Source organism: Cnephaeus nilssonii (assembly GCF_951640355.1).
Source record: "Cnephaeus nilssonii genome assembly, chromosome: 14".
NCBI lineage: Eukaryota > Metazoa > Chordata > Mammalia > Chiroptera > Vespertilionidae > Cnephaeus > Cnephaeus nilssonii.
In genome coordinates, this window is record NC_137085.1 from 25,871,903 (window position 1) to 26,016,081 (window position 144,179).

The window sequence follows — 144,179 nt, forward strand, 5'->3', positions numbered from 1 at the left end:
AGACAGATGCTTTTTGGTCATGCTAAGGCCAGGCTAGCCCAAGCACCTACTGTGTTCAGGACACATGTGTATGTGGAAGGTGTGTATGGAAGGAGTGAGGATGTGTATGTGGAAGGTGTGTGTGTGAGGAGTGGGGATAAATAGACCATGTGTCCGTTTATATGACATACACAGGTAAATAATATATTTTTGAGGCTACAGCCATATGATAAAGACAAAATTCAGAGGAGTGGTTAGGGGGAGAGAGAGAGAAAGTTACAGGGAAGACACAGTTACGGGAACATTTTATTTCCTAATCTAAGGGGTGGCCAAACGGCTGTTTAATTATTCATTAAACATTAAAGAAGCAGTATATGCACACATATGCATCTACACACACCTATGGGTATGTATGACAAAAATATAATAAGCCATGGACTGTACGCTTAATGAGCTCACATACTCAAGTGGAAGACAGACATAATTACAACGAATATATTGTACAATGAGATCACAAGACATGTAAAGAAGCAACTTATTTGCTAGTTATACGACCTTGGGTAAGTCATTTTCTTTCTTGAAGCCCCAGGCTCTTCAGATACATTTTAGATGGCAGATAGAAAGATAAACACACACATATAGCACAGGTTTACTGTGAGAATCGATTGATATGAAATGCATGAGAAAATGTCTGATAAACTGTGAAACACTGTAAAAATGTGAGATATTGCTATCATTTTGGTTATCTTTGCAACTGTCTATTTCTCCTGTGAAACTGCTGTCCCACACAGTTTTGTGCTCAAGTGGCAGTCTGAAGGAAGCAGGTTGCAAGTGACTGTAAATTATTCTCAGTCTAACATATTTTGTGTCTAGCACAATGAAGGAAAGAAATAAAGACAACGGCAACTACTGAATCGCTTGTGATTGTCAGAATGGGGGGTGGGGAGGAGGACTGTGAACTAATGGGCTGTTGGTGGGGGTGGGAGGGTCGTTAGAGCGGAGAGGAGATTAACATGCTTCACCTTCCCTATGGGCTCCTGGCAGGGGCTGCACCTCCCTAGTGTTCTGGCCTAGGTGGACACACATCCCTTCCCCCAGCTCTTGCCAGCCTAGGAAAGCACAGGGACACCCTGGCTTCTGATGCCGCCAGAGTAGGCTCTCCTTCAGGATTGCCATTCCCTGTGAGACACCTGACTCCAGCCCAGACAGCCGGCCCAGTTCTGCAGGCTCCTTGCTCAAGGTCCTGATTTCTGGTGCCTTGCCATCTCCGTGTGACCAGTCCCACCTTAAGGTCTTGGAGGCTTATTCTCAGGAATAAGGTGAGAATTCGCTGTTAGGGCTTAGGGGTCCAGGTTAAAGGACCCTCTACATAAACTGACTTCTGAACTTCGGCTCTAAATATTGTCTCTCTGGGAGAGAGTATGTCCCTGAGCTAAGGGCAGATTGAGACAGGTTGGAGCCAAGTAGTTCATCAGTCAGAGTCCCAGCTGAACACCGAAATGGAGTAATTTGAAGAGCCTTTAGTAAAGTGATTGTTTTTAAAGAGATGCAGGATCTGGAGATACCACAAGAGAGAATGGAGAATCCCAAAGGGCTCATGCTGTTACCAGCCCAGGCCTGAACTACAGGGAGAGACTTCTGTGAAGGGAGCTGATTGACAGGAGATGAGCTTTTCAGTGGAGGGATGTAGCCAGCCCTTGGAGATCCCACAGATAGGAACCCCAGCAAACAGGTACCCTGCCCCCACTCTCCTCCCTCCCTCGCATTCAGCCAGGTGGCCTCACCTAATTTGGAGCCAAAGGGCAACGGAACCACTGCTGTATCCGGCTGATCAGGTGGCAGGGCACAGAGGCAGGTGCATCTGATGGAGCAATTGAGCCACACAGCCTCATTGTGAAGGTGAGGGACAGGCCGACAGGGACCAGTCTTGAGCAGCACAGACTAACAGCCAAATGGGGAAACTCAGAGGTACCAGAGATGGTACACAGTCAAACAGTCCATTCAGGAAGACAACCTTCACACCACAGGAATTCCGAGACAGCCATTGGGAGGGAAGATCACGTCCCTGAGGGCTGAATTCAAATGTGTCTAAACCAGGACAAAGTCACATCTTTGCAGAGATACTTTTGGCATGCAAGAATCGAATTCATTTAGCAATTCCACTTGCAGCAGCAGGTTGAAATTTCACATCAACTACTTGCAAGGACATTTAGAAGTAAATCTGTAGCAGGCACTCCCTTATTTACTTTATTAAGCATCCTTGAGTGACCTAATGGAAAGATGGTTGTGCAACAATCAGAAGACCTCAGTGTTAGACTTCACTCGGCCTCTAATGCATTGGGTCCTTCAAACAACTCCCTTCCCCTCTCTGGGCCTTGATTTCCTTCTTGGTAATATGAGAGGGTTGGCTGTGATCTCTAAGATCCCCTTTGATTCTGGCATGCTAAGGCTTTAATATAAACTATCTGATCAGAACAAGTTTTGACAAATTGCTCTTGGCAATGACTTTTTGGTGGGTAGGAAACCAGACAACAAAGCAAAAATAAACAAGTGGGACAGCATCAAACTAAAAAAACATCTGCACAGCCAACAAAATGAAAATGCAACCTACAGAATAGGAGAAAATATTTGCAAACCACGTATCTGATAAGGGGCTAATATCCACAATATATAAGGAACTCAAAGAACTCAATAGCAAAAAAAAAAAAAAAGAAAAAGAAAAAGAAAAACCCAAAATTTAAAATAGGCAAAGGAGAATAGGTCTTTTTCCAAAGAAGATATAGAAACGGACAACAGGTACATGAAAAGATGTTCAACATTACCAATCATCAAGGAAATGCAAATTAAAAACCACAATGAGAATTCACCTTATCCCTATTAGAATGGTTATTATACAAAAGACAACTAATATTGGAGAGGATGTAAAGAAAAGGGAAGCCTTGTACACTGTTGGTGGGAATGTAAATTGGTACAATCATTATGGAAAATAGTATGGAGGTTCCTTAAAAATTAAAAACAACTACCATACGATCCAAAATAATGGGTCCATATCCAAAATAAATTAAATCAGTACCTGCAAGAGAGAGCTGCACTCCCATATTGACTTCAGCATTATTCACACTAGCCAAGGCAGGGAAACAACCTAAGTGTCTGTTGATGGGTGAATGGATAAAGAAAATTATGTTTACACAATGGAATATTATTCAGTCTTTAAAAAGAAGGTGATCCTGCAATTTGCAACAACACGGATGAACTTGAAGAACATTATGCTAAGTGGAAAAAGCCAAACAGAAAGAAAAATACCGTGTGATCTCATTCATATTGGGAATCTAAAGAAGTCGAATTCATAAAAATCATAGAATAGAATAATGGTTACCAGGGCAGACAGTGGGGAAAATGGGGACATGCTGGTCAAAGGTACTAAGTTGCAGTTATGTAGCATGAATAGTTCTAGAGATCTAATGCACAGCATGGTGATTATCATATATAATAGAAGGGTAATATGCAAATCGACCGAATGATGGAACGACCAGCCCCTGCCCCACAGGGAGGGGGCCTAAGCCGTCAGTCAGACATCCCCTGAGGGCTCCTGGACTGCAAAAGGGTGCAGGCTGGGCTGAGGGACCCCTCCCCCCCCACACCCCCAGTACATGAATGCCATGCAACGGTCCTCTAGTAGTTAATAATAGTGTATACTGGAAATTTGCTAAGAGAGTATATCTCAGGTGCTCTTACCACACACACACACACACACACACACACACACACACACACACAAATGCCAATTATGTAGAGATGATGTTAAATTAGATTGACTGCAGTAATCATTTCACTATGTATATCAAAACATGTGTACACCTTAAATATATACCATTTTTATGTTAAAAAAGAACCAGTCATGACATAATAGCACAGTCAAGTTGGCAGCCACTCTGTGATTCCATTTTGTAAGCTACAAAATTGTTTCTTTGAATTCTTTTTTAAATGGCTCCATTTCTCTGATGCAGCAAAGAGGCAAGAGAAAATAATTGCTTTCCAGTGGACTCGTGCCCATGAAAACAAACCCAAGTGTACTGCTGCTAAAAAGAACGCAGTCTGCCACACTTCCTATTTATTCGGCTTTGGAGAATTGGACAGAGCAGAGCTGAGGAAGGTGTGCCACGGGGCACTGACTCATCACCTGAGAGGCTTACTTCTTCACGAGCCCTCTACAGGCCGGCAGTGGGTGTCTGTGTTTGGGGTGGGGGTGGGGGGGTGGGGTGGTGTGCCTACTCTCACACTTCCCCTTTAGTACATTTCCCCACAGAGGAAGGCAGCGTGATCACTTCCTCCTTACAACTCCTGCCCACAAAGTTCATTTCTTGTTTAGGTTAGAAGAGAAAACAAAACCAGCCTCTGAATGCACAACCCTTGTTTGATTCCTGGCATTAAATCTGACTTCTCCTAAAAGGAATGTTTTGTTTGCCTGTCCAACTCCTCCTTCTTCCTTTCTTAACTGGGACAGCCCCTTACCTTCTTCCTTTAGAGATCTGCTCCTCCCCTTCTATAGGAGTTGATTGGGGTGGGGGGGGGGGGGCGGGGAGGGGAGGAGGAAAGGGCTGCCAATCACAGATTCCTGACCCCTGGCCACAAAGATGATGTAGGACCTCAGTCTGACCAATTGTAGACCCCACCCCCCAGCCTTGGAGACTGAATGAGGAACTGATAAAAGCTGGGCCCATCAGCTGAGACTTAAATCCAGTGAAGCAGGGGGAGGAGAGAGAAGCCTTCTCATTGCTCTGCTCAGCTGAGCTAAATAACATAAGCCAGGAGCTTCTGCTGGCCCTGCCTCATGGCGGCCACTAGGAGGACGGAGGAATTTGCTGCTCTGCCAGAGAAGTGAGTTTTTGCTGTCTCTGTCCAGTCATCCGTGGCAAGAACATGAGTATGTTCATTAGGCATCTCAACTATAACCTGATCAGCCTATTGCTTTTCCAAAATTCAACACAGATTTATTGAGCACCTACAAAGTGAAAGGTACTCTTTTAGATCCTGGGGATACAATAATGAAGAAAACCAACAACCTAAAATGACTTGTGACTTATAGAGTCATTCCCATACCAGGAAAATAGGACCACCATCCAGGCAACTGGCCAGGCCCCAAATCCCAGGAATCATTCTCTCACAACTGAGGCCTTTCAGCAGGGCTCCTCCTAAAGTCTCACCAGGTCCCTGCCTCAGCCATAGCCCAGGACATCAGCCCTTCTCAGCTAAATCCCCACAATCCTTCACTAGCTGGTCCATGCGCCGCCAGCATTGCCACCACAGTCCATTCAGCACACGGAAGTCACAGTGTTCTTTCCAAAACAATAATTAGTTCATACACCTTTTACCCTAACAGATCTGGCGAGAACAAAAATAGAGACATTTGTACCTATCCCAGTAATAAAGTGAACGGTAGCTGTAGGAGGCGAGTTATGTGTTTGTGAGGCGCTCATTGTGTAGATGAAGAGTTAATGCTGGTTTTCTGTTTTCTGACAGTGAAAAATGTCATAATGATATATCCAATTATATAATTTGCTGCCTCGAAAATAAAACTAAAACCAAAAATAGTTCATGTTTCTCTCCTGCTTAAAATCCCCCAGTGGCTTCTCAGAACAACCAGGCATAAAATTCCAGCCCCTTACTGTGGTCTACAAGAGGCCGGGTGGTAAGCAGCTCTGCCCAGCCTTCCTGGTTTCATCTCTTCCCCCCATTGACTCTTGCTCCAGCTCCTTTCTGCCACTTACACACACCAAGCAGCTTTGCACCTTGAGGCCTTTACATTTGCTGTTCCTCCTGCCCGGGATACTTTTCCCAGACCTGTGCAAGCCTCCCTGATTTAAAAAAATATATGTGTATTTTTATTGATTTCAGAGAGGGAGGTAGAGGGGAAGGAGAGAGAGAGAGAAACATCAAAGATAAGAGAGAATCATTGATTGTCTGCCTCCTGCCCACCCTACACTGGGGCTCGAACCCACAACCTGGGCATGTGCCCTTGACTGGAATCAAACCTGGGACCCTTCAGTCTGCAGGCCGACACTCTATCCATTGAGCGAAACCGGCTACGGCGGCCTGCCTGATTTTCATTGTTCACAGGTAACAGGATGTTCAGTGGGGCTCTTCCTTGTTTGGGAATTCCAGCTAAAGCATGAGAGCTGTCCACCATGACACCAGAGTCCTCTCCTGGGGCCAATAAAAAAGTGTCAAAATGTCCCTACCAGCCTCCCCTACCCCTTCTTCCTAATTTTCATGAGATTACTAAGAAAAAGAGGAAGGGGGAGTTAGTCAAAATCATTTGCCTGGTGGGGAGTGCAGTGTTCATGGTGAGAGGTGACCTTCCCCTTAAGTCAACTAGTGGGGAGGTTCTGAAGATTCAGACATAGAGAGGGGGGGTCCCTGAGGGAAGGGGAATTTGGCATGCTGTCCCCAAGTTGGGTATCACTTTCCAACTTGTCTTGGACTTACCTGACTAAGGTAGAGGAGGATTGGCATCGTTATAAGATGGGGATAGAGGCCGAGGGGGAGCTAGGTAAGTAAATTCCTCCCGTTGCGTTGGCAAGAATGGGAGAATTTCTAGTTGGGCTAAGTGGACATTACTGAAGGTAGTTGGGCTTGGGCCCACAGGTCCTCCAGAGGACTCACCAGCATTAGAATGCCTGCACAGAGAAGGTATCAGTGGCCACTATTAGCCAGAGAAGTAGTAACAGCCAATCTAGAAAGGATGACAGCCGTGGCCAGGAGAGTAAAGAAATGCTTGTCCAGTTTTCTCTCCTTCTGCCCACCCCAAAACACCAAATGGGCTGGGCCTTGAAGAAGGAAGGGGAGGGGAGGGGATGGGTATGTCAGAGCCTGATCACACTCCTTCCCCATCTGAATTTTTGACAGTCAGGGTCCCAGCTCAAGAATGTTCTGTGTGAGGACAGGGGAAAGGGAAAAGAGACTTGGACAGTTTGAGATCGAGGTCTAAAACTAGGCTGGACTTTTAGTAACCAGGAACTCACAGAATCTTCTGGTGTCTGGCTGGGTACGTTTGCTCTCGGAGTACCTTTCTCACCCTTTCCCCATCCTGCCCCAGAGTGCAGGTGGGCATCTGATCCCTGCAGGTCCTGCTGCCCAGGCTGCTGGGTCAGCTGCCTTCCGCTGCCTTTGGCAGATGAGGGATTGGGAAGCAGGAGGAATAAATGAATCAAGACATTTTTCTTTCACCTTCTTGGCCTCCAGGGCAGCTTCTGGCTGTGGGCTCTTCCTCCCTTATGTCTTCAGGTCCAGCACAGTCTAATTGTTGTGGTTTGATCCCAGTCCCCGGGCTCTGGTAACACATCCTCTTTCATTTGCCCCTCTTTAGATACTATCTGGAGAGTCTTATTGTGCCCTGTTCAGTTTCTCAGCTTTCCCATCCCTGTGTAACTAATAGTCTGCATCCAATTCCCTCTGTTTCAAATACTCACAGTGCTTTTTGTCTTTTATATGCATCTTAACTAATATACTTCCTCACAGGATGATAAGGGTCTATGTTCTTAAGGGACTATGCTATGAATATAAGTATAGCATAGTCAGGGATAGTATTTGTAAGAAATCAAATTGGTTTATATTTATATTACATTAGTATATTAATATTAATCAAGACATCTCAGTACAACAGTTTCAAACATCTCATTCCAAATGTCATCTCTTCAGAAGGGTAGGTCAGCATTTCCCTCCCCCAATCAAACCCCTTATTTTACTTTTGCCTTCTTTTAGCAATTTTCAATATCCGAATTCACCTTACCTATTTATTTGTTTGCATGTTTATTATCTATTTCCCTTTCCACTGGAATATAAGATCCTTGAGAGCATTTACTCTGTCTTTTTTTGGTACACCTCTGTGCTCAATAAATAACGACTGACTGACTGACCAGCATCAGGCCCGTGAGGAATGGAATGCACACCATCCAGCAGCTGGATGTCCCTTTGGTTGTCTAAGCGATGAGTGCACTTTTTCTGATTTCTGGGAAAATATAAGCAACCCTGGAATATGTGAAGGTAGAATTATTGAAGAATATTTGAGGAAGAGAAGGACTGGATTTAGTGCTAATTTCACATCCAGGAGATCAGGCTTGTAATTTAGGTTTAAAAAAACAACAACCATGTGAACCTATTTTATCATCATAAGTTGGAAAAGTCTGGAACATATTTTACAACCACATTATCAACAATTATTTAGTCAAATGTTCTCCCAAACTCATTTGCCTACTATCTTAACCACATGCCATTTATATAATTAGTTATCTAATATTCCTCTTTAAACCAACATACTTTTAAAAATTTAAATATCTTCTTCAGCTTCAGATTGAATAAAAATAAATGTGAAGTTATGAATTTGGTGCTACCTATACCTGAATATTTCTAACACACATGAAAATAAGTATATAACTACTAGTGCCCCAGTGCATGGATTCATGCACATTGAAAGGAAATTAATTAGAAGGTGGCTGGTGAGGCGGGACTGGGTGAGAGGGGCGAGACACGCCCTGGAGCCAACCTCCCGTGGTACTTCCCTGGCCGGCTGCACCTGCGGTGGTGCCATGGCTCAAAGGGTGTCTGCAGAGTGAGTGGGGTCCCTCTGGCAGGTGAGATCCCTCGGCTTCGCCTGTGGGAATCGGTCCAAAACCAGCTCTCCAACATTCCGCGAAGGTCCCAGATTGTGAGAGGGCAGTTCTCAGGTGACGCACCCTGGAATTGGGCTCCCTCCTCTCTGGTTCCAGGGTGCGTCACTCAAGGACCTCCACTGCCAAGTCACTGCAGCTCGGCAGCTCCTGTATTGAGTGTCTGCCCCCTGGTTGTCAGTGTGTGTCATAACTACCAGCCGGTTAGACAGTCGCTTAGCCTTTTATATATATAGATTAAAGCAAAAGCACCTCAAACCAGAAGTGGTACCTGTATTATACATTAGGAAACATTGATTAGACATATCTATAAGTTATCCTGAATTATTTCTCATGAGATTTCTAAGATATTGCAATGCCCTCTACTCTGTAAGATATTCTCTGTTCACTTTTATTTGGTTATAATTATTTCACAAATTTTGTTTCTCAGAAAGCGTACCTAATATTATAATTTGGAATCTTGATATTTCTCTTTTGTTCTCTGTCTGGTTGCAAAATTTTAAGATTATAATTCTAAATCGATAAGATTATTTATACATTTTCCTCTAATTTTTAGTATTGCAAATGAGAATTTCAATGCTAGTCTGAATCTACTTCTATATGAAAGTTTATAGGATTCTAACATCATTTGAAATGCAGAAATCTTACCTTTATGCCCTTGGGTGGATTTTTTTTACAACAATTCTGCCCAGGATTATTTATAATCCATAGGTAATACTCTTTCAGCTCAGGAAATTTTCTTTCATTTTTTTTTAATTGTTCACTTATATTCATTCTTTTTTTTTATTTTATGGCTCCTGTTATATAAATATCAGGACATTATATATACCACCCTCTCTTTTTTTTATCTCATGAATCTATTATTTTGTCTGTGTTCTGAGAGGATCATATTAATTCTTATGAGTTTACCTGATAACTCACTAAATCAGTTTTTGAGAATATATATGCTGCAATTCCGTTTTATTTTGGGGTGCATAACATCACATATTTCATTTTCAAGAATTGTTTCTTGTTCTCCTCCTATTCCAGGTCATGCTTCTTTGCCCTCTGACATTTCACCAAAATACAAATTTGAACTTTTAAAAAGTTAGCTCCTGTTTTCTGCAATAATTCTTTTTAATACAAACCATTTGCTCTGATTGATCTGCTAGTTCCCTTTTTGAGACTGCTTAATCTCCTCAGATGACTGAGGAGGTTTGGCAAATCAAATATTTGTTGATATTTATAAATATGAAAGTTTATACTGAAAAGGATTGATAGCTCTTTAGAGTGCTGTTAGCAATTGCATAAGTCACCACAAGCTTCCCCCAGCATATCTCTGCCTCCAGTCCCTGCTGAGACAGTCATGTGGGTCGCAGGAGATCTGATCCCATCTCTCACCTTTTAAAATCATCCCAGGGAGATCCAAGATGGCGGCATAGATAAACATCTGGGCTGCTGCTGTCCACAACAATTTCCAAAACTACAACTAAAAGACAGAACGTCTATCACCCAGAACCACAGGAAAGCTGGCTGAGTGGAACCTCTACAATTAGACCGAAAGAGACGGGCGCAATCAGGACACAAACACTGAAAAACTGAGGTACAGAGGAGCGCACACGCAATACGAGCTGGCAGCGGAGCCCAGCTGGAGGCGGGCGTTGCTTTCTTCAATCTGAAGAGAGACAAGCCCCCAATCTCTCTGAAATCCAGTTTCAGAGGAGAGACTGGGCTGTCTGCCATTGGGTCGGAGTGAGGGTGGCTACTAGCAGAGCTGCGTGGAGGTAGAATTGTTGGCTGTGCCGGGGTGCGAGACAGCGGGGACGCAGTTGCAGGATGCGGTTGGAGGCGGCTCACTGCCAGCCATTGCTGTTTGACACGCCCTAGCCTAGTGACGCCCTGAGACTCCGCCCCGCACAATCTACAAACACACCCAAGCTCCTAGCAGCGGCTTTTGCATATGAATGGCCTTCTCTATTGCAGTTTAAACTAGTAAACTTGCAACCCGGTACAGACAGCTCCAAGGCCTCCAAGCTCCAAGCAGGGAGGAGAGGGCTGTGGTTCTAGCTGTAGCTCCTGCAGGGTAGCCTCAGACAGCAGCTGAACTGCACCCCATTGGAGATCCAGAAGCCAATGCACCTAGTGGTCAGTGTGAGGCACCAGATTTCAACTCCTCACATCCATAAGTGACACATTTGGGAAGTGGACTCAGTGAGCACCAAAGCCCCACTCAAACAAGCCCTGTACCACAAGCATGTCTCCGGCGCAGCAGTGCTTCCATTATAGACACAGCAGGTCCTCACAGCCAATTGGCCTGGAGGTCAATTCCTCCCAGTGTACCAACAGCAATCAAGGCTTTTAACTACACCAAGACTTTCCACTCAGCCCACAAAGGGATGTACCAAGAGTGACCATGTAGGGTGATTGGGGAAGCTGAGCTACCAGCCCCTATAGGTCACTGACCACACAAAGCCACTCCATCAACACAGGGAGGCAGCCAAAATGCGGAGACACCGAAGTATGTCACAAATAGAAGAGATGGAGGAAAGTAAACTACTGGACGACACAGTGTTCAGAACCACATTTATAAGTTTACTCAAGAATCTTCTAAAAACCGCTGAGAAACTTGAAGAGACCTTCAAGGACCTTAATGAGAATACCAAAAAAATGGAAAAGGACCAGTCAGAAATTATGCATACACTGTCTGAAATAAAGAATATACAGAAACTCAACTGTAGATCACCGTACCCAAAGAGTCAAACCAAAGATCTGAAATATAAGGAAGCAAAAAACACCCAACCAGAGAGGCGGAAAGAAGAAAGAATCCAAAAGTATGAAGATAGCGTAAGGAGCCTCTGGGACGGCTTCAAGCGTACCAACATCTGAATTTTTGGGGTGCCAGAAGAAGAGAGAGAGCAAGATACTGAAACCTATTTGAAGAAATAATGACAGAAAACTTCCCCCACCTGGTGAAAGACTTACAAGTTCAGGAAGCGCACAGAACCCCAAACAAGAGGAATCCAAAGAGGATCACACCAAGACACATCATAATTAAAATGCCAAGGGCAAAAGACAAAGAGAGAATCTTGAAAGCAGCAAGAGAAAAACAGTTAATTACCTACAAGGGAGCACCCATACGACTGTCAGCGGATTTCTCAACAGAAACTATGCAGGCCAGACGGGAGTGGCAAGAAATATTCAAAGTGATGAACAGCAAGAACCTACAACCAAGAGTACTCTACCAGCAAAGCTATCATTCAGAATTGAAGGTCAGACGAAGAGCTTCATAGACAAGAAAAAGCTAAAGGAGTTCATCACCACCAAACCAGGATTACATGAAATGCTGAAGGGTATTCTTTAAGAAGAGGAAGAAGAAAAAAAAGGTAAAGGTAAAAATTATGAACAACAAAAAGACATCAAATACATACCTACCAACAAGTGAATCTAAAAATCAAGTGAATAAAAAATCTGAAGAACAGAATGGACTGGTGAATATAATAGAATCAGGGACATAGAAAGGGAGGGGACGGACAATTATCAGGGGGAAGAGGGTCTGAGGGGTGCAGGAAGAGATTGGACAAAAATCTTACACCTATGGATGAAGACAGTGGCGGGGGGTAAGGGCATGGGGTGGGGTGGGGAATCAGGTGGAGGGGAGCTATGGGGGGGGGGAAGAGGAACACCTGTGATAATCTGAACAATAAAAATTTATTAAAAGTAAAAAATAAAATAAAATAAAATCATCCCAGGTGCTACACCAGTTTCAGGGTAAAATCCAAACACCTTCTCCTAGAGTTCAAGGCCAGTGTGCTCCCACCTCTGTGTATCATTCCATCCCCAAACCCACACACACAGCCCTTTCCTGCTGCTGTATGTACTTGAATCCTTTTCTTTCTTTTCTTTCTTTCTTTCTTTCTTTCTTTCTTTCTTTCTTTCTTTCTTTCTTTCTCTCTCTCTCTCTCTCTCTCTCTCTCTCTCTCTCTCTCTCTCTTTCTTCTTTCTTTCTTCTTTCTCTTTCTTTCTTTCTTTCTTTCTTTCTTTCTTTCTTTCTTTCCTTCTCTCTCTCTCTCTCCTCTCTCTCTCTCTCTCTCTCTCTCTCTCTCTCTCTCTCTCTTTCTTCTTTCTTTCTTCTTTCTCTTTCTTTCTTTCTTTCTTTCTTTCTTTCTTTCTTTCTTTCTTTCTTTCTTTCTTTCTTCTCCTTCTCTCTCTCTCTCTCTCTTCTCTCTCTCTCTCTCTCTCTTTCTTTCTTTCTTTCTTTCTTTCTTTCTTTCTTTCTTTCTTTCTTTCTTTCTTTCTTTCTTTCTGTGTGTTCTCAACCTCTTTAGGCCCTGTTTTCTGGTCATAGCAAACCTCGCATATTTGGGGTGGAGGAATTATTCCTTGTGTACAATTTACCTTGGGAGGGGCTGCCAATCACTGTCATGGGCACACAACACATGTGCCAATCACTGTCATAGGCACACAACACATGCAAGACCAATCAGAGTCTTTTCTAGGAATTAATGTAATCTCAGAGCGGAGAGGGAGTCTTCTCTCTTCTTTGTGGCCACTCTCTGGGGTGGTGGAGTAATGTAAGCCTGGAGCTATCTGGGAACAGCCCCTGCCACATGAAGGAATCTTGTCCTCAGTTGGAGGGAAGGAAGCCATATACAGACAAAAGCAGAAGCAAGACGAGAGAGAGACAGAGAGAGAGAGAGAGAGAGAGAGAGAGAGAGAGAGAGAGAGAACGCAAAGGGACGATGTCACTTGAGTCTCTTGCATCCTGTCCTTCAACTTGGGTTCATGAGACAACACATTCCTTTTTCTTTCTTTCTTAATAATCTGACTTGTGGTTTCCTTATTGACTAAGATGCAGCTATACTGGATTCCGGCAGTTCCCCGAATTCCACACTGTCTCCTACTTGCACTCCCTACAGGTTCAAGCAACACAGTGCAAGCCCTAAAAAATCCAGAGGGTGCAAGAAATCTGGGGTGGCTCTTGTCATTTTTCTTTAGGCACCACCACATGGCCACATCCAGGCTGGCCGGGAGGATTGCCCTGGACCTTCTCCTTCATGCTCTGTCTCCTCCACCCCCACCCTCTCTCCTCAGTCCTTTGTGCCCTTCAAAGTTGGCCTCCTCCTGGGGCCTGGCTTTGATAGGGGTTGATAGGGAACATTGCTTTTGTTCTCCTGATTCGATCTCGACAGGAGACCTTGAATGTTTCAGGCTTCAGACCTTGAGTGCCCACAATAAGGATTCAGCAAGGACCCAGAGACCATTCACACTGTAAAGATGAATTCCTTCTGGCATATCTTTCCTCCCTTATTATGTCTGAGAGCAGTCCTCTATTTCCCGGCCTTGAGGTCCATTCAGGAGGTGAAGGCTTAGAGACCTTTTAGCCATTGTGTTTCAATAATGTGACAAGATGCGGGTGTTACACACACCAGGTGATTAGGTTCAGGGGGAAGGGTGAGGTCACAGATGAAGCAGAGTCTGCACTGGCCATCAACAAGAGAGCCAGGCTAGACCTAGGGTGGTTAGGGCTCTCCCAAGATGGGGCAGGGCATGAACAGCCCGGCAGAGGGGCCTATGTGGCTTGGGAAGTGACAGGAAAGCTGTGCTCAGTGAAGGTCTTGAATGCCAGGCCCAGGATTTTAGTGGTCATTCTTGGAGTCTGAGCAGGGCTGGGGTTGGTACAGGGTCCCTTCTGGGAGGGCCATTGGTTATACCCTCTCTGGTGCACAAAGAAGACTGAGAAGTCAGGACATGAACATCAACACCACTTCCTGAGATTAAAAAAAGGGGTCTCTCCTACTTTTGGCTCTCACAGACCCCCAGCCCACCTTGCCCCTCTGTGACCCAGGGCCATGTGGGCTCTGATCAAAATGGATAGCTTCACTTCATGGCCTTGAAGCCTCATACTCTCCTTCCTCCACAGCTCCTGTCCATCCAGGCACCCCAGCCCCCGTCACTGCCTGGTCCTCAACAGTCCACCTCTTGGGCTTTCCAACCTATATCTGTCTTCATTCCGTGACTCATTAGAGAGATTTGTATCACTCCTCTATTTAGGAAGCCCCTAAGTGGAGGTTCTGGATATTTTTGGGTCAATTTCCTTCCTACCTCAAGGACTATGCGTGTAGATTCACTTGGCTGAGTTTCTGAGCCAGCCCAGCTGAATGGGAGGAAATATCCCAGCATGCCCGTTGCCTGGTGATGCTGTTTCTTCTGCAGGGTCAAGGCAGGGAGTCACAGACTGGGAGCTGGGAAGGAGCAGATGGGCAGCTTTGCACGGTAGTTCCTTGAAAAGATCTTGGCACTAGAATGAGACAGACCCTGAGTCTGAAACCAGCCCCATCACTCAGCAGCTGTGTGACCTCCTGACCCTCAACCGTTTCTTTTTCATTTGTAAAGTGGAGATAGAAACGCCCACCTTACAGAGTTATGAGGAAAGGTAAATAGTGCTTCTAAGTCTGATGTATAATAACTGGGAGCTGATATTATGCTTATTTGATCCCAACCTTCTTGAGAGTAAAAAGCAGACTTGTTGAAAGTTGTGTGTTGAGACAGTCACAGTTCATCCTGTTTTCCACACTGGGGTTCTTCTGCCCACCCTCACACTGCCCCCTCCAAGCAGGAGAGAACAAGCAGGAGCAGATGAGCATGATGGGAAAATCTTCCTGTTTTCTGATCACCCCTGAGGACTACACAAGTGGCAGTGACAGGGTTAGTACCACCCCCCCCCCCCAGGCCATTTCCACATCAGTGGTGGAGAATAAAGTAACTAGAGGGGGAAAAATCAAACAAAAGAAAGCGCCTGGAAAAGTTGTTTTTATGTTCACTTACATGGAAAAAAAAAATCAAAGTATACAGCATGAAATATAGGTATCTCAGAAAATTCATCCTCATGAACCCATTTGTTCAATCGCAGTTATAATTCAAGAGTTGCCAAATGAAAATCATAAAATCAGGGTGGGGGTGGGGGAAAGGGCCACCAAGGGAAAGGTAGGAATTACGTGTTATTTCTTTTCTAGTTTCAGATAACTGGGAGTTTAAACTTTTCCAGCAAGTCAGAGTGATATAAACAGATGCCATACTAAAATATGATGGTAGCAAAAATATAAAACTCCTAAAGCATGAGGACAATATTTTAGAAAATAAAAACATTAAAATCTGATAATACCAGAAACTACAGATAGGATCATTTGAGCACTTCGGTATCTCTGTATGAACAGCAGTTGCAAATGATGGGTGTATATTAAAGAATAAAGCACTGGGTCTGCACATAACTTAAAGAGGGGTAATATTTCTAAACACCGACTTTGTAAGAAAACATGAAGGACATCTTACACTCAACAACAATGGTTGAAAAGAGGAAATCACTTTCTGAAGGATGCAGTCGGGAGCGTGCCACGGCCTTTTGTCTACAATGTGCTCTCAGCCGTGTTGGGATGTGTTCGCACTGCCTGGGGTTTCCTGCAGAGTCTAGCACCAATATGCGGATCAGATGTTTATCTTTGATCTGAGTTTGTTGATGTCTTCAGTTTTGAGTGTATTGAGGTATGTTTTCTTTGGTTGCTGTTGTGATGAATGTGTAATAACAAAAACCACCAATATTTACAACATTTAAACATTTTAGATTTCAGTGTCAACTCTTCACATAAGAAAAATTGGGGAACTCTTAAGGTCATGGGAAGGTCATTACTTCCTAGCGTCGGTCATGAAACTGTTTTCGATACAGAGAACAATTAGCCTACTCGCGCAGCTATATGCTTTCTGGTCCAGAATCTTCCCCGTGCTCAGCGGGGAGGCCAAACCCGTGACTGCCGTGTTGGCGGTTCGCCATGCTTCACAGTACTTATCCTCAAGACGCACTCCATGGGGGTTGGAGCCATGCCAAACAACCTTCTGGGGCCTGAAAAGTAATTTTGTCGTGTTATTTTTTTTCTTCTTCATGGCATATTTCAGTGAACAAATTGGCATAAGTCTAGTGAATTAAGTCAAACCCCCTGAGCCCTCCATGGTTTGACCCCACGTCATCTCTCCATCCTCAATGATCTTTCTAATTACTAGTAGCTGAACACACCACGTTCCAACCACACCCAGCTCATACATGTTCTCAAATCATACACTGTGCTATATGAATCTGAACCTTCCCTCATGAGGTCCCTTTGTCTAAACCAGCCTCTCTTTCATTCTCAGACTGGGGTTTCTTTCTCATCTTTCAAAGTCCATTAAATGCTTACTCGTACAGAAGCCTTCTTGATTCTCACCCCCAAGTAACGGTGAGTACTTTGCCTGTGCTCCTTTATCTTATCTGCTTCTCCATTTTACAACTGCGATGTTCTGGCGGGAATCACAGCTAATCTGTGTCTGTCTCCCCCTGTAGGCTGTGAGCCCTGTAAGGGTAGGGCCCATGTAGATACTGTGCCTGCCAGGCCTGGCATCAGGAGTGGCATAGAGTAGATGCTGAGGAAAGATTTGCTGAGTTGTTCTATTCTTAATAGCATACATAGTTTTCAAAGGATTTGAGTGCAGCTCACAGCATAGGGTTGAAGGATCACCAAGAGTAGCATTGCTTACCACTTATTAAGTGCCTACTATATTCTAGATGTTCTCACACTTACCATTCCATTTTCCCAACAACTCTATGGGATAGATATGATTACCTTGCCCATTCAACAGGTGAGGCAGCTGAGGCTCAGAGAGCAGAAGGGCCTTGTGTTGAAGGTCCCATATTAAGGTCTTGGACCCAGCTCCAAAGCCAGGACTCTCTCCAGGGCCCTCAGCTACCTCCCTGAGGCTTTATGCTGGCAACACCCCAGAGAGGCAGCTGACAAAAGCATCCCATGATTTGAATGTCTCCTAAAACTGTCTATCATACCATATACTTTGAGGCTTCCACCCCTACTTACCAAGAAGGATCTGTCACCACGTCTCGGCCATCAAAGGAGTATATTGGAACATGTGTACTGAACTGACCTCCATGGCCAGAAAAAATTGAGTCCCAATTATTGAAAAGTACTTGGCCCTATAGAGATAAAAATGTCACATTAGAATCATTATACAACAGCCTGCAAATGGACTAGTTACTTACTCATTCTTTTATTATTTTTTTTAATTTAAAGATTTTTTTATTGGGTTTTTAGAGTGGGGGAGAGAGGGAGAGAGAGAGAGAGACATCAATAGGCTGCCTCCTGCACACCCCCTACCAGGTATCGAGCCCGCTACCTGGCCATGTTCCCTGACTAGAAATCAAACTGGCAACCTTTCAGTGCAGGGGATGACACCCAACCAACTGAGCCACACCAGCCAGGACTATTTGCTCATTCTTTAAGGCCATATGTCACCTCACACTGAAGTCAACCTCAATCACAGAGACAGAGTGGGGACTCAGGAAATATCTGTTGTTTGATTTTTATCATCCATTCCTGAACCCTTTCAGTTTTACTATCTTATTTCTTGAACTAATTTTTCTTATGATATGTATACAAAGTCCCATCCCATCAAAAGTGTGTTTTAGGTTTTTATCTTATTATTGTTTTGAAATATTTTATATGTATATGCTGAGCTTCAAATTTGTGCCAATCCACAGTATGGAGATAAATCTCTTACTCCTTTTTCTGAAGGAGCCCTGTTACCTTCAGTTATTTTTATTGCAAGCATACAAAAAATTTGGTCCCAAATTGAAGTACTAGGGTCCCAAGGACCAGAGGGTCTCAAAGTACCTTTGAGATCTAGTGGGAGGTCAGGACCCAGGATGTGTGTGAGCAATAACAGAGCCGTACCTCTGCAGCTTTGAAAGAGTCGACTACTTCCATGGTCAATTATACCACTGAAGGATCCTATGAGGCCCTGCCTTGCCTCCAAATGGGGGCAGAGAAATATCTTCCAGGCTTTGGCAGCTTAGATGTGCCGAAGACTCTGAACCAGGTTGCCTGAGAATCAGGTGTCTGCTCTGTGACCAGTGATTACCAGCTATTCTCTGATACCACTCAGCTGGTGCCCTACAGAAGGTGGAACCAAGAGCCCCAGATGTGGGGGGTCAAGGAAACTAATTCTAGATTGTAGTGACTTTGAGCAAACGTCTTTCTCCTGAGCCTCAGTTTCCTCATCTGACAAAAGAATAACTTCCTTTTTTATTGAAAGTATGGATTAAAATAATGAATGTAAAGTACTTTGTAAACATTAGAAAACTATGTAAGTGAAAGAGGTCATTATTCCTCCCTCCTGTCTGCTCCATGAGTCATACCATCCAGGCAGGAAGGCTACTGTAAATATTAGAAAACTAAGGTCCTGAGGAAGAAAGTGACCCACCCAGAGTCACACAGCCAATCAGGGACAGGCTGGGCCTGGAACCAGCACACTTCGGATGATGTCAGAAAGTGGCAACTGCCTCCAGTCCCTGTGGAAACCAGTGCACCCAGAAGGCAATAGGGACAGTATTTATTTTTTACCTTGAGATTTACTATTGGAAGGCTATATCTCTCTGCTTTCCTTACAACTGTGGAGAGATCTTGCAGATGGGTGGATAAGAATGCTCGGTAGGTGGACAACAGTCCTGCACCCCTGGCCTGCTGGAAGCACTGAAAATCAGCTCGAATGTCCCCAGAAAATGGCATGTTCAGAGCAATCAAGTGCAGCTGCAAAAAAAAAAGAGAGAGAGAGAGAGAGAGAGAGAGAGAGAGAGAGAGAGAGAGAGAAGACAGTACAGTTAAAGAGTGAAAGGCAAACCCCAAGTCCCATAACCATCTCATAACCATCTCATGTTCCTAATGAGATCGCAGACTTCTTAGAATGGAAGGCACACCTGAGGGCGTCTTATTCAATCTCTACCTGGGGCTCCTCAGGGTCCAATCTCTTCTCACTGTAGAGATTCTCTTTCGGGAATCCTACCACCCTGTCATCATTGCCATGGCTTGGCTAAAGACTCTAAGTCTAAATCTCCAGACCAGACCCACTGTGGTGTTTCATATCTTCATATCCTATTCCCTCCTGGAAGTCTCCACTCAGGTATCCTACAGGTGCCTCAGGCTCACTAGGCCCACGTGAACTCCTGCATGATGAAGACAGCATGATAGGGAACATGCTTCTGGTGTCTGCCAAACCTATACCTTGTTCTTTGCTAAAATGCCCCCACAACTCCTGTTTTAAAAAGTGGTCTTAGGCCATGCAATCTTGGCTAGTTTTGATTTGTCTGGGAGTGGGCGATTGGCCCAAGATGACCCATGTAAACCATCTCTCTCAAGACTCTGAATTGAGTCAGAAAGTATCAACAGTCAGCTGTAAGATCACATTGAACTAGGGCCAGGATCAGTGCATAGCCACCCAAAGTTGTGTGTAAGCTTTGAAGATATAATCTATGTCTGTGTGTTGGGGTGGGGGTGGAAGGCAGTTAGGAAGAAAGACCTTGGCAAAAGCTGGTCTGTAAAGATCGTGGAGCAGACTAATAGCAGGGACAAGAGTTTTACTTTCTGCAAACGACCCTGAAAAGGAATCTCAGTTACCCAAGCGGAAACCTGGACATCATTCTTGAACTCCCTAATCCACACCTTCCCTTATCTAGTAGTCAATTAGCACATTCGCCCCTCCTGACTCTTTGTCTTTCCAATCTGCCCACTTATCTAGGTTCACTGCTATGATCATAGTCCAGATAGTATAGTAGCTGCCTAACTGGTCTTAGGACCCCTGGTCTTGTCCCCTCTAATCCATTTCTACACTACACCCAAAGTAATTTCTGAAATGCCAATCGTATAATACCCTTTTCTTGCTTAAGACTCTTCATTGTCCACTGGAGAAGGTCGAAGTCCTTAGCTTGGCTTACAGGCCCTTGATGATTAGCCCATGCCCTTTGCAGACTGAACATCTCTTGAACTCTACTCCTTCAGCCAGACTGAAATACTCAGAATTATGGAAATGTACAGCACTCCCCCTTGCCTCCGTCTGTTCCATATGCCCTCTGCCTGGAATTCCCACTCTTTCACCCACCTGGCTCTCTCCTGCCTTCAACTGTCTTTTAGGTCTTAGTTTAGAGGTCACCTCCTCTAAATAAGGCAGACTTCTTTGACCTTCCTCGCACCTCCCCGCCTCCCCCGCCCGCCCAGCATCCTTTGATTGCCTCACCCAAACGACTTAGCACAATGTACTGTAATTACCTATTTTTCTGTTTGCCTCTCTTGCTAGTCTATTTGCACCTTGACAGTAGGAACTGTGGGCCCAGCATGGGACCTAGCACATAGCAGATACACATTCAGCATTTGCAGAGTAAGTGCATGAATTGTACTTACTGCAGGCCTCCCATAATTGACACTTGAAACAGGCATCAGTGGAGGTCGAAGCGGATGAGGCTATTATGTAAAAAAAAAAGAAAGAAAACAAACAGTTTTTACTATTTTCATTTCATTCAATCTGTTCTTCAGAGTACATTGAGGTATAAGTGCAACGTTTCTGGAGAAGATACTTTAGTTTGTCATGGTCTCTGGGCCAGTCTTAACTGGGAATGAAAAAAAATAATTCTCAGAAAGGAAGGGAGTATTCTCAGTCTTTAAGAAAGAGCACTGAATCAGGGAAGCAGAAGGCCCGTGTTTGACAGCTGACCCATTCCCTTAATAGAGCAAGTCACCTCTTCAGAGCCTGTTTCCTCATCTGCAAAATGGGATGATAGTACCTGTCTCGAAGGTGGCTGTAGGGTCAAGAAATGGACAATGTAAGTTGCCGAGGAGTGTCAAATATTAAAGGGTTCTTTAAGATCACTTATGCCAATCATGATATCACAGATGAATAAACTGAGGCCAAGAGAGGGAAAGCCCCTTGCCCAGGAGGATTCAGCTACGACATGGAAACAGATCTCCAGCCTCTGGGTCCAGATCTCCCTCCTCTCTGTAGTGAGAACATTCTGTGGGCACCTGGTCATTCCTGGGCTTCCACCAGATACCGAACCAAGCAGCGCTGGCTGTCCAGAGTTTGGAGAGCTGGGTGCCGGGTACCAGCGGGGACTCAGTAAATGCTGAGCAAGACGCAAGGCAGGAAAACTACTCACATTGTTGCTGGAAAGCGCAGGGGGTGGAGGGCTGTCAGCAGGAATGGGGATCAGTTCTCCCAGCTTTAAGAAAAAACAGTACATTGAAAATGAACCAACTGGAAACTGTTCACCTATTTTTTTTTCTCACCTATTTTTAAAACAGAAAAATAACATTTACAGGAGTAGATGGTTACTTTTCAGGGGTACTTGAAGGCAATTTATTTAAGAAAGTTGAAGAATTACCTGTAATTTTTTCCAACCATCTCTGACACGAATGAAAAACTCGGTGCTGTCCCTCAGGTAGATGAACGTCCCTTCTGTCACCAGATGTGCATTCTGCAGCATGTCGGCCATGCTGCTCAGGGCTGTAACCTGTCAGGTCATTTAAAACCAAACACTGCAGTTATCCTGGGAGCAGTGGCACTTGGAAAGCTGGCCTCCTTGTCAAGTCCAATATAAGCCACCCCCCTCTAAGTCAATGAAAAGGCCTATTGCAGGCGTCCTCAAACTATGGCCCGCGGGCCACATGCGGCCCGCCGAGGACATTTATCCGGCCCGCCGGGTGTTTTTGCAATTTTGTTTTTTTACTTCAAAATAAGATATGTGCAGTGTGCATAGGAATTTGTTCATAGTTTTTTTTTTTTTTTAAACTATAGTCCGGCCCTCCAACGGTCTGAGGGACAGTGAACTGGCCCCCTGTTTAAAAAGTTTGAGGACCCCTGGCCTATTGTGCCAGAGGGTGATACACAGCTTCCTCATAACCAAAGGACAATCTTTTTGATAAAACAAAAACATGAATTCCTTTGGAACACAACTCTAAATTGTAATAGATATGTTAAGACAAGAAGACAATAGGCTGCGAGTATAAAGACATTTAAAAGCCATGGAGAGTTGCCTTTGTTGGGTGCTGGTATCAGCAAAGTGGTCGGTGAGTTTTGCCACTTCCATTTCTGTGAGCTGCTCAGTGGCGCTGACATGGCAACATGTATTGTCTCACCCTGCTGCTTACAGAGCTTCAAATTGGTTTCATTTGGAATAAGAAATGAAGCAAGCAAACAATTCTGCTTAGGTCTTGAATCTTTCTTGCCTCGCCAGGTAGTTACAACATTAAATACCCGGTAGAAAATGAGGCTCTGTCATTTCTCTGTCTAGAAAGCTGCCGAAGGGTTAGACCGTCATCTCGGCATATCCCAGAGCCGACAGAGAAGCTGCAAATGTCTATTGAAAAGCACCAAGTCTCAAAGAAATATCAGCCAAGAGAGCTTTTACTTCTCATTTCAACTGAGCGGGATTATAAAAGATTAATTTTCACTTAGCCTTGAAGATAGTAACTGTGCCTCAAAATGGCTTAGAAATCCCCCAACGGCAGCAAATACCAACATTCCATTATCTGCAGCACTGTTCTTTCACTCGCAGCCCAATTTCCCAACTAAAAGCCCGCAAAGATCACAGATCACAGAGCGTTCCTAGGACTCCTGACATCCTGGGGAGGTACTGTGCCCTGTTGGTGCATCATCAGAGCCCCTGGGCGCTCTACCTGCTCCAGTGACCTGCAGCGCAATGAGCGCACAAGAGACATCCTTTGGCAGAACAGAGGAGGCTGAGTTACCAGCACGGGGCCTGATGTGATGTTGTTTACACTCTAGTGCTTCTGTTTTTGATGTCATATGATTGGTTCTACTTAGTTTAGTGAATTAAGGAATGAAAGGGTACAACTGAAATCATAGATGATTTTGTATTCAGAATCTTTTTACTTACTAAGTCATCTAAAGAGATAATAAATGCCCTCTGTTTGTGGGACTGCACCAATGCGACCATCATGGAGGCCTCATTCCAACATAAAGGTGTCGCAGCCCCTACATACTGTAGCCCAAGTGCTAAGTAAACCCGTCCAAAGCAGGGGATGGATACACACTGATCACTATACTGACCAGGTTTCTGGATCCGGGAAGCCCTGGCTGTCCTGGAGGGCCAGGCGGGCCTGGCAGGGCCACAGCTACGACAAAGCACAAAAGAGAAGTTAGAAAAAGTCACACTCTCTGAACAACACCTTGGTGTTAGCTGGTCATAAGGGGAGCAGAGCAAGCCCACTCGCAGTGCTGCAAAGCATGGGCGCTTGCCTCTGAACCTTGGGCACTCTGGGCCCAGCACCAGACTGAGCCACGTGGACTGGTTTGGGGAAGTGCTGGTCTCCTTCTCCTTCTCCTTCTCCTTCTCCTTCTCCTTCTCCTTCTCCTTCTCCTTCTCCTTCTCCTTCTCCTTCTCCTTCTCCTTCTCCTTCTCCTTCTCCTTCTCCTTCTCCTTCTCCTTCTCCTTCTCCTTCTCCTTCTCCTTCTCCTTCTCCTTCTCCTTCTCCTTCTCCTTCTCCTTCTCCTTCTCCTTCTCCTTCTCCTTCTCCTCCTCCTCCTCCTCCTCCTCCTCCTCCTCCTCCTCCTCCTCCTCCTCCTCCTCCTCCTCCGCCTTCTTCTTAATTTTTTTTACTGTCTAAAGTTTTACATATGTCTCCTTTTCCCCCAATTGACCTCCCCTGCCCCCAGCCATGTCTACCCTGGGCAAGCCGCCACCGCCCCAGTGTCTGTGTCCATTTGGGCTTCTTGATGATAGACTGGATGAAGCCCTGCCCAGGACTTCTCCATTTTATGAGTGAATACACCCCCCTGGTTACTGTTGTCTGTATAAGTCAGTCTGGGTTGCGTTTTCTGTCACTCACATCCAAAAACTACTGAACAGAGGAAGCAGGCTCAGAAAGAGGAAGAGAAGATGCCAGGCTGCAGAAGGAGGGCAAGTAGGTGAAGTGACAGGAGTCTTGGGGCCAGGAGACATGGCCTTAGGTCCCCGATTTCAGCTGTGTGATCTTGGGAAAACAGCAAGCTCTCCAAACCCTAGTTTCCTTATCTGCGAAATGTAAGCAGGCATTTCTTCTTCCCTGGGCTGCAATGAGAACTGAGGAAAATACAAACTAGACACATGCTTTGCAAATTGTACAGCATTCAATTTGCCAGAGGTTCTTGCTGTTGAAGAGTCACAGTGCGCTTAATCAGATCAAGGCTATTGCCCTCTCCCCTAGAAAAATGCACTTGCACACACTCACAATTCTACATAAAACGTTAGTGGGATGACAGCTCCCCGAGGCGATCCTTGAATTCTCAAGGAGTTTATGGTTCCCCAACAAAACGGGCAAGCATAAAGAAATATTATGACAGCTATTCTTTTCCTCTCCTTCTGCCTTTCCAATCCCCTATTCCCCCCTCAAATCTGCAAGGCTCTTGCAGAGTTAAGGATGTTTTTACAAGTCCCAGTAACATTACTATATCGTATTTTTCAGGTCATTGCCAGTAAGTTTGCAGTTCTGACACAGGACTTGAAGATCCATACACAAGTGGCAAATGCCCAGTGGGAAGCAGGTCAGAGGACTGGGATTTAGCCATGCCTCTTACTAGTATTTGTGACCTTGAGCAAGTTTCTTAACCTCTCTGAGCTTCAGTGTCTTCATGCATGAAATGAGTTTTATAGTAGTTTCCATTTCATCTCCCTCCCAAGGATGCTGTGAAAATTAAGTGGGATAATGAATCTGGGAGTGTTTTGTAAACTGTGAATTGCTGTACATGATGTGAGGGACAATCTTTGTTCTATTGAGCAAGGAGTCCTGGGGCCCCTAGTGTAGGGCTACTATGGACAACAGATTCTCTGCATCCTGTACTCTCCCTGGAATGCACCCCCCCACCCGCCCCGGCCTCCTGCAATGCCTGCTCATCACTCAAGACACTGATGGTTTATCTATTCAGCACCTTCTTTCTTTGCAGGACCAGTACCTTCACCTTCTCTTGGAATCTTCCCCTTCACCTCTACAACCATTTGGTTCCAGAAGGAGCTGTCATATTCTCATGTGATCCTACCTCCTGGCCATAGGTTGGGCACCTGGCCCAAGTCAGGCCAATCAAAAGCCTTTCCCAAGACTTGCTCCGTCCCAGGACTTTTCAAACAAAAACCGAGGAGAAAGGCCAAGATCTCTAGCTGACGGTAGAAGCTGTAAGCTGTCATAACCTTATTTCCTTCCCACCATGCAGAGGATGTGGTCTGTGGTGAAGAAGCATGAAGTGCGCATACAGAGAGAAGCTGAGACAAGAGACGCCAGAGGACCCTGGCAGGGCTTGGACCCCTGGTTCTGGTTGTACCTGAGGTCCTGCTGCACATCTGCCTCTCTCACACACTGACTGTTCACCTCTCCTTCACATGCTGTACGTTTCACTTCTGCTGGATCTAGTCTGAGATACATTTCTGTCACTTGTAGCCCAAAGACCCAAGACTAAGTCAAAGCCCCAGCCCCCAAGTCACCCACTATGTAAAGTTCTCCCTGGTGCCCAGACATTGCAGATATCTTCCCAGCTGTGCTTCCACCACACCTGGCTCATGCCAGCCCAAACCACAAAAAGTGATGCAGTCATGCTATTATTGTCGCTACTGTTATTTTTCCACCATGGACACAGTGGGAAGAACACAGGTTTCAGAGCTACACTGACCTGGGTCCTAAACATGTTGGTGCCACTTATTAGTTGTGTGACCTTGGAGAGGTTCCTAAATATCTCTGGATCTCACTTTTTTCATCTGCAAAATGGGGATGCTGATACTTTCCTTGAAGGGCTTTGTGAGATTTTAATAAAATAATGTAGTAGAGTGGACTAGAGGAGTTCCTGGCATTTGGTAAATGGAGATTTTCTTCTGTTTCACCCATTTTCCATTTAAGGAAGTGAGGCACCAACAGGTGAAAGAATTTTTACATAGAGAGTTAGAATCAATGCTGGTCCTCAGGTTCTTTAAGGCCCAGGGATAGGCAAAGCAGTCAAGAAGTTTCCACCCACACATGAAAAGATACCCAACATCAGTCGTTTTTAGGGAAATGCAAATCAGAACCACAATGAGTATCACTTCACACACACTAGGATGACTAGAAAAAAAAAAGATAATAACAAGCATTGATGAAGAGGAGGAGATATTGAAACTTTAAAAAAATTCTTATCCAAAGATATGTTTACTCATTTGAGAGAGAGAGAGAGAGAGAGAGAGAGAGAGAGAGAGAGAGAGAGAGATGTGAGAGAGAAACATCCATTGGTTGCCTCATGTACATGCATTGGGATCAAATCTGCAATCTAGGTATGTTCCTTGACTGGGAATCAAACCTGCAACCTTTTGGTGCTCCAACTAACTGAGCCACCCAGCCAGGGCTGAAATTGGAACCTCTGTACACTGCTGGAGGGAATGCAAAATGGTGCAGCCACTTTGGAAAACAGTCTGATAAGGTTCCTCAAAGAGTTAAACATGTATGACCCAACAATTCCACTCCTAGGTATATACCCAAGAGAACTGAAAACATACATCCACATAAAAACATGTACACATATGTTCATGCAATACTATTCATAACAGTCAAAGAGTAGAAACAACTCAAATATCCATCAACTTATGAATGGATAAACAAAATGTATCACTGGAATGTTAAGTAGCCATAAAAAGGAATGAAATTCTGATACACACTGCAACGTGGGCCCTTGAAAGTGCTGTGTTAAGTGAAAGAAGCCAAACACAAAAGGCCACATAATATGTGATTTCATTTATATGAAATGTCCAGAATAGGCAACTCTACAGATATAGAAAGTACATAATTGGTTGCCAGGTTTGGGGGTTGGGGGTAGGGGCGTGCTGCTAATTGGTACAGGGTTTCTTTTTGAGGTGATAAAACTGTACTGGAATTAGAGTGGTAATGGCTACATAACCTTGTGAATATATGAATTGTACACTTTAAATGGGTGAATTTTATAAATTATCTCAATTTTTTAAAAAAGGAAGGAAGGAAGGAAGGAAGGAAGGAAGGAAGGAAGGAAGGAAGGAAGCTAGTTCCATTCGGGAAGCAGCCCTTTGTCAGTGTAGTTGACATGCCATCAGATGGGGTGACCCTGAGCACAACAGCAGCATACGTGTGGGCACCATCACAGTACTAACCTGCTCCCAGGATAGCTGGAGGTCCTGGTGGCCCTGGGGGTCCCGGTGGCCCAGGAGAACCAGGTTTTCCAAAGCCAGGTGGCCCAGGTAGGCCAGGAACACCTGGAGGTCCCTGGGGCCCCACGATAGTCTCCCCTTTCTGACCCTGTGAAGGCAAGGGCACAGGAACAGAAGAGAGAAAGCACCATTAATCTCTAGAAATCCCCCCTATTCTTTTTAAGCGGACATTTGTAAGTAGTCAATAAATACTAGCTATTGTAATCATTATCCTCAATCTTGGACACAACTCGAGTGGTGTACGCCCAGTCACTGTGTTGAATGACACTCCAGAGTACCCCAGAGAGCCCCAAACTAGAAGATCATCTAGCCTAGCCTTTTCAGTTCACAGATAAAGAAGCTGAGACCTAGACTGAGGACAAGACTTTACCAAAGCAAACGGAAGCAAATCTGGAAGTGGAACCCTGGCCACCTGGCTTGGCTGAGTCTGCCCTCATGGCAAGCCCTGAGGGTCAGTGATCTCATCATACTCTTACTAGAGGCATAACTCGATTTCCTCTTCTGTGACCTGGAGAAACTTGTCAGCCCAAGAAGATCAAGCCCATCTAAGAGCTTCCTCTTTGATGAAATTTCAAAAGAATGAAATAGCCCCTCTGAAAAATGCCTCCCTCACCTTCCATTCTGTCTCCACTATCTGATGTGTTCTCTATAACATCTCTTCATATTCAGCAGTTTCCCACCATTAACATGAACAAGGCAGCACAGTTAGAGACCTGGAAGTAACTTGAATGCTTATGGCCTTGGCCGGCTCCCTGACCTCCGTGGGCCTCAGCCAAGTCCCCCTCAATCAACAAGAGGCCGACGCCCAAGTCCCACCTCAGCTTGTGGCTAATGACTGACTCCTGACTCTCCAACTGCCCAGTCACATTGGGGGGTTTCAGGGAAAGTGGTGACTTGACAAGGAAGGTGGCGTGGAGGGGTCACTACTCACAGCCAGGCCTGGACTTCCTGGCCGGCCTGGAGGTCCTGACACAGAGAAGTCGCTGATAGAGTCTCCTTTTTCTCCTTTAAACCCCCTGTCTCCATTCTCCCCCTGGAAGCAGAGAACATGCAAAGAACATTTAGTACGAGGAGGATGAACCGGTCTCTGACATACACCTGAGAACATGGAAACACAGGCCCAAATTTAGGAGACGAATACTCACCTTCAAGCTGTTTATAAAATGTCTTAGGTAAGCCGGATCCATTGGAGGGCCTGGAAAAGAAACGCCTCATAAAATTTGCAATCTCAGAAATTTAAATAATCACGTTGGCACCCATGATTATTTCCTAGTGGAAGTGACTCTGCATTGGTTTAGCTAACAGAGTGGGCACTGGGCTTGGAGGCAGAAACAGTCCTGGCCTGGATCCACACCCCAGGCACTGTGGGGTCTTGGCACATCCCTTTAGGCCTCGTTTGGCATATGAAGCATGAATAATAGGAACTTCTGGTCTCTCCTGACAATGTTCTATCTTGGACATGTCACCCACGACTGGGTCTCTCTTGAACTCTGTGCAGCTTGCGGTCAGGGCGGTTATGTAATTAGTCTTACTTTCTGGCTCAGTTGGATTTCTCAGGGACAACAATCCAAGGCAAGATCTAGCCCAAGAGTTGAAATACCTGGTGGTCCCTGGGCCCCCTGGTCGCCTTTTTCTCCTTTGGAGCCGGGAAGACCCCAGGTTCCTTTTTCTCCTTTAACACCTGCCACCAAATACACATACATTAAAAAAAAAAAAAGTAGAAAATTATCTTCATTTTATATAAAGCATTTTTGAGACAAGTTTTTCAAATTGAGCCCCTTTCGCAAAGTCCACTCAATGAACAAAGGCCTATTAAGAGTGTAAAATCCTTCGCTGACTGATGGTGAAGACAGAGGTAGACGCAGCAGACCTTGAAAGGCTCGGTCTCGGGGAGACAGACACAGTGAAGGGTAATGGGCGGCAGGATGGAATGTGCCATCATGAAGATACCAGCAGTGCATCATGGGAGCCCAGCAGAAGCTGGTTAACTCTCTCCCACCACTTCACACACATGCCCGAGGCTCCACACCAAGTCAGGCCTGCAGCCTTACCTCGTCTATGCCTGTGCAGCACGGAGGTGTCAGGGGCTTACAGAGTTGAGAGATGCCAACTGTGTGACCCCCTACTCCCCTCAGGGCTTGTGAGAAGCACCCTTTCTGCAGAACTGGCATCACAGGCAACCCCTTCCCCAACTCTTTAGAAGGGAGAAAGGCATGAGTTCCTACTGGGAGTTCAGCATTTAGGAAGAGAAGTGACCCCTCCCACAACCTCGATGAGTGGTGGACACTACATTGTTGAATTCCTGGTTCCCAAGAGGTCTGAGAGATCAACTGACCGACGCCCTTGAACCTAGAGACAGGCACACAGCTGTAGATGAAGTTGAGGCTTAGCTTCCCAGTGTGGGGGTTGGGGAGGGGCGGGAAGAATGTATCAGGGGCAGGATGCTGCCAGGTGGGGGTCAGTGGGAGAGGCAATCACACCCGGCAATGCCTCACTGATTGGGGAGGGGGGCTGAGGCCAGGACCTGGGAGCCACCACTGGACCACAGTGGGACCACAGACAGCGGCGCTGCCCCGAGAAGAGGACAGCCAGCTCACCGCTGCCCAAGTGGCTGCTCATCGAGGGAGCAGGAGTAGACCCACAAGTGAGAGGGAGGACAACCGGCTCACTAGGGCCTGCATCCAGAAAAGTCTGCTCCCTCCCCCTCCAGAAGAACCCTGTGAGGAAGGGGAAGCACTGGGGATCTGAGAAAGTAAATCCACATCCACCCCGTCCTCCCCAAGGCCCACCTTGAAGCAGGAGGAAGGGAAAGCCTTGAATTGGATCTGAGCATGGAGTCTGAAAACAGCCTGGACTTTGTAACCAAAGTTACAACTAAATGCAAAAATGGGGCCAGATATCACCAGGGAGACCACCACCTGTTGGGCTAAGGGTGACAGAGCCCAGCCAGAGGTCAGTATTGGAAAGAAAGAAAGAAAAAAAAAAAAAGGCTTCTCCTGTTTAAGCTGCATGTGTTCAGACTTCTCAATCAAAAGAGGGACAGAGGGGTGTGTGGGGACAGAGGACCAGATTGAGCGCTCACCTGCGTGCTCAGTTTCCGGAACGTTCCCACTCCCTGTGTGATAGATGAGCTCCCACAGGCCTCGAACTTGCTAATCAAATGCTCAGAGCCAGGGCTTCTCAAACTCTACTGTGCTGCACCCCAGCAGGGCGCTTGTTAAAATGCAGCTTTGACTCAGCAGGTCTGCAGGGAGGCCAAGGGTCCTGCATTTCTAACAAGCTCCTAGGAGATGAAGATGCTGCTGGTCCAAGAACACTTTGCAGCAGAGGTTTTCTGGGCTCCCATGGCCCTGCCCTGTACTAGCTCTTGCTATAGTGCATTGTGGCGATTTTTTAAAATACTCTCACCTAACAGTGCCTACAGGCCTGGGTGGCAGGAATGGTGGAGGACTCACCTGTCTCAGCCCGGTGCGTGGGACAGCAGCAAGCAAGGAGAAGGATTCAGTGGATGCTTTATGAATAAACTAACAAATGGACAAATGGAGTGCTTCCTGCTAACTGGGAGGCTCAGCCAAGATGTGTAGAATAAACAGATGGGTGACAAAACCAAACAGAAATGCCCCATCCCACAGCCTTTGCTCAGCTGTGGACCCCTCCTAACACATACTAGTCCAGCCAGTTCTTCCTGACCACCGAGTCTATGCCCATGGGCAGATAAAAACTACCCCAGCAGAGGTACGAGGGTCTGGAAATATCCCAGAGAGATGTAAGGTGAAGGAGGGAGTGCGTACCGTGAAAGGTGATGAGTTCTGAATTCCCAGGATGAGCGGTACCAACCTGGAGAGAGAAAGGCAAGGTCATACGTGTGAACCCTTGTCCTGGTGTTTGCATGCACGGGTAGCCACTGTCCCCTGCTCCGGGGGAGTGTGTGGCAGGAGGAGCAACGTCATGGAGTCAGGCCTCCTTGGCCAAACAACTCCACAAAGGGGAAGCCCAAAGATTTAAGACACTAAATGGTAGCAGGGTTGGTTTGGCCAACCATGAGTATTGTTGGCGTTCTTTTTTTATCAATGGACTGATTCACATGAGAGGTCAAGCTAGTGATGTACCTAGCCATAAAGCTGGGATGCCATTAGTTTGGCTACTGCGTACGATCAGGAATGAGCATAATGAACAGGAACCGAGGGTAGTGGTAATCAATAACGGGAGGGTTATCATTAGGTTGGGAGGGCTATTCTGGACTCCATATTAAGTGCCTGGGGTCTGGAGTCCAAGCGGTTCCCAGTTCACTCCCAGATTCCTGCATTTCTTTACCTATTAAAACAGAGCCACTTGCCACCATGCTTTTAATAGTCTGTCTTCACCTTTTTCGCAGTTGATATGTGGAATCAGAATAATCCCTCTGGCGCCAGGATTCCCCTAAGCTTTTGGGTAGAGAGTCACAAGCTGCTCAGGGGTCACTGGTACAAGATGGGGGAAGGGAAGGGAGGGGAATCTTCAAGGAAAAACATTTCTAGGCTAAGGATGAAGGCCCCAGTGCCAAGCTGCTATCTTGTGGCTTCGCTGATGAAGTTCCTTCACTCCAGGCAGGAGCTGTGAATTGTGATGGTTGGAAAGGGGCTGTATTTCAAAGGGGCTTGCGAAATGCTGGGTGTGAAAGGGAGCATTTCTCTTCCAAGTGTCCATTTTGAGAGCTGGTCAAGGAATGTCGATGGCCCAGCCCCCGTGGTGCCCAGCAGCATGAAATAAAAAACACTCTGCAAACGTGCTCTGATCTCCTCTTTGGCTTCTTTTAAGTAACCTCTAGACCCCCACAGGCCATGTTTACTAAAAAGGTCCTAGTCCAGGTCATGGTCATTGCAGTTGCATTCTTACAATACTCTCAAGTGTGCCAAGTGCTGTCCCATGGCTGGTCCATTAGAAAACCGGAATTGTGTTATCTGGGAGGCCCTCTGGCCACTAACTCAGTCCCCCCTTCTTTACCATCGGAGGTGGGATGCAGCCATTGCTCCGGAGGGTTCCTCCAACACTGATGTTTTATGTTTCTGTTCAGTCCATCAATGTAAACATGACCTGGGGTGCTGCTGTCCTCACATAGATTTGGGAGCCAGCAGGCCCCTTGGTCACCTTACACAGGTGGGTCCTGTCCTCTGCCTTCCAGGCCAGAGTTCCCAGGTCCTGGACTTCAGACTTGGATGCCTCAAAGTTTAGACATGGACAACATCTAGGCAAACACACAGCCAAGCTGCATCATTTTAGAGCTTTTGATCCAAGCCTTATCACCACTTCAACAGGCATCAATTATGAACCCACTTTAAGGAACCTTTTAAATTTTTAATTAATTTCTTTAAGGAATCTTTCAAAATTGTAATTTGCAAGCTCCTGAGAATAGAGGCCATCCCTGTTTAGTTCACCCCTGTGTCCCCAGGGCCTAGTGGAGTACTTAGCATTCGGTCAGTACTCAGTTAATATCTGTTGAATGAGCGAGAGAATGATTACACACAGTTCCATGACTAATGTTTGTGCATAGAGGCCCACCTTCCTGGGTTTCCCCACAGAAACGGGATTCTCCTAATACTGCTGAGACCTCAGGGACAGTGCCACTGACTCCCTGGGTGGCCAGTCACGTGCCCGATCCCCTGGGTCACAGTGCCTGCACCTGCTGCCTGGTGGTCGGGGGAAGTGAGTAATAGTTCCAGATCTGTCAGTCCTGTGACCTTGAACAAGTCAGTGAGCTTGTCTGAGGCAGTTTGCCTCCTCATTATAAAAGAGTGAGAGAACCCTGCCTCTCAGGTGCTGTGCTGTGTAGTAATATCACATCCAAAAAGGACAGCACACGGTCAGTTAGAGATTTTAGCCCAGAGTTCCCAATGCAAAGAGCACTGACTGAATTGCTTATTTTCTTGTCTATATTTTTAAGGTGCCTATTTCCCCCTATCATACTGCTCCAAGCATGAATCTAATATGGTTACGATAACAAAAGACACTGCTTTTTGATTGGGCTAAAGAAACACTGTCAGCCTGTGTACCCTTAGAAGACCCTGCATGTTTCATTGGCGCAGTCTGTTATCTAGAAGCTTCTTGTCACTTAAGGGTCCATATGTAAGTGATACGAGACATCAAAGTGTACACTGATGGATAGAAAGGGCTCAAGACAAAGACCGATCGTCTTCTCTGAGTTGCTTTCTGTGCAAAGCCTGCTCTTTACGACAGTGACCGTATGCTACTTACTGGCATCTTGCAGTGTGGCCGGACTGGTATGGGGAAGACAGCCTGTGGGAAGCAAGGACAAGAGAAGTGAGGCCATCGGGACATCTGACTTGGGCTTAGGTCAGTTTGGTGCCCACTCCCCCGCTGAAGGTCTCTCCCCCACCCCGCCCCCACTTACTCCTTTGATGTTAATCACTGCTCCCGGTGGTCCAGGGGGGCCTGGAGGGCCAGGTAAGCCAGGGGGGCCCTGAGGAAGAAAAGCAAATTCCTGAGTTCAGGTGGTTGTGAGTGCAGAGGCAGCTGCAGGATACTTTCCCCAGGTTTGGGGGACACAATGAGGAAAGCCGGTCCCGTCTACAGAGCACGTCTACATGGCTGACCTCATTGCATCTTCACAACAACCCATGGGGAAGATAGCAGAGCAACAAGTATCATCTCTGGTTTACAGATGGATGATGAGGTCCATGGAGGAGAAGTGACCTGCTCAAGGCCACACAGCAACTTATGGCAGAACTGAGATTCTGACTCCCAGGGCCATGCTCAGCTGATACTGAGTCCACCACCTCTCTATCAGCACATCCCTAGAGTGGAGCGACAAGTGAGGTGGGGGTGGGGTGGGGGGAGAGGGTGGTCCTTCACGTGCTATGGCACCTCAGTGAGTGCCTCATAAATGCAAAAATAAATGCCAAAGTCTGGCTGGGTAGCACAGTTATTTTCCAAGCCAGGTCATCCTGGCCTGAATACCATGCAGTGTTTGCTCCTCTCAGCCTGGATCCCAAGCAGGATGTCCCAGCAGGAGGGGCGAGGCTCCGACCCAGGCATGAGGCATCTAGCCCACTCTGAAGCTGCACTGATCTCCTAAGGGCAGGCATCAATGTCTGCTTTTCCTAGTAGCCCCAGCAGGCTTGATGGCTAGGAGTTACTTCCCCAATGCTTCAGGAAGATTGTTTGTCTGGGTTTCTGGACATACAGAGCAGAGGCAGTGTGGTGCAAACAGAAGCAGCAACAGACTCAGAGCTGCATTTGCACCTTAGCGTGGTGACCTTCAGTGAGTTACTTAACTTCCACAGGCCCCTGTTTCCTCTTGTGCAAAACAAGGACCCCACCTAGTGTCTCTTAGGACAGTTATTGCCAAGACTGAGATAACATCCTTAAGAGCACCTGGTACAGTGTCTGGTACACAGTAGGTGCTCAATAAACGTTGGCTTCCTTATTCTAGACCCTTGTTCCCTGCTGGTGCCCCCAGTGTCTGCCATCCTGTGAGGACCCTCCTAAGTAGCTGATCTAGCTTTGTTATTCACTCACTAGCATTTATGGAGCCCCTGGGGATGTGCAAAGCCCCTGAGACCAGGTATCACCCAAATCAGAAGACCAGGGATTTGAAACCAGGTTTCCTGAGCATGTGCACATGGCAGTCTCCCACCTCCCTCTGGGGTCTGGACGAGGAAGCTTCTGCTCCATTTCACGAAGGGGCTTTGGTGGGAGGAACCCTGAGAGTGAGCTGGAGGCCAGAGCTGGGCTGGAGGACATTTGGAAGTGGCAGTGGAGGAAGAAGAAAAACATTCCTGAACATTATGTCCACAAGCCTTGCTCACTGGACCTGGCACTCTCTCCCCCGGACACTGGCCTTGGGGCTCTGTCCACAGGGTGGTGTGGGGCTGGAGCGAGGGCTGTGGCACTCACCGGCATCATGACCCCTCGGTCTCCTTTGGCACCCTTGAAGCCATTCAGTCCTGGGCGACCCTGAAACCCACAGAAGATGCCTTAGTAAAACCACTGCCCACCGGCCAGCCTGGCCCACGTGTCCTCTCTCACGTCCAGTCCAAGGAACACCAACACCTACAGGTCGTCCGGGGAGGCCAAATTCTCCTTTGTGTCCTGGCGGTCCTTTGGGCCCCTAGAGGCAAAACAAATACCAACCCGATCAGAAAAGAACAGAAACTCAAGGGCCAGGGAGATGGAGAGGTGGCAGGGTGGGGGAGGGGAAGCCCACCTGCCATTGTGGGCAGTGGTGATGGTGAACCACCGACTGGAGGAAGGAGGGCAAGGAGCAAGTATGAGGTACCCACCTGTCTGGCTCCTCGTCTCCCAGCCTCTCTGTGCTCAGCTGGAAGCACATGCTCAACCCATCACCGCCCCACACCCTCCTGTAAGCTCTACCCCACCCCAGTCTCTGCACCCAACCCTCTCAGACAGTCAGGCTAATGAAGGAACCCAGGTAGCCAGACGCCGGCCAGCTCAAAACGTGGACCTTTGCCCTAGGTCTTATGTCCCAGGGCTCTCCATGGCCCCCATTGGAATAATGCAGCCCTGCCTCTCCCCTCATCGCAGTCTGTTCCAGTACCTGGTTTCTGCCTTGTTCCTACCTGTCCCTAAGGACCAGAACCTTGGCCTGGCACCCCAGTTCTCCTGCACCCCATTTATTCCAGGGCTGGCTTTCTATGTCCACATGCTTCCAGAGCCACCGCCCTGTTCTAATCTCCTGCAGGAACCTTCATGCCTTCTGACATACGGGGTGCACGCAATGCACCACCTCTTCCCAGAACAAGCTCTACCTCCAGGCCACGCCTTCCCACTCCTGTAGCCAGTTTGCCCTGTCTCCCAGGAGAATGACTGGCTTAAGCCTGGGGCCCATCTTCCTGTTGCCATTAACATAGATAGTCATGCCCTGGGAAATAGCAATTAAAGACTGAGTTGAAACAGGCCCTGCGTGTAAAGCACCCAGCCCAAGTTACTCTTAGGGAAAGAAAAGCAAGGACAGAGGAGTTAACAAGACACGGGGGTATGTTCTAGTGCAGAGCCCCTCAAACGTCAATGTGCATCGGTGTCACCTGGGATCTTATGGAAATGCAGATCCTGTAGGTCTGGGATGGGGCCTGAAACTCTGCCTTTCTACTGAGCTCCCAGCTGATCCATGGGCCATGAGTAACAGGGCTCTAGTGAGTTTGTAAGGGAACTCTAAGCTACCTTAGTCACAAGGGCCACAGCTGGCTCACATGGCACCTTAATGCAAGTTAGAAGAAGAAGGTGCCGCCCTTACTGTCTGTGCTTGGCAAGCTGTGCATAAGTTTACTGTGGTGGGAACAACTTCCTTGGTCACCTGCTGCAGACTGTGGCCAGCATTGTTAACTATAGGTGATTCCCATAGTATTTGATGTTAGTTAAGTGGTTAATCAGTAACACATGACTCTCCCAGTCTGCCTTGGCCTTTAGCTAACCCTCTCCAGAGCATCTATTTTGCCTGGTAAAAGGGACGAAGGCCTCAGAAGGCCCTGTGAAGAAATGCACTGTGGGTGTTATGGGCTATTCATCAAGGACATGTGTCTGTTAGAGCAATATAAGTCCTTTCTCCCCAGGACTCAGATCCAGCTTCAACAACAAAAAACCAGCCTAAAAGGTCTCAGAAGAATGAAGGTATTTATTGGAGATAGTGGGGTGTAGTGGCCAAAACCTGGGTTCAGAGTCCAGCAGGCTGGGTTCAGATCTCTGTGATGCCACTTACAAGCTGTGTGACAATGGGCAAGTTACTTAACCTCTTTCACCTCCATTTCTGGGTCTATAAAATGGGGATTCTGATAATCACCTCTGAAGGTGGTGAGGATGAAATGAATGAGCTGTGTGAAGTATCAGTACAGCATGTGACACGTAGTGAATGTTCTACTAGTACACCTGAATTTTCTTTGTTTTGGGGGGAGGAAAAAAAGACAGGGAAGTTTAGGGTTCATCCTAGGGAACTGGTAGCTTAAAAACTGTTCAGCAGCCCAAATGGATTATAGATTCCTGGAGAAGTAAGGCAAGAAAGGTGCTACCCTGTCATCTAGTACTAACTCAATACTCTCCCTTACAGATGGGAAAAGGGAAGCCCAGACAGAGAAGAGGACTTGCTCAAGGCCTCACAGCAAATGAGCAGCAGATCCACGTCCAGAACCCACAAAGCCCACAGCGACTTTCTGGGTTCCTTTGAGGAGTTCCCTGGGCAGTGGCGATCTTTAGCTGGCAAGACCTGTGACGTAACCATGAGTGCTCACCACCATCCGGTTCTCCTCTCCTTCCTGGACACACGGCTAAGCCACATTTCTGAGGCCCCACCCACCCAGACAATTGGGTTCTGGCCAGTAGAATGTGCTAGAAGTGATGTTCCTCATCTCCCATGATCTCTTTCCACCTCCTCAGCCTTGGCCTACCAGCTGGAATATGTCAGTGTGGCCCTGAATCCACAAGATGGCAGAGTCCCAGATCACAAGCATCCTGGGTCCCTGAGTCACTTCTTGGAGGGAACATGCCCAACTAGGAACAACCACAGTGGACTTTATGCAGCTGTTGTGTTAAGCAACTGATATTTTTATTTAATTGCAGTCAGCCTACCCTAATACACACACACATTTTGTCACATCCTTTTTATTTTCACAACTGGAACAACTCAGTCTAATTAAACTAAAGTATAAGAATTGCCTCAAACCCCAGTCCAGACCCAGCTGAGAGACTCTCTGGCTTACCATTGGTCCTGGGGCTCCGTGTACTCCAGGTTCACCCTGAAATAGGGAGACACAGACTAGTCACTCAGAGGAACGTAGTTTGTGGCAGAAACAGAGATGGGATACCAAAGAGGATGTGTGCCTTCAGGGTCTGGTGACATAATTACCTTTTCCCCCCTCAGCCTTTCCAGAGGAATGTCCCCCGTCAGGATGGCGCCCGCCTCTCCCTTCTCGCCCTGCAATTCAGAGAATTTCAATGAAGTTGGACTCCTCGCTGCCTTATCCAGAGGCTCCCCAAGGCCTCTCAGTCCCACTGCCATGATTTCTGTTGCCTTCATCCCAGCCCTCCAACCCCACTGCTTGGCTCAGACACGACCCTCACTAGAGGGCTGTAATAGCCTCCTAAGCGACTGACTGTTCTCTGCTCTATTCCCTCCCCTCCATGCACTCTCACAGGCTGGGACGCTGCTAGCCTTCCAGCTCACAGATCGACAGCCTCACTCTCCAGCAACCAGCCGACAAGGTCCTCCCCACCTCTTGCTGCACAGCATCCCCGGGGACCTCTGGCTCCTAATGTATTTGGTGGCTTGCTTTCCTAACAACTTGACTCGAGATCTGTTCCCACCAAGAATCCTTATTCCCTGTTAAAACTTCTGAAATTGGGAAGGAGATGAAGGTATGAACACTAGAGGCCTCTCTCAACAAAGGGCCCTGTGTCTCCATGTGGAACGCAGGCTCCAAACTCAGGCTCCTGTGCAACTGGACCAGGCAAAGTTTCTCAGTTGTTAGGAAACAGGGGAGGTGGCAGGAACACAGCGTCCAGTCCTCAGCAGAGCCATCTACTAAACCAGAAGGCTTCCAAGAAGATATGTGTCCCGAGCAAAGGCCAGGCAGAGAAACCTTCTTTATCACTCCGAGGCTTTGGCCCCAGATTCCCATGCTGGCCCCGGGGGAGCTGGGCTGACCACGTTCAACTCTCCCTCCGATGGGCCAGAAGCAGCCAAAGCAAGCAGAGCAGCCTCTTCTCTCCGTCCCCCAAGCCCACACCTGATATTAGGATCTTACCACTCCGCAGGTGAGGAAAGGCAGTCCTGAGCACGCCAGCAGCAAGAAGAAGCAAGTACAAAAGCATTAGAGGCAGAGCAAGAGAAAGCGAGTTTTCTGTTAGGACGGGAGCAGAGCTGCCTGGGTGTCCAAGGTGGCAGGGGTTAGGGGAGGGTCCCTCTAGATCCATCTGACCTTATCCCATAGAAAACGGAGTGTTTAAAGCAAGAGCTGCTCTTCCCAAGCCAGAGCTGCCCTGGACCCATCCCATCTCCATAGCCCCTGGCAGCAAACTATCCCAAGACATCACCCCATGTGGCACCAAACTTAGACCCCTTTTCCCTGCACACTGAACTCTCCACCTCTTGGAATTATGGTCCAACAGACACTGGAGGCTCCTCCTTGGGGCTGGTGTGGAATGGTGGTGGGAAGGAAGAAAGAGAGAAGCCTAACACTCCCTAGCCATCCCTCCTCTTAGAGACATCCCACCTCCTCGACTCCCCAAGGAAGGCTCAGGGGTTGCTCCCACTGGCTTTGCACGGACCTCCATTACAGCAATGACCACACTTTCTATTGGCTCTTTGGATGTCTATTCCTCTTATCTTATTTCTATATCCCTAGTGCTCCATACAGGAATCTGGCTGGAATGGATAGAAGATGGACGAGTTCATAAATGAATGGGTGAATAAATGCATCCACCCCAGAGTCTTTGCAGTCTGTTTATGGACGTCATTTCCACCCTTATCTATAAACACCAACTGGGAAGTTAATTCTCAGAGGCACATGTGCAGGGTACAAAGGCCAGTGCAGTACTCTGGAAATTCCCAGGACATGTTCTGCATATCAATATTTATTCCAAAGATTCTGGACCAAGACTGCCATTAATTATACATGCTTTCATCCAACAAGTCTTTCAATGTCATTTGTGTACCAGGCCCTGTTCTAAGAACTGGAGCTACAGAAAAAGAACTGGCTGACATCTGCCCTTAGGGAACGCACACTCTCATGGGGGTGCCCACCAGGCAGTTAGACAAAGCACAGCACATGTGATGACACATTCAAGGGAGTGTTGGTTGAGTCTTTTTCCAAACTCAGATGAAAATCCATTTCTCCACCCACAACCCACCTTCACTCTGGAGGAACCTTGAGATTATGAAAGTTAACAGCTGGAAAAGTGATTGCTAACAGATATGGAGCTTCTTTTGGGCGTGATGAAAATGTTCTGAAATCAGGCAGTGGTGATGGTTGCACAACCTTGTGAATATACTAAAAAAATGAATTTTACGATGTAAAGGGGTGGATTTTATGGCATGTGAGTTATATTTCAAATTTAAAAAAAAGTTAACAGCTACTTTCAGCCAATTTGAAATGTTTAGTAAATTCTGGAGCATGACCCCACCCAGACATCTGGGCCCCTCTTACCTGCTCTCCTTTGAGTCCTGGAAATCCAGGCACACCAGTGTCACCTTTTGGTCCTCTAGGGCCCTAGAAGGAATCATTGAAGGGTATTTTGTTGTTTGTTAAGATTGAAGAGCTTTATCCAAACGGAAGTATTTTTTTCAAAAAGTAGAAGAATAGAGAGTGCCATTCTCCTGGTAGATAAAAAATCATGATATTTTCCTGGTCTAGAAATTGTGGTCTGGTGGAAAGAAGACAGCACTGAGCATTAGGAGGCCCAGGGGCCCTATGCCTCTTTGAGCTTTGGGTTTCTCCAAGGGATGAAGGTATGAACACTAGAGGCCTATGGAAACAGCCCGTTCCTGCCGCCTCTGCCTCCGCATGGGTCCTCCAGGCCATCCTGCAGCCCACCCCACCCCACCATTCAGCTTCCATGACTCCTCTCCCTGCTCTGGCTCCCCATTACCTGTGGGATGGGATCCAGAAATCATAGCTTGATACCCGAACCCATCCCAGCCAGCCTCAGTATCTGGTCTTTCACTCCCCCCGCCCCGTACCACCAGGAGTGAGCCTTTTCCCTCACCCTCTCCATACTCCTTGCTGCCTTTGCACTTCCGCCCATGTCATTCCTCCTGCATGAATGCCCATCTACCCCTTTGCAGAGCCAGACTCTGCACACCCAAAGGTGACCTCTTCCTAACTCCAGCAGACACTTAACTATCTGTGACTATGACTCATAACCAGACATCTGCCCCCAAAGGCCTTTCAACACTATTGCTATTTGGCTTTTCACAAGTCACTGTCTTGTCTTCTGCATTAAAGGGTGAGATACCCTATAGAACACTTTCTACACAGAAATGCACTTTCACCTTTCGTGGTGGAAGCCCCAGAGTGTGGGGCACATAGATTTAATTATTGGATGTCTAGTCTATGCTTCCCCTCTCCCAGCCCCAATGCCACCATCCTCTCTCTGTAGGAACTTTATCTACTGTATCGACTTGAAATGCTTGGCTTGCATAGAAAGCCAACATGCACAGGAAGCCAACCACTGGCTGGCTCTTGGGCAGAGAGAGATGAGTGACCCAACTCTCCATAAGATGGTCACAGTGCAGTCGAGGAAAAAAGACAAGGACACAAATAACTGTTACTCGAGGCAGAAAAGGACCACAGCAAAGGTGAAAATAAAGCCCCATGGGACTGACCGGAGGGGAGGATCCCTCCAGGTGGGGGCCAACCAGGAAAGGTTACATGAACAAGATGGCACTAGAGCTTGGTCATGCAGATGGAGAAGAGCATTCCAGGTGGAAGGAACAGAATGAACACAGCCAGGAGGCACAGAGGGAATACAGTTACTATGGTACTTACTGGAAACCCTGGCAGCCCAGGCATGCCCTCCGGGCCCTGTGACACAACAAAGACAAAGCAGGTGGTTTAGGGGCAGCATTTCCAGAGCCAGCAGGAGCGCTGCATCTCCAGGGCCCGCCCCCTCTCAGCACCTTCCAAAGACTGAAGCATGTTCCCGCACAGTGGGGCTCATGATCCATTTTTGCCGAAGGGGATGCTGAGGCCCAAGAGAGAATTGAACTGGGCAGTCACACAGCTGGTCAGTGGCAGAGCCAGGAACTGTGCACAGGTGCCCAGAGCCCCTGCTCCCGAGAGCCATAACTGTCTGCACTGTAGGTGGTGCCTCCTTCTCCGTGAAATCGCTCAGCATCTGAAAACTCTGGGGTGATGAATGCTTCACTGGACTTTGATAAACAGCCTCAGAACACAGGTTCCTAAACTGAGGAATGGCGCCAAAGGCTGTTCTGGGCTGTGTGAGGGTGGAAGTGGGGCATGTGGGTGAGACTCGGGTCTTTTCCCCAGGTAGAGTGAGAATTTTAAAGGACCAGTCATTTGAAAGGCCCTGGGACGCAGTGAGTTTGTGGTTCACTCCACATGGGGCCAGGACTCTTCTTCCTGTCAGCCCTCATACCCATATACCTACTAAAGGCAGAGTATCCTATATAATAAAAGTGTAATATGCAAGTCGATTGAACGACTGAATGACCAGTCGGCGGGAGGCGGGGCTGGCGGGCAGGTGGCGCCAGGCCAGCCAAGGTGCATGCCAGTGAGCAGAGGGAGGGGATGGTGATGGGGGAAGGGGGGCATGGCAGCGATGTGGGTGGGGTTGGGGGGGGGCCCGTGGGGCGGCCTGCTCCTGGCCTGAGCTGTACCCTGATCAGCCAGCCCAGTTGCCTCCCACAGAGCTGTCAGTTGGACATCCCCTTGGGGCTCCCAGACTGTGAGAGAGTGCAGGCTGGGCTGAGGGACCCCCCGAGTGCATGAATTTTCATGCACCAGGCCTCTGGTATATGTATATGTATATGTATATGTATATGTATATGTATATGTATATGTATATGTATATGTACTAGTTTATGTACACACACACAGATATCCAGATAGCAACAAGTTTATCAATATACTGTATACACAGTGGGGTGGAAAAGCATGAGGGCACTGGTTGGACTTGAGTCTTCCCAGGGAGGGAATTGCCATAAGCAGGAAACTCCTGATCCTCCATTAGGGATGAAGGGACCCTGTGGGTCTGGACTTGCTGAAAAGGAGAGGGGTTGGGGAGGAAGGACGGTTCTAGGGGTGGGGGCAGGGCAATGCAGGCAGACAAGGCCCATCTTAGAATGGAGATGCCGAATCTTCAATTTTAGTCTGTGCTTTGCTTTAGTATCAACTCACTAACACCTAAACCTCCAATAGTTTGGGGAAAACCAAGACCTCTGTGAACTGACTTTTGCTTGTTAGCTCCTTTGCTTTAGGGTTTGATTATTGGGGTGCTCTGGATGATTTTAGTAGAAATCAGGGAAAGGAGGCCCCATTGGATATAGCACAAAAGAGACAGCATAATGACCTGCTAACAGGTCACTCAGCAGCAGGAGATACCAGCTCTAGAGGAACCTCCCAGATGTTTGCAGAGGGCACTGAATGGTGGGGTTCAGGCCACCCTCACTGGGGACTGCAGGAGTGGGTGGCCCAGCAGACATGTGGACTGCACAGCTGTGGAAGTATAAGCCTCAATCTCCATGTCAGCTACACAGAGTGCCACAGTTTGCAAAGCAGCCTCTTATAAGCTGCCCCCAAACTAGTGAGGTGTTATCAGAGAAAGGCTCAGAGGCTCAGAGTGGTGTGTAGCAGAGATGGGGCTGGAACCCCAAGGCTTCTACGGCTAGAGCTCTCCCCTCTGTCCCCAGCTGCCATGAGCAGATGTGGAAGATGCAGTGGGATTCATTGCACAGGCTGCGGAGGAGGCTTCCTTCCTCTTAAGTCCTATTGTGCCATGGACCGAGCCTGTGGACTTGCAGAAAACTAATGTAGCTTCTGTGTGTCCCTGGTGTCTCAAATGGGCCTAGAAAGACTAAAGCAAGTCATGTTCCCTCCTCTTGTGTCCGTTTGCCCATTAGCACAGATAGGTTTCTCTAATCTCTTCCTGTTCCATGAAATGAGATCACATAAATAAAAGCAGGCCAAAAAGCGCTGCACAGACGTCAATCGGGTTATTATCTATGATTCTCTGATTTCCATTGCACACATTTGTGATGCACAGGACTGGAAGCTTCCTTTGCACTGGACAACACTCCCTGCGTGATCAAACTAATGTGATAGCAACTTCTCAGAAATGCAAACGTCTCTTTCTGCTCTACTTTGATATAGTCTATTTCTATGCTTCAGCTGCTAAAAGGTTTGCAAACCAACCCAACCTAGTTTCAACAGGGATATCTGGGTAGGAACCTCACTCTAGGGCCAGCTGTGGATACATACCGGAGGCCCAGTGAGCTCGGGAATGTCGGAGAGATTCATGAATCCATGGGTCATGTTGATCAAAGACTGGAAGGAGAAAAACCAGACAATGAGACAGAGGGTGGCACATGTTCCACCATGTTCCTGGCAGCGAGGCTTTAATTAAACTCAGCCAGCATGGCAGAACGCGGGCAGTCTGATGACACCCTAAACCCACTGCCAGTACACGCATCCCTCCCACTGCTTAGGAAACAGCTCGGAGCTGCCTTATCACTTTCCTCTTTCAATCAATCTTAAAATTGCACAACACATGAATGCCTTATCTCTTTTAAAAATTTTAAATATATATATATATATGCCCACAGAAAGCTTGTAGTGTTGTTGGTGTGTATATGCGTACGTGTGTGTGCATATGTGTGTGTCCATGTAATTGTTTTATTTTTTATTTTTCAGTTACAGTTAACACACTATTATATAATTTTAGGTGTACAACATAGTGATTAGACATTTATGTAACTTACAAAGTGATCACCCCAATAAGTCTAGCACCCGCCTGGCACCATACATAGTTATTAACAATGTTATTGACTGTATTCCCCATGCTGCATTGCCACATAGTTATTTTATATAATGGCATCAGGCTGTACGTATTCTTATTCACCTTGCTTTTTTTTATTTTTTCACTCCCCCTTATAGCACGGAAATCTTTCCATGTGGAATTTGGGGGTATAGGCATTTTTAGTTTTAACAGATCGTCAAAGAGCTATCTAAAGGAGTCATATAATTTACATTTCCACAAAAGCATGTGGGATTATCTATTTCATCACACCCTTACCTACACTTGATATTTTAAATTATATATATAATACTTTTTTACTCTAGTCATTTTTTTCTAATTATTTGGGATGTTTTGACTTTCTATCGATTACCATATAACATAATTTCTCTCAGAAGGGCCACGATTTTTAACAAATGTGATATCCTAATAGTAAATGGACCGTGATCTGGTCCCATCCCACAGCTCAGTCTTCTCTATAAATTTCCATCACTCTCTTCCCACTCCCATGCCTTGGACACATACACGTATTCCTGTTCTGTGTTTTGCCTCATAGTTTCCCTGCCACCTGAATTCTGGAAGTCCTGTCCTCCATGCTTATGTAGTAAAATCATTCTTAGCTTTTAAATCCCTGCACAAAGACACTTCCTCCAGAGAGTCTTCCTTGATTTATCATATCCCAAACCATCTTTCCTCCCTTGTGTCCCCACTTATGTTCCTTTGCTTCTCTGTTACAGCCATTCTCATGACTGCAAATGCTGCCAACCAGCAGACAGTGTTCTGGAAGCACCAGGTGAGAGAATAGTGGTTCCAGGGTAGAAACAGACAGGAGGGGCACGCTGGCAGGGGAAACTCCAATGCCATATGCTGGCCAGGTGCCCCTTGGATAACCAGCAACCCTGAAGTTGTGGACAATCTTCTTTCCTTTAGCAAAGGCAGAAAATAGCCATGTTCTGACCCGGATGATACTCACACTAGGCAAGACCTCGATGCGCCCTGGTGGTCCCCTGGGCCCAGGAGGTCCCACAATGCTGGCTCCATCCATCCCTCTTTCACCCTGTATACAATGGTGAGAGCGGAGAAACAATTCACTGTGCATGGATAACGCTCCCAGACCAGGCGGGACAGTCCTCACACCCCACCTCAGACCTGTGACCTCACCTTGAGCCCCGGGTCTCCTTTTTCTCCTTTGAGACCCTGGAAAAACAAAGAAACAAAGATCTTTGTGTGTGTGTGTGTTTGGTTTTTTTTTTTCTTTTTCTATTTACTTTGCTCACTTTCTATCTATCCTTGGATCTTGCCATCTCTCCATATTCACTAACATGGATTTTGTCTCAGGCAAGGGGAGCAAAAGATGAGGGGCAAATTCCCCATCCCAGAGTCAGAAGGAATACCCCTCAGAGGGTGAGGAGACCAGAGTCCTCTCCCAGCAAGTGGTGGTGGTGGTGGTGGGGGGGGGGGGGGCGGTGTCCTCTTGACCCTGAGTCTCAGAGCCGGCATCTGGAGGAGGATGGGGAAGGTCAGACTTCTCCTGGACTGAGTGCTCAGCTCTAGGTCCCATGTGATAAAGATAATGAGGTTTCTAAGGTTGGTCCTCTTTACAGCAGGTATCACAGCAGAGGATAGACAACACTCCGGCCTCCCTGGGACTAGGTGTATCAGGGAGGGGCACCTTCAAGCACTGGCTTTGAAATGGGTCAAAGTGTGAGTATTGAATGGGGCAGCAAGAAGGAGGCAATGAAGCAGAGATGCTGGATGGTGAGGGACTGCAGAGAGAGTGGCGGGGAGGGAGGGAGGGAGGGAGGGAGAGCGAGAGCGAGAGCGAGAGAGAGAGAGAGAGAGAGAGAGGGAGGTTCCCCACAGGATGTTTTGTGCAAAACTTCTGTACTGTTCCTCAAAGAAACACTTGGTAAAGAGCACCTAGGCTCCCATTGCACAGCTGGGAGCTGGAGGCACAGAGAGGGTGAGTTATTGAAAGTAGCAGAGCCAGTCCCCTCACTCCAGCACGACAGCATGACAGGCCTCCAAATGAAGTTTTCAAAAGCCCACCTTGCCCAGCCAGTGTGGCTCAATGGTTGAGCGTTGACCTATGAACCAGGAGGTCACAGTTTGATTCCTGCTCAGGGCACATGCCTGGGTTGTGGGCTCGATCCCCAGTAGGGGGCATGCTGGAGGCAACCAATCAATGATTCTCTCTCATCATTGATGTTTCTATCTCCCTCTCCCTTCCTCTCTGAAATCAATAAAAATATATTGAAAAAGTATTTCAACCTACATTTGGTCCTGAGATTCTGGGTTCATGCCGTAGCCTGATGTTTCCAGAGCCTTCAATATACTAAGGAAGGAAGAAGAACGAGAATATCAGGCCCAATTCCTGAGAACCTACTAGCGCCAGGTGTGGTTTTGGGAGCTGGAGCTTGGTGGGAATCGGCACAGCCCCTGCCCTCAAACCGGGGTTCAATCTACTGGTCTTCCCAGTAATCCTTAGGGCATATTGTTCTTCAACCACAGATAGGGTGAAAGTACCTCAAATTCAGGTTCCATTGTACACTCAGGGCCTGGGGGCCCTGGGGGTCCAGGAGGCCCTGGGGGTCCCATGATCCCAGGAGTGCCAACTTGTCCATTTTTCCCTGGGGGTCCTGGTGAGCCTCTGTTGCCGGGGTCACCCTGTAGGGAAGAGGACAGGCTGACTACCCAGCCCTGGGTTAAACACAGAAGGAACGACACAGACCCTGAGTCAGAAAATCATTCTTCAAGCTTAATTAGGCGGATGAACCTGATGGTTACTGCTTAATGGTACAGAAACAGCTGTCTGGCTAATTGACATTGTGCTCGATAGGCTGAGCACACGTGTGTGGAAGGGCGAGGATGGAGAAACACCGCAGGTGACTCACTCCCCTCCAGCGCCAGCTGTCCTGTCTTCCCCTGCAGTCCCTCTGAGATGTTTCTCTCTGCCCCACAGTCCGATCACAGTAAACCCAGAGAAAGGGAAGGAAGGATTGAAAACTTTTCTTTTTTTTCTTTTTACCTTTTCACCGACTGAGCCATTAGGCCCTCTTGCTCCCTGAAAAACAAACAAACAAGACAGAGTCAACAGGTTAATTGATATCTCTCTCATTAGGTGTGTTCAGAAGAGAATTTAGAACTATGGACGCTTAAGTCACAGGATATTAAAATGGGACTCTTCCTCTCCCGGTTTGGGCCGATGTCTCAAAGCTGGGTGCGTTATGAGAGTTGTCAGTTGCAGGCAAGTCATGCTGAAGGCTTGTGCGACCCATTTTTCACGATTAGCTCATCACCTACCTCAAGAGTAAGAAGGAGTTGAAGTTTAACCACGGGAGATCATAGAGGAAGAATCCCCATGGCGAGCCGTCAGTGCACTGGGCTGTCCCTTTCCCCACTTCCCCTGCTCGAAGCCGAAGGAAGGGGCTTCAAGAACTTGCTATGTATTCACTAGACTTTTGGAGATATGTAGAAGGATGACTGACTCTCTTTGGGGAAAAAAAATCTAAAGACCAAAAGCTGGCTGAAATGGCCCCAGAATTGGGGGGTGAGGTGTTGCACTAAGCAGGCTGCATGTCCACTCCCAGGAGACACTGTCCTACATTAGGGGACTGCAGTTGGGGTTCTCTCTGGGGAATCATGAGGAAACCTTAAAAGCACCCTCAAGGGAAGGAGCCAGCAATTGCAGGGCCCCACAGAAGGCCCTGACACCTGATTATGATGCCCTTCGCCCCAGTCCCATTTCCCTGAGCTAGATTCCCTTTCTACACCCACTCCATAGAAATGGCGGAGTGGATAGTTCCAAAAGTCATGCTCAAAAATCAGAGGGCGAGTCACACTGAATCTTAAACAGGGAAGAATGCCGAAGGGAAAACAGGTGGAAAGCCAAAGCCAGAGGCTCCAGTCAGAGAGAGAAACCAGGGGAGAAAAGTATCGGCAAACTGGTGGTGGAAGCCAGGAGGAGGGTGTGGCTCTGACTGGGACATGGTTGAAATTTTGGAGCAAGGCACAGCCAAGGAGCCCTGCCCATCTCCCCTCGCCTCCCACTCCCACTGCCAGTCCAAGAACAATAAGAGTTATTTCCTGGAACAAAAAGATAGGGCAGAGGCCCAGGGGCTAGGGAACCCTGAGAAATCTAGGGGCACCCCAAACTCATAAGATCTGCTGCTGAGGTACCTGCCTGATGGCACATCCTACTCCTCCCATCCCCTTCCTGAAACCCGGATGTCCCAATAGTAGCTACTGCACAACAACCCAACAATCTGTAAAAACACACACAGAAAACAGACCAAGAGGGAGTCCAATTTTGAAAGCAAACCCACAAACAAAAACACCGCACATCTGAGGGAAGGCAACAATGCCAACAATGGAATGTATGCCTGAGGGAACAGAGTTAAGAACACAATCCAATCAGTACGTGAAGGATCTGATATATATTCTCAGGGAGGAAAGGGAGGATAGTACAGTCGTGAAACAAGCCACTATGAAGTAAGAACAGTGGTTATGGAAAAGAATCAAGTAGAGATCTTGGAAATAAAAATATATAACTGTTGGAAGAAAGAACAGGACAGAAGGTCTGAATGACAGAAGAGACACACCTGGAGAGAGAACTACATAAAGAATCAGGTTACAGAGGCCCTGCATGTGGAGAGACAGTATTTGGGCCCATTCCACCAGCTCACAGATTCGGGGGCCACCACTTTGGAATATGAGCAGATCAGGCTGGGGACGGACGAGCTCTTCCTATTGGAATTTACATGAACAGGTAGAGTGAAAAGTGGGAGCCCCAAGGAAAAGGGTCAGCAAAGACCTCATACTCCCCAAACGGTGGCGGTAGAGCTGTACTTCGTTCCTCCCTGAGAGAACTGTGCTAGGCTCTGCACTGTCTTGGAATTCCAACCAGCACGACTGCAAGTCTAGTGGCGACGAGGAAGTATGGAGAGATCAGCTACACAACAGAAACCCGGGACAGAACCAGGCGCAGGAACGAGTGCTGCATGTGGCAAAAGCGTGGTTCAGAATCATTAGTCATATCAGCTCATTATGCTGACTGGATTTGCTAAGGTCGTTATTAGACTTCCTCACACAGGAACATAAAAAAAAAAAAAAAACGAATAAATTCATGGATTTTTTTTTTTTTTCTGTTGTGGTTTCTGAGACAGCACAGCTTAGTGCCTGTGGGTGCCTGTTGGTTTTGCTCACGGTATTTGTTATAACGATAACTTCAACACGCTACAGTGACAAGGGACTGCGGTTTATTTAGTTTCATGGAGGCCTACAATCCTGATTTTGTACCAAACATGGCTGATGATGAAATAAGGCATAAAATGGGAACTCAGGCCAGTATTAGAATGTTTAATTGAAATATGTTGTTACAAGCTCTAAACCCATGACTGGATCCTAGTCAAGAGCAGCGGGCTGCTCAGGGTCTGGAGCAGTAAGTACCCTGCTCTTTATTATACAAGACTCAGAGAATTGCTCAGAGCCAAGTTGGGATTACGTGGCGAAAGGTAAGGTAATGATGATTTACGTACACTTCCCTTACACTGTGGAAAAGATAATGCAAACACTGACATTTCAGCAGCTCAGTGAGATTACTCAAGGCCACTTTCTCGGAGCTTCACGTTCCTCAGCAATTCTGGGCACTGAAGAAAATGTCAAAGCACAAACTCTTTTCTACCTGGTTGTCCTAGTATCTTTGGAGACTGAAGAAGACAATGAATGATTCAGATTATGAAAGAAATGCCCTCGCCGGTTTTGTTCAGTGGCTAGAGCATCAGCCCGAAGACTGAAGGGTGCCAGGCTCAATCCCCGATCCTGGTAGGGGCATGTGGGGGAGGCAACCAATCGATGCGTCTCTCTCACATCGATGTTTCTCTCTCTCTGTCTCTCCCCGTCCCTTTCACTCTCTAAAATATCAACGGGAAAAAAAAATCCTCGGGTGAGGATTAACAACAACAAAACACAGATTATAAAAGAAGGGAAAGAATGACTCTGTTAATCGTAGGTAGATGCTGGAGACCTGGACAGCAGAATCTGCAGCGCCAAAAGCAGAAAGGGATTTTCCAGAGGCCCATCTCCAGCAGGTTCTTCAGCATACTTTCCAGAAGCATCTGTATCTGAGAAAGCAGGCTGTTCCTCATCTACTCCTTCCTGGGCTAAAGATCTCAGAATCAGTTGATCTTAATTTGGGGAAAATAAATTAAGAAATACTCCTATTGTGGAAGTCAACATAGAATTATCTATTTGATAAATTCTTAACGACCATCCACATTTTGAGAACAACCCCACATTTGAAAATGATTATATATTATATTTTCTTCCGGCCCAATAAACTGGACCTTATTCTTTGGGTGAAAACCCCACTTCAGGCAACTTGTCCTGAAAATGACAACAGAGGCCAATTTCCTCATAAGCACGAGGAAAGACCTTTCTCAGGTGTCCATGGGAGGCATTGCCTCGGCAAGAAATGAGTCCCTTGTCATTGCAAGTGTGCAAGCTGAAGAACAGATATTGTGGAGGCTCAAAGGTATCATTGGGCCCAGCTGGCTTGGCTCAGTGGTTGAGTGTCGACCTGTGAACCAGGAGATTCCGATTCGATTCCCAGTCAGGGCACAGGCCTGGGTTGCAGGCTCGATCTCCAGTGGGAGGCATGCAGGAAGCAGCCTATCAATGATTCTCTCTCATCATTGATGTTTCTATCTCTCTTTCCCTCTCCCTTCCTCTCCAAAATCAATAAAGATATATATATGCATCATTGGATCTTTTGTTTTATTATATCCCTGAAATTATTCTAATTATTCTTTTCTTTAGCATGATTTTATTATTTTACATCCAGACCATGCTCCTTGGTTTACCTTTTGGTTTTTTGGTTGTTTTTTTTTTTTTTTAAGGTAAATGTTATGTGTAAGTTTCCCCTTGAGCTCCCGGATGCAAATTTGCAAGTCCTTCTCGAGTTTGCTTCTGCTTTTACTTCACCAGGAAGCATCATATACATACACAGTGTGACAAAATTAGGACTCATAGCAAACTTCAGGGGGAAATGTGATTTGTCTTCAACAATTATATCTGAGCAAGCCTGCTGCTCCGGGCACGGCTGCTTCTCTGAGCAGCTGCTGAGCGCGCCTGCGATGTGTGTGTGCGCGGGATGTAAGTGTGCGGATATGGGCGTGGGTATTTTTAAGTGCCAGACGAGTGTGTGGGGGTTGTGTGGGGGGGAGGAAGCTGGTAAGAACAGGGAAGATGAGTGTAGGTCTGTGATGTTTCCTGCAAAATTTAATTTCTTATGAAAGAGTCGGTACATGTAAAATGAGTTCTATAAAGCCTGGCAATTATTTCTTCTTTTTTTCTGAGAAATGAGCTTTCCACGAAAATCCAGTTACTGGTTCAATTAAAATAAACACACTTGAAAACGGACAGAAACTGGAAATTCAGCTCAGTGAGGGTGGTTGTATACAGAAGCCCTTGCCCCCCTCCCAGCTGGGAGAGACCCTCCCTCTTCCAAACCCCAGAAAAACTCAAGGCTGCGCCACTAGGGGGCTGATCTTGTCTTTATTGCCCTCCTTTGTGGGACATGGCTAATCTCATCACCAGCCTGGGAACACTGGGGGAGCAGGAACCCCACCCACAGCGCAACTAGGGGCTTACAGAGAAGGAAGAGAGTGAAGGCATGCAAGACTCTGGGAATGGAAGATGAAAATGGCGCCTGAAAGAAGTTGCATCCATTCATCAAAGGCTAACAAAGGCCTGTGCTAGGTTTTAAGGATTCACAGACAATACTGGGACTCTGTGTTTGTCAGGGTGAGGGTAGGAGCGGACAGATAAGCTAACAGCAATCGTGTCATTGCCTAAGCGGGGTCCCAGCAGAATAAATACTGTGCAAATGGGAAGTGGAGAAAGGAGGGGTGCTTTCCGCTGGGAAGGAATCTGGGAGAGCTTCCCAGAGGACATATCTGAATGGGGCCTGGGAGAACGAGGGAGGGAAAGACACCTGAGACAGAGAAAACCAGGGCAAAGTCCAGGAGGCTGTGGGGGAAGAGCATTTCAGTAAGGCTGGCTGACCTGGAGGCCATCTGAGGGCGGGTGGGGGGTGGAGCGAGAAAGGCAGGTCGGGAAGGGCCTCGAGGGTTCTGCACAGAGTTACGGTTTTTTTCCGGGGGGCAGTGGGGAGACAACGATATCTTCTCCTCGGAGAGGGCAGTGACCGAGGGAACTCCACTGTAGGAAGTGGTCCGGGCAGGTGGGTAGGGCTGGATTGCACGTGGGAGCTTGGGGCACCAGTGAGGACCCTGATGCCGCAGTGCGCATAAGGAGAGATGACCGTGAGGCCAGGATGGACAGAGGGGCTAGAGATGTGGACATCAGATTGGCCAGTCCTGGTGCCGGACAGATCATGGCCGGAAAGGGAGAGGAAGGGAGTTGGAGCGGACTCTGTTTCTGAGTCCGTGTAACTGGCACCTGGTAGTGCCCTTCACTGAAGCTGGGGACGTGCAGGAGTGGGCAGGGCGGATGCTGAGTTCAGGACTGGCATAAAGAGCCCCGGATGGAGACAGCAGCAGAGAGGACCAGGAGGGGGTTAGAGAGGGTCTTTCACAGAAGATGCAAGGTCAGATTTAGAGGTCAGAGAGGGGCAGTGTGGGCCTGGTGGCTGCCATGTGTTAGAACACTCCCACCTTCCTCTTACCTTCTCCCCCTTTGTCCCGGGACTGCCGGAGGCTCCGTCAAGTCCAGGCTGTCCCTTGGGGCCCTGGAGAACATCAGTGACAATCAGCCCACAACATCCTTGATAAGAGTCAAATACAGAGTCTTCCTACATAAGGAGGCCAGGGTTGGGAGGACCCAGCAGGTGAGGCTGGTGGCTCCAGGGCATGTGCCTGGTCGATGGCGGGATGCCTGTCCTGGCCAGCAGAGGCTGAGCACCTATGGACGAGGGTCCAGTGTTTGCTTCTGCGGAGGAATCAGGGGCAGGGTGGGACTAGATGGTCTCTGAGGGGCTCCCATCCCGGGCCCAGCACTGACGTCCTATGATTCCAGGATCCCATGTGAGTCTGCGTTTCCTACACTGACTAAATAAAGCAGCAAAACAATGTGTAGGATGATATTTTTCTCAGCTGCTGCTTCTTCTGAGTCTTAGCAGGGACTTGCTGAGGATTTTTGTTTACAAACATTAGCTGGCTGCTCACTCCCCGTGGTGAGCTTAGACAGCACTGGGGTCTGCGGTCTGCATGCCCCTCCCTGGCTGAAGGAAGACCTGTGGCCACAGGGAGGAGAGATGACTTCAGCAGCTCACCCGGGGCCCAGGTTCACCGGCAGCTCCGTTCTCTCCAGGAGATCCAGGGGGTCCCATGAAAACATCAGTTCCCGGTTTCCCTGGAGTCCCAGGTAAGCCAGGTGGGCCCGGGGGGCCCGGGGGACCCTAAAAAATAGACAGTCTGTTAAGAAACATCAGAGGAGGGGATAAATATATACTGAGCACATATGTTCTCTCCATTCTCTCCATTGCTTACAACAACCCTACGAGTAGAGACGGGTGTGCCCACTTAGCAGGTGAGGAAACTGAGGCTCAGTGAGATGCTATAACTTGCTGAAGGGGCCACACACACAGAGCTAATTCGTAGAAGAGCTGGGATTTGAATCCAGGTCTTGCTGAGCCCATTTTATCATGTTTTCTCCTCAGGTGTATGCACACAATAAAAACCCAAATCACTGGAATCCTCAGAGATGCTCTGGTTAACTCACTTTTTTTTTTTTTTAATATATTTTTTATTGATTTTTTACAGAGAGGAAGGGAGAGAGACAGAGAGTTAGAAACATCGATGAGAGAGAAACATCGATCAGCCTGCACACCCCCCACTGGGGATGTGCCTGCAACCAAGGTACATGCCCTTGACGGAATCGAACCCGGGACCTCTCAGTCCGCAGGCTGACGCTCTATCCACTGAGCCAAACCGGTTTCGGCTGGTTAACTCACTTTTCTGATTAATCAAGAGGCCAGTCAAACACTGCCTGTTGTGCTAGCTCTTATTGTTAAAAAGCCTCCTGCAATGTGCTAGTCTCTTTAGCCTCTGTCTGGCTCGGCCGACCCCATCAGCCTGGAAGACCCAAGCAGCGAATCCTAAAGCCTTCCCGCCCGGTCATGGCGCGTGGGCAGAGGGCAGCCGAGTGGAGCCATCTGTGTGGGGGTTCAGCTCAGGTGCCCCAAGGAAGAGAGGGCGCTGAGGTTGAGGGCAGGGACAATGGTGTCAACTGTGGCTGTTGAAGGAAGGTGCTCCCTGGGGGGCAACTTAGGGACAGACCAGTGGGGGCCCAGCCATGGGCAGGAGGCCAGAGAAGCAGGAAACCCCGGAGGGAGAAGAGGAGTGGAGAGGAGGGAGGGAGTGGCCTCTGGGTAGGGAGGGTTTCAAGAAGAGCCTGGAAGCCAAAGTGAGAAATGCTGTCTAGCGGAAAGGCCAGTAGGTCTCTGTAATGTAAAGGGTGGGGTGTGGGCAGAGCCAATCTGTGGGGGTGAAGGCCATGGACACACCTGCTGGAGAAGGCTGCCAGGGGAAGGAGGCAAGTGGGGAGGTGGGGTTCTGAATGTAAACCTAGGCTCATGCTCACTTAACAAAACTACCGACGTGGGGAAATGTATACAAAGATATACAATATAATGAGCTCCCGGGAGCCCACCGCCAGCCTCAACAATTATTGATGGTGGCCAATCTGTTCCGTCTGGTGTCCGCCCTCTCTCCCCTCCCTCCCCCCTCCCTCCCTCCCCCCTCATCCTCCCTCTCCCCTCCCTTCCTCCCTCCCTCTCTCCCTCCCTCCATGGGGAAGGCCACCCAGACACCAGGCCGTGTCACCCTCACACTCACTCTTAACAGCTCCTCACTGTGCCCCAGGTCACCAGAGCCAGAGCCGATTTCCGAGCCCCAGCCCAGGCCAGAGCCCTCCGCCTCTGCTCCCACCTGCGGAGAAAAAAACTTCTCACAACTTGGTTTCCACTGCCACTCCCCAAGGACAGCCAGGTCACCGAAAGTTTTCCCACATTCTGCAGCTCTGTTAACGTCTGTGTCCGCCCTTCCTTCCAGCCCTTTCTCCCACTCTGCAGCTACCCTCCTCCCTCACCACCTCCCAGCTGTGCACCAACACGCAATTGTCCTCAAACATGCTACATGTTTTCACATCTTCGCCCCAACCCTCCTTTCCTGCTTTTCAAATCCCTACTCATCCTCCAAGGCCCATTCAGTGATCACCGCCCCCCCCCACCCCCGCCACCCCATTTTCAGACAGAATTTCTCTCTCTCCTGTGTTTCCACCAGCCTCTGTTGAGGTCTCGATTTCATACCAGGACCACCTGACTTGAAGTTCAGTTGTGTGCGGTCCATCAGCCACTCTAGACTAGGACTCTTCTGGGTCAGCCCAACCTGAGACACTTCTGGATGCCCAGTGAGTTCTGGCACCAAGAAGGCATTCAGCACATACCTGTTGAATGCCATCAGTTCCTCCAAAGAACAAAATAAAACCCCCTAAACACCCTTCTGGTATCTACCTAACATCAAGCCACTGCTATGTCACCGGCACCCAGCAGATAATAGGTTCTATTTGCCAAACGACCTGAGAACTGGAATGACCTCATGGGTACCACTGTGGGATTTGCTGTTCAACTTATGGATCATGTATGAAAAGGGGTGGTTATGGACAGTGCAGAAAACAAAAGTAGAAAGTCCAGACACTAAAACTCATCTCTATTCAACTCCTGGGAGCTATGACCTTGAGCAAACCCTTAACCCTCTCTGAGCCTCATTTGCACAAATTTGTTGAGCATATACTATATACCAGGTAAAGTTTTCCATGTATTAACTTATGTCATCCTCACAACAATTCAAGGTGTAGGTACTATGATACTCACTTTATTCAGAGAGAGAGAGAGAGAGAGAGAGAGAGAGAGAGAGAGAGAGAGAGAATTTGCTACAGTTTTGTTGTACAACCAGGTTTAGATGCCTCTCTCACTCACTGCCCTTGGGTAACTCTGAGATTTAAAATTATCTTAAAGACTTTCCAGAGTGGATGCTCTCTTGCCTGTCCTTACTGTGCCTTTAAACCATTTGCTCAGGAATCAGGGCATCCATTTCCATGCATTGCAGATTCCTGCACTCAAGGGTGATCAATCTTCATTAGTAATATGCCAGGATGAAGTATTGCGTGTTTGTGTCTCCTTTTCTCCTTTCTCTCTCACCCTCACAAGTACCCAACCCACATTCCCACCCCCACCCACACACACATACCTCTCTTCTTAGAGAGCTTTTACAAATCCCACTGGAAAAGTCATAACGGGATGGTGGAAACAACCCTCATGGTTCTACCACTTTGCGGCATCAACTGCTAACATTTAGGGAGGGTATTTCCTTCCAGGGTTTTTGCATGTGTCTATTTTTAAATAGTTAAGACCACACAATATGCTCAAGTTTATAACCAGCTTTTTTCCACTTAACATTGTGTGGTATTTTCCCCCATCATAAAGTACTCTGAATAAATATAATTTTAATAGCTGCATATGTTCTGTTATTTGAATATATTTTAATCCAACTAACCATGGTTAGCTAGTTAAACCATGTCCGATTTTTGTTTTCTACTATGGACAACTCATGGGAATCCTTGTACGTAGCAAATGCTCCTTTACGATGGATTCTTAGAAGTTTCTGGGTCAACAATATGCAGTTTCATGGTTGCTAATATGTGCTGACAAGCAACTTCCCAGGAGTAATAAACCCAGCAGCACTCCCACCAGCATAGCTGACCTCACCACGCCCTCACCACGTGCCAACTGCTCAAAGCAGAAAACACGGCGGGCCTAAGGACAACTGACCCAGTTTTGTCAACATCTCAATGGCTAAGAGAAGAAGGGGGGAGACAGCCACAGACGAAAAGAGACTTAAGAGACACGGCAACCGAGCGTCACATGTAGACCTTGTGTGGATCCAGGTTCAAACAAACGTCAGTAAGAAGATTTTTTTAAACTCCGGTATTAGACAACAGGAAAGAACCATTGTGAAATGGATAATGGCATTGTGGGTAAGGAAAAAGCAAAAGGTCCAGATCAACCTACTAGCAATACACATGAACATGTTGATGAGTTAAATGAGACGAGGTTTGGGATTTGTTTTCAAATACTCCAGCCTCCTCTCTGCTCTGCTCCAAAAGGTGGGGGTAGGAGGTGGAACGCATGAAGCACAATTGGTGCAATGACTTGACCTCCCAACCACCCTCTTTCACAGGCAGAGATTTCGGCCCAAAGAAAAGAAAGGATGTGCGTGAGGTTACACAGGTGCAGCCAGAAACTCCTGTTGGAAGGGACGTGATCCCCTCCCCACGCACACATCTTTGATGCTTCCATTCCCTCTGCAGCCCCGGCCTCAGGCCCCGTCTTTCAGGCTCCCCACCTCCAGTGAGGGGATCTCCTGACATCTGAGATGGGCCTTTGCATCTTTGGTGAGCTCTGCCCGTCAGAAAGCTCTCACGTCAGTGTAAGGGACGCATGGGACACGAAGCCAAGTGCCCTAGATTTGTACCTCTTGCTTTTTCCTCTACAAACTTCCGCTTCCTTGTCTGTTCCCCAGGCTGGAGGCCCCTCGAGATCCCAAATTGGGCAGTTTGCAAACCAAAAGGAAAGCGCACCTCTGAGAGAGGCAGGGACAGGCTCCTCCCAGGATTTCAGCCTTTCCTTCTCTCCTCTGTAAACCTTCCCGCCTCTACACCACTTACCGAAGTGACCGGAGGGACCGCTGTTGCAGGAGTGACCGAGGTTTTGGGCAGCAGGGGCCCCTCGGGGGGAGCGCGGCCCGACTCCTCCGCGTCCGCCCTGGACAGGGGCTCCTCTGTTGTGGCTGCTGACAAGTCGTCTTCAGTAGGACCCTGGAAGCAAAACCCACACAAGGAATCAAGGTGATGCAATGTGCACACTGCTGCCTGCCTGGGAGTTTGGGTGACTGTTATTGCTATGGGACTAGCCCAACTTCAAAACCCTTTCTTTCCGACCACTGTCATTCTCCCCAACACATCCACAGAAGCACGTACTCCCCTTCTGAAAGATGCATCTCCTCTAAGCCCCGTGCCCAGTAATGGGGCAGCCCCTGCCCCCTCCTCCCAGCAACCCCTTCCTGCTCTGGCCATTCGCCCTGAGAGGGTTCTTCGTGGACAAGCTAAGAGGTAGCAGGGTTGAGACAGATATCTGCTCCCCTGCCCCTCTGCCATGCTCCCTCCATGGAAGGAGCTGAAGTTACTGCCCCCTCCCCCGCCCCCCATTGGCGCTCTGACAAGCTGGATGGGCATTTGCGCCTGGGAAGGAGGTAGCTGCTCCTGTCTCAGGATGCTGACCTCTCTGCCTCCTGTGAGCCACAGAGGATGCAGGGGGGCACTTACAAACGTGACTGCTTGCTCAGGGGCTGCTGTGTGTGTGCCAGGAGGGGGGCCACCGGTGGGAACCTTGCTGGCCTCCTCTTCCTCTTCCTCGTCCTCGCAGGTGCTGAGGGGCATTTCTGCAGCAGCTGCTGCTGTTGTCAAACTCCCTTCACTGACTGGACCCTGAAACAAAATTGGCGCGAGGGACCTGCCACTTCGTCCTCGCCTCTGGATGGTGGTGCGTGACCGCAGGGAGAACGCTGCCAGGCCATCAGGTAATTGGCACGGCCACAGCGCCCCTTCCCTTGCTCATCTGAGACCTCTCAGATGGTCCCTTCCATCTCCCAGGGTCCTTCCAGCGCACCGAGCCTGCACACCCCCACTCACTGGACAGTCACCCCCTCCACAGCCCTGCTGGGTAAGTTCTAGTTTCCACCGAGACAAGACTTGGCAGAACTGGGACCGGGTGCCTAGCAGTCTCACCTTGTGATCAGGGCTTTACCTTTAAAGAAGTGTGTGTGTGTGTGTATGTGTGTGTGTGGGGGGGGGATGGGGGATGAGGGATGAGGGTCAAGAGAGGAAGGAGAAGAAGAGGAAGGAAAAGAAGGTGACAGTGATCCTTTGGTTCATTAAAATCGACCATGTAACTGCCCAGTGGTGAGCAGAGCTGTCAGCTGGTGAGGACGTAGCCTCCCCCCTGTAGAGTTTCAACGGCTGAGGTTAGGCCAGAGGTGAAAGGCTGGGAGCAAATGCGCGGAATGATTTCAAAGGCAAGTGCTGTGGGTGTGTGATGGCCTGACATCTCCCTCTAATAACTCACTCAGCAAATACGCATCAAGTACCCGCCATGTGCAGGGACGAAGGCAGATCGATGAACAAGGTGTATATAATCCCTGCCTCTTGCAGCCTGGGAGGGAGCCGGAAGTGAACTAGTCACCAAGTTTATTGTTTGTTACAGTGATGATGAGACCTTCCGAGGAGAAGTGCGGGTACCATGCATGTGTCCATGGGGAGACTTCACAAATCTGGGCGGGCATCTCCCAGACAAAGTGGTGTTTAAGCTGAACTCTGATGGATAGGCAGGAACTAAGGAGGGAAGGAGGGAGGAAAAGGTTCTGGCAGAGAGGAGATGGTATGGGAAGATTATGAGGTAAGAAGGGGGCCGTGGAAAAGCTATAAGGTCAGCAAGGCTGAAAGGCTGAGAGCTGGGAAGGGAGGGGTCCAAGACCTTGTCTGTGAGGCTGGCCAGGCCAGACCCTGCTAGCCTTCTAGGCCAGGGTGGGGGGGGGGGCGGGGTAGCAGTGTCTGCAGGATGGCTGCCCCCACCAGGAGGAATCAGGGAGGCTGATGGAGTTGGCCAGGCTGGAACTGGGAGGCTCAGTCCAGAGCAGTGGTCGGCAAACTCATTAGTCAACAGAGCCAAATATCAACAGTACAATGACTGAAATTTCTTTTGAGAGCCAAATTTTTTAAACTTAAACTTCTTCTAATACCACTTCTTCAAAATAGACTTGCCCAGGCCGTGGTATTTTGTGGAAAAGCCACACTCAAGGGGCCAAAGAGCCGCATGTGGCTCGCGAGCCGCAGTTTGCCGACCACGGGTCTAGGGCAAGGTCCTGGCACTGGAGAAGGGTTGAAGGGGTAGGTCCACCATGTGTTTAGGTAAAAAAATCTTGTGGTTGATGGGATGTGGGAGGGAAGAAAGAGGGAAGAGGATCTGGATTAGGATTGGATACGATGCTCCCATTCATTTGAGCTGGGAACTCAGGAGGAGCAGAAATGAGTTCGGGTTTAAGTCTGCTGAGCTTGAAGAACTTGCAGGATACTCACTCATTCTAGGGACATTCTAGGGACAGGCTTGCCAAGTGTCCTGGAACACTTGCGTCCTGACTTTAGGAGCTGGGATCAGAGTCCCCATGACCCCCAAGGAGAGGGCTGAGAAGTCCTGGCTATGCTCTTGGACCCTGGGGGGCCTGCCTGCACCCCAACCCTCCACCATCCTTTGACAGCCTGTGTGCATGCTCAGAAACAGGCCATGGCTGAGCCCTGTCACCTCTCCTACTCAGGGCCCAGCAGGACCTGACCTCTGCTGGTGGAGGCAGTGACCCTGCACCAGCCCTGGGACTCACCCCCATGTATCTGACTCACCCCCCTAGCTGGCTCCCTAAGGACCTGCAGGGGCTTCACTACACACCCCCTCAGGAGGGAGTATCTGGTCAGGAAGGTGCCCCTAACCCATTCAGGCTCCTCTGGATTTGCTGAACAGAATGAAGACTGGCCCTTTGAGAGAGCAACGTCTGCTCCCAGCCATGACTTCAACTTTCCAGCACCTTACCAGACTGACCCCTTCCTCAGGCTCCTGCGTGGACATGAAGAGGGCCGGTTCCCCAGTGGGCACTGTGCTGGCCTCTGCTTCCCCGTCAGTGCTGGTGGGCATCTCGGCCTCCTCCCCTGATATCGCTGCCGAACCTTCTTCAGTATCTGGACTCTGAATAGAAGACATCACGGGGACCAGGTCAGTGATCCACAGCCCTCTGGCTGGAGGGAGCAGACAGCCAGGACCCCTCCTGCACGTGAGTCCTGTTGCTTTAAAGCATTTGCACATCCCAGACCTCACCAGACACCACTGCCCTGACTGGGGCACCCACACAGAAACCTTGACCTGCACACCACCCAAGGTGTGAGCACCCTGGCCAGTATGGTGCCTGTGTGTTCATCCCGCTCCTCCATGCCAACCTCAATGGGTGGCACTCATCAGCTGCCATCCACCTTCCACTACTGCTGAGAGTGAAGCTACCACTGAGTGCCCAAATCATGGTGCAGGGACAAAACCCAGTCCCGGATGCACAGCTTCCTAGGGGGAGGGGCTATCTGGCCTCACTGACCACTTGCTCTCCTCACTCTCCTAGCCCAGTGCCTCATTGCCCTCCCCAAGGCCACCAATAGTCCCTCTGGCAAACCCAGCTCATGCCCTGCTCTCCCATCCTTTACTCAGTGGGAATCCTGGCAGGATCTCACATTGTTAACCAAACCCAGAGCGAGCCAACACCACCCTCTCCTGGAAGGAGACACAGCCACCGAACCATACTCTACCTCCAGGCTTGCTTCCCCGATCCTTTCTCCACTCAGGCTCAGGTGACCTTTCTAAAACCTACTCTGATTACATCACCTCCTTCTTTAATACCCTCAGCAACTTCCCATTTCTGCTGAACACGCCGGGCTCATTCTCATGGCTTCCTCAGACTCAGAGGACCCTTCAGCCACGTTTCCCGGCCTTTCCTCGCTCACGCCTGACCCAGCACGTCTTGGTATGCTCGTGCTGATGCCTCCAGGCCTTTGCTCCTGCTGGCCCACCTCCTGGAACACCTGCCTCACTCGTATCTGCTAGGCCACCTCTAAGCATCCCCTTGGTCCCACTTTCAGCATCCTCTCCCCAGGAAGGCTTCGAGTCTGGCTTCTGGCCCCTTTTGGGTGCTGCCAGAGCCCCGTGTGCTTCTCCTACTGCACCTCTTACTCTCTGTCCCCAAGAAGCAGTCTACCCTATTTACCTGGTGCCCAGCCCAGCGCAGCACCCACCATCTGCTGAACGAGTCAACAGACGACTCAGCTTCCAAATCACTGTCTCCTCAAACGTGGTCCCACAGGCTGTCACTCCACATTTTGACAGTGACTGCTTCCACTGAGATGCCCACCAACCCCCAGAAAGAGGTGAAGTGGAGCATGCACTCCAAGCTACTTACTGGGGTGGCCCCTTCCCCAGGGTCCTGGGTGGACATGGAGAGGGCCGGGCCCCCGGTGGGCACACTGCCCCCCTCTGCTTCCCCTGCAGTGCTGACGGTCACTTCAGCTTCCCAGGCAGTGCTGATGGTCACGTCGGCTTCTCTGGCTGCTAATGTTGTTGCCAAATCTTCAGCGTGTGGACTCTGAAACAAGACATCGCGAGGGACCACGTCACTGGGCCCACAGCTCTGATCAATGTGCCTGTGGCCGGAGAGAACAGACTGTCCGCACCTCTCTATCAACTTGCATTTCTGCAGCCTCTTTCCCTCCGAGCACTTTCTTACCCTGACCTCACCCCAGCCCCACGATAGCCCCAGAAGCACAGCCTCCCAGGGACAGAAGAGACTGCACAGCACCTGTCTGCACGCACCAGTGGCTGGGAGATCCCTGCCTCCTGAGCCAGCCTGCTCCAGCTCCGACACCTCTATCTGGACGCATCTGCCTCCCTGCGACCTTCCCACGTGCCCAACCAGAAGCCACAGGAATAAGAGCCTTTGCCCATGACAGTGCTTTGAGACCTGCAGGCAGCAATTCCACCCTCCTCATCTTCTCAGCCTTGACACCTGTTTCCTCTCTTTCTCCGTGACTTAGTTTCCTTCAGGATGCACACCCTTCCCAGAAGGTTACACGGCAGATGCAGGAAATGGAAGTAGAGCAGCTTTGACTGCTGGTGCTACCAAACTGACTATGTTTGATCTCAGTTTCCCAAGGTGGTGGCTGTTTTTAATTGGGGGTTATTTTGTTTTGTTTGCAAAAGTGTAGTTCTTTTGGATACTGAAAGCTTATCAAAGTTAGATAGATTTCCTTGCTGCAGAATTTCTCAGAGCCTATAAGGAAGAAATTAGTGGAGCATTTCCTAAACGTATTTGACAACAGAACCTTTTTTTCATATAACATATCGAGTCCTTGCAGAATTATTGTAAAAAAAAAAAAACCCACAAAACCACATATACAAAAAAAGGAGAGAAGATGAAGTTACAGATTTTACTAGTAAAATGAGACTCTTTCTGACACAACTTCAGCTAAAGTCCCAAAGGGCTTTATAATTAAGTACAACTAACTAATTAATTGTACAAGTTAAGTACAATTCCACCGTCATCGGGTGCCTTCCACATGCTAAAAGAAGGAACCAGGCCACTTATGTGGGATGCGCTGAGAGACCATGAAGTGAAATTAGCCTCTCCCCCTGCCTCCGGGCTACATAAGAAAAGGAAAATACCTCATATTGGGAGAGTAAGAATTCCTTTGGAGAGAATTTTAAGTGGTTCCCCCCCCACCCCTTTCTTCTGCTCACTACAAACCATTTGGTGAGCTGGATACGTATTCCATGGAATTTGGGAGACAAAGGGACTGCATTTTTTATATTACACTGAACTGGGCTTTGAAAATAGGCTGTTATCAGACAGTGACTTGGAGAGTATGAGCATATCTGATTTTCATCCTAGGACAGTGGAAAGGATGAGCTGACCCTGTGGGCCATTGTGAGAAAAATACATTGGTTTAACTTTGGTATCCAACTGTGTCCAGCATCTCACAAATTGGCTTTGCAGGTATAAAAGCCAATTACCCAACCACAGAGTGGACACGCATGTAGCTAATCTGATGCTGTCGTGCAAGGGTTCAAAGGACGGAAGAGGCTGTGCATCTTCCCAATTGGGCGGGAGGGAGGCAGGTGCCATGGTGAGGACCCAGCACTCATCCCAGGCAGGTGTGAGGACCAGCTGCGTCCCCCTCCCTCTCGCCCTGGTGCATCCTGGAGGGCCTCTGGAGCCCTGGGGCTCCTGCTGCCCCTGTCCCAGCAGGAGGGAGGCAGTCTCTGCCATATTCAACTAAAACCCCAGTGGCCCCCTCGGGTGCCCAATACAAGTCACCATCAAGTCTAAAATACCACTGACATAGCAAATGGAATTTACTATTCACTCACCTCTCCAGTGACATGAAGGAAGGCCCCATCCCCCGAGCCAGGATCTGTAATGGGGACCCGGTTCATAGTATGGACTTCCTCCAGAGTGTCATTCAGGATGTCACCAGACCCTGGGGAAGCAGGCATTCTGTAATTAATAACTGTACTTTGTGGTTTTGGAAAAGAAGAGCTCCCTCTTCACCGACTGACTTGAAAAGATGCCCAGGATACAGGATTAAGAGAAAATAATTAAAAATCCAAGGCAGTATTACATGTGTCCAAGGCCTGCGCCTGCGATCGACCTGCATTCTCTGCCCTTTTTTTCAGAGGGGTAACCATTTCAGACCGAAGTTACAGCCAACATTGGAGCACCGAGATTTAGGTACCAGGTCAAAAATCAGCCCACACGCCCCCAGCAGGGGCTGGCTGAGCAAACGGAAGGCAGTATTACATGTGGTTTCTATCACAGTTTCTGCCACAACTGCAGGGCTGGAACCCAGCTTTGGCGAGTCGTTTAGCCTGTGCCTCAGGTTCTTCATCTGTAAACTGGGGATAATTCCCATCTCATTATGTGCTACAAGGATGAAATACATTAATACAAGAAAAGCATCAAGGACAGCACCTGGCATAGAGTTAGCAATGGATAAATGTTCGTTCCTTGTCAGTGTGGTTCTATATTTGTAAAGGAAAAACAATTACATATGAGTATTCATGTTTTATCAACATTATATAATTAATATAGTCACTATATAACACATATAATATGTAGACATATATATGGATATGTGTGTGTGTGTGTGTAGATAAACAACACACACTTGGCTAAACCTCAATATTTAATATTGGTTTCCTCCTGAAAAAACTACTATTTTTTTGGTTCATGCAATTCTTCATTGATTAAACTGTTACCACAAGTACACATTTCTTTTGTAATTTAAAAAACACATGGAGTCCTAAAGCAAAGAAAAAGAAATTATATAACATGAATACATGTGTGTTACAGGCTGGACCTGGGGCTAAGCATGTCTCATTCCTTCCCTCATTTAATTTTCCCACTAGCCTATCTCAACTACCTACAAGGACTTTCCCACCACCTCGAAGCTGGTGGGCAGAGTCAGGACAGAACCCACATTCTCAGTCTCCCCACTATCAATGCACTCCGTGTGTCTCCTGCTCTGGCCCACATGTTAGCACCTTATTTATGAACCCCATTCTGCAGAGGAGAAGCAGGCCCCACAGAGAGGGAGTGGCTGGAAGAAGCCCTGGAAGCCAGGTCAATCTGTCCCATGCCCAGACATTTGCACACATGCTGTGTTCATGCATGCCCCATAGTATGAACAGTGTGTATGTGTGTGGAGGGGAGGGGGCAGGTAGGTGCTGCATTATTCAAGGCATCCTTTGTACAGGCACATCCTGTAACTCTTATGCATCCTTCCAGCTGCTACCACCAGGGGGTACTGTGCAAGCAGCTAGCCAGACCCCAGGCCTCAGAGTCCCCATCGCTTGGAGGATGGAGGTGAGGGTAGTGTGTGCCCTGGGGCAAGATGGTGTCAGGGAAACTTGAATAAAACTATTGGGTGGCTTCCCCTAGCCTGGGACCAGGCTCCCCGGGTTCAGGCCCATTTCCGTCACCATCTGAACATTCTACCCAACAAGAACGGGAACATTTCAGCCAGTCCCGTTGCTTTTGTTTGGCCTTTTGTTTGCCAGAGAAGGAGTCTGGCTGATCACAGGGAACAGGCAAGTTGTGCTTGGATCTGGGTCCCCGTCTGGATTTGGCTCCCACCTCCTTTGAACTTACCCCTCCGTCTAGAAGAGGCCCTCACCCCAGGGCCCCACAGTCCCTGCCCCCTCTTTTCCTGTCCTCAGAAATCCCAATTCCACCCAGGAGAACAGCATTGCAGTCCATGCACCACTTCCACATCCTCTCATCACGGAGGATTGTGGACAGACAGTTAGAGAATCTGAAGCTTGGAAAAGTTAAGCAACTTGCCCAGGCCCGGCAGCCAAAAGGTGGCTGAGAGGGCTTCCGTCCAAACTGTCTGCTCCCGGCCAGCCCCGCAGTCTTTCCACAGCAACACCCTGACTCCTTGGCTGTGTTATGACTTTATTAAATTATCAGACAATTTTTTTTCTATTCAGTACTGCATACCTTCTCTCACCCACAGACTTCCCAAGTTTAGTTATTAAAATAACATCCATTTACTGATGGCAGAAGTAAAAAGAACAATGATATGTAAGATTGTAAAAGACATGTAAACCACTGAACTACAAACAAAAACATTAAAACCACCCACAATCCTACCACCCAGAAAATATTACTCATAGCATTTTGTTGTATATTATTCTAGCACACACACATGTACGTACACACACATGGTTTTATATGGATAGATGTAAATATAAGTAACATATTCAAAACTAGGGTCATAGCACACATACAGTTTTGAAAGGTGCTTTTTAGTGGAGTACACCTTGAGCATGTCCCTGGGCCATTCAATCTTCTGCATCACCAAGTTCAGGGATGCACATATGAATGAAATATAATTTGCTCAACCAGTCCCTCAACTGTGGGCATCTGGGTCGTTTTTTAGACCTTGTACCTAGATCTCAGTGCTCTGGCGTCGGCTCTAACTTTGGTCTGAAACAGTTATCCCTCTGATAAAGGGCAGAACACGCAGGCCGATCTCAGGCCTTGAGCACACGACTAGCTGCTGCCTGGGGATCACGTCAGAAGTTGTGTTTTTGCCAGTGCTCCTTTGTATCGCTGGGCAGGGACCGGAGTCCTGGATGGGGAATCCAAGAGGCCGGACTGCCCCAGGGCCTGCTGCTGACCTCCTGGGCCTGCCCCTCTCTGGTCATCAGTTGGTTTTCCCACATGTGCCACACAGGAGTTTAGATGGCCCGACCCTCTGAGAATCAGGGAGTCTGTGGCCAAGGCTGGGAGGAGCGGGGATTCCGGAGTGAGGCCTGGGCACTGGCTCTGGCCCACACTCATGAGCTGTGTGACTGTGGGCACGTCACTTACCTTTCCAAGCACTGGCTTTTCCATCTGCAAAATACTGGCTGATAATAGCAACTCGGAGATGTGTGGTTGGGCTTGGGGATGACGTATGTAAACACGTGGCCCACAGTAGGTACTTAATAAGCAGCAACAGTGATTACAAGCTTTTCTGCTAAACCCCAGATCCTTCTGGAGGGGTAGTCTGGGGATTGAAAGTCCAGCTATACAATATTAAAAGCCACCTCTGCCATTTACAAGCCATAGAGCCTCAGCTGGGTGACTTGATTTCCCCACCTTGTTTGTCAAAGGCAGAAGGTTAAATGAGGTGCTCTACGTTCCACACGTCACCCAGGTGGGCGCACAGTCATCACTCAATAGAAAATGACCATATGCGAAGGCACCCCCAGGACTTGCCTTGCTCAGTGCTGCTGTTCAGGATGGCACTCAGGTTGGTGGTTTCCAGGGTCCCCTCAGGTATAGGCTCCCCAGAAAGTTCTGAATCCTCAGAGGGAAAGGTTGGAGTTGGAGGTGTGTTAATGGGTTCAACTTTTGCTTCTTTAGGCTGAAGGAAGAAAAAAAAAATAGACCCAAAAACATTTACTTGGCAGGAAAGCAGGGAAAAAGGGCAGTGAATAATATCCCTGGAGAAAATAATACATCCACCAAGTTCTGAGTAAACCCAGAAGAAAGCTTAGACCTGCCTATTGTATACCTGGGCCATCACTGACCCTGCCAGGCCCTGAAAAAGGTGCATGTAGGAGTCATTTAATTCTGTTCTGTTTACAGCAAGGCTCTGCCAGACTTGCCTGAAGCTCTCTGAGCACAGAGACCACATTTCCGTATCCCAGGCTGGGAGAGAGGAGGTGGTCAATAAAGATCTATTAGATCAGGGAATGAATGAGTAAATGAACACACAAGTGAATGAAGTAGGCTGCATTCAGTGAACGCTGTATAAATCCAATCCCAGATGTGCACTGGTCATGAATGCCTCGGAAAATAAGAGATGGGTGTGGCTCCCTTTTTTGGACACTTCAGCTTCTGTGTAGTTTTTCCAAAGCCAGTTAATTCCTCAACCAACTAGGAAAAAAAGGAACAAACAAAAAACCCCAACAGTGGGAAACATAGAGCAGTTCAGAGATCTAGGCAGAAAACTTGTTTGGCAGGGGTCGGGGGGTCAGCAAAGGTCATGACATCACGCCCAGACCCAGGCTCTGGAGAGACAGGGCTTGCCAGTGTTCAAATAGTCTCATCCCTTTCTGAGCTCAAGGGGCCGGGGGATGAAAGGAAGGATCCGGCTGACCATAATTGGACCTGTGATGTGAACCAGAAACAATTAAGACACTAAGACTTCTGCATTAATTTATGACTGCAGCCATCACTTACCTATCCCGACTAATAACAGAAAATTATTTCTTAATGTCAGAATCTAGTGTATAAACAATGAATCTCTGGTCCATCAGAACAAGGAGGGTTTTTATGGATCTAATGGTTCTTAGAATCTAATGGTTCAGTTCTGACGATCAATCTTGGGTCAAATCTCAGCTCTCCACCTATTTGCTTTGTTATATTGGGCAAGTCATATAACCTCACTGAGCCTCATTTCCTCCTCTGTGAAATGGGGCCAATGATAACTACTTACAGGGTATAAAGTGCATGGAGGTGCTCAGAACAGGGCCGTAGTATGAGCCCATCAATGTGTCAATATCACTAGAATCCTAAAGTTTGAGAAAGAACAATACCTCAATAGTGATTTTCTCTGGTATTAAAGATGTTTGTTTTATCGTTTTAGTTATCTGCAGTTGTGGGTTTTAAAAATAATGAATATGAAATATTTGTGTGCTTAAAGAAGAGTATCTTTTGTTGTATTGTAAAATCTCCAGAACAATAAATGAGGTGGGGCTAGAAGTCTTCCAGGAGTTGGGCCTTGAAGAATGAAAACAGCTTCCAAAACCAAGGATGGAAGAAGGCATTGAAATGACAAAGGACACAGCATTGTCTGGGTCTGACAACCTGTGCTTGGTGAGGATTCCAGGACAGAAGCAGGGGGACAGAGCCAGGAGGCAGAGAGGGGGAGGGGGGCTGAATCTTTGGTGAGAAGTCTTGCCTGGGGCCTGGGCCATCTGTGGGGTGTTAGGCTGGGGCGAGGCACAGGCAGGTGTGTACTTGGAGAGTTCACCCTAGTGCCAATGAGAGCACGGGTTTGGGGAGTTGAGGTTAGGCCAGGAGACCAGGAGGCTGCACTGAAGAAGCCCAGTGAGGCAGGAACCAGGGTGGCATTGTGGGAGCAGAGAGCAGGGACCACCCCAGGAGGGGCTGTGAAGGCCTTTAGGACTTCCCCATTTCTCCCAGCTGCTTGGTGACCTAGCAGGGGAGTAAGGACCCTGTCGTAGGCAGTTCCTCTCCTCTTCCTGCCGGCATCCCCTGATGGTCTCTGGAAATCCTGACTCCAGTCTGGAGCAAGGCCGGTGGCTGGAAGTGAAGTCACTTTACCCGGGACTTGGGCTTTGAGACGAGGCAGGTAGGGCAGGTGAGGATGCAGGAAACGCAGGACAATAAACGAGGTGAGGGTGGGCTGAGCTCTGTAACTCAAGGTGGCAAAGGTTGAGTTACAGGAAATCACCGACTCCAGTCTGTCAACCAAAAACCTCCTTTGGAATCTCCTAAGAAGGGGGCCACAAATCCCCGCTCAAGGGCAGAGCATGAATCTGGGGAGCTGACCCTTGGTGGTTGGTTTTCGAGGGTTAGTGTGGATGGAGACCAGTGTGGTCGGTGACAAAATAGGAATGCCGAATCTTAAGACTTTTTTTTATTAAAAGTGTGGTGATTTGCTGAGCCCACACTCATATTCAACACATATTTCCCGAGGCCTTACTATGTGCCAGGTCCTTGGCTAATCCCTAGGGATATGGAAATAAATAACTAAGATAGGGTGGCTGTCCTCAAACTGTTGAGCTACGGGGACACACAGACCCAGACCCAGACACAACAAACGGCGACTGAATGTGACACATGGGAGAGCAGAAGTGAGAGCCAAGTGCGGGGAGGGAAGTTGGCCATGGCCTCGTGCGGACGGGGTCCTGAAGGACAAGTAGGAACTGGCCAGGCACAGAGGGGACGGAAAGGGCTCTCTTTGCAGACAGAACCTAGGAGTGAAGGTGCGGACGAGGGGAAAGTGCTGGGTGTGTTTGGAGAACTGTGAGAATTTGGGTGTGGCTGGAAGCTCTCTTGGCTGTGGGTCAGAATCACCTGCAAAGCTTTTGGTAAGTACAGCTTCTTGGACCGCACTTCAGACCTTCTGAGTTTGACTATCAGCCTAGGCAAGAGTTTTTTTTAAAGACCTCCCCATCTCACTGTCTCTCACCACCCCCACCCCCCTCCAGAACACATACACAACTTGGATGCACAGCCCGGGCTGAGGACTACAGGGATATTAATTCTAACTCGGCATAAGATAGAACTTTCCAGAAATGGAAAGCTGTGTCAGCAGAAGCTGACTTAGCAGGGGGAAGAACGGGGTAGCAGGGACTCCTGCCTTAAATGGGGAAGGAGGTGAGGGGGGGCTGGCTGTTTAAGGCCATGATTCAGTTCTCAGGTCATGGCTTGTGTCTTGAAGGGTGGCAGTTGGAAAGGGTGAGGACAGGGACGTAATATTCATTCCCAGAGAGAAGCCAGACAGAGAGGGAGGGGAACGTCTGAGAGCGAGAGGGAAATTCCCCCGACGTGGAGGGGGGCAGCCATGGAGCCCCTCCAGGAGATGGTGAAAGGGGAAGTCCCAGCTCAGGGTGACATGACCGAGGGCACTCTGGTCCCTCCCCGGGGGCCTCGCCCTGCCACCTCCTCCCTGGGCAGTCTTGGACAAAATGCTACACTCTTCTCCGCCTCAGTGCATCCTCTGGGGAATGAATGGAAAAACCCGGCCCTGCAAAGGCGGCTGGAGGGAGGGAGGGAGTGCTCTGCGGGAGCGCAGGGGGTTGAGACCCAGGACACGCTCTCAGACTGAGCCTCAGGACCGCAGCTCCAGGCCCTCCAGGCCCAGCGCCACAATTCTCTTAAGGACTAAGGGCAGCCACAAGGGTTTGGCATGGGGAGGGGGTCCCAAGAGAAACGGGCCCCTCGAACACATCACCTCAACCCTCACAAATAGCCTCTAGTCCAGGGGTCCTCAAACTTTTTAAACAGGGGGCCAGTTCACTGTCCCTCAGACCGTTGGAAGGCCGGACTATAGTTTTAAAAAAAACTATGAACAAATTCCTATGCATTTTGAAGTAAAAAAACAAAACGGCAAAAACACCCGCATGTGGCCCGCAGGCCGTAGTTTGAGGACACCTGCTCTAGTCAATAGGAGCATCCACAAAGTTCCCTGAGAGCTGCCTGTGCCAGGACCAGCCCGTGAGTTCCTCACGGGTCAATTCATCCTACTCTCTCACTAACTCTGTGAAGCCACCCGCGCCATTCTAACCGAGGAGGAAACTGAGGCTCAGGAGGTGAAGTCACTGGCTCCCGGCCAACAACCAGTGTTAGGTGGCAGAGTTGAACTCACACTTGGTGGGACTCCAATCTATACCGGTTCCCTTAAAACCACTGAGGAGAGTGGGGTTGGGGAATCTGGGAAGGAAACTTTTGGGGTGCCCCAGAGACCACCGAGCCCATCAAATGCCTTTTCCACCTCTCCAGACACTTTGGGGATTTATTCTGTTCTCATTCCCCGCTGCAATGCACACCCACATCTGCCCTTCACTGCCTACCCAGGCCCAGGACAGGAGGCCCAGCTAGGGTCCTGACTCCGTGACCCTGGCAAAGCCACCCTGTCCTTCTGAGCATCCACCTCCCTTGCAGGGTTGTTGCAAGGATTCAATTAAGCCATATAGACAAAGCACCAGCCACACAGCGGGTGTTGAAAAATGCTGGTCCTCTTCCCTCCCCTACCATTTCTCTACTTCTGTCCAAAGCTGCCCATCTCCAATGCCCCCTCCGTTAGAAAAATCTCCCTGACCAGCCCCTCCCCCCTGATCATCTCATGCTTCAAAGCCTGCTCCCCTCTCCCAGGGCCACCTTGGGTTACTGGCATCTTTGCCTGAGTTGGCCTTACTCCTAGCTGTGAACTGGTGCACTTTGGAGGGCGGGGGGAGGGGAGCATCAGGCTAGAAGGCCCAAGAGACCACCATTCTGTGCCCTGGACATGCTGATGGAGTGGCCAAGGGCTGATGGGCACACATGATTGCAACACTGCTCAGAGCCGAGGTGGCCACTTTGGACCCTTGACTTCCTGCATCAAAGCTGCCCAAGAACTGGCACCATCACCCAGGCCAGCAGCTCAAAGGCATGGCTTGAACCCTGGCTGAGACATAGCCTCAGCTCTGCCCATGCACCTGAGAGCCAGTTTTGTTCCGCTTGCTGGGCCTCAGCTTGCCCAGCTGTAGAAAGGGCACCTTTAAGAGGTGACCGTTAAATCCCTCCAGCACTAATAGACTATGGTCCCGTCCTACCCCGCTACACACCTCTGTCGCCAGAGGTCTATAATGTATAGGCTCTGCCTCCTTTCCATCTCTCCGCTCTTCGATCAGAGATGAGTTTATAGAGTGAGCCAGACCAGTTGAGATTGCTGGGCTTCTGTGTTCAGTGACTCAGACACTGCAGGCTGTTTTCATTAAAGCGGGCTCCTTGGTGTCTCCCCAGTCTGACTCAGTGCTTTCGACACCACTTCCTCGTCTGGGACACAGGGCGCATTCCCAGGAGGGTGGAGGCCTGGCCTCTGGAAGGATGGCTGACTTCGCCATGGGGTCTGAAGTTAGCTCCTGGGAGGACTTAGCAACTTGCAGGAGTGGGGGCCCTGACTTCCTTCTCCTAGCCAGAGTCCCAAGTGTGTAGATGTTACAATAGCCACCATTCAGGGACACATCCTTCATGCCACGCATGGGTCTGAGACCTGGCTTTGCACGATCTCATCTAACCCTCCCAACAACCCCACCAGGTAGGCTTGTTGTTTTATGGACGAGGAGCTGAGGCTCAGAGAGGCTGAGCAAGTTCCCCAAGGTCACAGAGCTGGGAGGCAGCAGAGCACAATGTTTGCCTCTGGATGGCCTTCTCATGCCGCAGCACAGGTAGCACTCCTGTCACTGATGCTCCCATGCACTGGGGTTTTGCAAAATGCCCTGTTGGCCAGTACCCTCCTGCTCTCCGCAGATGAGCTGACGGTGGAAGTCACCGATCTGAGAACCAAGTGGTCAGACCCAGGCACTCTCCAGTAACTCTCGGGCCCCTAAAAGCTGACCCAGATGACCTGGTGGCACCCCAGAACTCACCGGGGCTTGAGTGTACGTGTCGGCTTCTAAGATCTCAGCGACTCCGTCTGTCTCCTGAAGCCCGCTGGCCTCTCCGGATGCCTGTGTGGAGGCAAATGACACCAGGTAGAGGGCGCAGGTTACAACTAGAAAGTCAGGGAAACTGCCTCCTCTGATGGAGGACCATGTGTGTGTGTGTGTGTGTGTGTGTGTGTGTGTGTGTGTATCAGAGAGGGACACAGACAGAGACAGGGAGAGTGAAATTGAGGAGAGCACGTGCATGGTGCACATGCTTGGTTATTCTTTTTGTTTCCTTCCACATTTTATTGCTTAAACAAACAAAAAATCCACAGCAATCAATTTACAGTCTCTCTAACATACCTACTTGCATTTTGTCCAGGTTCCTTTCAATCTCCCTCAAAAGGCACTCACAATCTGCGCGGCTGTCACGGGAATTTTACATTGGGAGCAGTTACATTGAAAGTAGGCCTTCCTGTTGCCACCTCACCTTCATAATTAGCCATCTAATGGCAGTCAAGGAGCCTGGGTGCTGTAGACGCTTGCCTTGTGCCTACTTTTTCCAATATTTTTCAGTAGTCACAGCAATGCATAGATGGAGGCACACGGACACGTGCGGCTTCCCTCCTCTCAGCTCACTGACATGCTGGGCCGGGACCCCGGCCTCGAGGAGTACAGACATGCTCACAGAGCCAGGCCCCACCTGGGAGGCTTTCCAGCTAAGCGGCAGCCGTCTCTACTACCTGAATGAAATCAACTCGTGTTTTGTTTGAGGGTTGATACCACCCAAAGAGGAACAGACATTCTAGGGCTCTGCCACGCTCTGCATCATGCTATGGACCTCCTGCATCATGTATGGCTTCTGCCTGGAAGGCCTTTTCCTCTTCCTCTCACCACCACTCGCCTGTCATTGGTCAGGCACTGACTCCTCCCTGACCTGCTCTGGCTCCTCCTCCCTCACCTTCCTGCACTGTCACTGGAGTTGGGTGGTAGGTGTGGTTTATCCCTTTACCTCCAGCATCCCCCCAGGTCTGTCACCTGGCAGGTGCTCGGTATCCCGGTATCCCCGTGAAGGCAGGGATGAAGGAACAGAGGGAGGAAGGGGGAAAGGACCTATCTTTTTCCTCCCCTGCCCACCAACCCACTTCCATCTCAGGAACTGATTCGTTTGCCAAGCATAAACTCTAAATTTAGGCTCCCTCTTAGAGGAATTTACACCCAGGGTGTCTTAGAGTTTTAGCTTCGATTTTAGAATCCTGACACCCTTTCTTGGCAGGAAGTCTGGAAACCAGGCCACTGGCTGCCTCAGCTGCAGAAACACCTAACACCTTAGAGAAAAAACACAACCCCCCACAAACACCAAAGAGATGGCTGAAGCTCTTACAAATAATAAAATGAAGCCCAAAAGCCCAAAATAGGACTTGAGGCAGCACTTGCCAAGATGAGAGATTTTAGAGGCTCCATGACGTTGGGGATGAAGAATTGCCTGGGCACCCAGCCTTTCCCTGGCAGATGGGTTGTTGGGGCTGCAGGGCCCACTGTGGGGGGGCGGGGGGGAAGGAGGGTTGGGGGGAAGCTCACCGAGGATTCCTCAGCTTCACATCGCTTCTCAGGAGCCCTGGAGTCGGGGTGGATGGTGAGCTGCTGTATGGAGCCCTGGGGAAAAGCAGAGAGGTCAGAAGCCACCGCTTGCACGTTTATAGTACAACCATTAGTGGAAATACGATTGTTTTTGTAACGGAGAAGAACCAGTGACAGGGTGGTGCTGGCTGTGACAAGCAAACCAAGCCACCTCTAGGCCCGCGCTCATTTTTAGGGGGGAGTGTCTTTGCTTAAGCCAATGTAATTTGAGCCCCACTGTCTGGAGACCCCCTTGGGGAGTATTGTGTTCAAAGCACAGACTAACACAGCGGCCTCCTAGCTGCTCCCAGGTCTCCAACTTGTCAGGGGCTGGCCCTAAATGCACGTCTCCCTCTCCAGACCGGTCTTTCCCCTGCAGCCGGAAGCTTGTCGGCTGGAAGCCTCACCCCAAGAAGAGCTGCCAGCCCGCCTCCCTCCCTCCACACTTTCCTCCTCTCCCCACGCCTGACACCTCATTCTCCACAACCCACCCAGAGCGAGGGTTTAAAAACTGTTCGTTGGATTTTAACTTCTTAGAAATCTCAGTCTTCTGGCACACCACAGATAAACCCCAACTCCACCCCACGGTACGGTCTCGTGTCAGTAAGCCCGAAGTCAGTCCACGTGCTGCCTAAATAACGTAGGGGTTTTCTCTAGAATGGCTTGTTCATAATAGCTCATTCTGACGGTAAAGTCTGTTTTCTGATTTTTTTCAGGGCACATTGTCCAAAAGGAGAGAGAAAAGCTCTCTCCCTCAGGCATTCCGGCTTGTTGCACCCTCTGCAGAAATCACTGCATCGGCCACCCTCTCCAAAGACACACATCACCGAAGGCTCCAACAAACCCTCCTCTTTGCATAAATGAACAAAGTGCTTTCCCACAGGCCATCTCGGTTGACTCGACAACCCCATGACGTGGGTTGACTTCTCCCCACTTCCAGATAAGAGAACACAGAGAGGCTCAGAGGACCCAGGACTGTCTAACCCAGTGGTCGGCAAACTCATTAGGCAACAGAGCCAAATATCAACAGGACAACGATTGAAATTTCTTGTGAGAGCCGAAAACCAACTTCCGCGCATGGGCCACGAAGTTTCAATCGCACTGTACGTGCGCACCCGCATGTGGTATTTTGTGGAAGAGCCACACTCAAGGGGCCAAAGAGCCGCATGTGGCTCGCGAGCCACAGTTTGCCGACCACTGGTCTAACCCATCAGGCGACACTGAAAACTCAGGACTGGGATCCATGTATGGGGTTCCAGCCTAGCGTTTTTCCCACCATGCATACAGGACTCTTTGAGGACTCAAGGAAAAAATAATAACAAGTATATCCGCTCATGTTAGCCACACAGCGTCCAGCGGCCTCCCTGATCTGCAGGGTTTGGACTCACGATGAATTTCTCCAGCTTCCTGGCCCCGGCACTGCCCACGAAGAGCCCTGCTCTGGGCTCGAACACCAAGGCCCGGGAGGAGCGCTGGAAGGGGGCGCGGCTGTGCTCCTCGCAGTCTATCAGGAGGGTCACTTCCTCGCCCTCGACGATCACATCAAACCGGTTCCACCTGTGGGTCATGACGGGCACGGAGAAGGCGGCAGCCTCCCGGGACACGGAGGAGCCGGGCTCTGTGTAGTAGAGGATGACCCGCTGGTGGCCGTCCTCCACGGCCGAGAGCTGCAGGCCCAGGTGGATGACCGTCTGGTAGGTATCCGTGACGGCGAAGAGCATGCCGCCTCGGTCGCTGCTGGGCTTCACGGTGACGCTGATGGCAAAGTCCCGGAAGAAGGTGGGCGGGATGAGGACGCTGGCCGGGCGGCCCACGTTGGCGCCAGGCCCGAAGCTGTAGGCCGGGAAGCCACCGTAGCCTGTGACAAAGGACACGGATGGCGACAGCGGGAGGCCAATGATCTCCATGAGGTCCACGTGGGCCTGGGAAGCCGGTTCTGCAGGGAGGGAGAGAGAGGCCACGTTTCACACATATGTTCAACTATGCTTGGAAACGAGGAAGGGACCGCAGAGGTCACCTGAGACGACCTGAGGCGTGTTAACCCGCACCGTACCGTTTAACCGCCGCTAGCCAGGCGTGGCCAGTGAGCTCTGAAGGGTGGTTGCCCCCCTGAGATGTCTCATAGTGTAAAATACCAATTTCCAGGACTTCGTTTAGGCAAAGGAATGCAAAACACTTCATTAATAGTGTTTACATTGATTACATGTTGAAATGATAATGGGGGGAAATACTGGGTAAAATAGATACACTTTTAAATTTTTTAAAAGAATAATATGAGAAACAAGCATGTGCTCCCCCCACACTCTCCTGGCTTAAGAAAGAAAATACCAATTCAGCCGCAGCTCCCGTGAACTCTCCAGTCCTCTTCCCCTGCCATGTCCCGAGGCAGCCGCTGGGGGGACGTGGAGTGCACCACTCACATGCTGACTCTGAGTGTTCATTAGGTGAGGATGTGTCTCTAACACAATGTAGGGCCACTGCATGTCTCTAAACGCCATAAACATGTTGGCAAGCCGCGTGTACTCTTCTGGCACGTTTTTCCCTTTAATCGACACTGTGTTTTTGAGGTTTGTCTTTGTTAATGAACAAGGCTCTGTGACTTATGTTTTTTTTGTTTTTAATATATTTTATTGATTTTTTACAGAGAGGAAGGGAGAGAGAGAGAGAGTTAGAAACATCGATGAGAGAGAAACATTGATCAGCTGCCTCCTGCACACCCCCTACTGGGGATGTGCCTGCAACCAAGGTACGTGCCCTTGACCGGAATCTAACCTGGGACCCTTCAGTCCGCAGGCCGACGCTCTATCCACTGAGCCAAAATGGTTTCAGCTGTGACTTATGTTTTAACGACAGTACTCTATAGTGCAAATAGCCATAATGGATTTCTGTGGATGGAAAGTGAGGTTTCCATCATATTACAAACATGACTGCTATGGACTTTCTTATACATGTCTCCTCATGTGTGTTTACCTGCACAGGCAATTCCACCATCTGGGGGTAGGATTATTGGATGATAAGGGGATATACACTCACAACTTCACTGAATGTTGCTAAAATGTTCCCTGAAAGCCCTCACTGGTTGCTCAGTGGTTAGGTAGAGCGTCGGCTGCAGATTGATGGGTCCCAGGTTTGATTCCGGTCAGGGCACATACCTGGGTTGCAGGCTCAATCCCTGGGCCCTGTTGGGGTGTGTATGGGAGGCAACTAATTGAAGCATCTCTCTTACATCGATGTTTCTCTCCCTCTCTTTCTGTCTCTCCCCCTCCCTTCCACTCTCTCTAAAAATCAATGGGGGGAAAAATATCCTGGGGTGAGGATTAAAACATAAATAAATAATAAATAAAATGTTCCCTGAAGCAACTATGCCATTTTTTATTGAGACATAATTGACATACAGCATTGTGCATCTTTAAGGTGTTTATAATGTGTTGAATTGATACATTTATGTAGTGAAATATGATTTCCACCTTAGCTTTAGCTAACACCTAGGGCAGTGGTCGGCAAACTCTTTAGTCAACAGAGCCAAATATCAACAGTACAACGATTGAAATTTCTTTTGAGAGCCAAATTTTTTAAACTTAAACTTCTTCTAACGCCACTTCTTCAAAATAGACTCGCCCAGGCCGTGGTATTTTGTGGAAGAGCCACACTCAAGGGGCCAAAGAGCCGCATGTGGCTCGCGAGCCGCAGTTTGCCGACCACAGACCTATGGCATGTCAGGTAATCATCATTCCTTTTTTGTGGTGAGAACATTTAAGATGCACCTGTACCGTTTTACATGCCCACCAGCAGTGCGTTCTTGCCAACATTTAGGGGAGGCAGAGAGATGTGATTTGGGCGAGGCCCATGGGGCTTTCCAACTACAGAAATCACGTTGATTTCTTATTCCCCTCCAGTGCCTCATGCTGTTGCAGGTCCTCCTTCTACCTTGAGTGCTTTCCCTCTGTCACCCACCCTACCCAGCCCCACGCCACTCAGTTATTTTGCCAGGATACCTCCTTTCATCAAGACTCAGCTTGATCTCACCTCCCTTGAAACACCTTGTCTCACCTCCTACACCTACACCCGCTCCTCCCCTTCCTGACGCTGTATTGGATGTCCCCTCAGTGCACACTGGGTCCCCCACCATAGCCCCCAGCACACTGCATTTCACTCTTGGGGGACGTGTCTCTCTCACCATTGGACCATGAAGACAAGGGCCACACCATGCATCTCTGTGTTCCAAGCACCCGGCCCAGTGCTGATGAATGAATGAATGAAGTCCAACCCGCTCCTCTTACAGAAGGTGTAAGTGAGGTTCAAAGAAGAAAGGGGTTTGCTGGCTACAAACTCGGATCTGATTCTCAATCCAAAGCTTTCTCTCTCCAGTTTGCAACATGCATTAAAACCGAGATTGATTAACGTATGACAGACTTCAGGAGGCATAAACAAAATGATTGATGAATCTGGTTAAATTTAACTACATAGAAATTTTTAAAATTCTGGAGAGCAAAATAAAAATCCCCACAATGTAAAATAAAATCCACAAATTGGACAAAAATATTTGCTACATATATTACAAACCACAAAGTAATTATCCAGATACACGAAGCCAACGAGTAAGCAGGAGGGCAACAACCCAAGAGAAAAAATGGGCAAAGAATAAGAAATTCTCTCCACAGCAAAAGAAGTAAAATGGCTCTTAAACACAGGAAAAGACAGTCAGCCTCATTCAGAATGAGAGAAACGTAAGATAGACTACAAAGATGTACCCTTTCCCTATCAGCTTGGTGAAGCTAGAATACTGGCTAACGTGGTATTGGCAAGGGCTGGAGGAAACAGGCCATCTCATGCCATGTTGGGGGGAGAGAAATTGGTGTAACATCTGTGGGAGGCACTTTGCCGATATTTATCCAAATCACAAGTGCACAGGTACTCTCCGATCCAGTAATTACACCTCTATGAATGTTTTGACAGATAAAGTTACATGTGTGAAATGTGAAGCATGATCAAGAATATTCATTGCAACGTGGTTAAATAAAGAACAAGTTTTTTATTTATTTATCCCTACAATGAAATACAATGCAGCCTTTAAAAAGCTGCGATCCCAGCTCGGCTGAAGTGGCTCAGTGATTGAGCATCGACCCATGAACCAGGAGTCACGGTTTGATTCCCGGTCAGGACCTGAGGTTGTGGACTCTATCCCCAGTGGGGGGTGGGCAGGAGGCAGGCGATCAATGACCTCTCTCATCATTGATGTTCCTAAATCTCTCTCCCTCTCCCTTCCTCTCTAAAATCAATAAAAATGTATTTTAAAAAAAAGTGTGATTCCAGCTATGGGCAGGTGGCTCCGTTGGCTGGAGCATCATCCCATACAATGAAAGGATGAGGGTTCGATTTCCGATCAGGGCACATACCCAGGTTGGGCTTGATCCCCTATTGGGGAGTGTATGGGAATCAACCAATCAATGTTTCTCTCTCTCTCTCTCTCTCCCTCCCTCTGTCTCTAAAATCAATAAACATATCCTCAGGTGAGGATTAAAAAGGAAAAGGCATGATTCCTTAGTTATTAACATGAAACAATCCACAAGATGTATTAGGTAAACAAGATACAGGATAGAATCATTATCAGACTTTTCTTTTCACTGGATACTCTTTTCTACTTTTCGTACATGGTGTGAAAAATATAGACACTGACCTATTTTTAAAGACATTCACTCCTTCCATCCCCCTTTACACATTACAAAACCTTCTCTTCTTGCTTTTACTCACTCAGATATAGCCCATCTCTGTATAAGTTGGGGGGGGGGGTGAGGAGGGAGGAGAGAGAGTGAAAAGAAATAGAAATAAAAGCAAACACCCCACTGAGATGTCTTTTCTCCCTCCACAGTTTAAAGATAAAAACAAAACAAAACCCGGAGCCCCTGCTGACAGCCCGCTTTCTTCTGCCTTTGACCCGTGAAAGCTTTTCCTCCAGTTCCCCTCTCTCTCCTACTGAGAACAGGAGGGGGAGCTACTCTGCAGGGAGGCTCCAGGCTTGGGGGATGTGAGGTTCCCCCAGGAGCAAATGGGCCAGAGCCTCTCACAGGGTCATTTATTTGCAGGTGGTGTCCAGGGTGTCCCAGGGACAGGTGGGGGTTTAGGGGGGCAGGGGCAGGGGCTGAAACATTCCCACCGGGACGCCTGCTTAAGTAATACAGCCCAGGCTTCCACGTGGCAATTCTGGGAATTATTGGTCTCAGACAGATTCTGCTTAAAAAAACCAACCCAAATCTACCCTGGTTTAATAGACAGAGAGACGGTGGTCAGGAGGAGAGCTCCATCACGGGGAGACGCAGCCAGGAAGCAGCAGATGGGGCATCTGAAGGATGGACAGAGGGAGGTGTGGTTCTGCCTGGGGGGGCGTGCAGCCACAGGTCTCCTGAGCTGGTGCCCCTGCCGCCCAGGCCTGACACGCACGGGGAGACTCAGTGTGCAGGCACCAGCTGCAAGGTCTTATTTCCGCTGGGTCGGCCACAGGGGGAGCCAAGACACAAGTCTAGAGGAAGCCCAAGTCAGCGCAGCCCTGCTCTCAGCGGCCCCCACCTCCCTCCACACACATTGTCCCATGGCATTGTCCAGTGGCGGGGAGCAACCCCTGGCCTGGAGTGACCTGTGCTTAGGGCTGCACCTGGGCCTGCTGGCTCATTTACCCTTGGCCTCTGGCAGAAGGGCCACCTGCTCAGGCAGCCACCAGGGAGGGGAGGGGAGAGGAGCCAGAGCCAAGACAAACAGGCCTAGCAATTTGGTCCATAGGCTTGTCCTTGAATGGCTCCCTGCTGGGCGGGAGGGGGTGTTGGGGGGGGTGGAGGTCACAGCTGGTGGGAAGACAGCCTACCATCCTGGAGGGGCAGACTGGAGGGGGGCATGCTGATGGGGGGCTGATCATAGAACTCTGGCCTCAGGAACCTCGGGGCCCTTCACGGGAAGGCACCACCCTTCTCCCCAGATAATAGTACCTACCTCAGAGGACATTGTGTAACTTGAGTAAAATAATATGCCTAAAATGCATAGCTCATGGGAAGTGCCAGGCAGAGACTGAAGCCCCGATAAAGGTTAGTGAGGTCAGGCCAGAGGTCCCACGTCTAACAAGGACCTCACTGCATGCTCCAGGCTCCCTGCCTCCTCCAGGACGCCCGGTCCACGGGCCCAGGAGGCTCCCAAGGATGCACACAGCCATGGGGCAACAAGGGGGTCCAGGCAGGGAGGCAGGGCTCTTCAGGGGAGTCTCGGCTCTTCCATCGACTCTATCTGTGCTCTTTGGCAAACTGCTTCCCCTCCCTGACCTCAGTTTCCCCATCTGTGTATCAAGGAGTCATACAAGATAGACTCTCGGGGCTGTATTCACTCTGACATAGTCTATGTATTTTCAGTGTCTTTAAAACACCTCCTGGGGCTGAATCTGACCTCGGTCTCAATCTCATGCCATTAATGGGTAGGGATAACTTTATTTGCAATGGGGTTCTTCAGCATACTTTTCCAACTCATTAATTTGATAACATTTATAAAGCCCCCACATCGTGCCTTGTGTGGTGCTGGGATATGGAGCTGAACCTGGAATGCAGGTGGTGAGGAAGCTCACGGTCCAGGGGTCCAGGTAGCAGTCATCTACTCACAAGTTCCAAAGCCTTCACGGATGAGGTCGAAATTCCATTCGAGACACCCTCTGTTCATCTCCTCATCCTCCCCCTTTCCCTGTCTCTGTCTATGCTCACGCTGTTTCTTCTATTAGTAACAGCCTTCCCCCATGTTCTCACATTCTCACAGCTGATTCTTTCCAGGCTCACTCAGCTGCACCCCAAGACACCACAGAGCCACAGGCATGACCCCCATCAGGGCTTGGTACAAAGCAGGCACTCAGCAAAGTGGCCGAAGGAAAGGGGACAGACAGACGCCACGGGGCTTCATTCCCCTAAAGACTTCCGTTCCAGAGCACCTCTCTGGGGCGGCCCCTCCCAAGGGCACAGGGAGAGGCATGAGACCGCTTCAGAGATGGACCAGGAAGGGGAAAATCTGAGCAGTCACCGCAGGGTGCGACTTTCCTCCTAGGGGTCCAAAGCCCGTTTCCACGGAAACTAGGACAAAATCCTAGCAATAAAGAAACAAACAAGGCAGGGTTCGGGTTCTCCTTCCACATAGACAACAGCGACCTGCCCAAAGGAGGTGAAAAACTGCTGGGAACACCTCCCTCTTTTCCTCCTCTATGGACTCCAAGATATCTGACGCCTCTCCTCCCGGGTTGGGCCTCAGTTTCTCGCTCTGTATAATGGGCTGATTCAGCTTGTCCATCTGGGGGGTCCTGGGCTTTGGAGTCTGACCTCCTAGGGAACTCTGTCTGGCTTTGCAAAGCTCCAGCTCACAGATGACATCCGGGACCCAAACCCAGTACTCCCGCATGTTAGCATTTAAGGCCAGAAGGGGCTAAGAAGCGTTCCTCTGGCTCTGGGTCAACAAGGACTGCGGAGAAGCCAGACAACCAGAACCTGAGGGGCTGAGGACATCCCAGGACTGTGCATGGCAGTGGCCCCTGGCGGCCATATGGAGAACTGCACCTTTAAGAAAACCAAGGAAGGGTTGCAGCTTAGAGGGATACTTAGTCTGTGCCTGGGGAAACTTAGGAGATGGGAGGGCGGGGGGAGAGGGGGCTGCAACAGAGATAGAGAGAGAGAGGTCTGGAGTGCAAGTCTGAGGTCACGCGGGGCCAAGTCAGGACTAGAATCCAGATGCCTGCCTCCCATCCTGTCCTTTTCCTACACCAGCTGCCTGGGAAAACAAAAGGCACCGCCCCTCCCCACGTCTCGCATTCCCACCTGTGGCTGTGACGACCCACAGGACACTTCAGTCAGCTTTCATAGGGGCACGCTGACTACTTCGAGCTGGCTGGTGTATTCCCTGGGGGCAGGATCAGGAGGCCCAGAGGACCCTATGCTGCTATGGCCAGGGGCTGGAGCCAACAGACTAAGGGTACACAGGCAAAGTTGGGGTGACTGCCCTGGGGACCCCAGCAGGGCTACTCTGGCCTGGGTTTCCCTAAACTCAGTCCCTGCATAGAGAGGAGGTTCCCACTGCCTCTTTTGCTGCCAGCAGCATGAGCGAGGGAGCCGCAGAGAGCCCACCTCCGAGTCCCTCCTCCTTGCTCCTCCTCAGGCTGTCCTTCCTGGGAGGGGACATAGTTGCACCTTCTCAGGACTGTTCTTTCCCTTCCCTTTGGCTACCCCTACAGGGAGGTGGCCCCTGAGACTCTAGTTGTACCAAAGTCAGACCTCCTGGCCCATGTCTCCCCTTCCTCCCACCTCCCTGGAGAGTTCAGCAAGCCTCAGACTCTATACACAAAGAGCAGCTCACCATCTAAAAAGGAGTTTCCTCTGCCATACACGCAGGGAAAGGCCATCTGCTTTATGCTTGCACATCTCCACTGCGGGGAGCTTACTCCCCCCACAGCAACGCTGACCCCTGCTGGACAGATCTGTCTTCGGAGCTCTTTCTCCTGGTGAGCTCAGGCATTATCTCCCTGCAGCTCCCACCTTCCGGGCTGGGCCTAGCTCTGCCTTCAGGGACCGTACACAAGTCAGCCTCAGCTTCCACATCATGGTCTCTTAGATAGTGCACAGTGCGGTGGGCCAGCCTGGGAGGCATAGTCCCGCTCCTCTCTGAGCCTCAGGTTCCTCATCTTTGAAACAAGAGGCTTGGACTAGATGATTTCCAAAGGCTCTTGTTAAGTCAGAGGGCCTCCAGTTCTGCATTTTCCTCATCTCCCATCTGATTTCTCTAACCACCCTTAACTGTGGTTCCTTCAGCCCACAGCCTCAGGCCCGGAAGGAATGACTCCAACAGCGATCAGGACAAAGCCAGCCCTCCCACTTGGCTTTGGACAGAGCAGTCTGGCCCAAGGCAGGGAGTGATGTGCCCAGGAAAATGTCACAGCTCCGCCTAGAAGGAGACATCACCCCACCCAGGCTGGAGTCCCCAGCGGCTCTGGGCTCTCTCTACCTGACTCCCTTCCAGAGGAAAGTGAACACAACAGATTTTATGCTGCATGGGGTCTGTCTGCACCCAGTAAAGCTGCAAGAGGTTCTTAGAAAAACCTACCACCAATGCATTTCTTAGAAAAAGAACCGTTTCCCTGCCAGGGAAAAAATCCTGGATCGACCTAGAAGGGAGACCTGGGCTTGCCAACAATGAAAGACCTCATTTTTCCAAACTACAGAAGAGTATTTTTCTACATGTAAACCTAGACCGCCTCCTTCCCTTTTCCGGTTTTCATATATAGCATAGGAATTTCCCTGCTCAATGAACTTACTGTGTGAGCTCCCCTCCCTCCTCTCACTCTCTCTCTCTCTCAGGCCTCTGGCCTAAACTGAGAATAGGATGTTTTTGAAAGGAGCTGGAGGTGGGCAGAGCCTGGCAAGGTGTGGGCCCTGCAGTTGGCTGCCCTGCCCAGCAGCTGGAAGAGCTGGGTCCAGCTGAGAGCCCCAGTAGGAAGGTCCCCACCCAACACCCTCTCCGGTTTCCAAAGCATCCTTTCACCTGTTCCTTCCTCCAGGAGGAGGACAAGGCAGGGATCGTGCTCTCGTTTCACAGAGGAAAGAATCAAGCCCCAGAGAGGGGAAGTAACTCACTCGAGGCCCCAGGGCAGGAGCCAGCACTGAAGACCCAACACTGGGCTCTGCCCGTTACAGCCCACTGCCTCCCAGGCTTCCCTTGTGACCTGGGAGAGAAGGGGGTGCCCATCTCTGGGTCCCCCTAGTTCCTGTCCATCCCTCCATGCAAACACCCTCACTTCAGTCTGGTGGTCAGTCCCCTTCCTTGTCTGTTAGGATTAGAGATGGGCTACTGAGCATGGACCTTGTAGACTCATCTCTCAGTCCCCAGCCAAGGGTGACCTATGGGTGAATCACAAGAAGCAATGAATCCGCAGCCAAGATGACTGTGGGCTTGCTGCGCGACAGGCACCGCCCAAAGAGCTTTCTGCCAGTCATTTCATCTTCACTACTGATTCTCTATGAGGCAGATCATGTCATTATCCCCATTTTACAGGTTGGAAAATTGAGGCTCAGAGAAGTTAATTTCCGCTCCAAGGTCATGAGGATAATAAGCCATTGGAGTCTGGATTCAAATCTCAATCGGTAGTAGAGCCTGGTGTGCACATTCCAGCCCCGGCCACACATCAGAGTCCCCCGGGGAGCTTTTACAAAGTCAAAGTTCCGATCCTCCCTGCCTGGCCCTATGGACGAGGAGTCTTCCAGGGCCGGGCCTGGGTGAGTTTGATGCCCTCTCCAGTTGGCAGCCACCGGTAAGGGTTAACCCCTCGGGCTTTGGTGTCAGACAGACCTAGGCTTGAGTCCTGGGTCTGACACTAACTGTGTGTGACCTTGAACATGTCACTTCAGTTCTCTGTGCAGTGAGCTCACAGCATCGTTGGGAGAATGGACAACGCAACGAGGGCTGTGCCCAGAACACTCAGGGCCCAGTGTGAGTCCTGGCCAACTGGACCGGCTGGCTGTGGGCCAGGCACGCGCACACCCTTGCCAGTTCCCCTCACAGCCACGGAAAGAACTAATAATATCGTTAGATAAGGAGTCCCATCAACTAGGGAACTGCGGAGGTTAGCCTGGAGAGAGTGTGGAATGACACCCTCATTCTGAGACCCAGGTCTGCGCGCCACCACCCCCTAATTGGCTCCCGTGCAAGTCACACAAGCCTCAGGAAGCGTGCGTGGGTCTTGCTGTCTTGCTGAGGTGAGGGTCTTCAGAGCCCTCCTTTGCCCCCTGCCCAAACCTCTGTTCTGAGGACCTGGGTCTGGAACCATCTCGGGGACCATGCGCACTGCCCCACGTGGCATGGCTAAAGCCGGCAGGTGTGGGCAGACGTGAGCAGCCACGGGCATCTGGGAAGAGCGTTGTAGTCAACTGCTCTGGATTTATGAGCCTTCCTTTTCCATCTGGGGAACAAGGACTCTTTGAGTGTGACGAGGGCCTTGAATCCTGAGGATGACATCAGCTGGAATGAGTCATTCCTCGGCAGGCGGCTCTGGAGGGCTGGCCAGGGCTCAGCGAGGAAAAGGGGCCTGGGGGAAAAGGGGCCTGTCAGGGGCACACGAGGGGCACCAGACAGGAACACTCGATGACCTGATGGAAGAGGGCACCCGACAACTCGCAGCTCCCGAAAACCGCCAGGCTGGGCACTGGGAGGGGACAGGGAACCTGGACAGGCAGGGTCAGTGCAGACACTGGACTAGAGGGTTTCAAACTGCATTCCCCAGGGCCAGGGGGAGGGACAGCGAGGGGCCACGGGCAAGAGGAGGGGAGGCTGAGGAGAAGGCCTGCCCCTGAGCCCCCTAACACACACTCACACACAGATTCACACTCGTAAAAGCACACTCATGGAATACTTCTGCCTATTCACAACACACACTCACACATTCACACATAACACACAGAAACACACATCTTCACCCACACCAGGGGTCGGCAAACTCTTTAGTCAACAGAGCCAAATATCAACAGTACAACGATTGAAATTTCTTTTGAGAGACAAATTGTTTAAACTTAAACTTCTTCTAACGCCACTTCTTCAAAATAGACTGGCCCAGACCGTGGTATTTTGTGGAAGAGCCACACTCAAGAGGCCAAAGAGCCGCATGTGGCTCGCGAGCCGCAGTTTGCCAACCACGGACCCACACTCATCCCACACTCATGCACACTGACACCTTCACATGCTCATACTCACACTTACACACACACGTTCATGCATGGATACTTTCTCAAGCTCTCACACGTTCATGCACACTTACCTGCCCTCATACACACACTCACACCAAATAATTCAGACTTAGTTTGTTTAATATATTGGGTTCCGATTACAGCCTCATGTGAAGAAACAAACCTGCAGTTAAAATCAACCCACTGAACCCCTTCCATGTAACGGATGCTGAACTGGGGGCACCGCGGGGAAGACATTTGCCTAGGGGCCCACAGAGAGTCTGCAGCCCCCTCTTTCTTCCCTAGATGCCTCTTTAATGGTCTGGAGAGCGTTGATCACACTTCCTACACACAGGGTTTCCGTCTCTCTGATGTGGGTACATTTTCTACATTTTCTTTCTTGTCAGTAAAACCTCCGAATATCAAATTTGGCTCATGTCTTCACCCAATGTTGAACTCAATTAACTCATTTTCTTGGAAGCAGTGCTACAAGTGGCTGATCAATAAATATGAACAGCTGACCTGGACAGGCGATACCTGGGGCTTGGCACAGAAGCTGGCACAGGTAGGTGCCCAATAGATGTTAATTTTATGAATGTATGAGTAAACGCATACGAGTAGCTCCTGTGTATTGAGCCCTTACTGTGTCCAGGGCACCAAGTGGTTTCAACCCTGGCTGCACGGATCAGGGGATGTTTAAACACACCGATGCCAGGCCCACCCCGAGAGATGCTGAGTCAGCTGGTCCAGGAGTGGCGTGGGCATGGCGAGTCTGCACAGCTCCCTAGGTGACGCTAATTCACAGCCTGCATTCTTTACAACAACCCTAGTCTTACTGTTCCCAACCTACATATGAGGGAACAGAGGCACAGAGAAGTTGAGTAGCCTGCCCACAGGAACACAGCTATTGGGTCCCAGAACTGGTGATTGAAACCCTCATTTGTCTGATGCAACAAGGTGAGTCTCTCTCTGCTCCTCTCCAGGAATGTCACCTCGACCCAAGGCTGACCCACTCCAGGGAACACACGCTGACCATTGCAGCCCTCCCTGACCTTGGGCACATCTGCCTCTCTATTCCCATTGTCTTGACCACCTCACTCAGCACCGCCCTTTAGCTATCAGGAACAGAGCTCTACTGCCGCAAGAGATAGTCTCCCATGGCCTTCATCTTCTGAGCAGGGCTGGAAGGGCTGGGGGCTCGGGTCGTGCTGGCTACCTGGCAGCCACTGCTCTCATTTTGGCAGACCTGACATATTTTCAGAGCTGGGAAAAGGATCTCCCAGCAGCATGCTGTTGGGGAGAAAGACTCAGCCAGCTCTAGTTTCAAATCCCAGCTCAGCATAGAAAAGCTGTGCAACTTTGGACAAGACACTTCACCTATCTTGAGTCTCAGTTTCTGTATCTGTAACATAGGAATAATGCCACCTACTTCTGGAGAGAGTTTTGAAAATAACCTGAGACAGTAGACATAAAATACTGAGCAGAGGGCTTAGCAAAAGCATCCAGTTAATAAAGCATAGTGGCTGTGGTTATTGTGGTTATTATCAATGACAAATTTTTTTTCCTCTCCCCTGAACTATTGTCTATAATTGCCATGAATGGTAGTTTCGGGTAATTTTCCCTCTCCGTCTCAGTTTTCTCACCTGCAAAATGGACTAATACAACCTCCTTCACTAGGTTGCAGTGAGGGTCAAATGTGAAAATGCTTTCTCAGGTGTGTGCCTGCCCAGGTGTAAGAAACAACATGGACAGGGGGCTCCCAACAGGTGCCTGAGGCCGAGAGTGCTTTTTGTTTTTCTCAGATTAGTGAAATTTGAACAGACTGAAGTGCTATAATGTGGCCAATATAACTTCATACCCAGAATTTCCTGCCCAGCCTGGCTATGGCTTTGGTAAAATGGGGCCAACCCCAGGAGCTGAAACCTGGAAAACTGGAAGCAGCAGCAACTAAACTATGATAACAATTGCCCATATTGACTATAGTGGTTTGAATGATGGCCTTCCAAAAGCCATGTCCATTGAACCTGTTAATGTGACCTTATTTGGAAGAAGAGTCTTTTGCTGATATGACTACATTAAGGATCTTGAGTGAAGAGATAATCTTGGATTACCCAGGTAGGTACTCCAATGAGAAGTCCTTGAAAGAGACACACAGGGCAGATTTGACAGAGGAGGAAGAGACCTTGTGACGATGGAGGCAGAGACTGGAGTGATGCAGCCCTGAGCCAAGGAATGCTGACAGCCACCAGGTCCTGGAAGAGGCAAAGAGGACTCTCCTCTTGAACCTGCCGACACCTTGACTTCGGGCTTCTGGCCCCCAAGACTTCACAAGAATAAATTTCTTCTGTTTTAAACCAATAGTTTGTGGTAATTAGTTGCAGCAGCCAAAAATCTAATACATTCACTGAAAGTTTGTTATTTGCCAAGTAGGACCTAGATTGGGTCATTTAATACCCACAATAACCCAGTGAGGAAGGTGCTCTTATCTCTATAAACGAGGAGCTTGAGCCCTGGCTGGTTTGTCTCAGTGGATAGAGAATTGGTCCGCAGGCTGAAGGGTCGCAGGTTTGATTCCAGTCGAGGGCACATACCTCAGTTTCAGGCTCAATCCCTGGCCTTGGTAGGGATGCATGCGGGAGGCAACCAGTCGATGTGTCTCTTTCATGCTGATGTTTCTGTCTCTGTCTTTCCCTCTCCCTTCCACCCTCTCTAAAAATCAATGGGAAAATATCCGCGGGTGAGGATTAACAAAAAATAAGAAATAAACAAGGAGACTGAGCTGCAGAGATATTAGGCCACACAGCTAGTAAGTGGCAGAGATAAGATTTGGACCCGGACAGCCTGAGTTCAGGCTCCTTAGCCCATCTCCCCTTGAACCTGCTTAACCAGGACACCAGTGGTTCCCAAATATGGTTCCTGGACCAGCAGCATCGGTATCACCTGGGAAGTGATCAGAGATACAAACTCATGGGCTCTACTCCAGACCTACTAAGTCAGAAACTATGCAGTGAGGGCCAGCACCTGGCTAAAGCCCTCCGGGTGATGATGCACACTCATCGTCATCTGCCCTGCACCGCGCTGCTGTGGGTAGGTGGCCAGCAGGAACGGAGGCCAGCTATGGGGAATCATGGAGCAGGAGACAAAAACAGGCAGAGAGCAGCAGGGCCGAGACTCTGGCACAGGACTGGGCAGAGTCAAACCTAGGCAGGGCCCCAGCCAAGATAGGGCTTCCTCCTAATCATAGCACAGCAAATGAGGGACATCCCAGCCCTACTGATGGGAGGCTGAGTCCCCTGGTTAGTAGATGCCATTAACAACAGGAGGGCCCTAGGTCCAGGGGTGAGGCAGCCACGCAGCCCCACACTGGAGGATGCAGAGAGGCTTGGGAGCGCTAGGCCACAGTCTGGGCATGCCGGGCGAGGGTTCTGAAGCTTGTGGTCTCAAGGGAGCTGGTCCCCAGGGAAAGCCTGTCCTAACTGGGAGGAGCCCACGCCTTCCAGGAGGGCAGCGACAGCGACTTCCCTGGTCTCCCCGGCTCTCCTGCCCCCACTAGGCTTAAGGTGCCGGAAGACTTCCAGGGAAATCCACTCCAGCCACATGAGAAGCTGGGCCTCGGAGGGACTCCTTCTAGATGCCTACACATGAGTCACCATGTTGCCCAAGAAACCCTCCCTGGCTGAGATTCCCAGGAAGTTCCTTTCCTCCCTACTCTGTTATCTGTTTACTCGAATGTGTCTCCCACAGGATTGTGAGCCCTCCAGGTAAGGATGCATCACCTTCTTTTTCATCTCTTTATCTTCCAACTTCTACCCCCTCCTCCCTGCTCTGTTATCTGTTTACTCGCTTGTGTCTCCCACAGGATTGTGAGCCCTCCAGGTAAGGATGCATCACCTTCTTTTTCATCTCTTTATCTTCCAACTTCTACCCCCTCCTCCCTGCTCTGTTATCTGTTTACTCGCTTGTGTCTCCCACAGGATTGTGAGCCCTCCAGGTAAGGATGCATCACATTCTATTTCATCTCTATATCTCCCAACTTCCATCCCCTCCCCTCTAGCACAGGGCCTTGCTGGGGTGAGCAAAAACTGAGCACTGATGGATGGATGCATGGATGAATGAATGAATAATGCACATGTGAATGAATGAGCTTAATAGATTCTGGACAAGAGTGATCATATGCTTATCTTATTATATAGTATTTATTATCATCAATCACAAAGAATTCTAACGAATGCTAGCTATTGTCATAGTAATTCCACCAGCACCATTTAGCTCAATATGCATTTAATAGCCTCGTTCTTATCTGATCCCCCTGGTTAAGGTACAGTGGGACCTCGGTTCTTGAACTTATTTTGTTCTGGAAAGCTGTTCAAGGAGCTATCTGTTTGGAAACCAAATCATTTTTTCCCCCATTAGAAATAATGTAAATTGAATTAATCCATTCCAGACCCCTAAATGATTCCCTGTTTTAAACTTTCTTGTATACAGTACATGTCTAATGCATTGTTTAATCTTTAAACACTTCAAAAACAAAAAGGACATGAAATGTATAGTAAAAAAATAAAAACTTTTGTACACACTAGAACTTACCTTCAATGTTGAGAGCTATTAATGACTGAATATGGAGAGGAGGGATGGAGGGATGAAGGGATAGAGGGGTGGAGGGATGGTGAGATGGAAGGATGGAGGAATGTTATTGTTGGGAAGGGAGTCCCTTTCCATACAAATATTGGGTAGCTGTTCTTCTGGGGCTCTTTCTCACTCCAATTTCTTTGTTCCACTAGAACTTGCTTTAGGCTCCCTGGGCCTCTGTCTCACTAAAAATCTATCCAATGATGTTTGGTTTTGTCTGCGTTTTAACACTTGCCTGAAATGAAACACTATATTGTCAGTGAACAAGTTTATCGCATGGCTTGCTACTTCTTTGTCAGGGTGATATGTGTCCATAAATACTTACAGCACAGCATCCAGAGATGTTAACAACGCAAGGTTTAGCAGTAAACTGACTCATACTTGCGCATTCTTTCCTTTGTTTGTTACCTGGGAGACTCATGACTCATCATCCAGGTATCAGCACGAAAGGGTTGTCGGGTCGAGAACCGAAGATTTGCTCGACAACCGAGACATATTTTTCTGTGAGCAACTTGGCTGAGAACCAAATTATTTGAGATGGGAGACATTTGAGAACTGAGGTTTGACTGTATAATGGAGTACAGGCACCCCCTGCTTTTCGAAAGTCCGTTTTACTCCACGTCGCTATTAGGAAAGACCTACATCAGTACCTGTTCACACTAACTGAAAGAAATCCAAAGAGGGTTTTGCTTTTACGAAAAAAGGCGAAAACAGCTCCCAGTACTTGCTTTGCAGCAAGCGCTATGGAAGCAGTGCTCACCCAAGCGGCACTGCCAAGCTCCTTCCCTGGGCTTCTACACTCAGCATCTCAGGATCAAGCTTCCGTAGCTTTGAACTGTGTCTGTGACCATCTGTACATTATCTCGATTTATTTTGTGCACCCACCCGTTAGTTAGCAAGATGTATCCTAAGGTAATTGCTTCTACACTGTACACCCTTTCGGCTTATGAAAGGTTTCCTAGGCATGCCCTACTTTTCAGACAGTAAGGGAAACCTGTATGTATAATCTCACAGAGGCTTGATGCTAACTTCTCTGAGGCTGAGCTCTTTCTCCATCCTTCTGGCTGACCCTTAAGCAGAAGGGCTTTGAATGATCAGCCTTCTGCAAAAGGCCTACCCTTGGCTCTCACCCACCGACTGAGCTCGTAAACACACTGGCCTCTTAGACTTCAGGCTCAATTCCAGCTGCGTCCACCTTCCCCCTCCCTGAAACAAGGATCTGGGTGGGGAATGTGAACACCATATGCTTCCCCTTCTCCATTATCTACTGTGAAGGTTCTTGAGATTTGGCTGGAGGCCTCAGGGAGGCTGTCTGGGTCTTAGAGTTGAGCTGGGGCCACTGGGCAAGATCGGATGGGATGGGACAGTCCAGTCCTGGAGGTTCCAGGAACAGAACAATGCAATTCCTGCTCCTCATGCATTCCCCTTCCATGGGGTGGGAGGGCCATCATGGTGGGAGGACCTTGGAAGCGTAATTCTGGCAATTTTTTAAGTCTAAGTGAGGCATGTCCTTGGGTGTTTCTTGCATTCTTTGGCATGGTTGACAACCACATGGTCAATAAAATCTCTTAAAGAGCTGCTAACCACATGCCTCAATTCACCCATAATTTACATTATCCCAGCCCCAGAGAATGCAGCCACAAGGGGAGAGAGAATCCCTGAAGGGAAGACAGAGTGGACCTCTTCATCTTTCACTCTATCCTGGTCCCAGCTGAGGGTGCGGACTTGATCACAACCAGCATCCAATGGCTGATCTTGTCTGGACGTGACCCTCGGCTGGACTCTGGGAGATTAAGAGGACTCAGACTCTGGTTCTCGAGTACCTCTCAGCCTAGTAGGCAGGACAGGACACCAACACATACAGCCTGATACAGGAGGCCTGAACTGAAGGACAGGACACTTACGATGGGCCTGGAGGGCTTTGCACAGGTGAACATGGTGGAGCTGGCAGAGCACAAGCAAACCCAAGGGGCTGGAGGAGAGGAGGTGGGAAAGCTAGGGGGAGGTCAGTGATCCCAGGGGATGGAGCAATGGGACCTAGATAACCTCCAGAATTGGAACAGAAAGAAGTATTTATCTACATAAATACAGATTTAGAAGTGTTAAGCCCATATGCATTCGCTCATTTAATCTCAATTTGATAAGGTGGGGACTATTGCTTTCCCAGGTTGCAAATGAGTGGGCTGACACTGAAAGAGATCAAGGCCACAGAGCTGGTGACTGAGATGGTTGGGACTCACATGTGGGTCATCTGAGGTCCCTCCCAGCTCTTTCTACTCTTAATCACTTTTTCACTCAGAGACTGGAGTCAGGGTGTGGAGAGCCTCGACTGTCAAGCCAAGGAGACTAAAATGTATCCAACAGACAACAGGCGCCTCGGCAGGTTTCTGAGGAAGGCTGCAGCTGACCATTTTAGGAGGCATCACCACCTCACCTCGAGCTGCTGCCCCTGGCAGTCGGGCCCCTTCCTTCCCCTTGCCAAGGAGAGGGTGGGATTGGCGACCTGGAATGTGGAGCGAAGGCGGCAGTTTGGCAACAGCAGGACACATACTTTCCTGCAGCCTCTCAGCGCTTGGAATGCTATGCCCTGGGCAGAATCAAGCTGCCCTGGGAACAGCCCAGGGCGTCCCAACAGATGAGCTCCTGTGACTTCAGTCCGGACAGAGAAGCAGCCCGGGGACAGGATGAGCTCATGGCTTCAGCAGGCACCGTGAAATCTCGCCTACACTGACCAAGGCTGACGGAGGCCTGGAGACTCGGGGTGACCTTCAGAGCTGGGAAGGACCTCAGAAAGTACCCAGTCCAATGTCCCCAAAATGAGAAAACGGAGGCCCAGCCTGACGATGTGACTCGCTCGAGTGCCTATGTTATGTCGTGTCCCCATAGCTATCTACTATCCAGACCACTCTCACCCACTATTCTACAGAAATCGAGGAGTGGGCAAGTGCTTGGTACACAGCAGGGGCCCAATATGGGAATGAGTGCATTTGAGTCTATAGTGGGGGCCTGTGGTCCACACGTATAGGGTGGGGCAAAAGTAGGTTTACAATTGTGAGTACGTGAAACACAGTTTATTCTTGTATCGTTGCATACACACGACCTACTTTTGCCCCACCCTTATAATGACTTGGATGCTGTTGAGCAGGGGAACAGATGGCATAAAAAAATTTGTCCTACAGCTGTTACCAAACACAGTGCTTCTTTCTACCAATTTTCCTACTCAATTGTGCAGAGACCTGCTCTCTGCAGGATGTTGGAGCCCTGTTTGGCTCTGAAATGGGATTTGAGTTTAAGGAACAGCCAGGACAGATGGTGACCCTGAAGTCACATTTTGCAACAGGCTAACTCTTGTTTAATCTAGATGAAAGCACTTGACAGTCTCCAAATGTTTGCTGGAGGAGGAGCGTGTGCTCCAGAGTCATGGACCTTCTAGAATGAGTACCCAGGAGACGCCCCTAACTGGAGACCTGAAACTGAGGATGACTTCCAGGGGACCTGAGGAGGCTGAGCCTCACTCAGCAGGTGCAGGAGAAGGATGTGGGATTCAGCATCACAGAGACCTGCATGCAAGTCCTTGCTACACCACTTACTAGCCGGTGACCTTGGACCAGTTCTTTAGCTTCTCTGAGCCTTACTTTCCTTACCTGGACACAGAGATGACAATGCCCAGCTCTCAGGGCGGTGGTGCAGGGTAATGTCAGATGCCAAGCAGATGGTATTCATCCATTCATAATTCATTCACAAATATTATCATGCACAACCAACATGTGCCTGGCACTGTTAGTATTAGAGGTTCATGGAAGAATAGGACAGATGTGTCCCCTGCCTTCATGGCATGTATGGTCTAATACTGAGCTCCTTGTCCCTGGCTGGGCTGGAGAGTTGCGGGGAGTGGGAGTGGAGGAGGGGTTTAGAAGACTGATGCCTCGCTCCCAGCCCAATCAGAATCTCTGTGCATGAGGCCCAGGCCTCTGCATGTTTTAAAAGCTTCCAGGGATGCTGCTGTGCAGCAGGATGGGCCCGTGGTCTAGGGGAGAGCTCTCAGCCCCCAAATGCCTGCTGTCTCTGCTCTGCTCTGCTCTGCTCGCTCCTCCAGCATTACCTGCCGAACGCCTCACGCAGCCCAGGAGGGAGGACCTCTACTACCCCCGTCCAGATGAGGATACCAAATTGCTCTTTGGGGGCAATTTTCTGAAGTCACACAGCCAATAAACGAAAGAATTGGAATTTGAAGTCCATCTGATGTTTCCAAAGCTCAGCTCTAAACACACACATAAGAAACCCTCACCATAGGTAAATTTCTCCCCCTGTCGTTCCTCCCACATCCCTGAGATAGGAAAAGACTGCAACACATCTAGGTCAAGCAGCACTCGGGAACATCAGGGTGGTGTGATGCCACCCACCTGGACATGGGAAGATCCAGTTCTAGACCCAGTTCTTCTACATTTTAGGTGTGACTCTCATCATGTCCCTCTTTTCTCTGAGCTTCCATCTTCCCATCTGTAATTTAGGAGAGCTAGAATAGATGGTCCTGAGAGTCCAGCGTTGTCTGGTTCGTCGGGGTTCCCAGCCAGGGGCTTTGATGGAACTGAGGTGTGCGGGGGATCTTTAAGCCTTGTCACAAGGGGGCCCTAAGCCCCAGCTATTCAAGGCGCATGAATGGTAAACTGTACCTTCTCTCACAAGGAGCCACTATGCGGCACAGACCACACTGGGTAGGAGGCTGCCTCCAAAGGGCGATTCTTAGAAAACTTGAACTTGAGTGGGACCAGCCAGTCTCCCACATGCATATGCATGAGTAGCATTTTTCACATTCCACCCAACCTCCCTATGCTAATGCAGCCCCACATACTTATTCCTGGAAAGGTAAATGCAGATTGCCAGAGGAAAGCTTTTTCATTAGCGCACACACATATCTATTCAGTCAACTAGCATTTATTGAGCACCTGCTGTATGGAAGGCACTGTTCTAGGTGCTGGGGAACCAGCAGTGACAGAGCTTTTCAGCAAAAAACCAACCAACCAAATAACAACAACAAAAAACATTAATAGCCCCTTAAACACACAAGTGCATTAGGTATTTGTAGACGGAGAAAATGCTTATACAAGAATGGATTCTACACCTGTGGCAATAATTTTGAGCCTCCCCTACAAATTGGGGACCTCAAATGTAAACATAACATAACCTCCACTGAAGCATCCTACTATCTGAGAGAGAAGACCCTATACCTGAGGGCCTGAGTCTAGCCAAAGAGCCCCCCAGAGCTTGGAAATGTAATTAAAACTTCCTGCTTTATCTTTGAAAGCACTTAAGTTGTGTACTTCACACTATAATATATGTGTGCTATTTTTTTTAATATAAAAGTGTCCTAAATTATTCCCCACTTGTAGAGAGCGCCTGGGAAGGCACATGGGCATTTCTTTAAATTGTCAGCTGAACCCAAGGCAACAGGCAAAGCCACGCCCTGGGAACACGCTTTGCCAAAAAGGCAAGAGTGTTATCAGCTTGACCTTCATTTCAGCCCAGGTGTCAGGTAGTGGGTTTTGATATGTAAATCCAGTCAAGCACCAGGAATGCTTGGGCCTACTCAAGAATGCAAATGATCTCCTTTGTCTTGACTTTTGGTGAAATTTCCTGGTATTTGGGGGTATAAAATAAACACGCTGCATGGGCTCTGGGTCACTGTCTCTCCATCAGAAGAGGGCAGCAGTCCACCCGACCCCAGCTTTTCTTTCTATCTCTGTGTCTTGTCTCTTTCTTTTATTTCTCAATCCCCAGCCGCATCTATTCAGGAATTGGACCCGCTCTCTAGCCGCGCTGGACACGGAAAAGAGAGAAAATAGTTACACCCACTTGTTACTGGACTCCCCATAGCCCTACCCCAAATTACCAACCACTGAGTAAAATGGATACAGGAAATAAAGAATGTGGCTTTGCAGGGGGTACTACACCACCCATATCCCAGCACTTCTAAGAAATTGCTCCCCTATGTCAAGACATACAAAAACTTCCCAGCTGAGTTGTTCCCCACAAGACCTCGTTTCTGTTCCTTGGTGGGAGAATTTTGCACTGTGTTTATGGATACGCTGCTCCCTGGAATACAGAGATCCAGAGAGACAAATATCTAAAGAGATAATATCAGATCCAGACAAGCCTTAGAGCTGCTCCAACCTCTTCACCGCGCAGACAGGAAGAAGCTTTTCAAAGCCAAGGCTAACTGGAGTTGAACTGCAGAAGGCAATTCTTAGAATCCTCTCCCCATGTGACCTTCACGACCTCTCAGCCAGGCAGCTGTGATGGCCTGGGAGGCTCTGGGTGGCTGAGGTAGGATCAGGGACTGCGTTGGCTCAGGGCTCTCTACAGATAAGGAAACTGAGGCTAGATGAGGATTAGTAAATCATTCCAGGCCACCAGCTAATAAATGCGAAGCCTAGAACCAAACCAGCTCTGACCCAAAGCCCAGCCACTTCACCACCATGCCGCAAAGCCTGCATTTCCCTATTCTGTGTGCACTTCAGCAGGGACCTGGGGGACACGCACGTTCTTATGCAGCAGGTCTGGGGCAGGACCTGGGACCTGCATTTCTAACGGACTCCTGAGGGATGCCAATGCTGCTGGGGCAGACACCACACTTTAAGTAGCAAGTCTCTAAAGGAGAAAAGGCGAAAGAGGATTTCAAGACAACAGGAAGAGTATTCCAGACTGTGGGAGGCACTAGCAAAGGCTGGGAGAAGGGGATATACTCGTTAAATTCAGAGACCAGCAAGGAATCGTGGCTAAAGCCAGAGCATGGGCAGAGATGTGAGGGGAGAAGAGACTCGAGCTCCAGCCCAGAGAGTGGGATTTGTTTCCCTGGAACAGAAAGCACAGGAGGGCTTTGTGAGGGGACATGGCATGACGGGACCTGAGTTTTGACGAGCACTCTTTAATGAGAAGATGTGCTAGAGACGGAGAGAGGGGAAGTCCTATTGGCAAGGGAGTTGCTATGACAATCCATTAGTGAGCATGACACAGGTGGGGCAATGGGTTGGAAGTGACAGACAGATGCCATAGACACAGCTGGAGCAGAATCTGTTTCTTTGAAACAAAGCTACAGTACTCTTTCCAGGTGCTAAGCATTTCTCAGCCACCCCATTGCAGCAGAGCAACAGTGCAGAGATGACAAAAGCTGATGGCAGAGACAATTCCAATGGCATCTCAGAATTGTGGATTCTTAGAAATAGGACCCACCAACCACGTCTCTCAATCCACCCACAGTCCCACGGCGAGCCAGCATTTCCTTTCTTTGCAGATTAAGTATCTGAGTACAAGAGTGGAAGTGACTTGGTCAAGCTCTCATAGCTGAGCCCAGAACCAAGGAATCCTATCTGTGGTTTACCAACCTAGGTGAGTGCTGTGCACTTTAGAGAACCCCCGCCCCCCCCCCCCCCCCCCCCGCCGCCCGCCCCGCAGAGAAAGTAAAGACCGCAGCTGTAATCTGGTATCAGCCACACTTGCAAATAAACACACAAAACCATTCTATTAAACTGGAAGCTCATAGTCTAAAAGGGGGAGGGTAGCCCCTGAAATGCAGCCATCTACTCTAGACAGTTAAGCCTGAAAGTAAAATTAGAAAATGTGTCACATGGAAAAATTCTGCAGTGAGAAATGGTGTATTTTCCTTCCTTTTTCTTTCTGTGGGAGAATGAGCAATTTGGCATTTTAACTAGACACACACACACACACACACACACACACACACACAGCATCTGTGGTCTGTTTTGCACCAAATACACACAGTTGTAGGATACAGTTTTGAGTCCTGACTCGTGGAATGGGATGTCAGTGCAGGATCTGAACAGGGCTGAGCATTGCTAAACTGAATCACTTCTCCCAACTGTCACCAAGTTTGGCCAAACTGAACTCAGAATGTTCATGCTGACAATGCTCTTATAGTTTACTTGGTCCAGTCTCTTCATTTCCCAGATGAAGAAGCTGAGGCCCAAAGAGAGACAGAGATTTGCCCAAGATAAAAGAAGACCAGGGGAATGTCAAAGCTACACCTCCACCGGGTTATTCATTCCCTGCCAGGGCCAGGCACAGTGCTAGGTGCTGGGGATACATGGAAAAATAACCCCATTCTGGACTCTTGGGGTGGCCCACCCCATATTCCAGCCACTCAGAGCTGGGTGGTTTGAGATCAGGCTGTGAGGAAGGATATTCTGTGAGATGAGGCCACAGCAGCACATTGGTGGTCTGCAGAGGGTCTCAAACGTCATGCTAAGGTGTGTTATAATCATTTTCTATGGTTGCTATCACAAATGGCCACAAATTTAGTCACTTCCATCAACACAAATTTATTACCTTATGATTCTGCAGGTTAGAAGTGCAACACAGGTCTTCCTGTGCTCCTTTCTGGAAGCTTTAAGGGAAAAATCAATTTTCTTGTCTTTTTCAGCTTCTAGAGGCCGCCCACATTCCTTAGCTTGTGGCCTCTTTCTCTATCTTCAGCACCAGCAAAGAAGGCTGCTCAAGTCCTTCTCACACTGCATCACCCTAACTTCCTTTTCTGTCTCCCTCTTCCACTTTTAAAGACTCTTGTGATCATACTGAGCATATCTGGGTAATCTGAGATCCTTATCCTTTTTTATGTTGAGCTGATTATCAATATTAAGTCCATCTGCAATCCCAATTCCCTTTTGCCACGTAATCTAATATAGTCAAGGCTCTGGGGATTAGGATATAGACACCTTTGAAGGTCTGCTACTCTATTTACTACAGGTGGTAAGCATGGGAAGATGATAAAGAGTTCTAAGAAGGGGTGACATCATCAGAGTTGGTTTTACAGAGCTGCTCAAACTTCAATGTGCACATGAATCACCAGGGATCTTGTTAAAATGCCGATTCTGATTTATTGGGTCTGTGGGTGGGAGTGGAGATTCTGCATTTCTACTAAGTTCCCAGGTAGTGCTGATACTGCCGGTTGATGGACCACATTTGAGTATTAAAAAGCTAGGAGACTGCCATAGCTGCCATATGGGGGATGAATTATAGGGTGGTAAGAATGGAGGCTGGAGGACAAGCCTGTGTACTAAAAATAAAGACAGAACTCACTATCACTAAGACTGTGTGGCTGGAAGGGGAGAAGCAGCTGGCTGATCCATCTTCAGATGGAGTTCTGTGCGTGATATTGTTGAAACTGCATGAATTTAGGTTCCATTTGTCATCAGCTTTTGAACTCCGTTCTACAGGATGGAATGGTTATAACTTTCCAACACCGGAAAAGCATACCTCCCTTTTTCTTCCATGACCTGCTATCCCTGACATGTATGTTATATCCAGCCCTGCTCTCACCCCCCTCTGACCTCTCCACCATCCATGGCAGTGATGGCTGCGGGTGGTCTTCCAGCAGGGCGGAGGCGCACAGACTTTGCTGTGGTCAAGAGTTCATAATGCTGGGTTTTCACTAAGATCTCCACAGTCTCAGGCTCTGAATGATTCATTCATTAATGTATTCAAATGCTCATTGTGTCCTTTCCAGGCCATGTCAGATGTTGAGGAAGCATGGATAAATAAAACAGGGTTCCTGCCCTCAAGGAATCCACAGAGATGCGGGAGCAGGGAAGGAAAGATGTATTGAACTGGTCACCAAGTACAGGCCTGATCCTTATCCTGTTACTCCTCATAGTAGGAATGATTGTCCCATTATAGATGGGAAAATAAGGAAAAGAGAGGTAACTGGCCCCAGGTCACTCAATGGGAAGTAGCAGAGCTGAGATTTGAACCCAGGAGACCTGGGATCCCAGAGCTCATGTGCATGAGCTACACCTCCTGAAGCTCCCTCTGGGGCCCAGTGCCAGCCTGCCAATCACCTGAGTTACAACCACAAGCAGGGACTTCCCTCTTTGGGACTCAGGTTGCTACCTTTGAAGAAAGCTATTGGCCTGCATTGGTTCCTCACCCCTGGCTGCCCTTTAAAAGGCACACCAGGAGCTTTAAAGGCTTGCTGTCACCGCAGAAGGATCAATTCAGAATCCTGGGATTGGGGGAGGACTGAGCATCAGAGCCCTTTTGAATCCCAAGGTGACTCTAGGGTGCAGTCAGGTTCACAAGGACCTTGAGAACCACCAAGGTCCTTGTGACCTAAGGTTCTGCATTCTAATTTCCTGAGAAACCTCCTCTTCTCTTCTTCTCTCTCTCTCTCTTTTAATATATTTTTATTGATTTCAGAGAGGAAGGGATAAGGAGAGAGAGAGAGAGTAATTGGCTGCCTTCTGCACACCCCACAATGGGGATCGAACCTGCAACCCAGGCATATGCTCTGATCAGGAATCGAACCGTGCCCTCCTGATTTATAGGTCGACGTTCAACCACTGAGCCATGCCAGCCACACAAAACCGTCTCTTCTTATAGCCCTCACCACAAGGCATATGCAAAATGGATGAATAAAATGGGGGCGGGGAGGAGAGAAGGGAGGAAGGAAGCCCTGGCTCCTCTCAACTAAGGGGAATTTGGAGCAGTAATGCTGGCACTGTGCTTCTAGCTGTTATATTCTCCTTTCAAATTAGAGCAATAGCAGCAGTGGACAGAGACCCAGGGAGGTGGGCATTCCCAGATGCTGTCGCCGGGAGTGGAAGTTACCGTCACCTTTCCAAAGAATGCAATGATAAGCCTTCACAGTGGGCACGCGGGGGACCCAATGATTTCTTTTAGGAATTTGGGCTAGGAAATAATCACAGAAATGGTCACAGACAGACCTACAAGAATAGGACCATTACAATAGTATTTCTATAATAGTCCTCAACTGGAAACAGCCTGAAGCCCTAAAAGGGGACTAGTTTAATTATGGGACATCCACATAATGAAATACTATTTCAAATACAAAGGATGTTAGGGAAGAATATTTAGTATTCCGGGGGAAGTGCCTAGATCAGTGGTTCTCAACCTTCTAATGTCGCGACCCTTCAATACAGTTCCTCATGTTGTGGTGACCCCCAACCATAAAATTATGAATTTTGCAAAATTACAGTTATGAAGTAGCAACGAAAATAATTTTATGGTTGGGGGTCACCACAACATGAGGAACTGTATTAAAGGGTCGCGGCATTAGAAAGGTTGAGAACCACTGGCCTAGATGGTTGTTAAAGGGGAGGTGGGGGAGGCAGCAACAATGTACAGAATGAATTATTATAATACATATGCATATTTAGGCATGGAAAAGAAACTTGAAGGATAGCCCACCAAATATTAGCAGGGTTTATCTCTGAGTCGTGAGATAACATGATCTTTATAAACTCCTTTTTTTTCTCCTATGTTTTTACAATGACGATTATTACCAAAATTTTTAAATATTGTTGAAAAAAAAATCTCCTCTTTCAAAGCTTGCTTACCTCCCTTCCTGCCCCATCCACCAGTGGAAATAGGCGTACTTTGGTACAGTGCAGAGGCTTGCCTGCGCCTGCATTAGGACACTCAGGATAAGCTCCTTAGCATGCAAGCCAGCTCTCTACTACTGGTGGCTAGTCCCTCCAGAGTGGGCACTGGGTCCAATGCAGCTCTTAAGCCACCCCACCACTCACCCCAGGAGACCTCAGAGAGTGTAGGCAGCCAGGAACTCTAGGAAGAAGACTAAAATCTACAATAGGACCCCAAACACACATGGCAGACAGATTTGAAGATTTCCACAGATGTGCACTTTGGGAGGAAGCTAGTTACATAAGACCTCCTGGTGGTGGGAGGGGCGTTTAAGCTGGGCCCCACTTGCATCTCTCAGTGATGGGCTGAGTGACTCCTGGAGAGACCTAAGACAGGGCTGCTCCCTGCAAGCAAGATACTAGCCAAGCTCCCCAAACCCTGGAGGGGACTCCCCCAGTACCTGAGATCGGGGGTCCTGGTCACTTGGGAGAGACACCAGGGCTCTCAGAACAGTTTTCTGTCCTGTCCAGTCCTTCAAGTCACCCATGGCATGCAAACAAGTGTGGAATAATTTGAATTGGATTAAATTGTGTTGGGTTAAGTTGAAAGAATTGAGTTGAGTTCTGTTGGGGATAAGGGCTGGGTTGTACTCACTAGGTGACCTTGATCTCATGTCTCCTCATTAGATCCTTCCCAGGAAGAGGTCTGGACCTTCTCCCAGGTTCTGTTCTAACCCAACACTTTTCTCTCTGAAGTTGGAGTGGAGCAGAGGAAGGTGATCAGTCAGCAAACCTGGCTCCTCCCAACATTTCTGACTCATCTCAGCTGCCCTGTGTCTATAGCAATAGCTCAGACCCCACAGCCTGGTGCTCTGACTTAGAAGCTTTAACTGCTCATTTGTTCTCTTCACTGCACCTGAATGTCTTCAACTGAATCTTATTGTAAGAGCGCCTCCCTTTTAATAACCCTCACCTGTCACTACCACTACGCCACTCCCAGTATCCAAGCATATTAGCAGGAGATTATGTGATAAATCAATCTATACTGAATAATGTATGGCTTAATAAAGGAGGTAGGGGTGAGTTCCCTTACCAGATTTTAAAACATTGCAAAGCAACCATTATCAAGACCATGTGGATTTTAAAAACAACAACACATACGCATGAGAAAGCAACCAGTAATATAGAATTTCCAGGAAAAAAGTTTCTATCATTAAAAGAAAAAAATTTACATGATAACCAGAAACAACAAAATGATGGCGAACCAGCTCATATTTTAATTAGTATTTGGGGGAATCCAGTGTACTACTTTGGAAGTTACACCACAATCTATAGTCGATTTAAAATGGATCAAGCTGTAGACATTAAAAGGAAGTGGGAAAGCAAGATCATCCACTTAGCTGGCAGAGAAAATATAAATATACAATTTTTTACAAAACAGAGGCTATCAGGAATAAGTGGGGATAAACTAGAAAAACTGTTTATACAATTAGATGGGATGAAAAAAAAAGTAAAGGGTAAAGTAACAGCAGCATAAACTCACGCTAGTTGTGAAGGTTATTAAAGGAAATAAAAACTAAAAGCTCAATAATGTGCCCTGACTACACAGTCACGGTCGCCCCAGAGCTGGCAGAGCTGTAATAGAGTCGGGATGACTTACATACCGCAAAGGACGTGGTAAATCGGAGAACTCTCTCTAGACCACAGGCGAGACCTACCCATTCATTCCTTCTTTGATTCACTGAGAGAGTTTGCTGAGCACCCACTCAGCCAGACCCTGTGCTGGGTCCTGGGATTCAGAGTTGGACAAGGCCCAGTCCCTGCCTCACAGAACTTCCCATGGGGTAGGGGAGACAGACAAGTAACTAAGGCCACAATCTAGTCTGAAAAGCCCTGTGACTGGGAGATGGGTGAATACAGTATTAGTCCTGAGGAGAGACCCAACATGCCTGGCAGAGCAGGAGGGCTTCCCAGAAAGGAAACCTAAAGGATGAATTGGGTTTGCCAGGTAGACAAGGTGAAGGCATTCTCAAAAAAGGACCCGCCTGTGCAAAGACACAGAGGTGGGACATCGCGTACCTCATTCAGAAATCTACAGTGGTTTGGTGTGAGCCCAAGGGCTCCGTGTGAGTGGCCAGACCACAAAGGGCCTGCTGGGGTACGGAGCATGACTCCATCCTAGGTATAATGAGAACCCAGCAAGAGCAATTAAACTAGGGAGTGGCATGATTAAATGTGTTTCTAAGAAAAATCCATCTAACTACATAAGAACTATCCAACTAGTTTGGGAGAATCTAGTCAAATAAAATATCCCCAAAAGAAAACAAAGGTCATTTATCTGGAGATGTTCCTAGCAGTATGGTTTACTATAGTAACAAAATAATAAAAGCCTAATAGGCAAATTGTTCTACCGGCAGTTCGACCTGGAGCTCAACCGCACGCTATGACATGCGCTGACCACCAGGGGGCGGCACGGAACATGGGGGGCATTGGCGATGCGGCACTGGCAGCAGGTGGCAGTGGAGGTGCTACCAGCAATGGGCCCCGGCAAGAGTGGGACCGTGGCGGGATGGTGGAGCAGGTGAGTGGGTGGCACCAGACCAAGACAGGTGTGAGAGGGGGCCTGATAGCCCTGAGGATGGCAACCTGCGGTAGAGGCGGGGGGCAGGGCCACCGCCTGGCTCCCCATGGGTTCGCACAGGAGCCAGTCTGCAAGGCCGGCCAGGAGAGAGTGCGCTGCCCACCCAGCTTCTGTGTTGCACCACTGGGCAGCCCAGAGGCCCATGCTGCGCCTGGCCCACAGCATCCGGCCGTGCTCACTGCATCTCCGTGTGGGGATTCGCGTATTATGACTCAGGCAGAGGGGCATGTGGGGGGGCTCAGGGGCCCAGATGCTGCCCAGGGCCCAGAGGTCAGCTGGGACCTGCCCTTCCATGCCAGACACTAACACTTTGATTGCTGGCCAGGCCTAGGGACCGCACCCGTGCATGAATTTCGTGCACTGGGCCTCTAGTAGTAACAAAATGGCCAAAGTCCAAGTGACCAACTCTGGACAAATGAGGCATGACCCACACCTTAAGGTGCTCCCATGGGAAATGGAGATGAATAAACATATTGATAGTACAGAGGGGGACAGTGGCTGGCGCCTGGAGAGAGAGAGGGGAAGGGCTGTAGGGATGTAGTGATAAGAAAACTCCACTGGAGAGATCCAGGGAAGGCACCCTGGAAGAGGTACCATTTAGGCTGGTAGGTGGGGTTAGACCTTCAAGAGAAAGGGAATGTGAGAAAGCGTGCTCTAGACGGAGATTAGTTCACACCTGTACAAAGTCAAGAGACTGCAAATTCTAACCATATATGGGAGCTGTGAGTGGTTCGGTGTGCCAGCGATTTTCAGCATTCACTTTGCTGCAAAACACACAAATGGGTGTGAGGCTACCACAGGCATCCCCAACTCCAGACAAAACAAAACAAAAAATCAGCCAGTAATTAAAACACTACAATCATTTCTATTCATCACAACTTCTAATGGTATGTGAGCAACAGTAACTCATTACCAGTCCTGGTATAGGCAAGGCAGGGGGGCCAGTGCTGCAAAATCCCAGTTGTTACTCTTCCTTCTTTCTCACTCAGGAAAGCACATGAGACTGCCAGTGAGCAAGAGCGAGATAATTAGAGGGAAAACCTGAACCTGCTCTGATGAGTTTTAGGTATTTCTTCAAAGAAGACCTACGAACAGCAAACAAGCACATGAAATGACGCTCAATGTCATTAGTCATTGGGGAAATGTGAATCCAAACCCCCAGATACCACTTCACACCCACTCAGATGGTTTTAATTTAAAAATGGAAAATTACAAGTGTTGGCAAGAATATGGAAAAATCAGAACCCCTGTACACTACTGGTGAGACTGTAAAATGGTGCAGCCACTGTGGAAAATAGTTTGGGAGTTCCTCAAAATCTTAAGCATGGAATTACTTTATGACCCAGCAATTCCCCTTCTAGCTACACACACAAAATAATTGAAAACAAGTATTCAAACAAATCCTTGCATACAGATATTCGTAATAACACTATTCACAATAGCCAAAAGGTGAAACTGCCCCAAATATCCCTATGAGTGGAAGATGAACAAAACAATTGTGGTATATCCATATAATGGAATATTATTCAACCATAAAAAAGAATGAAGTACTGACTCATGCTACAATATGATGAACCTCAAAAGCATTATGCTAACTAAGAGAAGGCCAGGCACAAAAAGTCATGTATTATATAATTCCTTGTATGCAAAATGTCCAGAATAGGCAAATCCATAGAAACAGAAAGCAGTTTAGTGGTTCGCAGGGGTTGGTGAGGTGTGAATGGGAGGAATAGGGAATGGCTGCTTAATGGAATTAAGGTTTTCTTTCAGAGTGATGAAAATTTTTAGAAGTAGATAAAAACAAGGGCTGTAAAACACTGTAAATGTATTAAATGCCACTGAATTGCACAGGTGAAGATGGCTAGTTTTATGTTATGTGAATTTTACCTCAAAAAAGTAAATCAAGCCCTGACCGGTTTGGCTCAGTGGATAGAGCGTCGGCCTGCAGACTGAAGGGTCCCGGGTTCGATTCCGGTCGAGGGCATGTACCTTGGTTGAGGGCACATCCCCATTGGGGGGTGTGCAGGAGGCAGCTGATCGATGTTTCTTTCTCATCGATGTTTCTAACTCTCTATCCCTCCCCCTTCCTCTCTGTAAAAAATCAATAAAATATATTTTTTTAAAAAGTAAATCAGGATATCTAAATGTCTAATAAATACATGAAAAGGTAATCAACTTAGTAATCAGGAAAATATAAATGAAGGCTACAGTAAGATTCTAATAGGTACCCATTAGAAAGGCTTGAATTAAGCCCAGAGACAAGGCCAAGTGCTGGTGAGGATGCTAAAAAATGGGGACTCTCATACCAGGTTGGTGGCTGTGTACCTGTGAACAACCAGCTGACAGACGTGCTGTCTGTTCATGCATTGTCTATTTGGTTGGAGGATTTGCATACCCTGTTACTCAGCATTCCGCTCTTAGACACAGAATCAACAGAAATGTGTGCACATGTGCACCAAGAGACATGTACAAGAATGTTCACAGACACACTACTCTATCATCCCCAAATGGGAAATGTATTATTGAAGACAAATGGATAGACAATATACACGATATTAATACAGTGGAATATTATACAGCAATGAAGATGGATTAGCTACAGCCACATACAACAGCATAAATGAATCTCAAAAACTTAACATTCAGTTTAAAAAGGCAGACACCAAAGAAGACATCCTACATGTATAAAGTTCAAAATCAAGTAAAATGGAACTTTAGAATTTGGGGATACACGTTTAGGTACTAAGGTTATTTTTAAAAAGTGAGGAATTGATCACATTGATAGTCAAAGTGATAGTTGTCTCTGAGGGGAGGGAGGGAATCACATAGCCAAAGGACACAAAGGAGCTTCCGGGAGCTATGCTATTTCTTCCCCCGGGTTATGTGATGTTTGTGCTGTGAGCAATCACTGAACTGTACTTTTAATTTATTCTCATCCGAGAATATGTGTATGGTTTTAGAGAAAGGAGGGGAGAGGAGAGGAGAGGAGAGGAGAGGAGAGGAGAGGAGAGGAGAGGAGAGGAGAGGAGAGGAGAGGAGAGGAGAGGAGAGGAGAGAGAGGAGAGGAGAGGAGAGGAGAGAAGGGGAGAGAAGGGGAGAGAAGGGGAGAGAAGGGGAGAGGAGAGGAGAGGAGAGGGAGAGGGAGAGGGAGAGAGAGAGAGAGAGAGAGAGAGAGAGAGAGAGGAACATCAATGTGAAAGAGAAACATCTATAGGTTCACAATCAAACACTTTAAAGAAAAGTAAATAACTGGCACATATCAGCGTTTTATCTGGAACAAATTACTTGCGGCACTACCTTCCCTGTCCCCACAACAACCTCATCATCTAAAACAGCGGGTATCCAATGACACTGCAACGTTACTCCTCAGCCACGACCCCTTAGGGACACAAGGAGGGAGCTGAGAGCCAGGGTCCCTTTGACAAGGGTCTCTTTAAACAGGGTGGGCCGGAGACCCTGAGGGGCTGAGGAGCCTTGGGCCTTTGGACTCACTTTCCTCATCTGAAGAACAGAGACAACAACAGCCTCTGTCCCCACCTCGTGGAGCCATTGTGAGGACTGGATGAATGAAGCACGAATGCGTTCACAGCTCGGCCTGAGCATATGAAGTGGTCTATAGGTGTTAGACTAATTGAACTGCATGCAAAATTTGGTTTGCAGGAGGATATTTCATGCATCTAGACCAGTGGTCGGCAAACTCATTAGTCAACAGAGCGGCAAACCGCGGCTCGCGAGCTGCATGGGGCTCGCGAGCCGCGGTTTGCCGACCACTGATCTAGACGATTCTGAGTCGCAAAGGGACACCAAATAGCCATCATTGCAAATGGCCCTACCCAGGCCCCTTTCGGCTCCTGAGGGCTTCCCGTCACTCCCTTTTTACATTATGGATGAGAACAGGACTTCCTCTGTGTTAGAAACCACAGTCCTGACCTGTCTTCCAGGGACCCAGCTACAAGCGCAGGAGGAGGAAAGAAACACCCAAGTGTCTCTCCCCAGAACCTTCTTCCTTTTGGGGGCGAGGGTTGCAGCCAAGTTCACCAAGGATCACAGAACCCGAAGCTGCCCTCTGCTGCTGAGTTGGCAGTAACCTATATCACATGTAAAATTGCAATGTTCCCACATGGGCCACGGTGCTGAGACGCCAAAACTGTGCTCCAGCTGCCCTTTGATCTGCAAGAAATGCCAGGCTGGACGCTCTGGCAGGAAAAGCTGTCATCGCCTTTGGGTCTCCCTCCCAAGGAAACAATGGTCCGGGCTGTCCCCGGCTTCCTCCAGCACAGAAAGAGTTAACCACGGCCACCCACTCAATCCCCACTTCCCTTCATGGAGACACCTCTATGGAGACTGTGTTCTAACCTCCTAAATCCAAAAGGGGTCAGAGACTACTGTTGGAGAGCACAGCTCTCCCACAAAACTGCATGGAGACAGGGCGGAGCAAGACACGACTGGAGCCTGCAAATCTGGGCTCCGCTCTGCCATTGGACTGGCCACTTCCCAAGCCTCTCTCATCCTCAGTGTCCTCTTCTGTAGGAATGCCTGCATTGCTTTCCAACACAGCTATTGCAAGCGTCAAGCCACAATATCTATCACTTACTTTCTGCCTGGTATGCGCCAGCGTGTGGAAAGCATATTATTTCTAATATCTCTCTTAATCTTCACAGCAGCCCTAGGAGGTTAGGTGATTTAATTATCCACTCCCCCCCCCCTTTTTTTTTGAATGAGGAAACTGAAGCCCAGAGAGGTGAAATTAATCGCCCAAAGTCACCTAATGAGGCACAATTCAACCCCACGCTGCTTGGCACAACCTAACTGAAATATGTTTTAACTAATCCCCCACTATTCATCCCACCGCCTCTGGGTCCAGGTAGGGAAAGTGAGCTGAGCCTTGGGAAAACAGAAAGGACCAGATTCCCTGGCTCCCAGCCCCTAGCTCTTCCCATCACCCATGGAACCACTGCCCCATGGATGTGACTCCCTAGGTAACTCAGCGCCAAGTTAGGCATCAGAGCAATTCAGTCCCGTTATTTCTTTCGAGGCGACGGAGCCAGGTGTCTCTGCTGGCGGTCATGCTTCCGCACCTGTGTACAGGGCGGGCACCGGACCTGCCCTGACAATGAGCTGGGCAGCACGCACGACCTGGGCGCGGGCACTGGGTGCAGCTAACTGTCCCCGCGGAGCCTCTGGTGCCCTCCTGCGCTTCCAAAGGCTCTCTATGGCCAAGACTGGAGGGGCCACGCCTAACTTTGACATCTTGGATGCCCAGAGAGCGCTCCATCCGCCCCAGCTGCCCAGGACTCCCATCCGCCCCAGGAACCCCCTGTACTGCCCCGGGAAGCCGCGGCAGGACCGCCAGTGCGCACGGAGCGGCGAGGACTCCCTTTTATGTCCAGGAATGAGGCGCGCACTGCAGCCGCGCCCGCCGCCAAAACCAGCTTCCCCAGGGCGCGGAGGCAGCGGGTGCCACCCTCCGGCCGGGTAGCTTACCTGTCTCCGCGCGGGTCCGGATAGCAGCGGAGAGAAGCGCGGAGACCCAAAGCAGCCACAGCGGGAACCAGCTCCGCTCGTTCCTCCTGCAAGAAGTGGCCGAGTGAGAGGAGGCTAGACGGGCTGGAGGGGCGCGGGCCATGGGGGCGCGAGTCTTACCTTGGCTCCATCTCGCGGGTCTGCCTAGCCCCGAAGGCGCTAAGCGACCGAGCTCCGCGGAGGCGACGGGGCGCTGCGCGCGGGCCGCCGCTCGCCCTTCCTGCAGGGAACAAAGGCGGCGCTGGCAGCGGCCACGGCGGGCAGGCTCCCGGCTGCGGCCCGCGCCCTGAGTCACCCGCGCTCTGAAACCCGACTCCGCCGCGCCCAGCGCTCCCTCGCGCGCCGCGCCGCGCCCCACCTCGGGCAGCGGTGGCGCACTCCCACCCCAGGACCTCCCCACGCCCCTTTTCCCCCTCGGCAGACTAGCGCTTCCCGGCCGCCAGTGCCACCCCCAGCGGCATTAAGGAACCTTCGGGAAAAGCCCGGAGTCCCAGCTCGTCTGGGAAAGCGGACGCGGCTCTCTCCCACCCTCACGTCTGTCCCTGTCCGAGCTGCTCCACGGACAAAGCACTCTCCATTCGCGGGTCGATGGAATCCTCTCAATGGCCCAAGGAGGCTGGGATCACTGTGATTTGGGCTCGCAGAGGTGGTGCCAATGTCCCAAGATCACACAGCTGGACTGAGCTCTTGGCTGCTGGGCCCCACCCTGCATGTGGGACCCCCGGAACCCGCTTGAATGCCCCGGTGTGATCCAGTTTGGGTGGTATAATTGATAAACATAATTAAATGCAGCAAAACTAATACTAATAAAAATTGTAAATATATCTAATATTCCAGTGTTTTCCTCTCCATACCTTGCCTGTACCCCCACCCCCAAGAATAACCTCACAGGAGGGCAAAGGTTTATATTTGTTTAGTTCTTTGCCTAAAATAGTCCCTGATGGTGGGAGATGCCAATACATTGGATGAACAAAGGGACACCGTCCTATGTAAGACGCCACTCCAGGGGCCTTTCTTCCTGAATGCACTAAGCAGCCACAGAGGGCTTTGGCTCTGTGGTCAGTTCCTGCTCTTCATCTGACACCCCTTCCTGGAGGGAGAGTCACCACCTGCCAAGTGGAAGGCAATTTGAATCAGCCCTGCAGAGGAGACGGGATGGGCACAGAGATGGTGGCTCACGTTTATTGAGCACTGGTTATGTCCCAGGCCCGGTGTTAGAGGCTCTGCCTGTGTTGTCTCATTTAATCCCCACAACAGCCCCGGGAAGGTGGCACTGCAGTGATCCTCATTTCACAGAAGAGGAAGCTGAGGTTTAAAATGTGCTCAGACGAGCGCATGTCAGGTGTCACCATCCACACTCTTTGCCACTCATCCTACCGGTTCACGAACAAGAGGATTAGACCCACTGCCTGCCCCCAAGAACAGAACTGCTCTGGAGACACAGAACGCTGAGGCATGAAATGGTTAATGCCAACCCAGGCAGTGAGGACTGGACAGGAATTCTGGCCTGAGGGTTAGGAGTCTGGATTCCAGTCCAGTTCTGGTGCTGGCTGTAGAGTGAAGTTGGGCAAATCCTGTCCTTGTCTGGTTTTTTATTTCTTCTCCTACATAATGGACGTGCTGATCCTGACGTGGCCGGTCGTTGAGAGTCTCTATGAGGTAACTTGCATGCCAGAGTGCTCTGTTGCCTGTGGAACTGCTGTGCGGATGTGAGCGGTCGGGTCTGGGATTAATGCAAGCAGTCTTCGGGAAAGGAAGAAATCAATGTGGCCTGGAGAAGGCAGAAGAGGCTTCAAAATGGGAGTGAAGTTAAGCCAAGTGCTGGGGTCTGCTGAGAGCTTGTGGGGCCAAGAGGGAAGGGGAAGGCAGTACTCAGAGGAACACACACCCAAGTAGTAAATGGATAGGAACTCCTTGGCTGGAGAGGAGACCAGTGGGTAGGGAGGTGCTGGAGTGCTAAGACCTTGAAGGGCAGGCTCATTGATGGGTATGCACGTGGCCACGAAGGCCATGTGAAATCATTGGCGTTCCCGGGGCATTTTGGAATCCCACATAACATTTACTGTGGGCAAAGCCATCTCCCTTCTGCCTCCATCTTATTGATAAAGGAACAGATTCAGAGAGAACATGCAATTTACCAAGTCACCTACCCAGTGAGTGTCAGATGGACAAGGTCTCAGAGCAAAGGAGGGAGACACATAGGAGAAGGGGGAACGGGCAAGGTCTTCAGATGTTGCCGAGTTCACATAGAGTCAGAAGACCCTGTCATTGCAGAGACAGGCCCTTTAACAAATAAGAGGTCATAGAGGAAGGTAGGATTTACGAGCGTGGGCTGGGTGGTCACACTGAATCCTTATGAGCTATATAAAATGAAGGGAAATTTGTAAAATGAAGATGACAATGGTTCCTTCCTCCCAGGTTATTGGGAGGATGTAAGGTGCTACTGAGCTATAACGCATTTATCAGAGTGTCTGGTGCAAGACAATGCTCAATGGGTGTTCCCTTCTGTTATTGTGATATTCTGCGATGGTGATATTCTGGCAGGGACATGACTGGCAAGAGAAAGGCAAGACCGCAGCCCTGTCCCTCCAGGGGTTGAGGCACCAGCAGCCAAAGCAGCCCTAGAGCTAGGATGGCCTCACGTGGAACTAACACACAGGCAAAGGACATCCTAACAAAATTGTCCACTTCAGGTGCCTTTGTTAATCTGCTCATACTCCCTGTGAATATGAATTCTCTCCCATTTGCAGCCATTCTGTGCTGCATCTACTTTATTTTATTAGGAATTACTGATCATAGGGAATTTGCCTTCTTAATTCTGTATTTGCCTGTTGCATATAAAGTAGCCTATCAACTGGAGATATAATGACATTCTTAGAACTATATTTCTATGTTGCTTAGAAAGAGCCACATCAACCACAATTATATAATAGTTCTACAACTGTGTTTGACAGTTAAAACCAGAGATTGTGAACTGGTGGCCATGGATTCACTTTGGCCTATTGATATGTTTTGTTCAGCTTGCCGGGTGACAAGCCCCATATTAAATTGTTAGCAATATTTGATAATGAAGCTCTTTTACATCTTGATTTCTGGCTTTTTGAAAAACCTGGCAACATGGGACCTATGTTCCCTGCGACAATAATTGGTTGGCATTAAAAAGGAGCTGCTGCCTTCAGTTAAAGCAATGGCCTTCAATTTGCCATTGTCCCCACCACTCCTTATTGGTCCCCAACACCACGGCTAAGAATCATTTGCCATTTATCATCACACATGCATTCTGCCTTTTCTTACATATATATATATATATATATATATATATATATATATATATATATATATATAGATAGAGAGAGAGAGAGAGAGAGAGAGAGAGAGAGAGAGAAGTAGAATAGATTGAGTGCTCATGTCTGTTAAAAATGGGTAAAAACTAGATCCGTGGTCGGCAAACTGCGGCTCACGAGCCACATGAGGCTCTTTGGCCCGTTGAGTGTGGCTCTTCCACAAAATACCACGGCCTGGGCGAGTCTATTTTGAAGAAGTGGCGTTAGAAGAAGTTTAAGTTTAAAAAATTTGGCTCTCAAAAGAAATTTCAATCGTTGTACTGTTGATATTTGGCTCTGTTGACTAATGAGTTTGCGACCACTGAACTAGATGATAGATAGATAGATAGATAGATAGATAGATAGATAGATAGATGAGCTGGAGAGCCATGTTTTAAGAAAGAGTAAAGGACACATTTTTACATGTTTAATATACAAATAAAGCATATATATCTTGAAAAAAAATGAAACTAAGATGCCATTATGAAACTAACCTGGTCCCCCTCATTAGTATGTTATGTGAAGGATGAAGGCATAGCTTTGTTTTGATTGGTGGGCTTAATTGTGGTCTAGTTCATCAGTCCAAGATACATATGTATAAGGCCGCAGGCTCTGGTAGGGAGATCCTGTGAGCACATTTCATATTTTGTTGGTTCGCTGTAAGTATCTGGTAATATCCAATTCACTGAAATCTAAAGATGAAAGTCCCCCAAGCACATTTCTCCCCTATAAAGTAGTGGAAATAGATGCACATTAATATTGTTTATTTTGTACCAACTTCACCTGGGAAGTAAGGTCATGTTCACAGGCAGTAATGCTCTCATTTTGGAGTTTGGCCTGGAGATGTCAACTGTGACCTCAGACTGATGGAGGCCAGAGAGTGTGTCCGGCCTGTAAGCTGGAGGGGCTCCAAATGGTCCCAGTGCAGGTGTGGGAGGGATGGGGGCAAGACGCCAAACCAGGCATTTTGCCTTCAGCCAGACTGTGTTTTGACGGTTTAAGCGATTTCCTTCCATTCAATATGAAGCTGTAGAAATAGCCAAGAGGAAGCTTCGTGTCATAGCCAAGCTGGTCTAAACTGTTTACCATGGCTTCAGTACCGTTTGGGAGATCGGCACGTGTGGAGACATGGGAATCGTCTGTCCCCTCCCAGGACTCAGCTGAATTAGTGGGCTATTCCATTTTCCTACAATTCATCCAAATATCCTAGAAAACTCAGTCTCCAAAAGCATTCTCCAGGCAGTCTCAAGCAGCTGGAAGGGGCACACAAATGAGTGAGAAGCATTCCAAATTTTGGTTGGGGAACAAGTTACCAGGCACACGGTGCACGTCTTTCCAAACTGTCTTTGGTACAGCTAGTTATATCTGTTCTGCTTTTTCTGCTCTTGAAATCAGATGAGGGTTCAAGCTTTGGGTGCCTCCTGAGAAGCACCCTCTGGTCTGCTCTCACCCACACTTCTTTTTTAAAAAAAATATTTTTATTGATTTCAGAGAGGAAGGGAGAGGGAGAGAGAGAGAAACATCAATGATGAGAGAGAATCATTGATTGGCTGCCTCCTGCACGCCCCCTACTGGGTATCGAGCCCTCAACCCAGGCATGTGCCCCTGACCTTCAGTCCGCAGGCCTACACTCTATCCACTAGCCAAACCAACTAGGGCTCAGCCACACTTCTTGACTTAACAACTCTCCGGGCTAAAGTGAAAGCCCCAATGACTTTGGATGAGCTAAACCGCCTTGCTCTGTCTCCCAGAACCAGATGCCCAGAGAGAGACAAACAGTCGTCCATTGCTGAGGCCAGTAGTTTGTACAGGGCCCTGCTCTGGGGCAGGCTGGTCATGTGCTTTGCATTTCTCCACACTGGGAACAGATGGATGTGACCCATTTAAGGCTTTTGCATCACAGTGGACAATGGAACTAGCCACTGTGGGAATGGGGTGAGGGTGGGCTGAGGACCCTGAGTTAATTTGCACTCGGATGTCGAGTGTGACTCGACACGGTTAGCATCAGTAGCAGGAATCGAGAAAAAAGCAAGCGAGTGCAAAGGGTTAAGCCAAAAGGCCTTAAGCGAATAGTTTCCACATTCTCTGAAACACAGCCTATGTCGGATGGGCAGCTTGGTTCTCCAACCCGATGCAAACTTCCCTGCGACTATGTGTGAGCAGGTCAGATTCTAATGTGCTGAGGCACAAGAATAGGTGACACCCAGGAGGCCAAAGGCAGGCCCAGGCTTGAGGGATGGGATCTGTGACACTGGTTGGTGGGACAAGCGGCCACCCTTTGACTACCTCCCGACCACTAAAGTCAGTCACAAACTGAATGATCTGATCCTTTCTTCCTCTAATAGTTTTACCAGACTCTTAACAACCATCACATCAACATATTACTTTAAATTATTGAAATGATACCACTTTTAGAAAATGTGATCTACCCCTGCCGCTTCATGGACAGTGCCTCCCACTCTTGCTTTATGCTTTTCCTGCTTCCTGGGTTTTGTAACTCAGTGTTCTCACAGGCAGAGCCCTCTGTAGGACCTCAGGGTCACCAAGGAGAAGGCCATCCTTTCAAACACTCCAGCTCGGCCAGGGTTTCCAATGTTTGTTTTTAATTGATTTTAGAGAAAAAGGGAGGAGGAGGAGGAGGAGGAGGAGGAGGAGGAGGAGGAGGAGGAGGAGGAGGAGGAGGAGGAGGAGAGAGATTGGTTGCCTCCCATGAGAAGTCACAGAAGTATTATGGGACCTCTGTGGGAGGTGCAAGTTTAAGGTGAGTCCAGGGAAATCCTCACACGCACATTTCATCACCTCAACATTTGTGATTCACAAATAATATTTTCCAAGAAGGACTATTGTTGAGGTGGGTGCCTTGCTGTTTGGTTGGGGTCAGTCCTTCAGACCCCCAATTCTAATAGCTGCCTGTGGTCTGTGAATAGAGAAGAAAGATCAGAGCTGACATTGGCAGACAAGACTGTGCCTGAGAAGGAACAGCATTCTGGAAGTAGCCAGCGACTCAGATGCAGAGCCATGACACTAGAGGCGGGGGTAGACCTCCAGAAGAGCTCTCAGCCTGTGGCTGTTCTGTGAAGGAGCAGGTACCCCCTCCACGTCAGAAATTCCTGAAAGCAGGCGAGTATTAAGCCCAAGGAAATGGCTGATGGCTAGACTTCAAGACAAGCTTAAATTGTGCTTTGTGGATTCTCTTTAGGAGAACTCAGAGGTGTAAAATGGACTCTCAGAAAAGACGCTCATCAAAATCAAATAAAAAGTAACTTAATTTTTTTTTAAATTCAAAAGGTCAAGTTTTAATGGCTTTGAAAATTATCAGAACAGCTCTTTGCCCAAATTGTTACATACCTGTGTTACAAGGTATTTTTTTGAAGTCAAATTTCCTTTTATGCTTGTGAACCTCATGAAATGGAACACCTACCTTCTTCAAAAGATACTTTGAGGCCATAAAAATGTTCATACACTTTGACTCAATAATCCCCTTCTGGGAAGCTAGCCTAAGAAAATACCCTGGAATATGGAAAAAGCCATATGCAGAAAAATAGTCATCAAAGAGCTGCTCAGTGAAAAACTGGATGCAGCCCAAATATTCAAAAAGGGGAGGGAGGATAGTAAGATAAATTATGGTATAAGCCTTAAAGAAATATTCTATACCCATTAAAAATGGCGGGTATGAAGTTTATGAAGGAGCACAGAAAATGCTTGTGATGAAGTATTGGGTGAAAAAAAAGTCTGGGAAAAATTTTGCACATACATGATTTATAAAAACAGGAAGGAAACATAAAAGCATGGTCGTCCAAGTAGAAGGCGTATGGATTTTAACCTTGTTTTCAAATTTCTTTAATATTGTATTTCTACTTTTCAAATGTATTTATTGACTTGAAAGAGAGAAACATTGATTTGCTGTTCCATTTATTTATGCATTCATTGGTTGTCTCTTCTACGTGCCTTGACCTGGGATCAAACCCACAACCTTGGCGTATTGGGATGATGCTCTAACCAACTGAGCTACTCGGCTAGGGCCTATATCTATTTTTTTTTTTTAAAGTTCAATCCTGGATTCTAAGATAGCTGTGAGGGAGAATAGTAAGAAGTTAGGAAAATTCCTTGGCAAGTGGAATGGGGAAACTGAGACAGATAGCGGAACAAACTGGCCCAGCAATGTACAGCCAGATACAAAAGGTCACAAGAGCAGAAAGTCCCAGAAAACCCCGGGTACAAAAGTGACCCAGGTTTCACCCTCGAGATGGCCTTTCCTCCCCTGGAATATCAGTGGTCATGCAGTTTAGACACCGCCGACCTTTCCTCCCTAAAGACAACATGTAGGTTTCAGTTGTATTTCAACTCCAGGCCCAGAAAAGCAGCAAAACCAGGTGGGTGATGATGCTAGGACCATCTGCAATGACTCCCTGCCCTGGAGCTGAGGGCAGAGGCCATGACCATGAAAGGGCACCTGGGAAAGCTGATGAATATTCTATTGAGATCCTTCCCTAAGACCTCTCCTAAATTTCCTGCCGTTATAACATTCAAAACAAAGATCCCTGCATACTCTCCCTCCCAGGAGCATGCCTGCACCTTCCCATTCTCTCTCTTCTTTCCCACAGGCACGCATCTCCCAAATTCTAAGGGTCCCCACAAGACTTGCAACCAGGGGAGCAATGGGTAGTAGCAGCAATGGATTCTGCTAACCACCGGAACCTATGCCCAAGCCCCCTTTTCTCTGACTCTCCAGGGAACTGACAGCAACTAATCTCTCTCCTGTTGCTTCTATCCTAGGCCCTTCCTTGTTTCACTGTCCTCGGCTTTAATAAACACACTCTCAAAATCACCTGGACTCATGTTGGGACATTGTTCCTGCGTGAAGTCAAGAAACCACACACGACGAGTAGGCCCTTCTGACCCTGGTAACCCTACCAAGCTTGCCCCCTGTTGAAGGGTCTGTGGGCCACAGCCAGGCTGGGCCCAATTCACCGTCTTTCTTCAGAAGGCTCTGGAGGAAGACCAGGCAACCTCAGGAGTAGGCAAAGTAGCCCACAGGTGCAGGCAGAGCTCGGAGATCTTCAGACCTTTCATAGATCTGCCCCCAGCATCACCATTAACCCTACATTCCTATAGTGAACGACAGGTACCTAAATTAAAACATTTTATCTGCTGTCAACTAACATTCTGAGAACTCGTGATGTAACAAATAGACACAGATGCTCAGTCAGAAGTGATTTATGTCTCAGATTCATAACTTTCTCACTGTGACCCCTGACGGACAGTCACCAGCTGGGCCTCTGTTTCCATATGTGGGCAATGAAAAAATGATCATACTCACCTTGCTTCTTATAGAAATGAGTAGGGCCATCATACACAAATTTCTTTCACAAGTTTTAAGATGTGTTATACAACTATTTTAGGTGACAATGAATTTCCATAAACAAGGAAGGCAAGGTAAATTCACATTTATAAACTAATGATTATTAAGTGCTTCCTAAGTAATTCCACCAATTTGAATGAGAGCCTTTAGGAGGCTGATACCATTATCAGCGCCATTGTATAGATCCAGAGACTGAGATCCAGAGACTTTAAGTAACAGGTAGCAAATGGCAGAAGCAGGATGTCAAATCTTGATAATTTAGCACCAGCAGGTAAGTGCTTAAACTGCCCAGTGCATCAGGATGATCCGAAGAGCTGGATAAAAGGCCAATTGCTGGGCCCCACCCAGAGTTTGTGATTCAATAGGTGTGGGTGATTTTGACTTCCAGCAAGTTTCCAGCAGCAAGACCTGGGGAGCAGGGATAAGGGCTGTCCTGTCCCTGCCCTTTAGCTAAAGAGGTGAGGGACCTCAGGACTGAAGAAGGTCGTGAACTGTTTATAAGGCCAGGCAGAGGGGTCCAGGTGAGAGGGACAGACAGGAGCCAAATTCAAGAACCATCCCAAGGCACAGAGGGAGACTGGGCCTCCAGGGGACTGACCCTCTGTATTCCCAGTTCTTGGGATGAGGGTGCTGGGGAAGGACTCCTGGATGCCTGATAGAGGAGTGAGCTGCCTTCAGAAGGAGAGGGTTCCCAAGACTGGGGAGTAGCAAGCAGGAAACAAGCCTGACAGTTGGGTGTCCTTGGGAAAGTCACTTTACCCCTCTGACCAGCAGTGTGTCCTCTACAAAGTGAAGATAGTAATACCTGTTTCATAGGGTTGTTAAGCAGATGGATTGAGGCTGGCCTGGGGAAGGCCTTTAACAAATAGGCATTCCCTTCTATTCACCCCGCCCCCCTCCTATGAGAACCTCAGGCTGCAGCTGTCTCTATATTCTAAGCAAAGGTCTCACTCCAAAGGAGATATTCAAGATTCAGAAGCATCATTATTTGGGGGGAAGGGGAAAGCTAGAGGGAGACAGTGGAGATTCACCCAGAACTCCTCTCTCTGAAGCAGGGTTTTCTCAGACTTGGCTGCCACTGCCATCACCTGGGGTCTTCCAAAAACGCTCCACAAATGCCTGATCCCAACCCAAGAGATTCTGGTATATTGGGTCTATATTGTGGCCAAGAGCAAAGGGATTTTTAGAAATTTCCCAGTGACTCCAACATGCAGCGAATTCCTGGCAAGGGGCTTATGATACTCCCAATAAAGATCAAGTCAAATTAGCTTTCTCCTTATTGCACTCTAGCACCAAGGGCAGCTGGATGGATGGGGGAAGGGATATCTTAGGGTCCAAAAATTGGGGAGGTAAAAGAAAAATTGAACCCCTCAGACACTAGAGTCAACTATGGAATGTTGTCACATGTTTAGAGCTTGGAGAAATTGCCAAGTCTAATTTAAATTTGCTTTTCATATAACATGGTAAGCAGCTCTGTGTTGGGTTTCTTTCCCCCATTCTGTTATTTTGCAATGACCTTTGTTCAAAGGCTTGAAAAACTTGATGCACCGTGTCCCTCTGATACAGAGTCTAAGAATAAATTAGAAAATATTTTTGAAATATATTGAAATATATTTAGAAAAAAATGCCATTTGTACTACAAGGATTGAGGGTCTATAGAAAGACGCCTTTCAGAATAAATGTCAGGCATTCTTTCCCGATGAATAAGTCTCCATAGAGATCCCATCACAACTAGTCAGTTTATCCCCCCCATTCAACTCATAACTGCTCATTGATTCTGCGTGAGGCACTCTGGAATGGCACTGGGGCTCCAGCACATGCAGGGACGACATGGAAACTCTTGGTTCAGTCTTGGGAAATTGATGCTTTCTTTCCTTTCACAAGCCAGAGGGATCTGGCAGCGTTTTCTCAGAATTTCTCTTTTACTCTTGGAATCTCCGTGTCTCTGAGATGTGATGCTCAAGGGTTACAGAGGAGGAAGTATGACATAGAGCAGTGGTTCTCAAAGTGCAGTCCCCAGACCAGCAGCATGAGCGTCACCTGGGAAGGTGTGAGAAACGCAAATTCTCCTGCCTACACAGCAGACCTAAGGAATCAGAAATTCTGGGGTGGGGCCCAGCCATCACTGCTTTAACCAACCTTCCAGGAGATTCTGACCAACCAGCATTGAGAACTACAGGCTAAGAGCACAGGCCAGCCCAGCCAGTGTGGCTCAGTGGTTGAGTGTCAACCCAGGAACCAAGAGGTTGAGATTGGATTCCCAGTCTGGGCACATGCCCAGGGTTGCTTGCTCAGTCCCCAGTAGGGGGCATGCAGGAGGCTGCCAATCAATGATGTTTCTCCCTCTTCAATGTTTCTACTTCTCTATCCCTCTCCTTCCCCTCTCTCTAAAAATAAAAAATAACCCTTTTTTAAGAGCATATGCCAAACATGAATAGACTTTGTTTCAAATACCTGCTCTGCCCTGTATTACTTGGGTAAGTCACTTCACCTCTTTGATCCTCTGTTTCCTCGTCTTTAAAATAAGAATGATAACAGCACCTACCACTCTAGGGTTGTTGGAGGATTAAGAGAGTGTTTGGCACTGTTCTTTGCAGGGCTGGGATGAGGTTAAGGCAAGTGAGGTGCTTACAGTCCTGCAGGCACCTCCTTAAATTCTGCATCCATAGATGGTTCACTCGCCTCACCCTAATCCTGGCCCTGGTTCTCGATATTCCAAAAAGTGCTCAATAGATGGCTGCTATTATTTTATATTATTGAGGGATCTGAGGTTTCACCTATCTTCAGGGCCTTGTTCAGGCAGAGTTCCAAAGTCAAAGTTGTTAGGCAGTTTCAGAAAGAGCACTAGCTTTAGAGTTCACCAGCCAGGATTGAACTCTGGGAATGCCAGACAAGGAGAGAGGCGCAGAGCTAGAGGCAGGGCAAGCCCAGCTCCCCGAGACAGACTCCTTGACTGGACACAGCTCTTCCCAGCCCATTTCCTTTTTTCCTGAGAGGAAGCAGAGGCCCCTCTTGAGTTTGGGCTCTTCCCTCCATGTATCAGTAGATACCGAAAAAGCATTTGACCAAATCCAAAATTCTGGTTAAAAGCCTCAGCATACTAAGAATAGAAAGGGCCTAGAAGGGGACTTCCTTTATCTGTCAAAGGGCAGCCACTGCTCTCATCTTACTAATTGTAAACGTCTGGCGCCTCGTCCCCTAGGATCAGGAACAAGATAAGAATGTCCGCTCTCACTGCTGCTCCGTGTGTGTACCAGAGGTTCTAGTTAGTTCATTAAGGCAAGAAAAAAAAATCAAAGCCATCCAGATTGGAAAGAAGAAGTAAAACTGACTTTATACTCAGGTGACATGATTATCTATGGAGAAAACCAATGGGATCTACAGCAAAGCAAACAGAACTAAGAAGTGAGTTTAGCAAAGTTGCAGGATAACAAATCAATATATAAAAATCAATTTTATTTCTTTACACTAGCAACAAAAACTTAGACATTGAAGTTAAAAAGCAATGCCATTTACTATAGCATAAAAGTATGACATGCTTAGGTATAAATCTGGCAAAATATATGAAAGATCTGTACTGAAAACTATAAAACATTGCTGAGAGAAATTAAATAAGACTGAAATAAATGGAGAGATAGCCTGTTACCTAATCCAAGATCACAAAGATATAACCCTCCATTTTCTTCTCAGAATTATATAGCTTTAGCTCCTACACTTGGGTCTTTGATTTATTTTGAGTTAGTTTTTGTACATGGTGTGAGGCAGGAGTCCAACTTCATTCCTTTGCATGTGAATATTCAGTTATCCCAACACCATTTGTGGAAGGTCTTGTTTTTTTCCTCCATGGAATGGAATTGGCAACATTGCAGAAAGTCAATTGTTCATAAATGTGGGGGTCTGTCTTTGGACTCTCAAAGTCTATCCCAAAGCATATAAGTCTCTCTTTATGCCAGTACCACATAGTCTTGCTTGCCATGGATTTGCAGTGAATTTTGAAATAATGAAGTATGAGTCCTCAAACTTTATTCTCCTTTTTCAAGATTGTTTTGGTGATTCTAGGTTTGCACAACCGATTTTTGACAAACATCTAAAGGTAGTTTAGTGGAGAAAGCATAGTCTTGCAACAAATAGAGTTCTGGAACAATTGGATATTCATATGTCCTTGATTTTTTTTTTACTCTTTTCTGCCTGTGACCACTGCTTTTGGCTTGACCACTGTTTCCTGAAATGTTTCTATTCTTCTAGAAGTCATTTTCTTATATTTTTTTCTCTCAAAAACATAAATTTAATTAAGCTTAATTAAATTTAAATCTTCTTGGTCTGTGCTTTCTCTTTTCGCAGGCTATGCATTCATAGGCTATTTCTGAAATTTGTGAATGAGAGCAGCTTAAAGGAAAAAATTGATGGGAGCCAAGGAGGCAGCTTTTGCATCTGTTCTCTGTGCCTTCCCCAGTCAAATGGCCTTCCCTTCCCCTGGCCGGCTCTGGGGTCAGGCTGAGTAGCCATTGCTACAAGGATTCAGACACCTGCAGGGTCATCAAACAATTTCCCTCACTTGGTTTCTGAGAGTAAGGGCCTCCTGGGCATCCCCATCCACTTTTTCCATTAGCCTAGCATATGTCTACATGACATAAATCAAGTACCTGTGAACACATGACCAGCTAATCTGTGCAGATAGGCATCAGAGGGCCTGGGTCTGGCCATCACTGGGGTGGGAGGCACCGGGAAAGCTCTGTGCTGCACAGAGTCCCACAGTGTGGTCCGAAGTTCAGCAGCATCAGCAGCACCGGGGAATTTCTTAGAAATCAGAATCACCCACACCTATTGAATCAGAAACTCTGGGTGGGGCCCAGCAATTCGCCTTTTATCCAGCTCTTCGGATCATTCTGATGCACTGTGCAGTTTAAGCACTTACCTGCTGATACTAAATTATTAAGGTTTGACATCCTGCTTCCCTAACTGGTTTGGCTCAGTGAATAGAGCATCAGCCTGGGGACTGAAGGGTCCCAGGTTCGATTCTGGTCAAGGGCATGTACCTTGGTTGCAGGCACATTCCCAGTGGGGGTGTGCATGAGGCAGCTGATTGATGTTTCTCTCTTATCGATGTTTCTGACTCTCTATCCCTCTCCCTTCCTCTCTGTTAAAATCAATAAAATATATTGAGAAAAAAAAAGATTTGACATCCTGCTTCTGTCATTTGCTACCTGTTACTTAAAGTCTCTGGGTCTCAGTCTCCGTATCAATACAATGGAGATGATAATGGTATCAGCCTCCTAAAGGCTCTCATTCAAATTGGTGGAACAATCCATGTTAATTACTTGTAAAGCACTTAATAATCATTAGTTTATAAATGTGAATTTACCTTGCCTTCCCTGTTTATGGAAGTTCATTGTCACCTAAAATAGTTGTATAACACATCTTAAAACTTCTGAAAGAAATTTGTGTATGATGGCCCTACTGGTTTTTATAAGAAGCAAGGTAGGTATGATCATCTTTTCATTGCCCACATATGGAAATGGAGGCCCAGATGGTGAACTGTCCCTTCAGGGGTCACAGTGAGAAAGTTATGATCTGAGACATAAATCTCTTCTGACTTGAACATCTGTGTCTATTTGTTACATCACAAGCTCACAGGCCTACAATCTTAGTTGACAGGTGTTAAAGTGTTTTAACTTCAGTACCTGTAGCTCAATATAGGAATGTAGGGTTAAGGATGATGCTAGTTATATATAAAGTTCTTTGGAGAGAAACCAAGATGGCGGCATAGGTAAACATCTGAACTTGCTTCCTCGCACAACCACTTCAAAACTACAACTAAAAGACAAAACGGACATCATCCAGAACCACAGGAAGGCTGGCTAAGTGGAAATTCTACAACTAGAAGGAAGAGAAAAGCACACTGAGACTCACAGGAGCTGCGGAAGTAAAGTACAGAGGTATGGAGGCACGCACACGCGGAGAGGGCTGGCAACTGATTACGCGGCTGTCTTTTTCAATCCACAGGGAGACACAAGCTCCTGACTGCTCTGAACTCCAGTTCTGGGCGAGATTCTGGGGACCCAGACTCATACTGGAAGAAACTGGACTGTCTGGCAGCAGGCGGAACTCAAGGGTGGCTTTCTCTCAGAGGTGCTTGCAGTGATTACCAAGGGACACTGAGACCCAGGGGCCTCTTAGGGCAGGGCTGACGGGAAGCCATTGCTGTTTGCTCCACCCTGAGACTCCGCCCCATCCAAGCTGTGTGCAGAGGCTTTTGCATATGAATGGCCTGGTCCTTTGAAATCTAAACTTACCTAACAAACTGCAGCTGAGTCAGAGAGACCCAGAACATCCAAAATAAGGCCCAAGGCCCCACAGCAGCTTGCATTGCTTCACAGCTGGGCCTCATCTGGGAACCTCCAAAACCCAAACAAAGAAGAGGAATCTGCAGATCTCTCCATAGTGCCTGCTGGGTGGCCTCAGGCAGAGGCTAAATTAGCACCTCCTTGGAGATTCAAGAGCCAGTGTACCCAGGGGTCAGAGTAGGACCATCCAGATTACAACTCCTCAGACCCATAAGGGACACACTCAGGGGGCAGACTCAGTGATCACCAAAGCCCCACTGAAGCAAGTCTTGCTTCATAAGGGTGTCTCCAGTACAGAAGTTCTCCCATCTTAGACACAGCTGATCCTCATAGCCAATTGGCCTGGAGATCAATTCCTCCCAGTAATACCAACAACAATCAAGGCTTAACTACAACAAGACTGTGCACACAGCCCACAAAGGGGTGCACCAAGAGTGTCCACCTCAGGTAACTGGAGAGGGTGAGCCACTGGGCCCTATAGGACACCTAGCACACAAAGCCACTCTATTAACTCAGGGAAGCAGCCAAATGTGGAGACAAAGAAACAGGTCACAAATGAAAGAAATGGAGGAAAGCAATGGATATAGAGTTCAAAACCATAGTTATAAGGTTTTTCAAGAATTTTCTAGAAAAGGCCGATAAATTTAGTGAGACCCTTGAGGATATGAAAACGTACCAACTAGAAATTAAGCATACACTGACTGAAATAAAGAATATTATACAGAGATCCAACAGCAGACTACCGAATCGCTCGAATCAAGTCAAAGATTTGAAATACAAAGAAGCAAAAAACACCCACCCAGAAAAGCAAAAAGAAAAAAGAATCCAAAAATATGAAGATAGTGTAAGGAGCCTCTAGGACTTCAAGCATACCAACATCAGAATTATGGGAGTACCAGAAGAAGAGAGAGGGCAAGATACTGAAAACCTATTTGAAGAAATAATGACTGAAAACTTCCCCCACCTGGTGAAAGAAATAGACTTACAAGTCTAGGAAGCACACAGAACCCCAAACAAAAGAAATCCAAAGAGGACCACACCAAGGCACATCATAATTAAAATGCCAAGAGCAAAAGACAAAGAGAGAATATTAAAAGCAGCAAGAGAAAAACAGTTAGTTACCTCCAAGGGAGTACCCATACAACTGTCAGCTGATTTCTCAACAGAAACTATACAGGCCAGATGGGAGTGGCAAGAAATATTCAAAGTGATGAATAGCAAGAACCTACAATCAAGATTACTTTACCCAGGAAAGCTATCATTCAGAATTGAAGGTCAGATTAAAAGCTTCACAGATAAGAAAAAGCTAAAGGAGTTCATCACCACCAAACCGGTATTATCTGAAATGCTGAAAGGTATTCTCTAAGAAGAGGAAGAAGAAGAAAAAGCTAAAGATAAAAATTATGAACAACAAATACATATCTATCAACAAGTGAATCTAAAAATTAAGTGAATAAAAAATCTGATGAACAGAATAATCTGGTGAATATAATAGAATCAGGGGCATAGAAAGGGAGTGGACTGACAATTCTCAGGGGGAAAGGGGTGTGGGAAGAGACTGGACAAAAATCATATACCTATGGATGAGGATAGTGGCGAGGGTGGGGTAAGGGCATGGGGTGGGGTGGGAACCGAGTGGAGGGGAGCTATGGGGGAATAAAGAGGAACAACTGTAATAATCTGAACAATAAAGATTTAATAAAAAAATAAAATAAAGTTCTTTGTAAGACCCCACTTCGCACCTTACTCATCACTGTCCCTGAGAGTCCTCATTTTCTAAAGGGGTGAGGCCGTTTGGTGGGGTGGAATGGGCTGACTCAGCTCCAACTTCTGACTCTTAACATTTCTTAGCTGAGCATATGACCTTGAACAAGGCATCTTACCCTTGGGAGCCTTCTTTTCCTCTCTGGAATATGGAGTATTATTCCTACCCTCTTCAGCTCACAGAACAGCCCTGGGTATCAAATGAAATAGATGTGGAAGCCCTTTGAAAACTGTAAAGTGCATGCACACTATAGAGTTAGAAGTGGCAGAGATGGTAAAGGAAGTGTTTGCTGAAGACAAATACTGCCGGCCCCCTGCCAGCACTCCACAGCCTTGTGGTCTGGCAAGGCCAAAGCTCTGTGCAGCTGGTGGGAGGTAGGTGGGGTCTGGCAGAGAATGAGTCAGGATGTGTGGTCTGACCCTTGTTGGGGAGCAGCCTGTCAGGACAAGGGGAGCTCAGAGACCCCACCAGGTAAAGCCACAGGCATATGCCATCACAGGTGTGAGCCATCAGCTCGGACAAACCCTGCTTCCTGGCCTGTCAAAGGCTCTGGAGTCCACTTGAAGTGAAATAAGTTATCGTCCCAGCTGCCAGTTCACAAGATGACTCTGGGCGAGACCTTTATTTCCCTGGGCCTTAGTTCAACAGAGTGGCTGGTTCTCAACTATTCCACCACCCCTTATTTCCTCCTTCATCTGGTCCTTGCATCCGAAAAGTATCCCCACCAAGACCCTTCCTTGGGTAATAACGAATGTGTTTGCCCTTTTGCAGTTTTCAAAGGCACATGCCTGAGCTTCTAGGAGACTATTTCCCAGTGGTTGAGGGTTGGAGCTGGGAAACCAGACTCCTGGATGGGAGTCCTGGCTGGCTGCGTGGCCTCAAGCAACTTACTTAACCCCTTTGATCCTCAGTTTCTCCATTTGCAATGTAGGAATCATAAACATTCCCATGTTCCCAGGTGGAAGATTAGTGAGATGCTGTGTATAAAGGGCTTTGCCTGGCTACTGACAGAAAAGCTCAATGGGGACCTGTGATCATTATCTTGCGTACAGAGGGCCACCCTGAATTGACTTCAAGAAAAAGCAGAGACACCTGACACTGTGAGGAGCCTGTGAGCCCTCACACTGGGATTCTATACTATTTTTTTTAGGCTCGTGGAAGAAGTGGAAATAGTCTAAGGATCCCAGCAGCCAGAGCCCCCAGCCTGGGAACTCGGGCTCAGGGAGTCATAAAGCTTCTAGCTCTGACCACGCCTCAGCTCTGCTGAAGGTCAGCCAAACCTCTTAAAAGAAATCCACATGGTCAGTGGCAGCTGGGCCTGCAGTGAGTCCGAGGCAGATCCCAGGAGGAGTGCCGCAGCCCAGAGTCCTGTCTCCCAGGGTCAGGGCCCTGAAGAAGTATCACACATCAGAGGAAAGCTTGCAGCCTCCTAGTCAGCCTATCCGGGACCTGAACCTTCACGCCCCCTCCTACCTCTCTGATCTGAAAAGGCCAGGAGAGAAGGAAGTGGTTATTTCAAAGGCTGGGAGAGATCCCTTTACAAAGAGGTCAGAGAGCCTGAGACTTGAGTCCCCCAAGGACCCACTTAGAGAGAGAACTTTGCCTGTTTCCTTTTGTTTATTCCCCCTTCCTCTCCTTGCAGGCTTGTTCTAAATATATATCTTAGAGGTCAAGATACAGGATGGCAAGGAGCAGAAATCCAGCCACCAAAAATAGAGATAAAACTCGGGAGCTGGGGGTGGGTGGGAGTGATTTGGGGGGTCATCCATGGCGGTGAGGTCTCCCCGGGCAAATGCCACACTTAGGCAAATGACCCATGATCCTCCCCTCTGTGGACACCTTCACATCCATTCTCTCTCCAGCTCCTCACACCTACCCCCTGAGACGTCCAAAGCAGGGGTTTTATACATGCGTTCCCATTATACAGAGGAAGAGACTGAGAGCCAGAGAGAAGGGGACAACCCTATAAATCATAGCTAAGTTTTATTGAGCACTTATTAATTTTGCCAAGAAGGTACTAATTATTTGGCATGCATTACTCATTTAATCCACACGAAAGTCCTAGGGACAATTATCACTATCCCCATTTTACAGTTAAGGAAATTAAAGCACAGATGTCAAGCAACTTCAGTTCTGTGGCACACTGAGCCCACATTTGCAATCACTGGCTACCCCAGCCCTGTGCAAGGACCACATGAGCCAGTGGCAGGACCAGGGACCAAGCGAAGGTCAGTGCTCTTTCCCTGTCACCACTCTGCTTCTGTTTGGTCAACGTAAGGATGGCTATTCTAAAAAATCAGGTCTTTTCAAAAGAAGGACCGGCTGCATGGGAGTGAGTGAGCACCCCATCACTGAAGGACATCCCAGTTAAAACTACACAATCACTTGGTGGGGTGTTACAGCGTGGTTGGAGATTGGACTTAAGGTTCCTTCCAGACTGAGTTCTAGGATGGAAGGAAACAGTGAAACCCAGTGTAGTTGCTAAACAAACCTCCCAAAAGACTTCTAGGTCCCAACTTTTCTTTGCATTCTCATGTCATTCAGTCACTCTCTTCAGCTACAATTTACTAGGTGCCTACCGTGTGCTAGATTTTGTGTCACCATACGACAGACAAGACAGACCCAGCCCCTGCCCTCTTGGAGCTTAGACTCGTGACCTGCACAGCCCAGGTGGCCTTCCTGGTACTTCCTCCGCTAAACCAAGATGTCCCACTCTGAATCTTGGCTTGTTCTGTTTCCCTTCTGCCCACTTCTCATGCTGAAATCAAGCCCTGCTCAAATGCCATCTTTTCTGGGACTCCCTGGTATTCCCATCAGCAGCCACACCTTCTGCCTGGCTCCCATGACCACGGCAAGGTGTTTACGTGACTTACAGGCAGCTGTGCTGATCGGCTGTGGATTTCAGATAGATGTTGGGGGGTGGGGGTGGGGAGTTCTCCACGAGACCACAAGCTCATGGACAGCAACAATGGTGTCTTACTCTGTCTTTCCAATGCCAGCCATCCTGGCACGGAGAAGGTGCTCGTTCATTCAACAAATATGCACTGAGCACCTACAAGGTGGCAGGCACTGTTCTCATGATGGGTTTTACAGCAGAGAATATACAGGCCCAAAGCCCTGCCCTCATTGTCATTCTAGTGGGAACCTCCAGGTGGTTCAATCAATGACTGAATGAATATGCATTGAATCCTGAAAATTCTTCTTGAGACCCTACACCTAGGAAAGGTACATTTTAGGGCTGTTTGAATATTCACAGGGCCAAATATTTATTTAAACTAAGTGAGCTCTTGAAGGAAGCCTACCTCCCCCTGGGGTGTGAGTGCTTAAAAAATCACCGGAAAGGGATTGTGTTGGAATTGGTCTTTGCAAGACAACCCTGCTTTGGGGATCCAAAGTCATTATTGAGGTATGAGTCTGTGGTTTGGATAAAATAAACCAAACTTTAGAGTCACAGAAATGATTCAATTTGAGGAAACACTGGGCCGAGGGACAGTAATAACAAAAATAAACACTCCAAACACTTACATAGCCCTGGCTCCTGGCAGATGACGAGGCTCTATCGGAAGGAAGGGGAGGCTCCGAGAGGGGTGACCCTGATGGGAGCCGTCCCTCGAGATCGGGCCATTGTTCGCTTGGGCTCCGACTGTCCGGTGATCCGCAGCAAGCTTGCAGGCCCAGTGCCTTTGAAATTCCCAGAAATTCAATGGCAGAAAAGACAGGTTTTCCTAAGTGAAAGGAAATGTGATTCCCTAAAATAGAAGAACTGCTCAGGAGAGGAAATTCCTTGGAACTATAGAGGCAGGCGTCTTTATTCCCTGAAAAGATTTAAAAAGCACATTTATTGAGCGCCTATTATAATCCAGGCAGCCAGATTGTCCCTATATAACTGTCGCACTTGTTAAAATATTTACACGTTTCTATTCTAACTGGTACAAAGCAGCTGCCCTGAGCCCCAGAGTGCCCCCCTCCCTGACCCAGGCCCCTTCCCATTCTACCCCCACCCCCACCCCCCACAACTTCTCTCTGACCCAGACACTCAAGATTGATTCCAGCACAGCTGGGAGCCCACACCTGGCTCCCACCACAGCCCAGCCTGATCTGCGTATCACTTCTTGCCTGGCCCTCTTGGAGCTCCCAGGCCAGTGTGGATCTCACTTAAACCCCAGCAGCCCTGCGGAGGGTAACTGTTGACTATCTCACACTCCTCCTTCCAGCTCCTAAATGCACTGCCCCAAAGCTCCCTTCCTCTGCCACTGCCCTCTCATTCCTCACTGTGTCCTGTTGTGATCTGATCCCAGCCAGTGGTTTCATACCTTTCCCACCCACTCACACGCCTTGAATTTGTCTCTCCGGCCTGAACCTCTCTCCTGAACTGGCCAGAAGGCCAGCCGCCTGCTGGATATCTATCTCCCTGGGAAGTCCCACTGTCACTTCACGCTCAAGGTCTCCCCAAATAACGGAGGTCAGCTTCTTCCCCAGACTTCTCCTTCTTCCCTTCCTCTTCCTTCTCCTTCCTCCTCTTCCTGTATTCCCCGTTTCTTTCATTCATGCATGCACGTGTTCATGCCATAAACACCCATAGAGCATCTATTACATGCCAGGCACTGTGCCTGACATTGAGGATAGGGAAGGAAGCAAGATACATCCTCAAAGAGCTTATAGTCCATCAGGTGCCCAAGCTACGAACCAGAGCATCACCTCCAACTCCTCCCTCCCTCACCCACTGCAGGGACGATGAACAAGTCCTGCAATTGGCTGCTTTTCCTCCATCTCCACTGCTAAGGCCTGAGCCCAGATCCTCATCCTCTCTTACAAGGCAACTATCAGCTTCCTCAGCCTCCTTCCTGTTCTTTTTCTGCCATACAGTCCGAGGGGCACCTCCAGCACACATCTGCATCTGCTACCTCCAGAGCTTCGAGCATTCCATGGCTCCTCGGTGCCCTCATGAGAAAGCCCAAGTTCCTGGCCTGGCATTCAGGACCCACGCTAACCTCTCTTGCTCCAGCAGGGTTGGCCTGGCAGGAGACAAGCTGTGGGTGGTGGAGCCATTTATTACCAATCACCTGCTGAGTCTTTATCAACCAGGATACAATGCACACAGACCCCCATACACACACACAGACACACACACACACTCAGGTACACCCTGAGACATAAACAAGCAAGCCCATTTATATTTATATACTTGTAGATAGATGTAGTTGCCAGATTTAACAAATAAAAATGTAAGGCATACTTACACTAAAAAATAATTGGTGGTTCATTTGAAATTCAAACTTAACTAGGTATCCTGTATTTTGTCTAGTGGCCCTACAAAACAAGAGAGGCTTACACAAACACCGACTCCACATAGAACACAGCTCACACGCCTACTAGTACACACACTGCCCACTTACAGTTCAATTCATGTGTGAACATGCACTTCACACTGTCATGGCTCCAAGACTTATGGGCATCTCACCACTTGAGACCGAACCGTGGCAGGGCCATGGCATTGGCCGTGGAGAGCTCTTCAGGGAAATGTTTATTCCGAGAATAAATGTCTAATTGACAGGAATTCCTGGACGGCCAGCTTCTGGGATGTTGTGTGCCCAGAGTAATCCCCTTGGAAGCCAAGATTCCACTGAGCACAATGCCCTGGCTGGTAGGGATGACAGTGGGGAGCGGGTGTGTGGGACCTGAGCATCCCGTTCCCTCTTGTGCTTTCCACAGGTTTCCAGAGCAAAGTTCAGTGCCCCCATACCCCCTTTCCAAACAGGATCCCCTTGTCCAGATCAGAAGGTGACCTGGGATAATGGGAAAGCCACAGATCTGAAGTTAGACAGAATTAGGTTCAAACACCTGACTTCAACACATCTGTACGATGTATCTTTAGGCAAGTCACTTCGCCTCTCTGAGTCTCCATCACCCTGGCTGGTGTGGCTCAGTGGTTGAGTGTCGACCTATGAACCAGGAGGTCACAGTTTGATTTCCTTTAGGGGCACATGCCCAGGTTGTGAGCTCGATCCCCAGTAGGGGGTTGTGCAGGAGGCAGTCAATCAATGATTCTCTCTCATTGATGTTTATATCTTGCCCTCTTCCTTCCTCTCTGAAATCAATAAAAAATATTTTTAAAAATATTACTAACTTTATGACCTTGAGTAAGCTACTTAAACTTTCTGAACTTCAGTTGTTTTATCTGTAAAATGAGGAGACAAATTTTTACTTTGAAAGGTTGTTTTGGAGATTAGATAATAACGCATGTGTGTATAGCATTTCTGACACATAGTAGATGATCAAGAAAAAGTAGTTGTTTATTTCTAAAATACCTTAAGTGTTTATTATTCTCTAGTCTTATGACTTTTTAAAATAAAAAACCTTATATAACGAAGTGCACAACTCATAACTGTACAATTCTGTGACATATCACAAAGTGAACATTACCAGGTTAAGAAAGAGAACATTGCGATTACTCCATGCATCCTTGCGCTTCCCTTCCCTTCCCTTCCCTTCCCTTCCCTTCCCTTCCCTTCCCTTCCCTTCCCTTCCCTTCCCTTCCCTTCCCTTCCCTTCCCTTCTCTTCCCTTCCCTTCCTTTCCCTTCCCTTCCCTTCCCTTCGGGTCATGGTAAAAATTTCTAAGGGACATAATTTATATGTAAGACCTTTTTAGAGTTGGGATAAAAATTAGTTATAAACTCTTACTGTCAAGTACATACACAAAATCAAACAAATGTTCATTGGAATTGGATTCGGAGATGGAATGGCCTCTCAGGTTGTAAGAGAAGGTGGTAAAACATTGGTACAATTAAATTCAAGCAGTTAGAGAGGGTGGGAGGAAACGTTTAGAAGTGATGCATATATTTACTGCATAGAGTGTGGTGAAGGTTTCATGGATGTATACTTATCTCCAAACACATCAGAATGTATACATTAAATTTGGACAGCTTTTTGTGTGTCAATCATATCTCAATACAATGGTTTTAAAAATAATGAAGTCAGACATTACTATCAAGTAAATACTGTAGAGTCATGTCTTAAATAGCTTAAATTCTAAATTCAGCACATACAGGGAAAACACCATATGTTCAAAAAATTTTGAAACCCTTAAGGAGTGTGCAATGTCAAATGGAAATTTTTACATGTGCTGGAAATTGAAGACAAATGAAAGAGAAAAAGCAGGGACAAAAGTAACTTCTCTATGCAAATGTCTGGTCATAATCTGCTTTTAAAATGACCAGCAAATCCCTAGTGGTGAATGGGGATGGGGTGGTGAAGAATTCCAGTTTTTGCTTGCCTGCAGGGTTTCCTCTATTTTTTTTTTAATTTGAGTACTTTTTTTAAAAAAATATTGAGTTTGTGTGATCAACATGATGTTGTCCATTAATGTTTCTGGTTATTTTCCACCTTCAAGCACAATAGGATTGGATATCTCTGCTTCCATGAGGTTGGGGATCATATGACTTGCCTTAGCCAATGAAATGTGAAGTGATGTGTGTTACTACTGGGTAAAAGCATTAAAGTGCTGGTCAGCAATTCTTTATCGTCTCTTTTCCTGCTGCAGAAGCCAACGACATTCCAGATGGTGAACCCTGAGCACAGAAGAGAGGCCAGTGAAGAGCAGAGACCCCACCAGCATACAATGGCTGTGTACCATGAGTGAGAAATCAACCTTCGCTGTTTTAAGCCATTCATATTTGGGAGTTGTGTGTTACTGCAGCAAAACCCAGCCTATTTTGATTATTATGCTTTATATTCTGATTATGTTAACAGTTTCACTTATTGTTATGAAGATTTTTTGAAAGTTCTAAGTAAGCTGGGAAGTTCAATGTGCCTGATGCAACTTCACAGCAATTATATGCTACCTAGTTTCCTTCCAAACAGAATTTGTAGTAACTTAGCAAATTAAAATACGTACTAGAAAACAGAGTAACTAACATAATGATGGAGGGGAAATGGGAATCCATTTGGGGAAAACTGGAGAAGATTGTACCTGGAAACTTTGCCAGAAGCTAGGAATGAAATTTTGAATCATGAATCAGTGAAGCATTTAGGAGTGGATAATAGAAGAAATTAGTACCAAAAGGCTCTGGAGCAGAGAGCTGGGAGGGAGGAAGCCAGTGTTTATTGAATGCCTGCTGTGTGCCAGATACTGTGCTACATGCATTGAAAATACAATTTCTTTATTTATTGGTTCCACTAAAACTCAACGAAGTAGAAACTGAGAATCAGAGAGGTCAAATAACTTGTCTAAGGTCACATAGTAACAGAGCCAGGATTCAAACCCATGCTGGCCTTGCTTTTAACTTTTATTGGAGCCATACGGAGACTCAGGCTGGCAAGACACACTGGCCACCATTTGCTCCAGGCTTGGTCGCAATTTAACGTGGCCACAAGCCAGCATTCAGTTTCCCAATAGCTGGGACATGAAAGTCTGTTGGCAAGGACTGAGGTGTCCAGAGGGCCTGCCCCACACAGGGCGGTCCTGCTTATGACTTCCTGCTCTGCACCCGCAAGGGTCCCAGGCTTCTCGGTAGTGGCCTCCAAGGAGGAAGCAGCATTCCAGGCCCAGATGCAGACAGCTGTGTGCTTCCTCCGGCCCGTGGTGACTCACGCTGGGACAAGCAAGTTGCTTCTTTGCCTGGATTCCCTGTCTCCAAATTCTAATCTGGGGAAAGCTGCCTTAAGCTCCCTGAGCGCAAGACTCCGGGTGGCTGGCGCGCAAGATGGGTGGGGGGACCGATGACGTCCAAAGAGCACAGGGTCCAGAACAAAGGGGAAATTCAGGGCGGGAGATCATGTTTTCTCCCTGGCAGGGCTCCTGTGGCCATCTGGCGGAGGGGGCTGTTATTCAGACCTCGGGTCCGTGGTCTGTTTGTGTTTTAGGAGTTTGCAGCTGATTATTTTCATCAATTCCCTACAACCAACTGCACTGCTCCCTTAGCAGCGAGCCTGTGCAGCCAGCATGTCCTCTCAGCTGTTCCCTTGCAGGGGGCCAGCAGCATCGCTCTTATCTTATCAAGGCCTTCACCACTGGATGCATAAAATGTGCCAGCTGATGTCACCAGAGGGCCTGGAGTGAAGCAGGGACATTTGGGAGAGCAGAAAGCCCCTGATGGCCAGCCCAGCCCCAGTGGCCTTTGGTGTTTCATCACAGCTCTGAAAAGGCAGCGCCAACCTTTCCTGGGTATCCCCGCTGTGCAGAAGATGGAAAGACCTCCAAGCAGAGCTGGGAGTTCAGATCCAAACTCCATTACCCTTGCTGTGTGGCAACTAATCCTCCATTTCTTCCTCTGCTGACCAGGGATAGTTAAGTCCCCAGGCAGCTGTGTGCAAATGTGTGTGCATTTGCATATCATCCTATATAATAAAGAGCTAATATGCTAATTAGACCCAACAGCAGAACGACCGTCTGGACAACCTTCCGGACGACCTTCTGGATAAAGCTGAAGCTGTGAGGGCCAGTGCTGTGAGGGCCGAGCCCCTTGCACGAATTTCATGTATTGAGTGTCTAGTGATCCACATAAAAGGCTTAAGACCAGATCTGTACATAGCAGGTTCTCAATAAATACTACTAGTTTCCTTCTTTTATTTCTTCAAGTATGTGATACCCTGGCCTTTCAGCTGCCCTGGCTCCAAGGACAGATAAGAAGGCTGGTACGCTCCTTGCTCTGGGGGACAGGATGCAAAGACTGGGGACTTCCCTTCCAGAGGTGAAGAGAATGGCCCACGCAGTGGCCATGACTGGTAACTTTTTACCTAGAAAGTAAAATCCAGATGGTTTGGTAAGATGAGAGCTTGGTTGCTCAGTGCGCCTCCTGGACATCAGCCCATCCTTGGGGTGAGTGTGATGGACGAGGGCAGCTGGGCAGGAGCAGAAACGAAAGTGGTTCTGCATGGCCTTCCTACTGTAGGAATCGCACAAAGCTTCATGTGAACACGGGCACCCCCTAAGCTGAGAATCTGGAGTATAGCAATTTCCAAACCGAACATCATTTTTTATTCTTTGTATTTTAACTTCTCCAAACTTTTCACTTTTGCCTTTTGGAAGTGAGGGAAATGGGAATTCTTAAAATGTCTTACCCAGTTTTCCACTCCCAGCTCTTCTCTTCTCCCCACAGCTGGGGCGGCCCCAGATCCTATGGCTCCCTTCACTGAGGGGGGGGGTCAGAGGATTGGGCCAGCAGCTGGGCCTGCAGGGAAGGGCTTCGACTCCTTCCTGGTGCCAGATGCAACCTTGCAGCCCATTGCCTCAGATTACTCAAGTCACTATACCCTAACCCCAAAGACTTGAGTCCTAACCCCAAACCTTAGTCCTACGGCTCTTTGACTTCCTCAAAAACTACCCTCTGCCCTAGAACCTCCCACAGTGCCCATTCCTCAGCCCATGGCCACCACTCTAGCTGCTGCAGGGCCCTCCCTGGACTTCCAGATGCCGCTGTCTGGAGCCCAGCCCCAGATGGGACCCTTTGCTGTGTGGCTGAGCTGGACAGCACTGGCTCCCTTTCAGCAACATCTCACTGCTGCAGTAGGGGGCCCCTGCCTTTGCGGAACCCACTGAACACAGGACAAAGAGTGATATGAATGAGCAAATGTCAATAGAGTGTGAGAACTGCAGTAGAGACACACAGAGCATGGAAAGGTTATGGACAAGAATTCACTCCATCGCAGGGAATGGGAAGGGGCTTAGGGAAGTGGGTCCAGGAAGGAAGTGGGGAGGAAACCTGGTCCAACTTGGGGTTTAAAGGGAGAACAGGAGGAGACCAGAGCGGACAGTCCATTTTTCAGTGATTCAATGGTCACTTCTATCTTCACCATAATTTGTCCCTTTAGTGACTTCCAATTCATTTAGTTTTTACCTCTGAGCTAAAAATTCAAGGCAAACTCTTGTCCTACATTCAAAACTCTGAATTTCCTTCAGGAGACTTGTTAGTAAGGGTGACCTAGATGCAGTCAGAAACCCTTGGTTGAAACCTTGAACCTTCCATTCTTTCAGAAAAACTCTGGCTTCTGAGCTTCGGTTTCCTCATCAGAAAAGCAGAGAAAAGAATTCCTCACGCACCTCACAGGTCAGCCCTCAGATAGAAATAATGAGTGCAAACCTGCTCCATGAGGGGAAACCCCTCTGCCCATGTGAGAGTTTATCACGGCAGCAAGACCTCCCCATGGGCTGACCCAATAGCTCCCCAAGAAATCAAGGTGGCTACGAGAAAAAACCCAAGTCTTCATTTTTCCCCTCTGCATGGCTATAATTCCTAGGTCTGTTGGTCAACAAATGGGCTGTCACCAGGCCTAGCATTTCATATCTGATTTCTCTTGCGACTGTTTTTCAGTAGAGAAATCCCACCTGTGCAGCAAGGGCACATACTCAAGGTCCCTTGGAATGAGCTTCTGTGTGACCCAGAAGGGTGAGTTCAATGGCAAGGAGTTGTGGTTGGGATGTCATTTAAACAAAAAGGAAGAAGGAAGGAAGAGAGGTGGGAGGGAGGGAGCTGGTTTGAGGGGAATGGAATGCTCTCACTTACCTGATGCTGAAGAAACCTTGGTGGAGGTTGGCACCAAGGCTCAGACAAGAGAGGTGACGAAGCTACTGACCTGCTCCCGACCTCTCCAAAAGAAGCCCAGGGCAGGAAGGCTCTAGAAGGGAAACCAGGGCTGAAAGTGACTTTTAATTACTTTTTCGACTGCCTGTGAGAAAACAGGAAGAGAGCTTTCAAGGCAGGGAGCTCTCAGAGGCTGAGGCTCTCAGAGGTGGTGGGAGCCCCGCTGACTCTGAGGATAGTACAGTGAGGAGAAACCCAGTCACAGAGTGGGCTGGAGAGCCATGGCCTGAACTTGGGCTAAACTGAGGGGATAGAGGGATCTGAATTGGGGAAGTTCATCCCTGGTGATGTCTTGTGTAGCTCTGGACAAGTCACTTCCACCCTGTTGTCCTCAGTTTCCTCTTGCGTGAAGTGGGAAGGTTGGATGGCACCCTCTCTAAGCATCTTTCCAGAACTGACCCATGTAGTCGCTGATGCAGATGTCAGATGAAGAAACTCAAGGAATGGAGGAGGGTGACTAGTCACTCACCCTCCTCTCTGTCCACTGGACTCATTTATTGACTTCCTAACAGAAATGACTGAGCACCAACACTTACAGTTTTACAGGTTCTGTCCACTGTATTATCCTGTTCACTCCTCCCAACATCCCTGTAGGAAAATAATAACTGTGTTTGATTGAATGATATTATGTGCTGAGCATTATTATTGTAAGCCCTTGACGTATTGCATCTTACTTAATTCTCACCATAATCACACGAGGTATAAGTATTATTGTCTCTGTTTTACTGATGTCCCCTTGCCCTGCCACACCTGAGCTGGTCCACAGAAAATCTCCTCTAGATGCCCAATGACCTGGAGGCTCTGAGCCTGACCTGTGAACTCTCCGCTAGGGCTCTAGCCCCTGAGCTAGCTCTGCCTGTTTGCACTTGGCCCCTATTTCTACCCACTGTCCTTGGCTGTTGTCGACCAGAGGGGGACCTTGAGAAAGTATCTTCCTGAGGCAGCAGGCAGAGGCCACTAGGGTGGGTTGGGTGCTGAGGGAGATGCTGAGTCATTTTCCAGGAGTCTGCTCCTCCCCAGAGAAGGGTTGGCCCACCCAAGTCTCCCAGGGAAGCCTGAACAAGTGTCTGTTCTAGAAACTTGGCGGAATGTCCTTCCTTCCTCGCCGGCTTAGGGATCCGAGGTCATGTCTGCTGGGCCAAGCTCTCCACCTGCGTCCTAGATCCCGAAGCCTCCCTCTTCCGCACACCCTTCCCTCCCTGGCAGCCTATCTCTCCCTCTCTGCTGGCTCCCTCCCATCAGCTGCAGCTGAAGTGCAGCAGAGAAAGCCCCCACATGGAGTTAGGAGACTGGGAATCAGATCTGACCCTGTCACTTACCAAATGCCTGACTCTAGGCAAGGTCAACCACATGGCTGAGCCTCAGTTTCCTTACCTGGAAATCAGGCTTCTGAAGGTGATGAACAGCAATTTCTCTCCAGTCTGTTTTCCACCTGCTCCCCATCTTGTGACCTCTGCTCTGTCCAGACCTGTTTCCTGTCCGTGAATTTAAAATGGATTGGTGGATAACAAGACAAGGAGGAGACAGATCTGCTGGGGAGGCTTTGGCCTGGTGAGGGGTGCTGTGACCTGGAGCAGGGGAGGGCCCAGTAGAGTGGATATAAATTAATGATTCTCAAGTGGTAGGATCAACACAACTTTCTGCCTGCTGTGATGTCTTCCTTTCTTCTTTTCTCTTCTCTCAGATTCCTAATCAGAGTTCCACCTCCAAGGAGGCTTCCCCAACTAGTCTAGTCTTCTGAGGTCCTTCTTTTCTCACATGCTATAGCCCTCACAATATCAGTCACTCCTGGAGTCATTTCATGCAAGGATGCCTGAACTTGTGGTGTCTGTATGTCTCATCTCTTCAATAAAACTATATCAGGAATCCTCGCTCAGGCTCTTGGTGGGTGTTCCTCCAGGCATGTCAATTGTATCCCAGTGTCTCACATCATGCCAGACTCGTGATTGGTGCAGGAGAAATTCTAGTTGAATGAATCAATAGATAAGTGGATGACTAAATGAGTTCCAGAAAGAATTATTGAGGAAATGCAGAGGCAATGTGGCAGCCATCAATTTGAAACATAACTTTGCTATTAGTAAGTAGTGACTGCAGGAAAGTCACTTCACCCCTCTGAATCTGTTTTCCTAGTTATAAAGTGGAGAGAACACCCATTTTTCATACATAATGCTTATGGATATTATACACTGAGTGGCCAGATTATTATGATCTCTGAACGCATAATAATCTGGCCACTCAGTGTATATCCCATATAATAAAAGGCTAATATGCAAATTGTGCCCTCGACCAGGAGTTCGACCAGCAGGCAGGCCGGCCAACCGCCCATGTCCCCTCCCCCTGGCCAGGCTGGCCGAACCCCACCCATGCACGAATTCATGCACTGGGCCTCTAATATATATATTAATAATAATCTGGCCACTCAGTGTATATTGCATATACACACCTGTGGATATTACATTTTATGATTATATCCCTTTTATATCTCTAAGATGACTATTATTTTTTTGTCAACCAATTTATGTTTCATAGAACTTTTCTTGTTCTCAGCCCAGAAAGTGTGGCTTCTAATACCAGGTGACCCAGTCCCTTCTGCAGACAGCTGATGGAGCCTGGTGCACCTATGATCCAAGCTGCGACTGTCTCTCAGCAATCTGGAATACAGAGACCTACTTAGTCCATTGACAGGCATTCATCAAACATTTGATGAACAGCCTATTCCAACCATGTCCTTGCACAGCGTATATTCTAATGTGCTA

The 144,179-nt window shown here is 48.3% G+C and overlaps 1 protein-coding gene across 4 annotated transcripts; it reads right to left on the minus strand.

The window, feature by feature from the left end:
* Window positions 1-15,416: 15,416 nt before the first annotated feature.
* On the minus strand, window positions 15,417-113,543 carry COL15A1 (collagen type XV alpha 1 chain). 4 transcript variants are annotated; one of them, XM_079791258.1, is made up of 42 exons: window positions 113,519-113,543; window positions 113,170-113,269; window positions 113,011-113,096; window positions 77,533-78,080; window positions 76,106-76,180; window positions 74,528-74,608; window positions 68,640-68,787; window positions 65,243-65,352; window positions 63,279-63,461; window positions 61,874-62,026; window positions 59,560-59,721; window positions 58,903-59,052; window positions 56,013-56,105; window positions 54,449-54,574; window positions 53,843-53,905; window positions 48,185-48,220; window positions 47,683-47,823; window positions 47,432-47,491; window positions 46,318-46,353; window positions 46,130-46,213; window positions 44,622-44,687; window positions 42,171-42,206; window positions 40,830-40,892; window positions 38,531-38,599; window positions 38,385-38,420; window positions 35,732-35,785; window positions 35,572-35,631; window positions 34,067-34,135; window positions 33,910-33,951; window positions 31,470-31,515; window positions 29,279-29,359; window positions 28,824-28,873; window positions 28,610-28,711; window positions 27,622-27,766; window positions 23,556-23,620; window positions 21,868-21,996; window positions 21,643-21,705; window positions 21,226-21,285; window positions 20,891-20,950; window positions 19,061-19,246; window positions 17,519-17,634; window positions 15,417-16,518 (listed from the first exon to the last, which is right to left on the minus strand). In XM_079791258.1, the coding sequence occupies exons 2-42, from the start codon at window positions 113,178-113,180 to the stop codon at window positions 16,305-16,307; spliced, it is 4,158 nt and encodes a 1,385-aa protein (XP_079647384.1). In that variant the 5' UTR covers window positions 113,181-113,269; window positions 113,519-113,543; the 3' UTR covers window positions 15,417-16,304. The 4 variants fall into 4 exon arrangements, with proteins under 4 accessions (XP_079647384.1, XP_079647386.1, XP_079647385.1 ...); XM_079791260.1 differs by lacking the exon at window positions 113,519-113,543 and having other exon boundaries at window positions 61,883-62,026; window positions 113,170-113,419; XM_079791259.1 differs by lacking the exon at window positions 113,519-113,543.
* Window positions 113,544-144,179: the final 30,636 nt, after the last annotated feature.

Coding starts and splice junctions, on each gene's coding strand:
- COL15A1 (XM_079791258.1), bottom strand. Junction 62,027..63,278: donor CTGGGGAAGGGGCCACCCCA/GTAAGTAGCTTG, acceptor TCTTCTATTCAG/AGTCCAGATACTGAAGAAGG. Junction 38,600..40,829: donor CAGGACTCAAAGGAGAGCAG/GTAAGAGGGGCC, acceptor TCTGAATTGCAG/GGCGAGAAGGGAGAGGCGGG.